Source organism: Bufo gargarizans, chromosome 6 (genome assembly GCF_014858855.1).
Source record: "Bufo gargarizans isolate SCDJY-AF-19 chromosome 6, ASM1485885v1, whole genome shotgun sequence".
Lineage (NCBI taxonomy): Eukaryota > Metazoa > Chordata > Amphibia > Anura > Bufonidae > Bufo > Bufo gargarizans.
In genome coordinates, this window is record NC_058085.1 from 310483684 (window position 1) to 310627862 (window position 144179).

Sequence of the window (144179 nt, forward strand, 5' to 3'; positions counted from 1 at the left end):
TCCACCTGCTTTCGCACCAACAAGGTAGCAAGCCTTAATCCAGGCCCAAACTCCCAGGTCCCAACACAGAGACTGACAGAGCTCCACTGTCAGAGAGGAGTAATCCACTCACAGCTGACACTGCTGGCTGTTTTTTTTTTATAGGCCAGTCAAGACTAGTGATGAGCGGGAGGTGCCATATTCGATTTCGCGATATTTCGCGAATATTCGAATGAATATTCGTGTTATATTCGTCGAAATCGAATATTCGTAATTATTCCAATTATCGCGAATAATATACGAATTTTTTTTTCGCGTATTGCGATTATTTATCTTGATAGTATAAGGCAACGTTCCTATGCTAATTGACTATGGCTAGGCTAATATGTGTATTTTACGAAATTTCGTGATTTGCTCTAACTTCGTCTCTTAGAATATTACGAATATTCTAAAAGACGAAGTTAGAGCAATATTACGAAATTTCGTAAAATACACATATAGATTGTAATTTAGCTAATATACTGCTATAATCCCTTTTTTTGCCTCTAATTTTTTTTTTGCCTCTTCTGAACTTAAGTTTTGTAAAATATGTACACTATTAAAAAATAATACTATAGCAGTATATTAGCTTAAATACAATCTATGTGTATTTTACGAAATTTCGTAATATTGCTCTAACTTCGTCTTTTAGAATATTCGTAATATTCTAAAAGACGAAGTTAGAGCAATATTAAGAACATTTGCAAAAGCCGAAATTGCGATGCGAGTAATATAATACGAAATAATCGCATGAAGATTTCAACTTAGCACTGCTATATTCCATATTCTAGCCTAATATGGAATATAGCTGTGCTAAGTTAGCACTGCTCTATTCCACACTAGGCTAGAATATGGAATATAGCAGTGCTAAGTTGAAATCTTCATGCGATTATTTCGTGTTATATTACTCGCATCGCAACTTGCGAAATTTGCAAATGTTCTTAATATTGCTCTAACTTCGTCTTTTAGAATATTACGAATATTCTAAAAGACGAAGTTAGAGCAATATTACGAAATTTCTAAAAGACGAAGTTAGAGCAATATTACGAAATTTCGTAAAATACACATAGATTGTATTTAAGCTAATATACTGCTATAGTAATATTTTTTAACAGTGTACATATTTTACAAAACTTAAGTTCAGAAGAGGCAAAAAAAATTAGAGGAAAAAAAAAGGGATTATAGCACTATATAAGCTAAATTACAATCTATATGTGTATTTTACGAAATTTCGTAATATTGCTCTAACTTCGTCTTTTAGAATATTCGTAATATTCTAAAAGACGAAGTTAGAGCAATATTAAGAACATTTGCAAATTTCGCAAGTTGCGATGCGAGTAATATAACACGAAATAATCGCATGAAGATTTCAACTTAGCACTGCTATATTCCATATTCTAGCCTAGTGTGGAATAGAGCAGTGCTAACTTAGCACAGCTATATTCCATATTAGGCTAGAATATGGAATATAGCAGTGCTAAGTTAAAATCTTCATGCGATTATTTCGTATTATATTACTCGCATCGCAACTTGCGAAATTTCGTAAAATACACATATAGATTAGATTGTAATTTAGCTAATATGGAATATAGCAGTAAGTTGAAAACGCCACTGACTGGAGCAGCCAGGAAGCCAGGAATCCAAAGGACAGGTAAGAACAACTTTAGAGAAGTGGGAAAGAAAAAAAATATTATAATAAAAAAAAAAATACGAATATTCGAATTCGCGAATATATAGAACGATATTCTAAATATTCGCGAAATCTCGAAATTGCGATATTCGAGAAAAAAATTCGTAATTCGAATATTCGCGCTCAACACTAGTCAAGACCCAGCCTACTCCCGGTAAGAGCCATCCCGGATCAGCTATACAGCCATACTAAAATAGCAGTGTCAATCAGCATTAGCTGCCACTGACACCTGAAAATACCGGCTCTTACTTCACCGAGGCCAGGAACCTCAGTGACACATACCTTCCGTCAACAACGGACCCTTGCGCCTTCTTATGGAGGCTATAGAAAAACATAGCTGCCAATGTTGAGGATAGCTATACTGAATGTGAATATTGATGTGGCTGGTAATTTAAATGCACACAATAGTCCTATGAAAAGGTTGAACAAGTCCATATCAAGTGCATGGAGTGTTGACATAGGAGCACTGCCATTGCTTTATGTCAAATGTTGATAGTTCAGCAAAGATAGTCAAATTTATTTTATAACATTTCATGCAGTGTGAATGGCTACTTCTGGTCATTTTCTAAAAGGGTTGTTCCAGCAATAAGGAGTGTCAGACTACTTCCTTGGGCCCCCCAGAGAAAAAATTTCTGAAGGCCGAACCCCCATATCCTCAATAAAGTATAATAGGTTTTGAGTCAAAGAAACAGACCCTAGTGGAAAGTGATTGGCACCAAAGGCAGCTCCAAATGTTATTTTCTCCTGGACTTTGGGGCTGATTATGGTATGAGAGCCTTGGCCCACCAGAGGATACTCCGGTACTCTGGTGGGCCAGTCCAATGCTGGTTATAAGGATTGACATTAGGGTACTCACCCCTACTGTAATGTCAGTATGTAGGATTGGACACAGACAGTGAGCCCTATAATATTACAGGCTATAGCTACTAGAAAGGGGTTTCCAGGGAGTTATTCTGATTGGAGTCTGAAATAATTTTTTCCCCCCTTAACCTCTTACAGGTACGCCCTGATGTCCTGGTACTTAACCTGCTCAGGACCGCCGTACGCAGGATTGCGTCTTTGCGGCGGTCCTGTTTCTCTGGGCGGACGCGCCGGTGCGTCCTCTCGCGAGACACGAGATTTCGGGGAAAGCCGGCCCGCGCATGCGCATCGCGGGCCAGCAAAATTTCAAAGACAAGTTCGTCATCAACCTGCCAGCCAATGATCGTGGCTGGCAGGTTGTTGATTTTCAAAAAAACGAATCAGCAGCCACATAACAAATCATATTTAGTAAATATGATGTGTTAAATGGCTGCTGTGCTCCTCTGCTCCTTCTTTTGGTCGGTTGGTTCCAGCAGAGGAGCAGAGGAGCACACATCACTGTGAGTACCCACCAACACCACACTTAGCCCCCAGATCACCTCCCAGCATCCCAATTAACCCCTTGATCACCCCTTCTTGCCCCTGTCAATCACTAGTGAAAAGGAAAAAAGTGATCAGTGTAAACTGTCACTTTTTTTTTTCCACTGGTATTGACTGATAGGTTTTAGTATAGTTTAGGTCCCTTGGTTAGGTAGTTTAGCGATCGGTTAGCGCCCAGCCCACCGCACCGCAGTCCCTTATTCGCTGATTAGCGTATCGCTAATCAGCATTTGTACTTTTATAGTATCTGTAAGTGATCAAAACTGATCACGGTCAGATCTATAATAGTATTAGTGTCACTTTAGTTCGCCCTCCACCCAAAACGCTGTGTTTGCCTGATCAGGCCTGATCAGTCGCCCACACGTGCGTTCACCCACGCCCGCCCCACCGCAGTGACCCAAAAATTTTTTTTTTGATCACTGCACAATCACTTTACACGCGCTGCGGCGATAAAAAAATCTGTTTTGATATTTTTTATCAACCGCAGCGGCCTCCGGTACTTCGCTAGCCTCCCATTTGTAAGGCAAAAAAGTGTCACACATTTGGTATCTCCGTACTCAGGAGAAGTTGGGGAATTTGTTTTGGGGTGTCATTTTACATATACCCATGCTGGGTGAGATAAATATCTTGGTCAAATGCCAACTTTGTATAAAAAAATTGGAAAAGTTGTCTTTTGCCAAGATATTTCTCTCACCCAGCATGGGTATATGTAAAATTACACCCCAAAACACATTACCCAACTTCTCCTGAGTACGGCGATACCAGATGTGTGACACTTTTTTGAAGCCTAGGTGGGCAAAGGGGCACACATTCCAAAGAGCACCTTTCGGATTTCGCAGGCCATTTTTTACACATTTTGATTGCAAAGTACTTCTCACACATATGGGCCCCTAAATTGCCAGGGCAGTATAACTACGCCACAAGTGACCCCATTTTGGAAAGAAGACACCCCAAGGTATTCCGTGAGGGGCATGGCGAGTTCCTAGAATTTTTTATTTTTTGTCGCAAGTTAGTGGAATGAGACTTTGTAATGGAAAAAAAATAAAATCATCATTTACCGCTAACTTGTGACAAAAAATAAAAAATTCTAGGAACTCGTCATGCCCCTCACGGAATACCTTGGGGTGTCTTCTTTCCAAAATGGGGTCACTTGTGGCGTAGTTATACTGCCCTGGCAATTTAGGGGCCCAAATGTGTGAGAAGTACTTTGCAATCAAAATGTGTAAAAAATGGCCTGCGAAATCCGAAAGGTGCACTTTGGAATATGTGCCCCTTTGGCCACCTTTGCTGCAAAAAAGTGTCACACATGTGGTATCGCCGTACTCAGGAGAAGTTGGGCAATGTGTTTTCGGGTGTCATTTTACATATACCCATGCTGCGTGAGATAAATATCTTGGTCAAATGCCAACTTTGTATAAAAAAATGGGAAAAGTTGTCTTTTGCCAAGATATTTCTCTCACCCAGCATGGGTATATGTAAAATGACACCCCAAAACACATTCCCCAACTTCTCCTGAGTACGGCGATACCAGATGTGTGACACTTTATTTCAGCCTAGGTGGGCAAAGGGGCACACATTCCAAAGAGCACCTTTCTGATTTTGCTTGCCATTTTTTACACATTTTGATTGCAAAGTACTTCTCACACATATGGGCCCCTAAATTGCCAGGGCAGTATAACCATGCCACAAGTGACCCCATTTTGGAAAGAAGACACCCCAAGGTATTCCGTGAGGGGCATGGCGAGTTCCTAGAATTTTTTATTTTTTGTCGCAAGTTAGTGGAATATGAGACTTTGTAAGGAAAAAATAAATAAAAAATAAATCATCATTTTCCGCTAACTTGTGACAAAAAATAAAAAGTTCTATGAACTCACTATGCCCATCAGTGAATACCTTAGGGTGTCTACTTTCCGAAATGGGGTCATTTGTGGGGGTTTTCTACTGTCTGGGCATTGTAGAACCTCAGGAAACATGACAGGTGCTCAGAAAGTCAGAGCTGCTTCAAAAAGCGGAAATTCACATTTTTGTACCATAGTTTGCAAACGCTATAACTTTTACCCAAACCATTTTTTTTTTTGCCCAAACATTTTTTTAATCAAAGACATGTAGAACAATAAATTTAGAGAAAAATTTATATATGGATGTCGTTTTTTTTTGCAAAATTTTACAACTGAAAGTGAAAAATTTCATTTTTTTGCAAAAAAAATCGTTACATTTCGATTAATAACAAAAAAAGTAAAAATGTCAGCAGCAATGAAATACCACCAAATGAAATCTCTATTAGTGAGAAGAAAAGGAGGTAAAATTCATTTGGGTGGTAAGTTGCATGACCGAGCGATAAACGGTGAAAGTAATGTAGTGCAGAAGTGTAAAAAGTGGCCTGGTCATTAAGGGGGTTTCAGCTAGCGGGGTTGAAGTGGTTAAAGACACCTGTACATCCTGTGTATTTCCGATCACTGCCGCGTCAATGCGCAAGGGGGTCCCGTGACAATTCAGACCTGCGGTTTGTGGCTTTTACAGGTGGTTGCGGCTGTCGGTCGGTGCTGCTATCGGGTCCCCGTGCGACTGTAAGGGGGACCCAATGGCATGGAAGGCAGTGTGATGCCTTCCTTAGGCATCGGCGCTGCATTCCGGTGACGAGCCTGTGAGATCCAGCCCCCTGGATCTAACAGGCAGAAGCTGTATAAGTAATACACACTGTATTACTCATACAGCCAATGCATTATAATACACAAGTATTGGAATGCATTGTAAACGGGATCAGACCCCAAAAGTTGAAGTCCCAAGGTGGGACAAAAAATTAAAGTGAAAAAAAGTTTAAAAAATAAAGTTCCCCCCCCAAAAATAAGTAAAAGTAAAAAATAAAAATAAACGTAATTTCTCCCAAATAAAGTAAAAAAAAATGGTGAAAAAAAAAAGTTTACATATTAGGTATCGCCACGTCGGGTTTGGACCGGCTCTATAAACATCAAATGACCTAACCCCTCAGATGAACACCATAAAAAATAAAAAAATGTGCTAAATAAACCATTTTTTTGTCACCTTACATCACAAAAAGTACAACAGCAAGCGATCAAAAAGGTGTATGCCCACCAAAATAGTACCAATCTAACCGACACCTCATCCCGCAAAAAATGAGCCCCTACCTAAGACAATCGCTCAAAAAATAAATAAACTATGGCTCAGAATATGGAGACACTAAAACATCATTTTTTTGTTTTAAAAAAGCTGTTATTGTGTAAAACTTAAGTAAATTAGAAAAAAGTATACATATTAGGTACAGTGGGATGCAAAAGTTTGGGCAACCTTGTTTATCGTCATGATTTTCCTGTATAAATCGTTGGTTGTTACGATAAAAATGTCAGTGAAATCTATCATATAGGAGACACACACAGTGATATTTGAGAAGTGAAATGAAGTTTTATTGGATTTACAGAAAGTGTGCTATAATTGTTTAAACAAAATTAAGCAGGTGCATAAATTTGGGCACCACAAAAAAGAAATGAAATCAATATTTAGTAGATCCTCCTTTGCAGAAATTACAGCCTCTAAACGCTTCCTATAGGTTCCAATGAGAGTCTGGATTCTGGTTGAAGGTATTTTGGACCATTCCTCTTTACAAAACATCTTTAGTTCATTCAGGTTTGATGGCTTCTGAGCATGGACATCTCTCTTTAAGTCACACCACAGATTTTCTATTATATTCAGGTCTGGGGACTGAGATGGCCATTCCAGAACGTTGTACTTGTTCCTCTGCATAAATGCCTTAGTGGATTTTGAGCAGTGTTTAGGGTCGTTGTCTTGTTGAAAGATCCAGCCCCAGCGCAGCTTGAGCTTTGTCACTGATTCCTGGACATTGTTCTCCACAATCTGCTGATACTGAGTGGAATCCATGCGTCCCTCAACTTTGACAAGATTCCCAGTCACTGCACTGGCCACACAGCCCCAAAGCATGATGGAACCACCACCATATTTTACTGTAGGTAACAGGTGTTTTTCTTGGAATGCTGTGTTCTTTTTCCTCTATGCATAATTCTCCTTGTTATGGCCAAATAACTAAATTTTAGTTTCATCAGTGCACAGCACCTTATTCCAAAATGAAGCTGGCTTGTCCAAATGTGCTTTAGCCCACCTCAAGCGGCACTTTTTGTGCTGTGGGCGGAGAAAAGGCTTCCTCTGCATCACTCTCGCATACAGCATCTCCTTGTGTAAAGTCCGCCGAATGGTTGAACGATGCACAGTGACTCCATCTGCAGCAAGATGATGTTGTAGGTCTTTGTTGCTGGTCTGTGGGTTGACTCTGACTGCTCTCACCATTCGTCGCTTCTGTCTATCCGAGATTTTTCTTGGTCTGCCACTTCGAGCCTTAACTTGAACTGAGCCTGTGGTCTTCCATTTCCTCAATATGTTCCTAACTGTGGAAACAGACAGCTGAAATCTCTGAGACAGCTTTCTGTATCCTTCCCCTAAACCATGATGGTGAACAATCTGTGTCTCAGGTCATTTGAGAGTTGTTTTGAGACCCCCATGTTGCTACTCTTCAGAGAAAATTAAAAGAGGAGGGAAACTTACAATTGACCCCCTTAAATACTCTTTCTCATAATTGGATTCACCTGTGTATGTAGGTCAGGGGTCACTGAGCTTACCAAGCCAATTTGAGTTCCAATAATTAGTTCTAAAGGTTTTGGAATCAATAAAATGACAACAGTGCCCAAATGTATGCACCTGCCTAATTGTGTTTAAACAATTATAGCACACTTTCTGTAAATCCAATAAACTTCATTTCACTTCTCAAATATCACTGTGTGTGTCTCCTATATGATAGATTTAACTGACATTTTTTATCGTAATAACCAACGATTTATACAGGAAAATCATGACGATTAACAAGGTTGCCCAAACTTTCGCATCCCACTGTATCTCCGCATCCATAATAACCTGCTCTATAAAAATATCACATGACCTAACCCCTCAGATGGACACCCTAAAAAAAAACGGTGTAAAAAAAGGCATTTTTTGTCACCTTAAATCACAAAAAGTGTAATAGCAAGCAATCAAAAAGTCATACGCACCCCAAAATAGTGCCAATCAAACCGTCATCTCATCCCGCAAAAATATGGCTCTCAGACTATGGAGATACTAAAACATGATTTTTTTTGTTTCAAAAATTAAATCATTGTGTAAAACTAACCAAAATAAAAAAATGGTATACATATTAGGTATCGCCGCATCTGTGACAACCTGCTCTATAAAAATACCACATGATCATATGTACCCTAAACTAGTACCAACAAAACTGCCACCCTATCCAGTAGTTTCTAAAATGGGGTCACTTTTTTGGAGTTTCTACTATAGGGGTGCATCAGGGGGGCTTCAAATGGGACATGTTTTAAAAAAAAAAACAGTCCAGCAAAATCTGTCTTCCAAAAACCGTATGGCATTCCTTTCCTTCTGTGCAGTTTACGACCATATATGGGGTGTTTCTGTAAACTACAGAATCAGGGACATAAATATTGAGTTTTGTTTGGCTGTTAACCCTTGCTTTGTAACTGGAAAAAAAGTATCTCTATTTTCCATTATTTCTTGTGGAACACCTAAAGGGTTAACAAAGTTTGTAAAATCAGTTTTAAATACCTTGAGGGGTGTAGTTTCTAGAATGGGGTCATTTGTGGGTGGTTTCTATTATGTAAGCCTCACAAAGTGACTTCAGACCTGAACTGGTCCTTAAAAAGTGTTTTTATTTCAAATTTCAAGATTTGCTTCTAAACTTCTAAGCCTTGTAACTTCCCTAAAAAATATAATAATAATTATAAAATAATTCCAAAAAATTTCCAAACATGAAGTAGACATATGGGGAATGTGAAGTAATAACTATTTTTGGAGGTATTACTATGTATTATAGAAGTAGAGAAATTGAAACTTAAAAATGTGCTAATTGTTCCAAATTTTTTGTACTTGGTATTTTTTTTATAAATAAAAATGAATTTTTTACTCCATTTTACCAGTGTCATGAAGTACAATATGTGACGAAAAACCTATCTCAGAATGGCCTAGATAAGTCAAAGCGTTTTAAAGTTATCACCACATAAAGTGACACTGGTCAGATTTGCAAAAAATGGCCTGGTCCTTAAGGTGAAAATGAGCCCGGTCCCTAAGGGGTTAAGTGGGGAAAATTGGCTTCAACCTCACAGTTTTTTTTGGCCTTCCTCTGGATCAACTTGCAGGATAACAGGCCGAACTGGATGGACAAATGTCTTTTTTTGGCCTTATATACTATGTTCCTATGTTACTAACTGGAACCCCACCCTCTTTCCCTGCCTGTGCAAACTTTAAGTAGCAAGTCTACAACTGGTCAACTTTCCTTACTCAGCTAGGGTGCAAGATAAACACTAAGGGACAAAACCAGACACAAAGATAGAGTCGTGCATAAATGGGTCAGAACCAGGAGAACTAAGTACCAAATTGAGAGACACAGAGTAGTCAAAAAGCCAAACTGAGATCATAACCAGAAGAAAAGCTCAGTACCAATACGTTAGACAGAGAGTGATCCAATTAACAAGCCATGGTTAAAACACAAGTAATCAAAAAATACACAAACAGGGACCAGGAACACAGCTAGTGAGTCAGAGACTGTCACCAGCATTGGTATAAGGCCAGGAAGGGGTTTAAATAGATCACTGAGTCCCAGGATCAGAACTGGATAGGTCATGACTCGGCGCTCCATTAGTCAGAACACTAGCACAAAGGAATAGATCAGCTGAGCACTCAACCCACTGCTAATCTCCTCCAGCACACGCACACTGTGGGGAGAAAGAGCATTGCATCTTGTTGCTTAGGACGCCGTTGCATCACCAGGGGCGTGGCTTAGCAGCATATCTCTCCTGGCGAAGACGCAACAAAGCTGGAGATCACGCCGCTGAAACCCAGACAGGTAAGTTTGTGACACCTACCTTGTATGCCATCTTTGTTTTTCGTTAATCACTGATGCCAAGGGAGAATACCTGTATGGAGCAGAATACATTGGCAATTTATGACTGACTGCTTATCTTCTGCACAGGACTCATGCAACAAGTTTACTGATCTGTACCACCACTAAGCATTAACATGGCTCCTATCGACTTCTGTTAGGCCCTACCGTATGATTTCACACAGAGTTTTTTTTTGGTTGTTGGATTAAGATACCATATAATGGAGGTAATCTCCTGTGGAACCATCTCTTCTAAAGAAGAATATCTCTATAATAATTTGCCGTACAGAGGACAAAACGGCGACAAATGGTGTGACTATGGCTTTGTAGTACAGAGCCGCAGAGACCCTCTGTGCATTTTTACATGCTCTGTGAACAAAAATCTGGTATACAGTCAAGTCCATAAATATTGGGACATCAACACAATTCTAACATTTTTGGCTCTATACACCACCACAATGGATTTGAAATGAAACAAAGATGTGCTTTAACTCCAGACTGTCAGCGTTAATTTGAGGGTATTTACATCCAAATCAGGTGAACGGTGTAGGAATTGCAACAGTTTGCATATATGCCTCCCACTTGTTGAGGGACCAAATGTAACGAGACAGAATAATAATCATAAATCAAACTTTCACTTTTTAATACTTGGTTGCAAATCCTTTGCAGTCAATTACAGCCTGAAGTCTGGAACGCATAGACATCACCATACACTTGGTTTCATCCCTGGTGATGCTCTGCCAGGCCTCTACTGCAACTGTCTTCAGTTCCTGCTTGTTCTTGGGGCATTTTCCCTTCAGTTTTGTCTTCAGCAAGTGCAATGCATGCTCAATCGGATTCATTGCCCGAAACACTTCAGAATTCATCCTGCTGCTTTTGTCAGCATTCACATCATCAATAAATACAAGAGAACCAGTTCCATTGGCAGCCATACATGCCCACACCATGACACTACCACCACCATGCTTCACTGATAAGGTGGTATGCTTAGGATCTTGAGCAGTTCCTTTCCTTCTCCTTACTCTTCTCTTCCCATTACTCTGGTACAAGTTGATCTTGGTCTCATCTGTCCATAGGATGTTGTTTCAGAACTGTAAAGGCTTTTTTAGATGTTGTTTAGCAAACTCTAATCTGGCCTTCCTGTATTTGAGGCTCACCAATGGTTTACATCTTGTCGTTAACCCTCTGTATTTACTCTGGTGAAGTCTTCTCTTGATTTTTAACTTTGACACACATACACCTACCTCCTAGAGAGTGTTCTTGTTCTGGCCAACTGTTGTGAAGGGTATTTTCTTCACCAGGGAAATAATTCTTCGGTCATCCACCACAGTTGTTTTCCGTGGTCTTCCAGGTCTTTTGGTGTTGCTTAGCTCACCGGTGGGTTTCTTCTTTTTAAGAATGTTCCAAACAGTTGTTTTGGCCACGGCTAATGTTTTTGCTATCTCTCTGATGGGTTTGTTTTGTTTTTCAGCATAATGATGGCTTGCTTCACTGATAGTGACAGCTCTTTGGATCTCATCTTGAGAGTTGACAGCAACAGATTTCAAATGCAAATAGCACACTTGAAATGAACTCTGGACCTTTTATGTGCTCATTGTAATTGGGATAATAAGGGAATAACACACACCTGGCCATGGAACAGCCGAGAAGCCAATTGTCCCATTACTTTTGGTTCCTTAACAAGTGGGAGGCACATATTCAAACTGTTGTAATTCCTACACCGTTCACCTGATTTGGATGTAAATACCCTCAAATTAAAGCTGACAGTCTGCAGTAAAAGCAAATCTTGTTTGTTTAATTTCAAATCCATTGTGGTGGTGTATAGAGCCAAAATGTTAGAATTGTGTTGATGTCCCAATATTTATGGACCTGACTGTATGTATGTGGTCTTTGGGATGAGATAAGATAACCTGCCATGTGCATTGCTTAGCATTCTTCGACATCAGTACCAGTAGGAGCCACATTGGTTATATTTGTGCAACACACAAGCACAAAAAGTTCCTATTAAATTTACCAGAAACTCCAAGATGCAGCATTGTCTTATTGTTCTGTGATGTTCAGCAGCAGATTCAAAATAAAAGAAGCTCCACTTGAACTCTCATTATTTCTGGATGAAAAGAAACAAAGGAAATGAATAGAATTTGTAAAGAATTAAAGGAACTAATTTTCTTATTGCAGTCTGGAAACACGCCTTCTTAGCACACAATTGTATATTTAAATTGATTTTTAGCTTAGCTCTTAACTGTGTTTTCAACCCTATTTCTCCAGTTCATAATCTATTGACAACCCCCCACCCGAAGAAAAAACAACAACATACTTGTAGTGAACTTTCATAAGCTTTTGTAGTAAATGATTTATAAAAAAAAAGCTCACATTTAGACATACGTACGTCAACACAAGACTTTCAGTGGTCTGTCACTTATGTGGTAATGTTAAAGAGTAACTAAACTTTTAATGTCAAAAATGCCCTAATAATAGTTTTTCTAAAGTATTTTATTTATGTATTTTGCATTTTTTACTACAGATATTCCCCCCTAAAGTGCAGATTTTCCTGTGTGCTTTAAATTCACTATTCTCCACACCACTGATTTCTCAGCTGTCTATGGAGTACGGACTCTACACTTTATGAATAGGACTGCAAAGAGCGGAATACATGCAGGAGAACACATTGCAGACTCCCGAGGTTTACTAAATGCTGGCATAGCACATGGGTGCCCTGTAACCATGTGCTATGCCAGGATTAGCTGAGCGGAGCTGCTCCTGCCTGTGCCTGCTTCGCTAAGCTAATAGTCCGGCATTTAAGCTTTTAGCTTAGCAAAGCAGGCACAGGCAGGAACCGCTCCACTCAGCGGCCTGGAGAAAAGTAAAGTAGGGTTGAGAAAACCCAAACTTTAGGGTGTTTTGTACCCGGACCCGAACCTGAACATTTTCGTAAAAGTTTGGGTTCGAGTTCGGTGTTCGGCGATTTAATGGCGCCTTTTGAAAGGCTTTAGGGCAGCCAATCAACAAGCGTTTGACTAGTGTGCCCTTAGAAGCTATCACAGCCATGCCTACTAATGGCATGGCTGTGATTGGCCACATGCAGCATGTGACCCAGCCTCTATATAAGCTGGAGTCAGTAGCGCCACACGTCACTCTGCTCTTTCTAGTTGTAGGGATAGGATGCTGCTGCTGTGAGGGAGAGATTAGGAAAGACTCTGATATCTGCACTAGGTGTGAAGTCAGTGATCTACAGCGTTTTTTTGTTTTGAGGGTGCAATGCAACATTTGTGTACCCTGCCCTGAGTCCAGTGATACTGAAAAAAAAGTTGCAATCCGTCAGTTAGTTAGGTGGGCGTCGGCGGCCATTTTGTGCAACAGCAGTGCACCAGCACTGCATATGTGCCAGGGACAATCATTTAATCCTGTTCTTGTAGTTCAGTGGCTGACACATACCATTTTTAAAGTGCACCTGCACTGCATATGTGCCAGGGGAAGGGAAAATAATACCGTCTGTGAGTTCAGGGACCCAGGGGGTGACATATCCCCATTTTTTTCTGTAAAGTACCCCAGTGCTGTATTTCTGAGAGTGAAATATAATCAGTTAAATCCATCTGTTCCATTGTGGGGGGACATATTTACATTTTTTGTTATAAAGTACCTGTGAGGCCTGCACTGCATATGTGACAGGCAGGCATATAAATTCAGCAAATCTATCTGTTCCATTGTAGGGGTGACATATCCACAATTTTTTATGTTAAAAACCCCTGAGCTTCATTTGTGACAGTGAAATATAATCACAGTTAAATCCATCTGTTTCATTTAGGGTTAAATAAAGGGGGGCAATAAAGTACCTTTTTGCCCTGTGATACATTTCTGACAGTCCAATAAAACTGCCAAATACTACAGTTACATTTTTGTTGCTATAAATGTACATTTGCTACGCTGCGTTCCTGTCAGTCAAATAAAACCGGTAAATACAGCTGTTAATGGCTTCAAATTCCCATTTTTGGGTGTAAAGTACCTCTGAGGCCTGCACATGTGATAGGCAGGCACATAAATTCAGCAAATCTATCTGTTTGCGTGTGGGGTGACATTTCCATGGTTATCAGGCCAGTCATTCACAAGTGGCTCGAATGTTTGGTTCCTGCACCAACATAGGCCAGGTACACAATTGTACAGCCAGGGGACATGTGCAATACACCATTTTTGCACCGCTGACACAGAAAGATAATTTATCTGTATGTTCAATCTATGGCTGACTTTCCTACAGCAATTTTTTGGTGGGCGCAATGCAACATGTAAAATAAATATAAATAATTTAATACTTAATTCCTCTTTTATTTTCGTGGGCGACAAAATAGTTTTTTTTGTGTAGTACACCCGCACCCGCATATGTGCCAGGAACAATAATATAGTTAATCCATCTCTGAGTTCAGGGGTTGCCATATTTGCATATTTGGCTGTGATATACCCCTGCTCTACATAGCGAACAGGGAAATAAATTTCACTAATTCGTGTGCTACATTCCTGGGTGACAATAAACAATTTTTGGCTGTGTTATACCCCTGCTCTACATTGCGGACAATGAAATACATTTCACAAATTTGTCTGTTACATTGCTGAGTGACATTAAATATTTTTGGGCTGTGATATACCCCTGCTCTACATAGTGGACAAGTAAATACATTTCACTAATTCGTCTGTTACATTGTTGGGTGACATTCACCAATTTTTGGCTGTGATATACCCCTGCTCTACATTGTGGACAGGGAAATACTTTTCACTAATTCGTCTGTTACATTGTTGGGTGGCATTCACAAATTTTTGGCTGTGATATACCCCTGCTCTACATAGCGGACAGGGAAATTTTCACTAATTCGTCTGTTACATTGTTGGGTGACATTTACAATTTTTGGGCTGTGATATACCCCTTTTCTACATAGCGAACAGGGAAATAAATTTCACTAATCCATCTGTTACATTGCTGGGTGGCATATTCTCATATTTTGCGCTAGAAAGTACATTTGCGGCCTACGCTGCATTTATGACAGTGAAATAAAACCAGTAAATACTGCTGTTACATTGCTGTTTGACAAATTCACATTTTTTTTGACAGTGAAGTATTTGTTTTAAATTCAACTGTTGTGTGACCTCAAGAAATTTTTTCTCTTTATGATACCGGCACAGCCTTACTGTCAGTGAACTGAATTGTTGACTATTGGTGGTTACATTGTCGCCTGAAATAAACCATCTGTTAGTTTGGTGGGTGAACGCAAAAAATGAGAAGAGCGTCAAATAAGGGAAGTGGCCCTGGTCATGATGCTGGTGTTGGTGGAGCTCCTGTTGCAGGTAGAGGACATGGTTGATCTGTGCAAGCTACACGCCCATGTAAAACACCTTCCTCAGGTACGAGTAGGCGACAGAACCTTCAGCATTATTTGGTAGGCCTAAATGCGGCTCTATGAATGGTGAGGCCAGAACAAGTACAGGCGATAGTAGATTTGGTGTCTAACAGTGCCTCCAGTTCCTTCACATTTTCTCCCACCCAGTCCCCTGCTGAAAGCTCAGAGTTGGCACCTACAGCCCATGGCCATCTGTCTTTCAACTCACCCCCTTGCAAATCAGGCAAGCAGTCTGAGCCCCAAGTCATGCTGCAGTCTCTTATGCTTTTTGATGACTCTGCTGGCAGGATTTCCCATGGCCATCCACATAACCCTGCCCCAGAAATGGAAGAGATTGAGTGCACTGATCCCCAACCACTTATGTTTCAGGATGAGGACATAGGAAGGCCACCGCAGCACGTCTCTGATGATGACGAAACACAAGTGGCAACTGCTGCGGCTCTCTGCAGTCCGACAAGGAGGGCAGGGGTAAAGAGTGGGTGGAAGATGATGTAGAGGATGATGAGGTACTAGACCCCACATGGAATCAAAGTCATGCGAGTGACGTGTGCAGTTTGGAGGAAGAGGCGGTGGTCGCACAGAGGCACAAGCACAGCAAAAGAGGGAGCAGGGTGCAAAAGCGTCTGTTACATTCTTGGGTGACATTTTACCATTTTTGCCGTGAATAAACCACTGCTCTGCATAGGTGACAGGGACCTAAATTTTCGAAAAATCGTCTGTTACATTCTTTGGTGATATTTTACCATTTTTGTTGTATACAATCCCCTCCTCTGAATAGGTGACAGGGACCTAAATTTCTAAAATTTGTCTGTTACATTGATGGTTGACATTAACTAGAGTTGAGCGGACACCTGAATGTTCGGGTTCGGCCGAACTTCACCAAAAAGTTTGAGTTCGGGACCCGAACTTGACCCGAACTCCACCCCGAACCCAAACCACATTGAAGTCAATAGGGACCTTAACTTTTGAGCACTAAAATGGCTGTAAAAATGTCATGGAAAGGGCTACAGGGCTGCAAATGGCATCAAAATGTGGTTAAGAGCATGGCAAGTGCTCTGCAAACAAATGTGAATAGGAAAATGACTTTGAATAACATAAAATATGTAAAAATAAAAAATAATAATCTTGATCTAGGAGGACGAGGTCCATATGGAGTAGGAGGTTGAGGAGGCTGTGGATGTGGTGGTGTAGGTGGCGGTGGAGGAGGTAGCCAACACTGGTTTAAATTTTTTTTATTTTTATTTTTTAATTATGGTACACCCCAAATCATTGGGAAATATAACCTGTGACCCGCTCCAGTCGTGCTAGACACATGTTCAGACAATACACTGGCTGCAGGGCAGGCCAGCACCTCCAAGCTCAGGCCATGTGCCCAATTTGGAGACCCAGAAGTTGCAGGGGACAGAACCATCAGTCAGTTCGTGTAGGCTTGTGCAAACATACTGCCCCACCATGTCGCACGTCCCCGTGATGTTCACGATCCATTTGGATATCTTCTCTATCAACTTTCAATGTTCTTTTCTGAGCCTAACATGTTGATCACGGTTATCGGCGAATCAGGGTTCCACGCCAGATAGGGAGCGTGAGAAAGAGAGACCACATCCAAGGGAGATAAATGGATGAAATTTAATTTTGATCGATCGGAAATATGGGAAAAGTTATTAAAGCAGAAGGATCAAAGGAAAGGTCCAATTTAAGACGAATTTTAGAAATGTAAGTCTTATGCAGAGTAGGGGTTTTTCATCGCCAGAAATGGGTTATTGTCACCCACCAATGGAACCGATTATTTAAAAAAATTTCAGTCCCTGTCACCTATGCAGATCAGGGGTTTATTCATGTTAAAAATTGTAATATGTCAACCCAAGAATGTAACAGAAAAATTTGTGATTTTTTTTTAACCTGTCTACTAGGTATAGCAGTGGTATATCACACCCAAAAATTAGTGAATTTCACCCAAAAATTTAACAGACAAATTAGTGAATTTTTTTAACCTGTCTACTAGGCATAGCAGTGGTATATCACACCCAAAAATTAGTGAATTTCACCCAAAAATTTAACAGACAAATTAGTGCATTTTTTTAACCTGTCTACTAGGCATAGCAGTGGTATATCACACCCCAAAATTGCTGAATTTCACCCTAAAATGTAACAGACAAATTAGTGAAATGACACAAATAAAAAAAAACTTGATTTATGAGGTGGAGGTCCATATGGAGTAGGAGTTTGAGGAGGCGGTGGACGTATCGGTGTAGGTGGAAGCAGCGGTGGAGGAGGACGAGGAAGCCAATACTGGTTTTTGGTTTTAATTATTATTATTTTTTAAATTAGGGTACACTCCAAAAGAGTGTGAAATATCCAAAATACAAGAATGAGCAATTGTGCTGTAGTATAACAATGGATGGTTAAGGCCGGTATACATGTCTATTCTGAACAAGGTACGGACAAGTCCTGTAGGATCCATGCCTGGTTCCTTTTAATAAACGTGAGCTTGTCTACATCTGTGATAACGCCCCCTGCCGAGCTAAACACACGTTCAGATAATACACTGGCTGCAGGGCAGGCCAGCACCTCCAAGGCGTAAAGGGCAAGCTCAGGCCATGTGCCAAATTTGGAGACCCAGAAGTTTTAGGGAGCAGACCCATCATTCAGTACGTGTAGGCATGTGCACACATACTGCTCCACCATGTTGGTGAAATGCTACCTCCTGCTAAGACGTTCCATGTTAGCTGGTAGTGCTGGTTGTTGTGGCATGCTGACAAAGCTTTACCACATTTCAGCCATGCTAACCCTGCAGGCGGTGCCCCAGCTGTGTTGGCAACCTCTTCCTCCTCTGCCTTCGCCTTGTGGTTGCACTGTGCCCCCGCTGTCAGGTGGGAATGCCACCAGCAGTGCATCTACCAGCGTGCACTTGTACTCGCGCATCTTACGATCACGCTCCAGTGATGGAATTAAGGACTGTACGTTGTCCTTGTAATGGGGATCCAGCAGCGTGGCCACCCAGTAATCAGCACGTTAGAATGTGGGCAACTCAGCGGTCATTGCAGAGACACTGAAGCATGTAATCGATTATGTGTGCCAGGCTGCCCAGAGGCAACGAAAAGCTGTCCTCTGCGGGAGGTGTGTTGTCTATGTCCTCTGTATCCCCCCCAGCCATGCACCAGTGAGGGCCATGAGCTGGTCTGGGTGCTACCCTGCTGTGAACAAGGTTCCTTCTCCTCCATCTCCTCATCCTCCACCTCGTCATCCTCCAGAACTGTGCCCTGGCTGGACAATTGTGTACCTGGCGTTTGTGGGTGCAGGAACCCACCCTTGAAGCCACATGTGAATGACTGTCTGGAAACCCTACGAAATGATCCCTCTTCCTCCTCCTGTGCCACATCCTCTTCCATCATCGCCAGCAGCGTTTTTTCAAGGAGGCATAGAAGTGGGATAGTAACGCTGAGAATGGCGTTATCGGCACTGTACTCGAAAAAGCACATCAAAGATCACAGGTCTCGCATGGTTGCCCAGTCATTGGTGGTGAAGTGGTGCTGTTCCGCAGAGCGACTCACCCATGCGTGCTGCAGCTGAAACTCCACTATCACCTGCTGCTTGCGCAGTCTGGCCAGCATGTGCAACGTGGAGTTCCACCTTGTGGGCACGTCGCATATGAGGCGGTGAGCTGGAAGGCCGAAGTTCACTCTGCAGCGCTGACAAGCGACCAGCAGCAGGGTGAGAACGCCGAAAGCGCGGACAGATGGCCCGCACTTTATGCAGCAGCTCTGACATATCAGGGTCATTTTTAAGGAATCTCTGCACCACCAAATTCAGCACATGCGCCAGGCAAGGGATGTACATCAAACCGTCTAGTCCCAGAGCTGCTACGAGATTTCGCCCATTATCACGCACCACCAGGCCGGGCTTGAGACTCACTGGCACCAACCACTCACCGGTCTGTTGTTCAAGGCCCGTCTACAGCTCCTGCGCGGTGTGGGGTTTGTCTCCCAAACAAATAAGTTTTAAAACTGCCTGCTGTCGTTTACCCCTGGCTGTGCTGAAGTTGGTGGTGAAGGTGTTACGCTGACTAGATGAGGAGCCGGTAGAGGATGAGGAAGAGGAGTAGGAAGAGGAAGCAACAGGAGGCAAACTGAACCACCTGCAATCCTCGGTGGTGGAAGGACATGCGGCAAACTGCTATCTCCCTCAGGCCCAGCCGCCACTGCATTTACCCAGTGTGCTGTTATGGAGATATAACGTCCCTGACTGTGCTTACTGGTCCACGTATCCGTAGTGAGGTGCACCTTGCCACAGATGGCATTGCGCAGTGCACACCTGATTTTTTCCCCCACTTGGTTGTGCAGGGAAGGGATGGTTCACCTGGAAAAGTAGTGGCAGCTGGGCACGACGTACTGTGGGACAGCCACCACCATAAGGCCTTTAAAACTCTCTGTCTCCACCAGACGGAATGACAGCATTTCAAAGGCTAGTCATTTTGAAATGTTGGCATTCAGGGCCAGGGATCGCGGGTGGGTAGGGGTGTACTTCCTCTTCCGCTCCAGTGTTTGGTAGATGGAGAGCTGAACGCTTCCGTGGGACATTGTTGAGATGCTTGGTGACCCAGATGGTGGTGTTGCTGGCAGATCCTCTGTTTGCAGGGTGGCAGGTGGCACTGCCACTCCAGAGGTGGATGAAGAGGCCAAGACTGCAGCAGAGGAAGCAGGAGGAGCCAGAGACCTTTCTTGGTTTTTGAGGTGTCTACTCCACTGCAGCTCATGCTTTGAGACTCCTCCTGAGGACGCATAACGGCGAAACGTACGTCGGGGAGACCATACACCTATCATGACCCTTACTGGTACGAAATTGATTTGTCTTTGGTTTGTTGTTTGGGAACATTCATTACTTTATTGTGTTATTCTGACTGCCTATTAAGAATGGGGACAGCATCTAACTTTATACTGGGTCACTGCATTATGAGAGTTTCTCACTGTGCCCCATGTAAGAATTATTTATAGAGCCCCCAGTTCCCATTATGGCATTCACCACTGACAATTTTTCTCCTTGTATGAGGTATACTCCATATAGAATAGGTGTAGTATTCATTGGATACATCCACTATACAGGGAGTGCAGAATTATTAGGCAAGTTGTATTTTTGAGGATTAATTTTATTATTGAACAACAACCATGTTCTCAATGAACCCAAAAAACTAATTAATATCAAAGCTGAATATTTTGGGAAGTAGTTTTTAGTTTGTTTTTAGTTTTAGCTATTTTAGGGGGATATCTGTGTGTGCAGGTGACTATTACTGTGCATAATTATTAGGCAACTTAACAAAAAACAAATATATACCCATTTCAATTATTTATTTTTACCAGTGAAACCAATATAACATCTCAACATTCACAACTATACATTTCTGACATTCAAAAACAAAACAAAAACAAATCAGTGACCAATATAGCCACCTTTCTTTGCAAGGACACTCAAAAGCCTGCCATCCATGGATTCTGTCAGTGTTTTGATCTGTTCACCATCAACATTGCGTGCAGCAGCAACCACAGCCTCCCAGACACTGTTCAGAGAGGTGTACTGTTTTCCCTCCTTGTAAATCTCACATTTGATGATGGACCACAGCTTCTCAATGGGGTTCAGATCAGGTGAACAAGGAGGCCATGTCATTAGATTTTCTTCTTTTATACCCTTTCTTGCCAGCCACGCTGTGGAGTACTTGGACGCGTGTGATGGAGCATTGTCCTGCATGAAAATCATGTTTATCTTGAAGGATGCAGACTTCTTCCTGTACCACTGCTTGAAAAAGGTGTCTTCCAGAAACTGGCAGTAGGGCTGGGAGTTGAGCTTGACTCCATCCTCAACCCGAAAAGGCCCCACAAGCTCATCTTTGATGATACCAGCCCAAACCAGTACTCCACCTCCACCTTGCTGGAGTCTGAGTCGGACTGGAGCTCTCTGCCGTTTACCAATCCAGCCACGGGCCCATCCATCTGGCCCATCAAGACTCACTCTCATTTCATCAGTCCATAAAACCTTAGAAAAATCAGTCTTGAGATATTTCTTGGCCCAGTCTTGACGTTTCAGCTTGTGTGTCTTGTTCAGTGGTGGTCGTCTTTCAGCCTTTCTTACCTTGGCCATGTCTCTGAGTATTGCACACCTTGTGCTTTTGGGCACTCCAGTGATGTTGCAGCTCTGAAATATGGCCAAACTGGTGGCAAGTGGCATCTTGGCAGCTGCACGCTTGACTTTTCTCAGTTCATGGGCAGTTATTTTGCGCCTTGGTTTTTCCACACGCTTCTTGCGACCCTGTTGACTATTTTGAATGAAACGCTTGATTGTTCGATGATCACGCTTCAGAAGCTTTGCAATTTTAAGAGTACTGCATCCCTCTGCAAGATATCTCACTATTTTTGACTTTTCTGAGCCTGTCAAGTCCTTCTTTTGACCCATTTTGCCAAAGGAAAGGAAGTTGTCTAATAATTATGCACACCTGATATAGGGTGTTGCTGTCATTAGACCACACCCCTTCTCATTACAGAGATGCACATCACCTAATATGCTTAATTGGTAGTAGGCTTTCGAGCCTATACAGCTTGGAGTAAGACAACATGCATAAAGAGGATGATTTGGTCAAAATACTCATTTGCCTAATAATTCTGCACTCCCTGTAGATGTAGACTAGGCCATAATAAAAAAAATTTACCCAAAATTGGTGTTTTGCTAATAGCAGAATAGAACCACAGTATCTAAAGGGTGTGTCTCACATGTACAGATGCAGACTAGGCTGCAATTAAAGATTCATGCCCAAAATTGCTGTTTTATTAATAGCAGAATAGAACCACAGTATGTAAAGGGTGTATCTCACAATGAGATATGCAGCAAAGGCTGCAAAATTACGTTTTTTGCCCATGTTTTTTTAATAACAGAATATGACAGCAGTATATAACGCTTGAATTTCACACTGACTAATGCGGCAGAGTCCCAAAATGAAGGTTATTGCCAAAAATTGGTGTTTCTTCAAAGCCAGAAAATTATTGAAGAATTTCAAACTTGTTTTTAACAATCACAGATGCAGCAAATTGGGTGTTTTTTTTAATAACAGAATATGACAGCTGTATATAACGCTTGAATTTCACATGTGCAGATACAGCAAGGGCTGTAAAATAGTGTATTTTGCCCAAAAAGGGTGTTTTTTAAAACCCAGAAAATTATAGCTGTATTTCTAGCTTAAATTGCACACTGACTAATGTGGCAGAGGCCCAAAATCAAGGTTATTGCCAAAAATTGGTTTTTTTTCTAAGCCACAAAATTATTGAAGTATTTCAAACTTGTTTTTAACAATAACAGATGCAGCAAGGGCTGCAATATTAAGTATTTTGCCCAAAAAGGGTGTTTATTTTACTAACAGAATATGACAGCTGTGTATAACGCTTGAATTTCACACGTGCAGATGCAGCAAGGGCTGTAAAATTGTGTATTTTGCCAAAAAAGGGTGTTTTTTAAAACCCAGAAAATTATAGCTACCGTATTTTTCGCCCTATAAGACACACTTTTCCCCCCAAAAAAGTGGGAGAAAAATAGCAGTGCATCTTATGGGGCGAATGCTGCATTTTGCCGAACTGTCAATGATACGCCGCGCCGCGATGCCGCGCCGCGGGTGTATCAGCTGAGAGGGAGGAGGGGCTGGGGGCCGGCATCTGCTTTTAGAATGACGGCGGGGCCCGTGCAGTGACTGTATTCTACTACACGGGCCCTGCTCACTGTATATACCGTAATCTTATCTATAATTATGGGCATTGTTAATATATACAAATTCAGGGTTATCAGCGCCTGTATTACTTACAACAAGCGCTCGGTAGCAGAGAGGAGGGAGGAGGCAGGCCGGGAGGATGGGCGCTGGCAGCATGAGTCACTACATCACGCGCCTGCGCTGCCCACTCTATGAATAAAGCAGGCGGCTGGGCGCATGACGTAGTGACTCTTGCTGCCAGCGCCCGTCCTCCCGGCCTGCCTCCTCCCTCCTCTCTGCTACCGAGCGCTTGTTGTAAGTAATACAGGCGCTGATAACCCTGAATTTGTATATATTAACAATGCCCACAATTATAGATAAAATTACGGTATATACAGTGAGCGGGGCCCATGTAGTAGAATACAGTCACTGCACGAGCCACGCTGTCATTTTAAAACCAGATGCGACCCCCACCCCTGTATTGGGGGTCATTCACACTACAGGGACACTGTTATGGAGGGGATCTGTGGATGACACATATATGTGTCATCCACAGATCCCTCCATAACAGTGTCATCCACAGATCCCTCCATAACAGTGTCATCCACAGATCCCCCATAACAGTGTCATCCACAGATCCCCATAACAGTGCCATCCAGTATTGGGGGTCATTCACACTACAGGGACACTGTTATGGAGGGGATCTGTGGATGACACATATATGTGTCATCCACAGATCCCTCCATAACAGTGTCATCCACAGATCCCCCATAATAGTGTCATCCACAGACCACCATTAGTTCAAAACCCACCAAAAGCACACCATTTTGTTCAAAATATTTTTTTTCTTATTTTCCTCCTCAAAAACCTAGGTGCATCTTAAGGGCAGGTGCGTCTTATAGGGTGAAAAATACGGTATATTTCTAGTTTAAATTGCACACTGACTAATGCTGCAATGGCACCAGATGTAGGATATTGCCAAAAAAGGGTGTTTTTTTAAAACCAGATTATTATTGCAGTATTTCAAGCTTGGATTTGAATGTCACAAAAGCACAGATGCAGTGCTGGTGCACTGAGCTTGCAGAAAAATGCCGCCACCGCCCACCTAACTAACAGACAGATAAAAGTTATTTTGCTGACAAGGAACTAAATTTAGTAAAAACGTCTCTTACTGATCGGAAGATGCGCGACTACAAGCGCATGCTAGTCGACAAGCTGCTGATGGAATTCCTACCTGACAGCGGTGGCTCAGTGGAAGCACAAGGCGAAGGCTGAGGAGGAGGAAGAGGTCGCCAATGCAGCTGGGGCACCGACAGCACCTCAGAAGGCAGGGTTAGCATGGCCGAAATGTGGAAAAGTTTTGTCAGCACGCCACAACAACCAGCACCGCCAGCTGATATGGAACGTCTTAGCAGGAGGCAGCATTTCAACAACATGGTGGAGTAGTATGTGTGCACACGCCTACACTTACTGAATGACGGGTCTGCCCCCTTCCACTTCTGGGTCTCCAAATTGGGCACATGGCCTGAGCTTGCCCTTTACGCCTTGGAGGTGTTGGCCTGCCCTGCAGCCAATGTATTGTCTGAACGTTTGTTTAGCATGGCAGCAGTGGGTTATCACAGACAAGCGCAGCCGCCTGCCCACAGCCAATCTGGACAAGCTCACGTTCATTAAAATGAACTAGGCATGGATCCCACAGGACTTGTCCGTACCTTGTGCAGAATAGACATGTATACCGGCCTCACCCAGCCATGGTTATACTCCAGTGCACTTTCTCTTTGTTTTATTTTTACATTTCCCATTGTTTTGGTGTCTACCCAAATTTAAACAAAATAATAATAATAATAATAAAATAAAAAGCAAAACCAAAATCCAGTGTTGGCTACCTCCTCCTCCTCCACTGCCGCTTCCACCTGCACCACCACATCCACCGCCTTCTCAACCTCCTACTCCATATGAACCTCCTCCTCCTAGATCAAGATTAATATTTTTTATTTTTACGTATTTTATGTTATTTTAAGTCATTTCCCTATTCACATTTGTTTGCAGAGCACTTGCCATGCTCTTAACCACATTTTGCTGCCTTTTGCAGCCCTCTAGCCCTTTCCATGACTTTTTTAGAGCCATTTTAGTGCTCCAAAGTTCGGGTCCCCATTGACTTCAATGGAGTTCGGGGTCAAGTTTGAGGTAAGTTTGGGTCCTGAACTCAAATTTTATTTGCGAAGTCCGCTCAACTCTACATATGGGGCATTTAAAAAAAAACTTTAAAGTTTAGTTACTCTTTAAGTAGTTTTGCAAAATGTAATCTTTAACCCTTGCAGTATGCTGCCAGGAAAGAGTCACAACTTGCCAGAGAAGAGTCATGTGCTGCTGCTCCTCCTGCCCATCATCCACCAATTGAGAAAACTGTCTATCAGCGCTAGGTGGGGGCATTACAGCTGCAAGAATTAAACAGTAAATTATCCAAAACTACTACATTTGCACAAAAATGACATCAGCGTGACTGTGACTACTTTATGCTGTCCTCAGTGAGGTTCTGGACAGCCCAGACAGACCACCAGTACAGAGGGTTGTTTGATCTGCCGACAAGCACAAGCAGCTCCCACGGTTTTGTTGTCTATCATCCAGACACAGATAGCACCTTCATCAAACTCTACGGTCTGTGCCCGAACCATTATGTGTCCTGCCATTGCCAGCCATAACAATCGCCATCGTTTGCAGTAGTAATCGAGAAACTTGGAATGCTACAGACTGGAACTATATCGTCTTTAGTGCCGAATCCGGATTCTGTTTTAAAGGGCTTCTGTCACCCCACTAAAGTAATACGAGGAACAGTAAATACTCAGTGATGTGTGCAGGGCATCCTGAGGCCACATGTGTCATCTCTCATGGCAGGGCTTCAAACTGGCATTTTTCAGCAGGATAACACAGCAAGGGTTTCCCTGGAATGTGTCCACCAAATTGCACCACCTCCTTGGCTGCCTATTTGCAAATGCTAATCGAGCATTTATAGCACCAGAAGGGGTGACATCTTTGGCAACCTACGAGTGTTGCAGATCTACAGACCCATATTTATGGACAAATGTACGGCACAATACCATACAGAACCTGTATACCTCCATGCCCAGCCATATTTAATCTTGTATCCAGGCTAGAGGATCCTAGAGCCTTCTTCCTATTGGACGGTTTTCCCCTATAAACCTATCCCTTCACTTTAATGTTAATAGAAGTATCATTACATTCAAACGTACAAAGTTTCATTTTAACAACGCCCCCATAGTGTGTTATTTTTTATTTAATTTTTTTGTCAATGGGTGCATGTATCATCAAGTTCACTAAATCATTACTCCAGTACTCTCTCTCCCTCCTGTTCTTTATACTCCCCAATCGAATCCCACAAAACTACCCTGTATTGATGACATCACTGTGTGTGCATTACTCTTTATCCATTATTTTCCTATTTGAAGCACATAAAAGTGGGGTTTCAACAAGTTTTTTTCTTGACCATTTTGCGGATAAGAATAGGCATAAGAATAGGATAAGAATAGTTACAATGGGTCCACACAAAAAATGGATGCAACACAGATGTCATCCATATTTTTTGCAGATTGCAAAATACATATGGCCGTGTGAATGCACCCTAAGGCTACATGCACAAAAATGAAAAAAATCATTTGTGCATCCATTTTCTGCTCGTTTGTCTGTTTTTAATCAACGTTTTAAATTAGCTTTTCATGGTCGTTAATAATAACCATTAAAAATTGATGAATTTCATTGGCTATTTTTAAAACAAAATCCCAAACCCTGAAGTATACATAGTGTCCCCAATAATGGCTCCAGCAGCAATTAGTGTTGAGCAAATTGAAGTATCCGAAGTGGAATTCGGTCCTAAGTTTAGGTAAAATTAGATTCACAAAGAATGCGAATTTCCTTGCACTTTGTAGTAATGAATAGTTTTTTTCCCTTAAATGGCAGCTTTATTTGTTACAAAGTGAAAGTAAGAAGCCCAGGAATGCCAGATTACCCGCATTGCGGGCAGCCAGTCAATCTGCAGATAGCCAGCCCCTGTGATTTTACAGCCTTTTAGGCTCCATTCACATGTTCGCAAATGGGTCCGCATCCGTTCCGCAATTTTGCGGAATGGGTGCGGACCCATTCCTTCTCTATGTGCTCTCCGCATCCGCATTTCTGAAGCGCGCCGCCGATCTTCTGGTTCGCGGCTCCGGAAAAAAATATAACATGTCCTATTCTTGTCCGCAATTGCAGACAAGAATAGGCATTTCTATTGGAGTTTTGGCCGGGTGTATTGCGGATCCGGATGTGTGAATGGAACCTTAATAGCCTCATCCCGCACAATCTACGCTATTTCACTGTGAGCTGAGCACATTGACAAGCTCTAGGGACAGTGTTGCTAAAAGCTTTTAATTGTGGAATATTGGATAGGGAGAGTGCAGGGACAGTGTAGGGAGATCATAGGAAGAGCATAGGGAGACTGCAGGGACAGCGCAGGTACTGTAACCTGAAGCAGAAGGGATCCATAGGAGACAGTGCAGTTTACATCAATCCCTGTGTAGGGCACAGAGCTATATGATTGAACAGTGTCCTCCTTGTTTAATAGGTAAGCAATTTTATTATGCTTTCATTCTCAAATTAGGGAAAAATAAGCTGTCTAATTTTACTGTTATTGGGGTGTCCACCTTGTTTAATAGATAAGCAATTCTATAAGGCCTTGATTCTGAAATTGGGGTGAATAAACTTTGTAATTTTACTGTTATTGGAATGTCCCCTTGCCTGTCACAGTAAGAGTTTCACTATCAAAAAGGACTAACTATGCATGTTACTGCAATGCACAGTTATGTACACCAAGATACACTCTCCCTGCAGGCCGGGATATAGCTTATTTGATGTGCTTCATGACAAATTAATTCAGAACAAAGCAAATTTCTTTAAAAAAATTTGGCAAAGCGACTGAATCTAATATTTTAAAACTTTGCTTATCTTTAGTAATAGTGTCCCCTATAGTGGCCCAAAGCAGTAATAATGTCCCCTATAGTGACTCAAATGAAACGGTAATTAAAAACGGTCCATCTGGCTGTGAAAACAGCCAAAAATAGGACATGTTCTACATTTCGATGGATGCTATTAACTGGCCGTTAAAAAAAACCACGGCATGTGAATAGCCCCACAGACTGGGGCTAAAAATTGCCATTTTTTATGTTTGTGTGAATATAGCCTTATTATGTATATACCCATCACTACATATGTCCAAAAACTGTACGTCTATGTGCGTTTACTTTCTTCTTTCAAAGCCTCATTATGTCATGAAGATTTTTTTTAATTCCTTTCAGTAGTTAATTATCATACTTAATCATTTTTACACACCTTTCATCATTAATCAGTCATCTGTCATATCTTTATATTCATTATTTATCAGTTGTCACTTTTTACCATCTGTCATAATTTATACTCATCTCTAACCACTGACTGGTCATTATGCATCACCTGTTCTGCCACCCACCGAAAGAGCTTTCAAACGTATTATTAAATAATATGCTCTAGGGGGAAGGGAGCCATTACTTATGGTACTTTATTCATATCTCCAGTTTATGGCATTTTTGGAATGACTCCCCAAAAAAACACCAAAAATTATACTCGAAAGGTTTGCTTCTTTAGGGTAAGTGCACATGGACTTTTTTGGAGGATGTTTTTAAGCAGATTTTTCTGCAGGTTTTTTTAGCCAAAACCAAAAGTGAATTTGAGAAGTGGAAAGGAAGGACTTATACTTTTCCTTCCTGCTGGATCCACTTCTGGCTTTTGCTAAAAACCTGTAGGAAACTTTGCCTCAAATTATTCCCTAAAACTGTGTATACCTACCTTTACCTGCATTTAAAAACACAAATAAAAAGTGCGTGTGAACATTGTACTTATTTTGAAATTAAAGAAAGATTTTTTTCAATTGGTCTTTATTTACTATATGGAATTGTGTACAGAGCTGGCATGCTCTACAAGCTGCCTGTGGATTTTTTGTCATTTTCATCATCTGAGGAGCAGAGGACTCCTTATCTCTGCTCTCTCACATTATAAACACTCATTAAAGCTCTGATACTTCTGGTTCTGTATACCACACTTTTAGCAGTCATTGTTACAAACAGGATCAAAATGCCAGTTCACACTTCAGTTATTTGGTCAGTTATTTCCTTTAGTTATTCTGAGCCAAAACCAGTAGTTAAAGAGGACCTTTCACCAGGATCCATGTATTTAAATAGTTATATTACCTTACATTGTGGCCCCCAGTGATGTCTTTCCGCTTTTTTTTTTTTCAAGGGCCCCCCTCCCCTTTCATCCGCTGTGGTCCCCGTTTGTTTTGGCGCCTCATATGCTAATGAGGCCATTCGGTTGAACTAGGCGGGGACTTGAATTTGTCCTGGGCGCGATTATCTCCTCCCTGGCTGCGAGAGCATCTAATCAGAGCGCCCTGCTCTTAGCCAGGGAGAAGGAGCTCAAGTTCTCGTGAGATTCACCAGAACTTCAGCTTTTACACATCCCGAGTCGTGCGCCATCTTGGAGTCCTCGGCGGAGAGCATCGCAGCTGTGGCGGCAGCAGCATTCTGTGGGTAAGTATGAAAAACAACCCTAGAAAATGAGCAACTTGTTCAACCTTTACTAATACTCCTCTTAGGCAAACAAGCATGATGTTAGTTTTACAAATTTACCTCCCACCACTCCCTAAGGGACTTCAAGATGGCGCACGGCTCGGGATGTGTAAAAGCTCAAGCTCTTGCGAATCTCGCGAGAACTTGAGCTCCTTTTCCCTGGCTAAGAGCGGGGCTCTCTGATTGGATGCGCTCGCAGCCTGGTGGAAGATAACCGTGCCCAGGACAAATTCAAGTCCCCGCCTAGTTGAAACAAATCGCCATATTAGCATATGAGGCGCCAAAACAAACGGGGACCACAGCAGAAAAAGCGGAAAGACATCACTGGGGGCCGCATTGTAAGGTAATATAACTATTTCAATGCATGTATCCTGGTAAAATGTCCTCTTTAAGCTTACACAGAGATGAGGTGTAATGATTTGATTTTCACCTATTCTGTGTTTTTGACCAATACTTAATTTTGGCTCACAATAACTGATCAAAATATCTGACCAAATAACTGAAGTGTAAATTCAGACTAACACTTCTATTATAAAGCTCACTGTTGATATCATAGGATCACCGGTGCATTATTGAGACAGCTTTACTCCCCCTCCCTGCACAATGACATTGGCACAGGTCACAAAACATGCACTTAGCACTCTTTAACAGGACTAAATACAGTAGATCATTTTCTGGCTGAGATGTTTTATGTCCATGTGGCTGCTCTAAAGCCTATCTCTAAACTGCAGTTCATAGCTCAGATTAGGAGCTCAGGCAAGATGGCTGCACCGGTTAATCATGTACAGATAACAGAATACAATCTAAGGCCAAAATATATTGGTATCTGGTTTTAATTATAAAAATAATAATATTAATGCTGAAATGCTGATGCATTCAACTTAAAATAGGTTTTCTAGGCTTGAAAAGAATAAAAAAAAAGTAATCTCTGCAGCTCCAGAGTTGCTGGTCTGTAGTCCTCCCCACCAATCTGTGTTTGTATTGTGTGTTGGCTATATTGTTGAAATTGCCTCTGTGGCCAGTGATTTGCAGGTTTGGCCCAGGTAAACACAGACCTATGGGGTGCAATGGACAGGTGGGTCACTTTACTAGCATGGCAAGAACGTTAAAATAAAACACTTGAGCAACAATTAAAGCGGATGCGCTATGGCGGGTGCCTGCTGCTGTGGATGTTGATTAAGTGACCTAGACTGGCTGGACTCCTCTGCCCAGCAGCGGACCCAGCTTTCAGAATCTCATGGCTGGTTCTCCATTGCACGCTCTGCTGGGTAGGTCTCTCCAGGCTACCTGTAGGGTCAGCGCGCACACACCCTAATCTTCACCAGCCAATGGCTGGCAAACCTAAGGTACTTAAGGTTCCTTCCTCTATAGGAAGGTTCCTAAGTGAAAGGTTGGTCTAGCTTACTAGTACATGCATAAGGTGTACTGTTCCATATGTTTGCCTGTCTACTGACCTCTGTCTGATCCCTGTCATCCTTTGCTGCCTTACCTGACTTATAGCTGAGTACTATATTGATCCTTTTTTGCCTGTCCTGACCTTGGACCTTTTTCACTGATTCACGTGAACTCTGCTTGCCCTGACCCCGACCTTTTACTAACTAAGAGTTTTTCCTGATCCCTGTATCGGGGTTAAAGAGTGAATACAGGGGACTAGCAGGATAATGCCCATGAGTTTATGCCAAAGTCAAACATTTTGGTTGACACAGTGGTTCCACACCCACTAATCATTGCAAGTTGTCCAGACAATATTTTTAAAAAATATCAGAAAGCTAAAAAAAAAAAAAATTCTAAAAGCTATACTTTAACAATCCTCTTCTAGCCCCATTTTGACAGTCTAAACACTAAAATTAACTGCTTTTTGTTTACAGCATTCTGAAACTTTTTTGGGGGGAATTTAATTTTCCCTATATATTTTTTTTTAAAAGATACTCTGCATGGAGATTATATTTTTATAAAGCCAGATAAACCACTTTAATGCCGTGTACTTCATTTTGAAGATAATTCACTCTGATGATTGATTTTGCATAAACTGTATCTCTGTACCAGTGCCCTCAAACCAAACATTATTTTTAATTTTTTTTCTGGGAAACATTTTACTGTGAAAGTTATGAGGATTTTTTAATATGTGGTTTTATCAGCAGCCAGCCAGCCTAGTGATGTCACAGCCCTATAAATAGCGTCAGCCATCTTAGATTCTGCCATTTACCAGCGTACTTAGTCCCGGGAGAGACGTCAGTAGGCGCTAGGGACAGTGTTAGAAAAAACTTCATTGTGCTAAAAAATTATTTACCCTGTACAAGTGCAGGGCAAGATTATTCAAGGTGTAGGGAAAGGATAGGGAGGAATCATTCCACAGCATTTATATTGAACAGGGTTCAGAAGGGAAGGTTACAGTCTGGGTAATAGGAACATTCCTATTACACCTTGCTGCACTGACTGTAGATACAAATTGCCATTATACAGCTCTATAATTCCAGCAAACCGTTCTTATTAGGGTGCAAGTGCTGTTTAAAACAGGCATTAACAGGGTTTATTACATGAAAATATTTCTATGTCTTATTTGCCCTTGTGCGGTGCAGTTATATGTTCTAAAGCATTTTTTGGCTTGTATTAGTGGGAAACGAGGCTTATTGGCAGTTGTGTGGTGAAGTGCTAAAATGACAGCCCTTTTTGTGGCAAAAGTAAAATATATTTGCCGTTCAGCTGTGCAGTTATATGTTCTAAAGCCCTTTTTGTTGTGTATTAGTTGAAAAATAAAAAATATATTTGCCGGTCAGCGGTGCAGTTATATGTTTTAAAGCCTTTTGTGGCGTGTATTAGTGGAAAAAGAAATAATATATTTGCTGTTCAGTGGTGCAGTTATAAGCCTTTTGTGGCGTGTATTAGTGCAAAAAAGAAAAAATATATTTGCTGGTCAGTGGTGCAGTTATATGTTCAAAAGCCTTTTGTGGTGTGTATTAGTGGAAAAAGAAAAAATATATTTGACAGTCAGCGGTGCGCTTATATGTTGAAAAGCCTTTTGTTTAGTGCAAAAGTGGGAAAAAATTAGTGCCTAATTGCTGTTTAGCAGTACAGTTATATATTCTAAAGCCCCGTTTGCCATTTATTAGTAGCAAAATAAAAATATATTCGCCGTTCAGCGTTGCACTTATATGTTGAAAAGCCTTTTTTTTTTGCGGCATGTATTAGTGGAAAAAGAAAATATATATTTGTCGTTCAGCAGTGTTGTTATATGTTCTAAAGCCTTTTGCGACGTGTACTAGTGGAAAAAGAAAAAATATATTTGCCGTTTAGAGATGCAGTTATCTGTTCTAAAGCCTTTTGCGGCGTGTATTAGTGGAAAAAGAAAATATATATTTGTCGTTCAGCAGAGCAGTTATGTGTTCCAAAGCCTTTTGTGGCGTGTATTAGTGACTGACCAAAAATATAAACACACACATATAGTATAAATTTATTCTTTATTGTTTAAAAAATATATACAGTATAAATACATAATTTTAGACAAAATACATATAATGGCAGTAAATGCAGGACAATACTGTGGCAAGAGAGTACCCCCCTTAAACTCCCACTGGCGACTCTACAGCGTATAAAGGATCTGTGCACAACGTATGCATCATCATTGTAGTCACCAATATTAAATAAATGCGAATTGCATATGGTATATTATGCCATTAAAGACAATACTCGTCGCACTGTTGTAAAATAAATACTGAGGTTGTTAACCAGTGCTAGGAGTCTCTATAAAACCACACGTCAGCATGACAAGTAAGTAATGACACATAAACTGTGGTACATAATGACACAACATACACCAGTACAAACCAGGAGTAAGAGAGGGACACCAACCCAGATGCGCATTTTGCCTCGCTTCCTATATGCCGGGGCCGGGAGAGTGCAGGAGCTGTCGGGTCTTCTACAGACCTCGATCAGACCTGAACTGAGGCTGTACAGCGTTGTATAGTGCTGTACAGCCTCTCTGGGGGGTGTATTTCCCTTGTAACTGGGGCTACTATGTCAGTCCCAGTTACAGGAGAAATCAATAGTGGGAAAAAAGTTAAGTGAAGTTAAATGTCCCACAGAGGTCTTATGGGGGACACAAAGTGTTAAATAATAAAAAAAGGTTTCACATCTAAAAAAAAAATAATAATGAATTAATTTAAAAAAAAGTTAAAAATAGAAAAAAATAGACATATTTGGTATTTCCGCGTTCGTGACGGTCGGCTTTATAAATATATCACATGATACCCCCCCCCCAGTCCGACAAACACTATAAAAAACTTTTGTTGTCATCTTACATCAAAAAAAGTGCAACACCAAGTGATCAAAAAGGCGTATGTCCGACAAAACATGGTACCAATAAAATCGTCACCTCATCCCGCAAAAAATGAGCCCCTACTAGAGTTGAGCGAACACCTGGATGTTCGGGTTCGAGAAGTTCGGCTGAACTTCCCGGAAATGTTCGGGTTCGGGATTCGAACTCGACCCGAACTTCGCCCCGAACCCCATTGAAGTCAATGGGGACCCGAACTTTACGGCACTAAAAAGGCTGTAAAATTGCCCAGGAAAGGGCTAGAGGGCTGCAAAAGGCAGAAAAATGTAGGTAAATCCCCTGCAAACAAATGTGGATAGGGAAATGAATTAAATTTAAAATAAAATAAATTTAAATGAACCAATATCAATTGGAGAGAGGTCTCATGGCAGAGAATCAGGCTTCATGTCACCCACCACTGGAACAGGCCACTGTCAGATATTTAGGCCCCGGCACCCAGACAGAGGAGAGAGGTCCCATAGCAGAGAATCAGGCTTCATGTCATAGCAGAGAATCAGGCTTCATGTCAGCAGAGAATCAGGCTTCATGTCATAGCAAAGAATCAGGCTTCACGTCACCCACCACTGGAACAGGCCATTGTCAGATATTTAGGCCCCGGCACCCAGACAGAGGAGAGAGGTCCCATAGCAGAGAATCAGGCTTCATGTCATAGCAGAGAATCATGCTTCACGTCACCCACCGCTGGAACAGGCCATTGTCAGATATTTAGGCCCCGGCACCCAGACAGAGGAGAGAGGTCCCATAGCAGAGAATCAGGCTTCATGTCATAGCAGAGAATCAGGCTTCACGTTACCCACCACTGAAACAGGCCATTGTCAGATATTTTGGCCACGGCACCCAGACAGAGGAGAGAGGTCCCATAGCAGAGAATCAGGCTTCATGTCATAGCAGAGAATCAGGCTTCATGTCATAGCAGAGAATTAGGCTTCATGTCATAGCAGAGAATCAGGCTTCATGTCATAGCAGAGAATCAGGCTTCATGTCAGCAGAGAATCAGGCTTCACGTCACCCACCACTGGAACAGGCCATTGTCAGATATTTAGGCCCCGGCACCCAGACAGAGGAGAGAGGTCCCGTAACAGAGAATCTGTCTTCATGTCAGCAGAGAATCAGGCTTCACGTCACCCACCACTGAAACAGGCCATTGTCAGATATTTTGGCCACGGCACCCAGACAGAGGAGAGAGTCCCATAGCAGAGAATCAGGCTTCATGTCATAGCAGAGAATCAGGCTTCATGTCATAGCAGAGAATCAGGCTTCACGTCACCCACCACTGGAACAGGCCATTGTCAGATATTTTGGCCACGGCACCCAGACAGAGGAGAGAGGTCCTATGGCAGAGAATCAGGCTTCATGTCATAGCAGAGAATCAGGCTTCACGTCACCCACCACTGAAACAGGCCATTGTCAGATATTTTGGCCACGGCACCCAGACAGAGGAGAGAGGTCCCATAGCAGAGAATCAGGCTTCATGTCATAGCAGAGAATCAGGCTTCATGTCATAGCAGAGAATTAGGCTTCATGTCATAGCAGAGAATCAGGCTTCATGTCATAGCAGAGAATCAGGCTTCATGTCAGCAGAGAATCAGGCTTCACGTCACCCACCACTGGAACAGGCCATTGTCAGATATTTAGGCCCCGGCACCCAGACAGAGGAGAGAGGTCCCGTAACAGAGAATCTGTCTTCATGTCAGCAGAGAATCAGGCTTCACGTCACCCACCACTGAAACAGGCCATTGTCAGATATTTTGGCCACGGCACCCAGACAGAGGAGAGAGTCCCATAGCAGAGAATCAGGCTTCATGTCATAGCAGAGAATCAGGCTTCATGTCATAGCAGAGAATCAGGCTTCACGTCACCCACCACTGGAACAGGCCATTGTCAGATATTTTGGCCACGGCACCCAGACAGAGGAGAGAGGTCCTATGGCAGAGAATCAGGCTTCATGTCATAGCAGAGAATCAGGCTTCACGTCACCCACCACTGAAACAGGCCATTGTCAGATATTTTGGCCACGGCACCCAGACAGAGGAGAGAGGTCCCATAGCAGAGAATCAGGCTTCATGTCATAGCAGAGAATCAAGCTTCATGTCATAGCAGAGAATCAGGCTTCAAGTCATAGCAGAGAATCAGGTTTTATGTCATAGCAGAGAATCAGGCTTCACGTCACCTACCACTCGAACAGGCCATTGTCAGATATTTAGGCCCCGGCACCCAGACAGAGGAGAGAGGTCCCATAGCAGAGAATCAGGCATCATGTCATAGCAGAGAATCAGGCTTCATGTCATAGCAGAGAATCAGGCTTCACGTCACCCACCACTGGAACAGGCCATTGTCAGATATTTAGGCCCTGGCACCCAGACAGAGGAGAGAGGTCCCATAGCAGAGAATCAGGCTTCATGTCATAGCAGAGAATCAGGGTTCACGTCACCCACCACTGAAACAGGCCATTGTCAGATATTTAGGCCCCGGCACCCAGACAGAGGAGAGAGGTCCCGTAGCAGAGAATCAGGCTTCATGTCATAGCAGAGAATCAGGCTTCATGTCACCCAACACTGGAACAGGCCACTGTCAGATATTTTTAGGCCCCGGCACCCAGACAGAGGAGAGAGGTCCCATAGCAGAGATTCAGGCTTCGTGTCATAGCAGAGAATCATGCTTCATGTCACCCAACACTGGAACAGGCTACTGTCATATATTTTTAGGCCCCGACACCCAGACAGAGGAGAGAGGTCCCATAGCAGAGATTCAGGCTTCATGTCATAGCAGAGAATCATTCTTCATGTCACCCAACACTGGAACAGGCCACTGTCAGATATTTTTAGGCCCTGGCACCCAGACAGAGGAGAGAGGTCCCATAGCAGAGATTCAGGCTTCATGTCATAGCAGAGAATCATGCTTCATGTCACCCAACACTGGAACAGGCCAATGTCAGATATTTTTAGGCCCCGGCACCCAGACAGAGGAGAGAGGTCCCATAGCAGAGATTCAGGCTTCATGTCATAGCAGAGAATCATGCTTCATGTCACCCAACACCGGAACAGGCCACTGTCAGATATTTTTAGGCCCCGGCACCCAGACAGAGGAGAGAGGTCCCATAGCAGAGATTCAGGCTTCATGTCATAGCAGAGAATCATTCTTCATGTCACCCAACACTGGAACAGGCCACTGTCAGATATTTTTAGGCCCTGGCACTCAGACAAAGGAGAGGTTCATTCAACTTTGGGTTGCCCTGCAATATAATGGTAAAATGAAAATAAAAAGAGGATTGAATGAGGAAGTGCCCTGGAGTACAATAATATATGGTTAAGGGGAGCTAGTTATACATGTCTAATCTGCACAAGGGATGGACAGGTCCTGTGGGATCCATGCCTGGTTCATTTTTATGAACGTCAGCTTGTCCACATTGGCTGTAGACAGGCGGCTGCGTTTGTCTGTAATGACGCCCCCTGCCGTGCTGAATACACGTTCAGACAAAACGCTGGCCGCCGGGCAGGCCAGCACCTCCAAGGCATAAAAGGCTAGCTCTGTCCACGTGAACAATTTGGAGACCAAGAAGTTGAATGGGGCCGAACCATCAGTCAGTACGTGGAGGGGTGTGCACATGTACTGTTCCACCATGTTAGTGAAATGTTGCCTCCTGCTAACACGTTCCGTATCAGGTGGTGATGCAGTTAGCTGTGGCGTGTTGACAAAACTTTTCCACATCTCTGCCATGCTAACCCTGCCCTCAGAGGAGCTGGCCGTGACACAGCTGCGTTGGCAACCTCTTGCTCCTCCTCTGCCTTCGCCTTGGGCTTCCACTTGTTCCCCTGTGACATTTGGGAATGCTCTCAGTAGCACGTCTACCAATGTGCGCTTGTACTCGCGCATCTTCCTATCACGCTCCAGTGCAGGAAGTAAGATGGCACATTGTCTTTGTACCGTGGATCCAGCAGGGTGGCAACCCAGTAGTCCGCACACGTTAAAATGTGGGCAACTCTGCTGTCGTTGCGCAGGCACTGCAGCATGTAGTCGCTCATGTGTGCCAGGCTGCCCAGAGGTAAGGACAAGCTGTCCTCTGTGGGAGGCGTATCGTCATCGTCCTGCGTTTCCCCCCAGCCACGCACCAGTGATGGGCCCGAGCTGCGTTGGGTGCCACCCCGCTGTGAACATGCTTCATCCTCATCCTCCTCCACCTCATCCTCATCCTCCTCGTCCTCCAGTAGTGGGCCCTGGCTGGCCACATTTGTACCTGGCCTCTGCTGTTGCAAAAAAACTCCCTCTGAGTCACTTCGAAGAGACTGGCCTGAAAGTGCTAAAAATGACCCCTCTTCCTCCTCCTCCTCCTCCTCCTCCTGGGCCACCTCCTCTTCCATCATCGCCCTAAGTGTTTTCTCAAGGAGACATAGAAGTGGTATTGTAACGCTGATAACGGCATCATCACCACTGGCCATGTTAGTGGAGTACTCGAAACAGCGCTACAGGGCACACAGGTCTTGCATGGAGGCCCAGTCATTGGTGGTGAAGTGGTGCTGTTCCGCAGTGCGACTGACCCGTGCGTGCTGCAGCTGAATCTCCACTATGGCCTGCTGCTGCTCGCACGTCTGTCCAGCATGTGCAAGGTGGAGTTCCACCTGGTGGGCATGTCGCATATGAGGCGGTGAGCTGGAAGGCCGGAGTTACGCTGTAGCGTAGTCAGGCGAGCAGCGGCAGGATGTGAACGCCGGAAGCGCGAACAGACGGCCCGCACTTTATGCAGCAGCTCTGACATGTCGGGGTAGTTGTGAATGAACTTCTGCACCACCAAATTCAGCACATGCGCCAGGCAAGGGATGTGCGTCAAACCGGCTAGTCCCAGAGCTGCAATGAGATTTCGCCCATTATCGCACACCACCAGGCCGGGCTTGAGGCTCACCGACAGCAACCACTTGTCGGTCTGTTGTTCTATACCCCGCCACAACTCCTGTGCGGTGTGGGGCCTGTCCCCCAAACATATGAGTTTCAGAATGGCCTGCTGACGTTTACCCCGGGCTGTGCTGAAGTTGGTGGTGAAGGTGTGTGGCTGACTGGATGAGCAGGTGGAAGAAGAGGAGGAGGAAGCCGAGTAGGAGGAGGAGGCAACAGGAGGAAAAGAATGTTGCCCTGCGATCCTTGGCGGCGGAAGGACGTGCGCCAAACAGCTCTCCGCCTGGGGCCAGCCACCACTACATTTACCCAGTGTGCAGTTAGGGAGATATAGCGTCCCTGGCCGTGCTTACTTTTCCACGTATCTGTGGTTAGGTGGACCTTGCCACAGATGGCATTGCGCAGTGCACACTTGATTTTATCGGATACTTTTAAATCAGATGTTTCTTTATTAACAATTTTTGGTCATATTTTATCACATTAACATGACATCTCCTGTAGATCGCAGACATATACAATATCTGTCATATATAATATATACTATATACATTATACTACACATATCCACAAAAGACATGGTATGAATCTACAAAGAGACTCAGGTATCAAAGACATCTCCAGCGTGATTACAAATATCCTCCATAAACAAAAAGACCCATAACCCACCCCCCTCCCACTCCCTATAAGGCAGGACGCATATATAGTCACCCTTCTTTATCAACACTCCCGGGGTGTCGGCACCACAATACTCCTCAGTAATCCATCTTCCATCATCAAGTTCCAACTCCCGATTTCCATAAAACATCACAATCCAGCATCCATCTTCCCATACAGCCATACTCCAATGCCAGGTAAACCACTCATCAACAAGCATCTGTATATGCACCACACACCTGCTACCATCCAATATCCTATGTATCCTCCATCCTCGCTGCATTCACCTCATCATAGAAAAACTCCTTGTAAGCGCCAACCAGGAGCTGCAGCACCCAGAATTATCGATCCAGCTGCCCCAGATTGCTTCAAATTTGGACAGACATTTCCTTTTTTGATATACTCCTCTTTCTATGCGAATCACTATATTTAATCTAGCAATATATTCTGATATATCAGGAGGTATGGACTGGATCCACTTTGCTGCCAATGTTTTCCTAGCTTGATATAGCATTCTTCCTATACCAGTAATTACAGCAGATTGTAAATTATTTTCCGGTATCAAGCCTAATACGCACAGTTTGGGATCTAACTTAAGATTAGCACTGTATACCTTGTTCACCAGGTGTAGTACTGCTTTCCAATAAGATGTCAGTGATGAGCATGTCCACAGCATGTGCAATAGGTCAGCCTCAGCACTTCCACACTTCGGACAGGCCGGGCTATCTCTGTAGCCTATTTTATGCAAAAATACTGGGGTCTTGTACACCCTGTGTATTAAATACAGATGGGATAGAAGTTCCACCACTTCTATCCACTGCTCATCCGTGAGTTCACCTAGATCTCTTTCCCACTGACGCCTACTTGTTAACGGATATCCCTTAAGGAAGTCCTCTAATAGGGCCTGATACACCATGGAGATTGCTCCCTTCACTGATCCAGCCGCAATCACTACATTTAATGTCTGGTTTGATATAAATGTTACCGGGGCTATCTTAGATTGAGCTTCTAAAGTATGCCTAAGTTGTAAATATTGATAGAACTGTGAGGAGGGCAGCCCAAATTCAGAGCACAATTGTTGGTATTGTTTTAAGATTCCATTAGAATAGATATGGCTCAGATTCCACACCCCTTTATTATTCCACTGGGAGAATCCAGTCAGGTTAGTCAATTCCTGAAGTGCGGGGTTATGCCATAGAGGCGAGATGTTCATTAACCCTGTTATCCCTAAAATACTCTTTACCTTATTCCATACTTTCTTCATAAGTAGCAAGGTCGGGATATTTCCCAATTCTTTGTTTATTTCTCCTTCAATAGCTGTCAGCGGGGGAGACCTATTTGCAGCCCACCTTACCAACCGACCACTCTTCCCTCCCATGTCATCTATTACCCCCCACCCTTTAAAATGTTGGAGTTGGGCCGATAAGAAGTAGAGCATAGGGTTAGGTAAAGCCAGACCACCGGCTTCTTTATTCCTTTGCAGGATTTCGTATTTTATTCTTCCTCTATTATTTTTCCAAATAAAAAACCGGAACAACTGTTGTATTTTATGGAAGTAGTGCACTGGGATCCATATGGGGGAATTATGTAAAATATAAAGCAGCTCAGGCATGAATATCATTTTAAGCAAATTGCCTCTTCCGATCATAGAAAGAGGCAATTTATGCCAGACAGCAACCTTGCTCCTAAATTTCCCTAACAAGGGTAGTAAATTATTGGGAAGATAATCTGCAGGGTTCATTGATACAGTTACTCCAAGATATTTAAAAGATTGCACCACCTTGAGTTCAGAGAAAGTAGCGCGAGTGGTATGCATTTGAGAATATACCGGGAGAATTACTGATTTATCCCAGTTTATGCGAAGTCCAGACTGGTCACCAAATTGCGATATTATAGAGATTATAGAATCTATGGAGTCCACTAGATTACCTACATAGATTAGCATATCATCTGCGTATAAAGATACGCGTTCCTCACTAGAACCCCTCCCTAGCCCTCTCATCAGTGGAATAGATCGTAAAAGACATGCCAATGGTTCAATTGCTATTGCAAATAGCAAGGGAGACAACGGACAGCCTTGTCTCGTCCCCCTTTCCAATGCAACTGTGGGTGATAGTTGACCATTTACTCTGATTCTAGCTCTGGGCTCGCAGTATAGAAGCTTAACCCATTTTAGAAAACCTGTTCCAAAGCCCATCCTAGTCATGACCGCCCACAAATACTCCCACTCGATGCTGTCAAAAGCTTTGGCAGCATCAAGTGAGATCACCGCAGCTCCACTATCCTGACCTTCCCTCCATTCCAACTGCAGGTTTAGGAATAAGCGCCTAAGATTCAACGCCGTGGATTTTCCAGGCATGAACCCAGACTGATCATCATGAATAATAGATTGAATGACCCTACACAATCGATTAGCCAAGACTTTGGCCAGAATTTTCACATCTACAGTTAGGAGTGAGATGGGCCTATATGAGTCCACGAGTGAAGGGTCTTTTCCCGGCTTAGGTAACACTACAACTATAGCTTCTCTCATGGAACAAGGCAATTTACCTTCGCGGTATGCATCTTTAAAGACCATTAATAGATGTGGAAGTAATATCTCCCCATGCTTTTTATAGAATTCCCCAGGAAGACCATCCCCACCAGGTGCTTTTTCATTGGGCATGGACTTCAGTGCCATCTCCAGTTCTTCCAGAGTTATGTCTTCTTCAAGAAGTGAGCTATCCTCCATAGATAAGGCAGGGATATTTATCCTCTCAAGATAACTAGCTCTATCAGAAGTAGTGGTGACCAATCTGGACCTATACACCTCCCTAAAGTGAGCATAAAATGCTCCCAGGATATTCTCATCTCCTGTTATCAATTGTCCATCTATTCCTCTGAGCGAGGCTATGCAGGAGGGACCATTTTGTGCTTTAGTCACTGTAGCTAACAGGTGTCCCACACTTTCCCCTTCAGCAAAGTACCTCTGGGCCATGAATAGACGTTTATCGTCTGCTCTGGTTTGTATATGTTCCCTCAAAAGCTTCTGGGCTTCCTTCTACTGTGTTTCATTAAGCAACGTGGGTTGTGCTATATACCTTGTTTCTAGTTGTGTAACTCTATCTGATAGCTCCCTGTCTAGAAGACGACTCTTAGATTTCCTAACACTAATTTGCTTAATGTATAACCCTCTCACATACGCCTTCAGGGTATCCCACACCACAGCCCCTGATGTCGAGCCTATATTAATAGACAAAAAAACAGTAATAGCTTTAGATATATCAGTTCCTGTATCCACTATTGATAACCAAAATGGGTTTAATCGCCAGATGGGTCTAGGAGCACACATGTGCCTCCCCACCTCCAGGGTAATCAGTAATGGGGAATGATCAGATAAGCTATGGGGCAAATATAAGATCTCTTTAGTTAGGGCTACCAATGATAAGGACCCTATTGCTAAATCTATTCTGGACAAGGAGCTATGCGACACTGAGTAACATGAATATTGACGCCGATAAGGGTATTTGGTCCTCCATATGTTGCACAGATCTATCTCCCCTATCAATCTCGCCAGAGAGGTAGGAGCGGCAGTATATGTTCCCGACCCATTATGGAATTTATCCAAAAGACCATTAAGATAGGTATTGAAGTCACCTATAATTAATATAGGGACTAACGAAAATTTAGATGTAAAGGTAATAATCATCTTCATAATTTCAGCCGAATATGGAGGGGGAACATACACCGCCACTAAGATAATTCTAAACTGAAAGATACAACAGTCTATGCATATAAATCTTCCGTCATCATCAATATATGACTCCTGAGCATGAAACGGAATAGCTTTATGCACTAAAATGCTAACACCTCTGGCATGTGTGGAGTATGTAGAGTGGAATTCACACCCCACCCATGCTTTATGTGCTAAGTGTGTCTTGTCAGCAGTCAAGTGGGTCTCAGATAAGCATACAATAGCTGGCTGTATATCTTTCATAGCATGGAAAATAGCTGATCGTTTAGATGCCGAAGACATTCCTCTCACATTCCATGCAAAAATATTAACGGAAGACATCATGGTACCTCATAAGCAAATGCAGAGTTTGGTGCCGACAACCCCAGATGAACCTACCTCCAGTAGTAATACTGAAAATAGAGCCTGCCTTAACCCTCCCCCCTCCCAACTGTCCCCAAACTACCCTAATGTCAGTATGGGATCTGCATCTCCACTGCAGGGTGGCAGATCGCTGTCTACACATTGCAGCACTATGGGTCCCAGTACTGGCTTACCTTGTAGGAGACGCAGGTGCCCGCCAGCATACCGTCGCATCCGTCCTCTTTGCCAGGTGTCATCTGATGAGCTATAGCACGCGCGCGCGCACCTCTCCCTTTCTTATAGGAGTAGGCAGCTGGTTCCTGATTACCATCCCAACCCGGAGGCGGGACTATTTGTATTTAAGGTAGCTTCACTCATCATGAAGTGCCCAAGCATGGTTGTTGTACCTCTTGACTCCCGCTGAAGCACTCCACTGTGTCTGTTTATTGGATTTCCTGGATTCTGACATCCGCTTCATTTGACTACGCATCTGCCTGCTGTCTGTTTATTGGACCTCCTGGATTATAGACCTCTGCACTGCCTGATAACGCACCAGTCCATCTCTTCCTGTAAGTCTGCCTGGATCCAGACCCTGTGCTGCCAATGAGACTGCTTATATCTGCACTGCCTGATTATGCATCTGCCCATGTAAAGTCTGCCTGGATCCAGACCCTGCGCTGCCTCTGAGACTGCTTATATCTGCATGCTATATTGCTCTGAACTTTGTGTTGCCTGTATCTGTCAAGTGACTTTTTGAATACTGTGTGCCAGTAAAGACCATCTGTTACTTTATTCTGCCTTTGTTGGACTCTGTTCACACTACTGCAGGTAGCTGCATTCAAGGTAACAGGTGCAGACACCAGGGTCCTGTCTCTGAGAGTCAGCAGTCTGCGATATTGGACTAATTCCAGTCCTCTATCAGCTGACACAGAGGATCCACATCCTCTGGTCGTAACAGTACGCTTGGGCCATGGATCCCGCTGGCTGTAAACCAGGAATGTCTGAAGTACTACATGAACTTGAACAACAGCGTACCACCCAGAAACAGGTGATAAATTACTTGCAGCATGTAGCTGCTCGCCTGGACTCCCTTGCTACAGCACAGTCTGCACAGGCTCCTACTGCTCCTGCTGTCCCTGTTGCGGCTGCACCACTGCCAAGCGTTTCTGGACCACGTTTATCTGCTCCGCCCCGTTACAGCGGCAACCCGAAAGCCTGTCGTGGGTTTCTTAACCAGTGTACAATTCACTTTGAACTGCTTCCTCATCACTTTCAATCAGACCGCGCCAAAGTGGCGTTCATTATCTCTCATCTCGAGGGTGAGGCTCTGGCCTGGGCGAATCCAATATGGGAGAGATCTGGTCCTATCACCAATAATGTGGCACTATTCATGGGCTCTTTTAAGAAGGTGTTTGAGGAGCCAGGTCGAGCTTCTTCTGCGGCCTCCTCTCTGCTGCACGTCCGTCAAGGAAGCTGGTCGGTGGGCCAATATGCGATTCAGTTCCGCACCTTAGCGTCTGAAGTTTTGTGGAATGAGGAGGCTTTGGTGGCGGCCTTTTGGGAAGGGTTGTCTGGACGTATTAAGGATGAACTTGCAGGTCGTGATGTGCCTACCTCCCTTGAGGCTCTGATCTCTCTGGCTATTAAAATCGACATACGGTTTTCGGAGCGAGCTCGGGAGGCCCGTCAAGAGAAAAGACTTCCACAACAACTGTTTAAGTCTAATATGTCTCAACCTCCATTACGCACCTCCTTTTCGGATCCTGAACCCATGCAGGTGAATTCCACTCGGCTCTCGGATGAGGAACGTCGTCTTCGCATGTCTTCTGGACTCTGCCTCTACTGTGGTGGTTCGGGTCACCATGTCCGCAACTGTCCCCAGAAGTCGGGAAACTCCAATGCTTAGGGTCTTGGGGGCATCAAGGTCTCCATATCTGCTTCCTTGGATTCCGGGTCTGCGGGGAACTTCATACACCAAGCTATGGTGAGTCAATACCACATTCCTGTACGCCTGCTTCAAAATCCCCTGCTGGTGACTGCCGTCAGTGGACAAGTACTGACGGATCCAGTCCGGTTCATCACTGAGCCGTTGGAACTGCAGGTAGGGTGGTTACACGTTGAAAAGATTTCTCTATATGTGCTCCCTGAACTGTCCCATTCTCTTTTGCTGGGGTTGCCCTGGCTTAGGATGCACAATCCAGTAATCGAGTGGAGCTCTGGAGAGGTTCTTCAATGGGGACAGCTGTGCCAAGGCAAGTGCTTATGTTCCATTCAACGAAGGGTCTCTATATCCCTCCCTAAAAACCTGGAGGCCTTGCCAGTGGTCTATCATTCCTTTGCGGATGTGTTCGATAAAAAAGAGGCTGAGACACTACCTCCCCATCGCCCCTATGACTGCCCAATTGATTTACTATCTGGGACTTCTCCTCCTCGGGGTCGTGTTTATCCTCTGTCCCCTGCCGAATCGCAGGCAACAGCAGATTACATTAAGGAGAACCTTGAGAGGGGTTTCATCAGGAAGTCTTCCTCACCTGCAGGGGCAGGATTATTTTTTGTGAAAAAGAAAGATGGGTCTCTTCGCCCCTGTATAGACTACCGTGGTCTGAATAAGATCACCATCAAGAATAAATACCCTTTACCGTTAATTTCTGAATTATTTGATAGACTCCGTGGGGCTCGGATCTTCTCTAAGTTGGACTTGCGGGGGGCATATAATTTAATACGGATTCGTGAGGGTGACGAATGGAAGACAGCTTTTAATACCAGGGATGGCCACTATGAATACCTCGTGATGCCCTTCGGGCTCAGTAATGCCCCTGCTGTCTTCCAGGAGTTTGTCAATGACATTTTTCGAGATCTGCTCTATTCTTGTGTTGTTGTCTATTTGGATGATATTCTTATTTTTTCCAGAGACATCAGAACTCATCGCAGGCATGTGCAGATGGTCTTACAACGCTTACGAGAGAATCGTCTGTACGCTAAATTGGAAAAGTGTGTCTTTGAAAAGTCGTCCCTGCCCTTCCTGGGGTACATCATCTCGGATCATGGTCTCAAAATGGATCCTGGAAAGGTGGCAGCATTGCTCGACTGGCCCCGTCCCTCCGGCCTGAAGGCAATACAAAGGTTCCTGGGCTTTGCCAATTATTATCATCAATTCATCCGTAATTTTTCTACCCTAACAGCTCCTATTTCTGGCCTGACCAAGAAGGGTGCCAATCCCAAACTATGGTCCCCTGAAGCAGAGACAGCATTTTCCTCCCTCAAGCAAGCCTTTTCTTCAGCTCCAGTCCTTAGATGCCCAGAACCCAACAAACAGTTCTTCTTGGAGGTGGACGCATCCTCTGTGGGAGCCGGGGCCGTCCTGTCACAGAAGAATGCCTCAGGTCGTATTTCTCCTTGTGGTTTTTTTTCTAAGTTATTTTCCGCTGCCGAAAAAAACTATTCTATTGGGGACAGGGAACTCCTAGCAATTAAGTTGGCTCTAGAGGAATGGAGATATCTTCTGGAAGGTTCTAGCCTACCAGTCATAATTTACACCGATCATAAGAACCTCACCTATTTGCAGACAGCTCAACGACCTTATCCTCGTCAGGCCCGTTGGTCTCTCTTCTTTGCCCGATTTAATTTTCAATTGCATTTTCGGTCCGCTGACAAAAATATCAAAGCGGATGCTCTCTCCAGGTCCTTTGAAACCACAGATTCAGAAGACGAACCCCAGTTTATCATTGAACCAACTAAAGTAGTCCCAGTGGCTCCAGTTAACCTGTCCAAGGTTCCCCCAGGTAAGATCTTTGTTCCGGAATCTAAACGAAGGAAGGTTTTACAGTGGGGGCATGCATCCAAGATTGCCGGCCATCCAGGTCAACAGGGGACCTTGAATCTCATCTCCAGACATTACTGGTGGCCATCCATAACAGCGGATATTGTAGACTTTGTGGCTTCCTGTACCTTGTGTGCCCAGAATAAGTCTCCCAGACTGAAACCTGCAGGTTTATTATTGCCTCTTCCGGTTCCTGAGGTCCCCTGGCAGCATATTGGTATGGACTTCATAACCGATTTACCTGTCTCTGAGGGCTGTACAGTCATTTGGGTTGTCGTTGACCGTTTTTCTAAGATGTCGCACTTTATTCCGCTTCCAGGTCTGCCATCTGCTCCTCGTCTTGCTGAGCTATTTATTTTACATATCTTCCGCCTTCATGGATTTCCCCTCCATATCGTCTCGGATAGAGGAGTACAATTCACCTCCCGGTTCTGGAGATCTTTATGTAAGTCTCTGAATGTCTCTTTGGACTTCTCTTCTGCCTATCATCCACAGACTAACGGCCAGGTGGAACGCATGAACCAAATATTGGTCAGCTTCCTGCGACATTTCACCAATGCCCATCAGGATGACTGGGTGAAGCATCTTCCCTGGGCAGAATTTGCTCATAACAATAGAGTCAACCAAGCCACAGGTAAATCTCCATTTTTTGTGGTCTATGGACGACATCCAAGTGTTCCTCTTCCTGTGCGGCCTTCTTCTGGAGTTCCTGCGGCAGATTCCTGTGTGGAGCAGCTGTCTCGGGTCTGGTCTGACACTAAAGTATCGCTTCGGAGAACAGCGGACCAGATGAAAAGGTCTGCGGATAAGAGGCGCAGACCTCCTCCTCAGTTTGCCATTGGAGACAAGGTATGGCTTTCTTCTAAGAATATCCGTCTCAGACTTCCCTCTTACAAACTGGCTCCTCGATTCTTGGGACCTTTTTCTGTGATCAAGAAAATTAATCCTGTTGCCTACAAGCTCAAACTACCTGCTACCTTGCGGATTCCCAACTCATTTCATGTTTCATTACTTAAGCCAGCTGTCTTTAACAGGTTTTGCAAAGGCACTTCACAGAACCCTCCTCCTGTCACTATGGATGATGAGTTTGAAGTTAAGGACATTCTAGACAGGAGGATTATCAGAGGTAAGACCTTCTATTTGGTGGACTGGAAGGGCTACGGGCCTGAAGAAAGGTCATGGGAATCTGCAGAGAATATTCATGCCCCTCTGTTGCTGAAGAAATTTCTCTCCAGGTCAGCCGTGTGGAGGAGGGGGCGTAAGAGGGGGGGTACTGTCAGTATGGGATCTGCATCTCCACTGCAGGGTGGCAGATCGCTGTCTACACATTGCAGCACTATGGGTCCCAGTACTGGCTTACCTTGTAGGAGACGCAGGTGCCCGCCAGCATACCGTCGCATCCGTCCTCTTTGCCAGGTGTCATCTGATGAGCTATAGCACGCTCGCGCGCACCTCTCTCTTTCTTATAGGAGTAGGCAGCTGGTTCCTGATTACCATCCCCACCCGGAGGCGGGACTATTTGTATTTAAGGCAGCTTCACTCATCATGAAGTGCCCAAGCGTGGTTGTTGTACCTCTTGACTCCCGCTGAAGCACTCCACTGTGTCTGTTTATTGGATTTCCTGGATTCTGACATCCGCTTCATTTGACTACGCATCTGCCTGCTGTATGTTTATTGGACCTCCTGGATTATAGACCTCTGCACTGCCTGATAACGCACCAGTCCATCTCTTCCTGTAAGTCTGCCTGGATCCAGACCCTGTGCTGCCTATGAGACTGCTTATATCTGCACTGCCTGATTATGCATCTGCCCATGTAAAGTCTGCCTGGATCCAGACCCTGCGCTGCCTCTGAGACTGCTTATATCTGCATGCTATATTGCTCTGAACTTTGTGTTGCCTGTATCTGTCAAGTGACTTTTTGAATACTGTCTGCCAGTAAAGACCATCTGTTACATTATTCTGCCTTTGTTGGACTCTGTTCACACTACTGCAGGTAGCTGCATTCAAGGTAACAGGTGCAGACACCAGGGTCCTGTCTCTGAGAGTCAGCAGTCTGCAATATTGGACTAATTCCAGTCCTCTATCAGCTGACACAGAGGATCCACATCCTCTGGTCGTAACACCTAAACATTCTGATAGTCATGAACCCAATAAACAGGGGTACATCATAGACATTTAAAGTGAACGCAACCGTCATGGGTGAACAATAAAGGCACAGGTGAAAAAGCAAGCGCTTAGGTTATACATGCGCTACACCCTGGATGCGCCGATGTGTTGGCTCACCCAACCTCCCTCCCAACCATTAATTAACCCATACAGTGTGAAACCGAACCAGTGAAAAGACAGCATATAAAACCTCCCGTCTTAGAGAAATGTTAAATACTCCCACAATACCATATCTGGCATTACGGCGTGTCAATTAAGAGACACTAGAAAAACAAGAACAGTTCCATTATAAATGTCACCGTCACATCAGGTATTGTTGCCGCGCCGATCATTTTCATGAGTGTCCAGCCATTGACTTGCCTCAGACGGATCTTCAAACATGTGCGTGGATCCATTCGCCACCACCCGAAGCTTTGCCGGATATAACATGGAGTAAGGCCACTGCAGTGCTCTCAATCTTTTCTTTACTTCTAAAAATTTCACTCTCCTCTTCTGTATTTCGACAGAAAAGTCCGGGAACATTAGAATTCGGCTGTCGCCAATTTGAATATCAGGGTTATCCCTGGCTGCTTTGAGTATGGCGTCCCGGTCCCTGTAATGCAGGACCTTGATCAGAAGAGGTCTTGGAGGCGCCCCCGGAGGCGGCGGGCGAAATGGCACCCGATGTGCCCGTTCTATTGCAAAGAGTGGGGATAACTTTTCTTTCCCAATAGTGTCCACCAGCCACTTTTCCATAAATGCAACGAGGTCTGAGCCCTCAGTGCGCTCCGGTATTCCAATAAATCGCACATTATTCCGTCTTAGACGGTTTTCCAAGTTATGTATAACACGTTGTAAGTCCCTTTTAACAGCGGTAGCTGATCCTCCATGTCGCTGACGCGACCCTCCAACTCCCCCACTCTTTCTTTAAACTGTCGCATATCTTGCCTTATCAGCAAAACTTCCTCCTTAAGGCCTCCCATATTGGCATTCAGGGACGTGAGGGCTGTGCTGCATTGTGCCACCATCTTATACGCGTCTGCAATAGTGGGTTCGGAAATGGGCGCCGCTTCTGGCGGCAGCTCAGGACCCACCTCCAGTCTTGTTACCGATGCGTATGAGGCCTGTTCCAGGGGCTCCACTCCCCCAGCTTCATCGGACATCCGAGCATCAGGCTCCGAATCAGTCGCTGCGGCTGCTGGGGTACGAGCATACTTCCCCAGCTTCGCCGCCACATCAGAGAGCTTGGTATTTTGCACGGCGCCATTTTGTTTGGTCGGCGTGTCCATGCCGCCATCTTTGCTCTCCTTCTCCCTCTGCTTTGGGCGAGTCATACCGAGACCGGAGTGAACCCCAGCATTCAGGGAGGCTTCAGATCAAGATCCCCTCTGAGGACAGGTAGGAAGCGGGTGAGCGATTAAATGCAGGATACTGTCCAGGAGCTCAATGCTCTCTCTACATCGGCGGTTAGGCCACGCCCCCACATTTTATCGGATACTTGGTTGTGCAGGGAAGGCACGGCTCTCTTGGAGAAGTAGTGGCGGCTGGGAACAACATACTGTGGGACAGCAAGCGACATGAGCTGTTTGAAGCTGTCTGTGTCCACCAGCCTGAATGACAGCATTTCATAGGCCAGTAGTTTAGAAATGCTGGCATTCAGGGCCAGGGATCGAGGGTGGCTAGGTGGGAATTTACACTTTCTCTCAAATGTTTGTGAGATGGAGAGCTGAACGCTGCCGTGTGACATGGTTGAGATGCTTGGTGACAGAGGTGGTGGTGTTGGTGATACATCCTCTGTTTGCTGGGCGGCAGGTGCCAACGTTCCTCCAGAGGCGGAGGAAGAGGCCGAGGCGGCAGCAGCAGAAGAGGTAGCAGGAGGAGCCTGAGTGAGTTCCTTGTTTTTAAGGTGTTTACTCCACTGCAGTTCCTGCTTTGCATGCAGGTGCCTGGTCATGCAGGTTGTGCTAAGGTTCAGAACGTTAATGCCTCGCTTCAGGCTCTGATGGCACAGCATGCAAACCACTCGGGTCTTGTCGTCAGCACATTGTTTGAAGAACTGCCACGCCAGGGAACTCCTTGAAGCGGCCTTTGGGGTGCTCGGTCCCAGATGGCGGTGGCCAGTAGCAGACGGACTCTCTTGGCGGCAGGTGTTCTGCTTTTGCCCACTGCTCCCTCTTTTGCTACGCTGTTGGCTCGGTCTCACCACTGCCTCTTCCTCCGAACTGTGAAACTCAGTGGCACGACCTTCATTCCATGTGGGGTCTAGGACCTCATCGTCCCCTGCATCGTCTTCCACCGCTGGGGAAGGGCTAGGTGGATGCCCTTGGGAAACCCTGCCAGCGGAGTCTTCAAACAGCATAAGAGACTGCTGCATAAGTTGAGGCTCAGACAGTTTCCCTGATATGCATGGGGGTGATGTGACAGACTGATGGGCTTGGTTTTCAGGTGCCATCTGTGCGCTTTCTGCAGAAGATTGGGTGGGAGATAATGTGAACGTGCTGGATCCACTGTCGGCCACCCAATTGACTAATGCCTGTACCTGCTCAGGCCTTACCATCCTTAGAACGGCATTGGGCCCCACCAAATATCGCTGTAAATTATGGCGGCTACTGGGACCTGAGGTAGTTGGTACACTAGGACGTGTGGCTGTGGCAGAACGGCCACGTCCTCTCCCAGCACCAGAGTGTCCACTAACACCACCACGAACATGTCCGCATCCCTTGCTAGATGTTTTCCTCATTGTTATCGTTCACCACAATAAGAAAAAAAATATTTCGCCCAATGTATTGAATTCAAATTCAGGCCTTTTTCTACAGGCACCTAACACTATCTGGCTATCTATTTAAGTACCGTATTACACTAATACAGGCACAGCAGTAACCACAGATTTAGGGGAATATAAATTGTAGGCCTAGTATTTAGGCCCTGGATGAAAGGTATCCTTTTACGGACATGATTAGACTTGGAGATACACGGTAGCGTGAGAAGTTATTGAGGATGACCCTATCAGCACCTTCAATGTAATATACCCTTTTATGGATAGATTTAAACTTGGCCTGATACAGCAGAAACCACTGATTTAGGAAATTGCTAAGTTGGGAATTGTATTTCAACCCAGAACAAAAACTGTGCTTTGACGGACACTAAATAACTTTACCAGCCACAGCAGTAAACACAGATTTAGCTGAATATAAATTGTAGGCCTATTATTTAGACGCTGGATGACAGGTATACGTTTGCGGACAGAATTAGACTTGGAGATGCACGGTAGCGTGTTAAGTTATTGAGGATGACCCTATCAGCACCTTCAATCTAATATACCCTTTTATGGATAGATTTAAAGTTGGCCTGATACAGCAGAAACCACTGATTTAGGGAATTGCTAATTTGGGAATTGTATTTCAACCCAGAAATTTTTTTTATCCTTTGCCAGACAGCAGACAGTATTACAATTGGCTAGCCACAGCTGAAACACCAGATTTAGGGTACTGCTATTTTGGCAATTGTATTTCACCCCTCAATAAAATAGCAAGCACAGCCAAGCCCCTGATGTAGGATATAGCAAAAACAAACAAACACACTATTGATGGTTAAATGTACTTGGTGCAGCTTGTGCTGGCGCACCACAAGACACAAAATGGCTGCCGATCACCCCAGAAAAAAGTGACAGAAAAACGCTCTGGGCAGCCTAAAGACAGTGAGCAATTAAATAGCAGAGGTTGAATAATTCACAGCTGTAGATCGATCACTTCAGTAAGTGTTTTTGAAGAGTAAATCCCTGCCTAATCTGGCCCTAACAGCAGCAGCTGCATCCTATACCTACACTGATCAGAGCAGAGTAACATGTGGCGCTACGTGACTCCAACTTAAATAGAGGCTGGGTCACATGCTTCACTGGCCAATCACAGCCATGCCAATTGTAGGCATGGCTGTGATGGCCTCTTGGGGCAAGTAGTATGACGCTTGTTGATTGGCTGCTTTGCAGCCTTTCAAAAAGCGCCAAGGAAATGCCGAACACCGAACCCGAACCCGGACTTTTACGAAAATGTTTGGGTTTGGGTCCGTGTCATGAACACCCCAAAATTCGGTACGAACCCGAACTATACAATTCGGGTTCGCTTATCCCTACTCCTCAACTACTTGCTGTAGAGATAATCCCAGTAGGGAATTTAGAATATCTGTACTCCTGGCAGAACTAGCTATTTTGGTTTTCCAGTTTACATCAGGAAGATTAAAGTCTCCCATAATGATAACTTCCCCTTTCAATGTAATTTTAGCTATTTCCTCAACTAGTAGATCATCTAATTCTTTGACTTGGCTAGGTTGTCTATATATCACACCTACACGAGTTACCCTATGATTGTCAAGCTGCATGGTAACCCAAACTGACTCTAAATTGGTCTCGCTAACTTGTATTAAATTAGATTTTATGCTGTCTTTCGCATATTTCCGTTCTGCAAAAAAGTAGTTCATGTCCTATTATTGTCTGTAAATCACGGTCCGAGGCTCCATTCAAGTCAATGGGTCTGCAAAAAATACGGAACGCACACAGAACACATCCTTATGTCTTCCGTAGAAATGCTCATGTGTTTGGTGATTAATAAGTTACTGTTTCCGTTTCCGATCCGCAAAAAATGGATCACATACGGAAACCATACGGATATGTTTTGTGGAGTAACGGAACGGAAGAGGACTTAAATCAGAGAAAAAAAAAGCCTCAGATACGGAACAACGGATCCGTGAAAATCGACCGCAAAACAATAACGGCCGTGTGCATGAGCCATAACTAATGGAAATAACTGACCAAATAGCTAAAGTGTGTACTTGGCCTTAGTAAAAAACAAACAAAAAAAAACAACGGTGTCTCAACCACATTGCAATGTTTCATCTTCATCCAGAGCTTTATTTAGGCATGTGGGCAGCATCTCAAAAAGGTGTTTACGGCATGTGATACATGACACATTTTTAATTGTATAAATATGTGCTTAATAAAGATTTTATCATTTTTTTAATGCTCAGTTTCTTTTTAGGTGTCATATAGTCAATAGAGATGTAGTCCAGTTATAATTACCTATATACCCCCATAAATAGGGGAGGTATATATTTTTCCAGTTACTATTTTGGTTGCTTGATGATTATGCATTAGGCAGTGTGCTGCTTTGATTATGTATTATCTCAGCCATTACTTGAAGTCATTTTCCTTGGTTGGAAGTAAAGCCGTTTTTTTTTATGAGAATGAACGATGCAGATCTTTATTTGCATCTGCTGACATCCTGTTTCTGCATCCTGATTACCATCTCCAAGGCCAGATAGAGCGTAATAATCACGCTTAATCACTTTAGAAACCCACCGCTTTTTAAACAGATTACTTTGCTGCAGCATTTAATAAAGACATAGGCAATTTTTTGGCAGTTTGGCTTGGCTCCATTTAATTAACCTATAATGTAGGTGATCTATGGATTGTGGTCTTACTTAAATACTGGGTTGTGGATGCGAAGAATGTTATTGACATAATATATGGAAGAATTACGTACAGCAAATGCTTTTCTCCTAAATAGTACTGCAAATTTAGATTTACTTATGGGATTATTAGAAAAGTGCATTTGACCCAATGTGTGACTCACCATTTGACAGGCTCATCGAAAGTTTCGAAAACTGCCATTACAAAACTGGTAGAGGTAGAGAACATGAAACTTCTTGAGTTATTAACCCATTGTCATCGATGTGCCAAAAGTTTTTGCCCAACACATTAAAAGTTTTGTAACTTTTTCACACATCAGTCCTCCTGGTCTCCTGACTAAACAATGCTAAACACTATCCTAGGCCAGCCTGTTGGCCTTGATTGACAGCTTCACTCATAGGCTAGATCAGGGGTAGGCAACCTCCGGACTTCAGATGTTGTAAAACTACAACACCCAGCATGCATACTTGCTCTGCTCTTCTAAGAATTCACATAGAAAAAACTGAAGTATTTATTTTAAGATTAAACCTAGATAACCCCCCCCCAAATAAAAAAATATTCTATGTTATATACTTACAGCTTCTCTACAAAGCATAGCACAACTTTAGAAATCTACATCTACTCCGCCCATCTCGCAGATAATTGGGAAAGTTAATACTAATTGCAGATTCAAAAAGATGATAGCAAAAAGCAATAATTAATCAAATAAATACCAAAAAATCTGGGCACCATGGTGGGCTATAACATACGCCACCCTATTAGACACATAAGAGCAATTAAACATAAACCTAACTTTTATAGACAAGGTGGAATTAAACCCTATTTTCTGTTACTGTTTATAATTTATTTTTATTTTTTTATGGTCCATGTTATAAAGAGTCTTATCTCATGTTTTACAATGATTAACAGGAGACACTGTACTCTATTGTACTTAATTGTACTTTATTTTCCTTTAATATCTTGCAATTGATGTTAAACTATTAAAAACCTATTGAATGGGGTTGTCCCATCTAGACCTTTTTGACATATCAGATATAAGGAACCTCCTCCTATCTAGCTATTTATGGAAGTCCCATATAAGTAAATGGAGAAAGTTGCATATGTGTGGTGTCTTATACATTCACAATGGAGTCACCTACTTGAGAAAGGAGAAGTCCCCAGATTTGGGACCCCATCAATCAGACATTTATTGCATACCCTATCCTTGTGCCATAAAAGTCCAGATGGGACAACCCTTTTAAGCACCCTAACTGACAATATTATTAATTGAATGGATGAGGTATGTCAACTGTATAGGACCAATATGAGAAAATGTAAGTAGTCTTTACTCTTAAAGGAGGTTTCTGGGTTCAAGATATAATATTCCCATTATAAATGAAAACAAAAAAAAAAAAAATATTTAAAGTACACGTCTGATATTAAAGTTTTTTTTGGGCTATCAATAATAGAGTTGAGCAGACACCTAAATGTTCGGGTTCGAGAAGTTCGGCCGAACTTCCCGGAAATGTTCGGGTTCGGGATCCGAACCGGATCCGAACTTTGTCCCGAACCCGGACCCAATTGAAGTCAATGGGGACCCGAACTTTTCGGCACTAAAAAGGCTGTAAAACAGCCCAGGAAAGGGCTAGAGGGCTGCGAAAGGCAGCAACATGTAGGTAAATCCTCTGCAAATAAATGTGGATAGGGAAATGAATAAAAATAAAAATAAAATTTAATAAAAATTAACCAATATCAATTGGAGAGAGGTCCCATAGCAGAGAATCTGGCTTCACGTCACCCACCACTGGAACAGTCCATTCTCAGATATTTAGGCCCCGGCACCCAGGCAGAGGAGAGAGGTCCCGTAACAGAGAATCTGGCTTCATGTCAGCAGAGAATCAGTCTGCATGTCATAGCAGAGAATCAGGCTTCACGTCAGCCACCACTGCAACAGTCCATTGGCATATATTTAGGCCCAGCACCCAGGCAGAGGAGAGAGGTCCCGTAGCAGAGAATCTGTCTTCATGTCAGTAGAGAATCAGTCTGCATGTCATAGCAGAGAATCAGGCTTCACGTCAGCCACCAGTGCAACAGTCCATTGTCATATATTTAGGCCCAGCACCCAGGCAGAGGAGAGAGGTCCCGTAACAGAGGATCTGGCTTCATGTCAGCAGAGAATCAGTCTGCATGTCATAGCAGAGAATCAGGCTTCACGTCAGCCAACACTGGAACAGTCTATTCTCAGATATTTAGGCCCCAGCACCCAGGCAGAGGAGAGAGGTCCCGTAACAGAGAATCTGGCTTTATGTCAGCAGACAATCAGTCTGCATGTCATAGCAGAGAATCAGGCTTCACGTCAGCCACCAGTGCAACAGTCCATTGTCATATATTTAGGCCCAGCACCCAGGCAGAGGAGAGAGGTCCCGTAACAGAGGATCTGGCTTCATGTCAGCAGAGAATCAGTCTGCATGTCATAGCAGAGAATCAGGCTTCACGTCAGCCACCAGTGCAACAGTCCATTGTCATATATTTAGGCCCAGCACCCAGGCAGAGGAGAGAGGTCCCGTAACAGAGAATCTGTCTTCATGTCAGCAGAGAATCAGTCTGCATGTCATAGCAGAGAATCAGGCTTCACGTCAGCCACCAGTGCAACAGTCCATTGTCATATATTTAGGCCCAGCACCCAGGCAGAGGAGAGAGGTCCCGTAACAGAGGATCTGGCTTCATGTCAGCAGAGAATCAGTCTGCATGTCATAGCAGAGAATCAGGCTTCACGTCAGCCACCACTGGAACAGTCCATTCTCAGATATTTAGGCCCAGCACCCAGGCAGAGGAGAGAGGTCCCGTAACAGAGAATCTGGCTTCATGTCAGCAGAGAATCAGTCTGCATGTCATAGCAGAGAATCAGGCTTCACGTCAGCCACCAGTGCAACAGTCCATTGTCATATATTTAGGCCCCGGCACCCAGGCAGAGGAGAGAGGTCCCGTAACAGAGGATCTGGCTTCATGTCAGCAGAGAATCAGTCTGCATGTCATAGCAGAGAATCAGGCTTCACGTCACCCACCACTGGAACAGTCCATTCTCAGATATTTAGGCCCCGGCACCCAGGCAGAAGAGAGAGGTCCCGTAACAGAGAATCTGGCTTCATGTCAGCAGAGAATCAGTCTGCATGTCATAGCAGAGAATCAGGCTTCACGTCAGCCACCACTGCAACAGTCCATTGGCATATATTTAGGCCCAGCACCCAGGCAGAGGAGAGAGTTCCCGTAACAGAGGATCTGGCTTCATGTCAGCAGAGAATCAGTCTGCATGTCATAGCAGAGAATCAGGCTTCATGTCAGCCACCAGTGCAACAGTCCATTGTCATATATTTAGGTCCAGCACCCAGGCAGAGGAGAGAGTTCCTGTAACAGAGGATCTGGCTTCATGTCAGCAGAGAATCAGTCTGCATGTCATAGCAGAGAATCAGGCCTCACGTCAGCCACCACTGCAACAGTCCATTGTCAGATATTTAGGCCCAGCACCCAGGCAGAGGAGAGAGGTCCCGTAACAGAGAATCAGACTGGGGCGTGTCTGGTTCCTGCAGCCACAGAGTGAGGAGGTGTTTCCACTGAGCTCCTGGAACTTCCAGTGTGGGCCTCTCTGGGGAGTTTTCTAACATCTGCTTCCCAGGAGGAGCTCCAGGCTTGCGGGGAGTTTTCAGCACCTCTCCCCTGCCCAGGCCCTGCCTCTCCTTAGGGAGTTGGTGGAGGCCTGGAGCTATGTCTCCAGTTGGGACCCAGGATCCTGCTTCCCGGGGTAGGCCGGCGGGAGGTAGGGGAGGCGAGTTACCGGCCTCTGCACCATCATCCGTCTCAGCGGTCAGAAGATCGAGCAGGGGTCATGCTGTGGTGTCCCCTGCAGCCCCTGGGAGCGGAGCTGTGAAGACCACTAGCAAGTCCGGGAGGGTGGATGGTAACCCTGCAGGTGAGCGGAGTGTTCCTTGGGGTGGGCCAGGGAGGATGGAGACTGACTGGAGCATCAAAAGGCCCCAGGAATCGGTCTCCATGTACAGCTCCCGTATTGCGGCCTACCTCAGGGAATATGAAGACGCTGGCAAAGCCTTAAAAAAGCTCAAAAGCGACATTAAGCTAGAAAGAGTAAAGGCGTACAAGGCTTCAAAAAATAAAAGACCTGAGATATCAGAAAGGATAAAGGTCCTAAAAGAAAAGATAAAAGAAATGGAAGCAAGGAGGGCAATTATACTGGAAAGTAGTGGTCCCTTCCAAGAAAAACTAAAAAACGAGGAAAGATTTTTCATCATGGCCCAGGGAAGTCTGCAAATGGCTGACCCCCCAGACGATGAGGAAGAACCAGAGGCAGAGAAAAAGGCAGAGAGAAAGACAGAGAAAGAGGAGCAGGCCATGGACACTGGGATCACAGCTGAACAGGTGTGCCTGCCTCTCACAAGCTCAGAAGATGAATTTGAAAGTGGAAGTAGTGGAGTCGGGGGAGGGCTCATGGCTGAGATTAAACGCTTGGAGTCACCCCGGCTCCATGAAGGCAGTTTTTTGTTTGGAGAAGAACTTCCAGATGAGGATGAAGATATTGAAAAGAAAAAAAAGAAGGGAAAAAAGAAGAAAGAGAAAAGCAGAGTGGAGGTGAGATATGTGTATGTTTCTCACCCCCAGCAATCCGGGCAGGCTGAAAAGGCTGCTTGGATTGCAACCCCCACCATCCTCCCAGCCCCGGTCTCTGCTGTGGGACCGGGCGACGGGAGTGGGGAGAAAAAACACGAGGTGTCCAAGATGGCGGAGGACGCCGTCCTCACTTGCAGTAGTGGGGGCGGCCCCAGAGAAGGAGGGACTGAAAAGTCCAACACGCAGGCATTGAGGGCGGCGAGTTCGGAGGGTGGGGGGGGCTTTCCGATGACGCGGCTGACCCCGCCCGTCCCCGCCGCGGTCCTAAACACACTGAATGGGTGTGTGGTGGACCTGCGGCGGAGTGACGTGGTGGGGGCGACTGCCGTGGCCGGCGCTCCTCCCCTCTCTCCCATAAAGAAGGCTCCAGGTTTCCCTGTTTTCTCCTCCGGTCCCGCTGCTCCGGTAGTGCCCGTTGCTCCGCCCTCCTGCGCCGCAGTGTTGGTGGCGGAGAGCGGTGCTGCGGGGGTGGTGGGCGGGCCGGGGGACGTGTATGTCGGTGTGTCCCTGGATGAGATTAAGAGAGCTCCTAAAGGACAATTTAGGAGTGAAGGGCATCGGCTTGCTGAGCACAGTGGTGCCACGGCACGGCGATTTTCAAGAAGAACAACTGTTAGGAGGAGGGGATGTGTCTCCCCCTCCTCCATGGCTGCCTATGTGGCCACTGGTGTCATTCCCTCTGCTTCTGCCTCTGCCCCCAGCGCTGAATCAAGCGCAGGGGAGGTGGGGGTAGTGACCACCAGTGCCCAGGTTCTGTGTGGGGCAGGTGGTAGCAGAGGGAAGGATAAGAGGGGTAAAAAGGTTAAAAGTGACGATATAAATAAAAGCAATGTAAATGATGTAAATAAAGTGTCAGCTGGCCCAGCAGTGTGTATGGGGTCCGATGTGATTGAGCTAGTCCCTGTAAAGGTGACTACTGAAAAAGTGGTCACCCAAAAGGGTCATGGAGGGGGTGTTAGTTTAGGGGTCGCTCCGGGTCCCGATGGGGGGGTGAATGCGGGGGGTTGCCCTGCTGCTGGAAAAGTGGCGGGGTCCCCCCGTGTGGCCCCCTCAGAGGGATCCGGTGCGACAGTTGAGGCAAGTAGAGGGGGGGGAGCCGGTTCTGCTGCCCCTCCTGCGTCCGTGGCGCCTGGCAGAAGTTATGCCAGTGTGGCTGCGGCCGTAGGGGGGGAGGGGCTGGCCTCTTTGGCTTCCTCACTCTCAGGGCCTGGTAATGGTGACTTGCAGCGGCGACTGTTGGAGGCCCTCAAAAAGGGGGAGAGCTCCTTTTCCGTAGAGGGAGAGAAGGTGGATTGTTCATTCTGGTTCAACAGACATGGCGTTCGGACCTTCCGAGAACAGAACGGGGGCGAGACCACCTGGTCTTCACCCACAACCGGCCCTGGAGCCAGACGGAATGTGGTCTGTCTCAAGTGGAGTGGCGATGAAGCTTGCCCTACTAGAAAGAGGGTAGTGGAGCTCCTGCTTGGGATGGGTTTCAAGGCTACTGACATCTTTGCCTTGATCCATCCTTTTGGCTCCAAGGAGTTTGACATCAGCTTTGTCCGGCCGGAGGGGCTTGAGCTCTTCTGGTCCGGATATGAGCTGGTGAAGAACATGCCGGACTGGCGTGGTTTCGTTGCAAAAGCGATAACCCGCCAGAGTGAGGTCAAGAGAGTGACCGTTCTGACCCGTAACGAGTCGCTCTCTTGTATTGACATCATGACCTGGCTGGGAAGGTACGGAGAGGTCCAGGGAATACCAGCTAAAAACCTGGACGAGTTTGGCATTTGGTCGGGTGCCTGGACGTTTAATATCAAGCTTAGGCGTCTGGGCAGTACAGTTTCCCACATTCCATCATCTGCCTTTATCGGCCGAGACAGGATCTTGGTTTTCTACAGGGGGCAGCCTAAGCTCTGTCACAAGTGCGGCAGCCCCACACACTTCAGCGCCAGCTGCCAAGTGCAGAAGTGCGCGTTGTGTGGGGGGACTGGTCATCTTGCTGCATCTTGTGAGGAGATTAGATGCAACCTGTGTGGGGAGCTCGGGCACCCCTTCAGTCGCTGTCCTCTCTCTGAGGCCAATGCGGCCCGAGCTCATGCAGGAGCGGGCCGGGAGGTCCATTCGGCTGAGGCGGGTACTGGCAAAGGCAGTGGAGTTAAGGGGTCAGTGAGGAACCGGAACAACCCGTCCCGGCAGAGGCGGAGAGAGAGGCGTCAGGCGGAGAGGGAGGGGGAGGAACCTCGTCCTGGGGTGATGCCCGCTCCTTCCCAAACGACTGCCCCTCCTGAATCCGAGACCCTAGGGGGCAGCGAGCTGGAGGAGGAGATTGAGAGACTGGACCGGGCCGAAGAGACTCTGTCCTCGCACTACGAAAGTTCTGCAGAGGGTAGTGGGGCAGAGTCCCAAAGTAGACGGAAACGGCGTACTAAAAGAAGATCTAGCCCGACCAAAGTTGCCAGGGAAGGTGTAACCGGCTCCCCTCTGGAGCTCTCCAACCGGTACCTCATCTTGGATGAGACCTCTGCCTCCTCTGCTGAGGAGGGGGTTGAAGGTGAGGGGCCGGGGGCGAAGGAGGGAGGGCCTTCAGGGGGCCCCGCGCCCCCCTCTGGTGGGGATGCAAGGTCCTCAGGAGGGGTGGCAAAACCGGGCCCTGAGACTGAGAAAGCCAGGAGTGGTGCGCAGAGGGAGGTGGTGGTGGCAGAGATGGATACCACTATCTCCCTCAAGAGAGGTCGTGCTGCTCTAGAAGGCAGCCCCGGGAGGGGGGAGAAGGATGGGAAGAAGGCCGTCTAATTTAACTACTCTTTATGGCGGTACCCGCTCTGCTGACTCTGGCGACCATTAATGTCGCCAGCATTAAGTCGGATGCGGCTCGTTTCACAGCCTTCGATTTTCTCAGCCGTGTTGAAGCTGACATTTTGTTTTTGCAAGAGACCAGGCTGCCAGATTTGGCAGCGATTTATAAAGCCAAGAGGGAGTGGAGACCAGGGCCCTCCTACTGGTCTCTTGCGGCTGAGCCGTATAGCGGAGTGGCGGTCCTTTTTACCGCACCGGTAGAATGCCGACGAGTAATTGAATTAGAAATGGGGAGGTGTTTGATCTTGGATGTCCTCATGAAGGGACAGGAACTGCGCCTGATTAATATCTACGGGCCCCAGTCCAGGTGGGACAGGAAATGTCTCTTTATGAGGATTAAGCCTTTCCTTTTTACAAGCCGGCAGGTGGTTTTTGGTGGGGACTTTAATACTGTCACAAGGCCCCAAGACAGGGGAGGCACCAGAAACCAGCTGACTTATGATAGTATTTTTCTGAATAGAGTAGCTAGTGAGGCTCGTCTGGAGGATGTCCACATTAGGCATACCCCAGGCCACGGGGGTTTCACTTTCTATAGAGGTAGTCAGGTAAGGTCTAGAATAGATAGGTTTTATTTGAAGGAGGAGGCTACCTTTTCGCCCTTAAGGGTTGTGGAGGTGGAATTCTCCGATCACTGTTTGATTATGTTTTCTCTGAATATTTCAGAATCCCCCCAAATGGGAAGAGGTTATTGGAAGCTGAATTCGGGTGTCTTGGTGGAAGCGGAGGTGAGACAATCCTTTGAGGACTTCCTTCAGAGTCAGGTACCTTTACTGGATCTCTGTGATACTAAGTCAGAGTGGTGGGAGATATTCAAAGATCGGGCTGCAAGGTTCTTCCGCCGGCTCTCGAGCCTCAGGTCCCTGGACAGGTACCGCCTGTATCAGGGTCTGAGGAGGAAACTCGAGCATCTGGTCTCGACTGGTGGTAGCCGCGAGGATATCTCCAGGGTGAAATCTTTGCTCAAGAGGTGCCAGTATGATAGGCACACATCTTTAGTTTTTGAGAGGGACTTTGGGAGGTACCGCTCGCCCGACCCCTACAGAAATTGTAAGATGTCAGTGAAGAGTAAGTTAATAACAGGACTGGTCGATAGTACGGGATCTCTGAGCAGGTCCAGATCAGGGATCCTGGAAGTCGTTAGATCCTTTTACTCGTGCCTCTTGGGGAGGAGGGATCTGGATCGGGACAAGATGTCGGCTTTCCTGGCTGGGGTCACCCCTGAGTCAGGAGCTCACCTCTCTTTTGACGGTTTGGTAGAAGAGATCAGGAAGGAGGAAGTTATCCTGGCGGTGGAAGGGTTAGCTCTGAAGAAGTCGCCAGGCCCGGATGGCTTAACATCTGAGTTTTATAAGACCTTTAAGGACTCTTTATGTCCCCTCTTGACTGAGGTATTCAATGAGTGTTTATCCTCGGGCACTCTGCCTCGGTCAATGAGGAGGTCAGCTCTGATCCTTCTATCAAAGGGTAAAGATCCGAGCCGTATTGAGAACTGGCGTCCCATAGCACTTCTTAATACGGACAGAAAGATTCTGGCCAAGATACTTTTTAATAGGCTGGTAAAATTTGCACCCCAACTCCTTTCGGTGGCCCAGCATTGCTCGGTTCCAGGCCGCAGCACTTTTAGTGCTGTACTCGGTGTCCGAGAGGCAGTGGAGCAGAGTAGAGCAGGCTACTGGAGGGGGTACATGCTGTCCTTAGATCAAGCAAAGGCGTTTGATCGGGTGAACCATGAGTACCTCTGGTCGGTCCTTCTGAAGTATGGCCTGCCGGGGGGGTTTGTCGATTGGTTAAAGATCTTGTATGCAGGGGCAGAGAGTTTCCCGCTTGTGAACGGTTGGTCTGGCTGCTCTTTTGAGGTTGGGTCTGGCGTCCGCCAGGGTTGTCCTTTGAGCCCGCTTTTATACGTGTTCGCGATTGATCCCTTTCTTAAGCGGATCGATCGTGGACCGTTGGCGGGAGTCGGGATGGATCGGACGGCGCCGGAAGCCACTCTGAGGGTAGTAGCGTACGCTGACGATGTCACCATTTTCGTATCCTCGAGAGGGGAGGCGGAGTACGTGATGTCTGAAGTGGATCGCTACTCGGAGGCATCCGGGTCCATGATCAATCGGGATAAGTGTGAGATTCTCTGGCTGGGAGGGGGTGATCCAGTTTTTGATCTCCCGGACACCCTCCCAGGGCCCAAGTCGTCAGCCAAAGTCCTAGGCATCCATTTTGGCCATGGGGACTATCCCACTCAAAATTGGGACGACAGGCTTAGGATCGCCGCTCAGAAGGTCGACCAGTGGAAGGGTTGGTCTTTGACCCTCAGGGAAAGGGTAAACCTGATCAAGGCCTACTTACTCCCTTTGCTTATCTATTTGGGTAGCGTGTGTATCTTGCCAGAGCCTCTCTGGACTCGGGTTTATAGTCTGTTCTTCCAGCTCTTATGGGGGAATAGACTGAACCTGATCAAGAGAGAAGTGACTTACCGCACGAGGAGACTAGGGGGGTTATCTATGGTCAACCCCGTGGTGTTTCTTGTAAACACCTTTGTTAAAGCGAATCTGGCGAACCTCTGGATGGAGAGGGCTTCTCCGTGGGTAGTCTCCTGCCGGGGGTGGTTTCGGCCTTTCTTCCAGGAATGGGAGACAGGAGGGCAAGTGAAGGACTTGCGTACGCCTCACGGATATCTTCCGACTTACGTCACCCCGATTCTGAAGGTGATCCGCCGGTGGGGTTTGGAGGTGAGGGAGATCAGGACTCTGTCAAGGAGGTCCCTTGACGAGAGGGTCTTGTTGTCCCACTTCCAGAAGCCCCTGGCCCTCAGGGATTGCCCAAGCCGGGATCTAGACAAGGGGTTACAGTTGCTAAATTCTGCAAGGATCCCCTTGAAGTTTTGGGACTTGGCTTGGCGCTGCTTTCACGGGAGGCTGTATGTGAGGGACAACTTGAAATACAGGAACTCTGATGAAAGGGGTTGTCCCCGGGAGGAGTGTGGCTCCATACTGGAAAGTATGGATCACTTCCTGATTCAGTGTCCCTTTAATACAGAGGTTTACCAACGGGTGGGAGCTTCCATTGGCTGGCCTAGGCTAGCCAGCCTCTCCTATGCGGAGTGGGCTTATGGAGTGCTCAGAGACATTGGTAGAAGGGACCTGTGCACATGTTTTTTAGTCAGTATAGTGGTTAGGTTCTACACGTGGAATGCACGGTGCTTAGTTTCAACGCAGCAGAAAGTCCTCCCAGTGGACGTGGTATGTAGGAACATTCTGGGTGACCTGGTGAAGGTGCGTTCTTTGGAGTATGAGAGACTGGGTACCAGTAGGGCCTCTCTCCTCTGGAGAGGCTTTGCTTTTAGCGTACCCTAGCCTAGTCATACGTTTCCTGGTGGTGGGCTGATGCTTTCACCGTAGATTTTTGTTTTGTGGGATGTTGAGCTTTGAAGAAAGGCTTACAGAGACCGAGCTTGGGCCTTCGGGTAGTTCTGTATATTAAAATATTTTGCAGTGTGTGTTAAATAGTTATGTTGTTTATTAGGATAGAATGAGTTGGGGCTAGTTAGGTTGGGTGGGTGAGGGAAGGGGTCTTTTATTTGTGCTTTTAAGTGTTTTATGTGTGTATTGAAGTGGGAGGCCTGCATCTAGCCCTGGACTATGCGGACATGGGTGGACATGGGGCGAGGGGCTAGATGTGGGTGGTGGAGGTAGGGCTGGCCTCGGACTATGCGGACACGAGAGAGACGTGAGGCGGAGGTCAGCCTTGGGTGAAGGGTGATGGAGTAGGTAGTGGGGGTTAGGGCTAGATTAGCGAGGTGAGGTTTGTTTTGCTTTATGTGTTATATTAATAAAAAAAAAAAAAATGTCAAAAAAAAATTTTTAAATTAAAAAAATAAAAATAAAATTGGTGACGGGAAAGAAAAAAAAAAAAATTTGGTTTGTTTTGTACTATTATTATTATTGTTATTATTGTTTTATTTGTCTTATTTGCGTTTCTGTTTTATTGACGAGTAGTCAAGTTTTTCTTTTTGGGTTTTACAGCTGAACCGGCTAAGTAAGTTTCATTTCTTTTTTTGGCATTTGTATATAGTTTGTATATAGTTTTTATAGGGTGTTGGTATGAATGTGAGTATGAGTGAGGCTGGGCCAGCTGAGAAGCTGTTCTGTTTTGTCTTGTTTTTTCTTGTCTGTTAAGTTTTGTATTTTTCTAATAAAAAAGAGTTCCCGTAACAGAGAATCTGTCTTCATGTCAGCAGAGAATCAGTCTGCATGTCATAGCAGAGAATCAGGCTTCACGTCACCTAACATTGGAACAGTCCATTGGCATATATTTAGGCCCAGGCACCCAGGCAGAGGAGAGAGGTCCCGTAACAGAGGATCTGGCTTCATGTCAGCAGAGAATCAGTCTGCATGTCATAGCAGAGAATCAGGCTTCACGTCAGCCACCAGTGCAACAGTCCATTGTCATATATTTAGGCCCAGCACCCAGGCAGAGGAGAGAGGTCCCGTAACAGAGGATCTGGCTTCATGTCAGCAGAGAATCAGTCTGCATGTCATAGCAGAGAATCAGGCTTCACGTCAGCCACCACTGCAACAGTCCGTTGTCAGATATTTAGGCCCAGCACCCAGGCAGAGGAGAGAGGTCCCGTAACAGAGGATCTGGCTTCATGTCAGCAGAGAATCAGTCTGCATGTCATAGCAGAGAATCAGGCTTCACGTCACCCAACATTGGAACAGTCCATTGGCATATATTTAGGCCACGGCACCCAGACAGAGGAGAGGTTCATTCAAATTTGGGTAGCCTCGCAATATAATGGTAAAATGAAAATAAAAATAGGATTGAATGAGGAAGTGCCCTGGAGTACAATAATATATGGTTAAGGGGAGGTAGTTAATGTCTAATCTGGACAAGGGACGGACAGGTCCTGTGGGATCCATGCCTGGTTCATTTTTATGAACGTCAGCTTGTCCACATTGGCTGTAGACAGGCGGCTGCGTTTGTCTGTAATGACGCCCCCTGCCGTGCTGAATACACGTTCAGACAAAACGCTGGCCTGCCGGGCAGGCCAGCACCTCCAAGGCATAAAAGGCTAGCTCTGGCCACGTGGACAATTTAGAGACCCAGAAGTTGAATGGGGCCGAACCATCAGTCAGTACGTGGAGGGGTGTGCACACGTACTGTTCCACCATGTTAGTGAAATGTTGCCTCCTGCTAACACGTTGCGTATCAGGTGGTGGTGCAGTTAGCTGTGGCGTGTTGACAAAACTTTTCCACATCTCTGCCATGCTAACCCTGCCCTCAGAGGAGCTGGCCGTGACACAGCTGCCTTGGCGACCTCTTGCTCCTCCTCTGCCTTGGCCTTGGGCTTCCACTTGTTCCCCTGTGACATTTGGGAATGCTCTCAGTAGCGCGTCTACCAACGTGCGCTTGTACTCGCGCATCTTCCTATCACGCTCCAGTGCAGGAAGTAAGGTGGGCACATTGTCTTTGTACCGTGGATCCAGCAGGGTGGCAACCCAGTAGTCCGCACACGTTAAAATGTGGGCAACTCTGCTGTCGTTGCGCAGGCACTGCAGCATGTAGTCGCTCATGTGTGCCAGGCTGCCCAGGGGTAAGGACAAGCTGTCCTCTGTGGGAGGCGTATCGTCATCGTCCTGCCTTTCCCCCCAGCCACGCACCAGTGATGGGCCCGAGCTGCGTTGGGTGCCACCCCGCTGTGACCATGCTTCATCCTCATCCTCCTCCACCTCCTCCTCATCCTCGTCCTCCTCGTCCTCCAGTAGTGGGCCCTGGCTGGCCACATTTGTACCTGGCCTCTGCTGTTGCAAAAAACCTCCCTCTGAGTCACTTCGAAGAGACTGGCCTGAAAGTGCTAAAAATGACCCCTCTTCCTCCTCCTCCTCCTCCTCCTGGGCCACCTCCTCTTCCATCATCGCCCTAAGTGTTTTCTCAAGGAGACATAGAAGTGGTATTGTAACGCTGATAACGGCGTCATCGCCACTGGCCATGTTGGTGGAGTACTCGAAACAGCGCAACAGGGCACACAGGTCTCGCATGGAGGCCCAGTCATTGGTGGTGAAGTGGTGCTGTTCCGCAGTGCGACTGACCCGTGCGTGCTGCAGCTGAAACTCCACTATGGCCTGCTGCTGCTCGCACAGTCTGTCCAGCATGTGCAAGGTGGAGTTCCACCTGGTGGGCACGTCGCATATGAGGCGGTGAGCGGGAAGGCCGAAGCTACGCTGTAGCGCAGACAGGCGAGCAGCAGCAGGATGTGAACGCCGGAAGCGCAAACAGACGGCCCGCACTTTATGCAGCAGCTCTGACATGTCGGGGTAGTTGTGAATGAACTTCTGCACCACCAAATTCAGCGCATGCGCCAGGCAAGGGATGTGCGTCAAACCGGCTAGTCCCAGAGCTGCAACGAGATTTCGCCCATTATCGCACACCACCAGGCCGGGCTTGAGGCTCACCGGCAGCAACCACTTGTCGGTCTGTTGTTCTATACCACGACACAACTCCTGTGCTGTGTGGGGCCTGTCCCCCAAACATATTAGTTTCAGAATGGCCTGCTGATGTTTACCCCGGGCTGTGCTGAAGTTGGTGGTGAAGGTGTGTGGCTGACTGGATGAGCAGGTGGAAGAAGAGGAGGAGGAAGCCGAGAAGGAGGAGGTGGCAACAGGAGGCAAAGAATGTTGCCCTGCGATCCTTGGCGGCGGAAGGACGTGCGCCAAACAGCTCTACGCCTGGGGCCCAGCTGCCACTACATTTACCCAGTGTGCAGTTAGGGAGATATAGCGTCCCTGGCCGTGCTTACTGGTCCACGTATCTGTGGTTAGGTGGACCTTGCTACAGATGGCGTTGCGCAGTGCACACTTGGTTTTATCGGATACTTGGTTGTGCAGGGAAGGCACGGCTCTCTTGGAGAAGTAGTGGCAGCTGGGAACAACATACTGTGGGACAGCAAGTGACATGAGCTGTTTGAAGCTGTCTGTGTCCACCAGCCTAAATGACAGCATTTCATAGGCCAGTAGTTTAGAAATGCTGGCATTCAGGGCCAGGGATCGAGGGTGGCTAGGTGGGAATTTACGCTTTCTCTCAAATGTTTGTGAGATGGAGAGCTGAACGCTGTCGTGTGACATGGTTGAGATGCTTGGTGACGGAGGTGGTGGTGGTGTTGGTGGTACATCCCCTGTTTGCTGGGCGGCAGGTGCCAACGTTCCTCCAGAGGCGGAGGAAGAGGCCGAGGCGGCAGCAGCAGAAGTGGTAGCAGGGGGAGCCTGAGTGACTTCCTTGTTTTTAAGGTATTTACTCCACTGCAGTTCATGCTTTGCATGCAGGTGCCTGGTCATGCAGGTTGTGCTAAGGTTCAGAACGTTAATGCCTCGCTTCAGGCTCTGATGGCACAGCGTGCAAACCACTCGGGTCTTGTCGTCAGCACATTGTTTGAAGAAGTGCCATGCCAGGGAACTCCTTGAAGCTGCCTTTGGGGTGCTCGGTCCCAGATGGCGGCGGTCAGTAGCAGGCGGAGTCTCTTGGCGGCGGGTGTTCTGCTTTTGCCCACTGCTCCCTCTTTTGCTACGCTGTTGGCTCGATCTCACCACTGCCTCTTCCTCCGAACTGTGAAAGTCAGTGGCACGACCTTCATTCCATGTGGGGTCTAGGACCTCATCGTCCCCTGCATCGTCTTCCACCCAGTCTTCCTCCCTGACCTCCTGTTCAGTCTGCACAGGTGCAGAAAGACGCAGCAGTTGGCACCTGTGTTTCGTCATCATCAGAGACTTGCTGAGGTGGTATTCCCATGTCCTCATCATCAGGAAACATAAGTGGTTGTGCGTCAGTGCATTCTATGTCTTCCACCGCTGGGGAAGGGCTAGGTGGATGCCCTTGGGAAACCCTGCTAGCAGAGTCTTCAAACAGCATAAGAGACTGCTGCATAACTTGAGGCTCAGACAGTTTCCCTGATATGCATGGGGGTGATGTGACAGACTGATGGGGTTGGTTTTCAGGCGCCATCTGTGCGCTTTCTGCAGAAGACTGGGTGGGAGATAATGTGAACGTGCTGGATCCACTGTCGGCCACCCAATTGACTAATGCCTGTACCTGCTCAGGCCTTACCATCCTTAGAACGGCATTGGGCCCCACCATATATCGCTGTAAATTCTGGAGGCTACTGGAACCTGAGGTAGTTGGTATACTAGGACGTGTGGATGTGGCAGAACGGCCACGTCCTCTCCCAGCACCAGAGGGTCCACTAACACCACCACGACCATGTCCACGTCCGCATCCCTTACTAGATGTTTTCCTCATTGTTATCGTTCACCACAACAACAAAAATATTATTTGGCCCAATGTATTGAATTCAAATTCAGCTGAATATAAATTTGAGGCCTAGTATTTAGGCGCTGGGTGACAGGTATAGGTTTACTGACAGAATTAGACTTGGAAATGCACAGTAGCGGGTGTGTGAAGTTATTCAGAATGACCCTATGTGCACCTTGAATATGATATACCCTTTTAGGGATAGATTTCAAATAGCTCTGATACAGCAGAAACCACTAAATTATGAAATTGCTAAATTTGGAATTGTATTTCAACTCTGAACAAAAACTGTGCTTGAACGGACACTAAATAACTTGCCCAGCCACAACAGTACAGCAGTAACGACAGATTTAGCAGGATATAAATTTGAGGCCTAGTATTTAGGCGCTGGGTGACAGGTATAGGTTTACTGACAGAATTAGACTTGGAAATGCACAGTAGCGTGTGTGTGAAGTTATTCTGAATGACCCTATGTGCACCTTGAATATGATATACCCTTTTAGGGATAGATTTCAAATAGCTCTGATACAGCAGAAACCACTAAATTATGAAATTGCTAAATTGGGAATTGTATTTCAACCCAGAACAAAAACTGTGCTTTGACGGACACTAAATAACTTGCCCAGCCACACCAGTAATGACAGATTTAGCTGGATATAAACTTGAGGCCTAGTATTTAGGCGCTGGGTGACAGGTATACGTTTACTGACAGAATTAGACTGGGATATGGCCAAAAAATAACCACACTATTGATGGTTAAATGCACTTGGTGTGACAGCTTGACCAACCACACTGCTGAGGGTTAAATGCACTTGGTGACAGGCGCAGCTTGCCCCTGATGTAGTATATGGCCAAAAAATAAACAGACTATTGCTGGTTAAATGCACTTGGTGTGACAGCTTCACCCTGATGTAGGCTTTAGCCAAAAAACAAGCACACCATTGAGGGTTAAATGCACTTGGTCGCAGCTTGTGCTGGCGCACCACAAGACACAAAATGGCCGCCGATCACCCCAGAAAAAAGTGACTGACAAACGGTCTGGGCAGCCTAAAAACAGTGAGCAATTGAGTATCAGCAGCTCAATGATCCACAGCTGCAGATCGATTAATTAATGATGTCCTTTGGAGGAGTTAATCTGCCTAATCTCGCCCTACTGTCGCAGCCGCAACCTCTCCCTATGCTGATCAGAGCAGAGTGACGGGCGGCGCTATGTGACTCCAGCTTAAATAGAGGCTGGGTCACATGGTGCTCTGGCCAATCACAGCCATGCCAATAGTAGGCATGTGATGGCCTCTTGGGGCAAGTAGTATGACGCTTGTTGATTGGCTGCTTTGCTTTGCAGCCTTTCAAAAAGCGCCAAGAAAGCGGCGAACACCGAACCCGAACCCGGACTTTTACGAAAATGTCCGGGTTCGAGTCCGTGTCACGGACACCCCAAAATTCGGTACGAACCCGAACTATACAGTTCGGGTTCGCTCATCCCTAATCAATAACAGATAAGTGTGTGTAAACTCTCTGCATCCCCAATGACCAACTGATTGAATAGATTGCAATGTGAGAGTAGCACTGCTGATCCTTCCAAAACTCCACTGGGAATGCACATGCCAGTCAGCAGCCGCAGATCCGCAATGCCTGTTCCATATTAATAGCACAAAAACAAGGTTGAGGGCAGCTTATCCTCCATGGTTTTCTTGTTTCAAAAAGGGTCCATCAAAAAGTACAAGTGCAAAAATTGTGCGACATTTCCACTAATATATATTTTTTCTCAAGCATAATGCAGAGTGAATACCATACATATAAATAGTGCTAGACTCTTCCACTTACCAACCAATCAATATTATATACATGATTAATATAAAGGTCAGTGGTCTGTTCACCAATCCCAAATGTAATCATTTAATAACACCAAGGTGGCGGTGGGTGGATGGGTCTCCAGTTTATCGCACATGTATTTGGTGTCTCCATTGACTATCTGTGCATGCTGCAGTTCTATGACACACCCCTAATCCTATTGGTTAACTCCCGCTCTCTTCACTAATACCACATGACATCCTCTGTATCACGTGACCACATCATCACTCTTTCCTGGCCTCGCTGTTCTCGCCCCATCCAGTGCGCTTTCTATGGTACCATGACAGCAATCCAGCTGGGGCAGCATTTCCTATATATATATATATATATATATATATATATATATATATACACATACAGTATATATATATATATATATATATATATATGTATATATAGTATGGCATACAACTGGGGGCATACTGGGCCCCTACAATTATATATATATATATATATATATATTGTGGGGATTCGCTCTGGTAGGCAGTGCTAGCGGACGTAGTATAGAGGCAACAACAAGATTGTAAAGCAAAACTTCAGTGTTTATTAACACTAAGGCAAAGCAAAATGACACTTTGCAGTCTTGGTGTTAGTTCACACAATGGAAAGTCCACAGAACAAGAAATCACCTTGTTGGCAGTTTTATCTCTAGCGGTCCACAGCAGGCTAAGGACCAGGCTCATTTTCACCTTAAGGACCAGGCCATTTTTTGTAATACATAGTAATACCCCCAAAAATTGTGATGACTTAACATTCCCCATATGTCTACTTCATGTTTGAATTATTTTGGGAATGATATTTTATTTTTTGGGGATGTTACAAGGCTTAGAAGTTTAGAAGCAAATCTTGAAATGTTTCAGAAATTTACAAAAACCCAATTTTTAGGGACCACTACAGGTCTGAAGTCACTTTGCGAGGCTTACATAATAGAAACCGCCCAAAAATGACCCCATTCTATAAACTACACCCCTCAAGGTATTCAAAACAGATTTTACATACGTTGTTAACCCTTTAGGTGTTGCACAAGAGTTATTGGCAAATGGGGATGAAATTTGAGAATTTCATTTTTTTGCCTAATTTTCAATTTTAACCCATTTTTTCCACTAACAAAGCAAGGGTTAACAGCCAAACAAGACTGTATCTTTATTGCCCTGACTCTGCCGTTTACAGAAACACCCCATATGTGGCCGTAAACTACTGTACGGCCACACAGCGGGGCGTAGAGTGAAAGGTGCGCCGTATGGTTTTTGGAAGCCAGATTTTGCTGGACAGTTTTTTTTACACCATGTCCCATTTGAAGCCCCCTGATGCACCCCTAGAGTAGAAACTCCATAAAAGTAACCCCATCTAAGAAACTACACCCCTCAAGGTATTCAAAACTGATTTTACAAACTTTGTTAACCCTTTAGGTGTTGCACAAGATTTAATGGAAAATAGAGATACAATTTCAAAATTTCACTTTTTTGGCAGATTTTCCATTTTAATATTTTTTTTCCAGTTACAAAGCAAGGGTTAACAGCCAAACAAAACTCATTATTTATGGCCCTGATTCTGTAGTTTACAGAAACACCCCATATGTGGTCATAAACTGCTGTACGGGCACACGGCAGGGCGCAGAAGGAAAGGAATGCCATACAGTTTTTGGAAGGCAGATTTTGCTGGACTGGTTTTTTGACACCATGTCCCATTTGAAGCCCCCCTGATGCACCCCTAGAGTAGAAACTCCATAAAAGTGACCCCATCTAATAAACTACACCCCTCAAGGTATTCAAAACTGATTTTACAAACTTTGTTAACCCTTTAGGTGTTGCACAAGATTTAATGGAAAATAGAGATACAATTTCAAAATTTCACTTTTTTGGCAGATTTTCCATTTTAATATTTTTTTCCAGTTACAAAGCAAGGGTTAACAGCCAAACAAAACTCATTATTTATGGCCCTGATTCTGTAGTTTACAGAAACACCCCATATGTGGTCGTAAACTGCTGTACGGGCACACGGCAGGGCGCAGAAGGAAAGGAATGCCATACAGTTTTTGGAAGGCAGATTTTGCTGGACTGGTTTTTTGACACCATGTCCCATTTGAAGCCCCCCTGATGCACCCCTAGAGTAGAAACTCCATAAAAGTGACCCCATCTAAGAAACTACACCCCTCAAGATATTCAAAACTGATTTTACAAACTTTGTTAACTCTTTAGGTGTTGCACAAGATTTAATGGAAAATAGAGATACAATTTCAAAATTTCACATTTTTGGCAGATTTTCCATTTTAATATTTTTTTTCCAGTTACAAAGCAAGGGTTAACAGCCAAACAAAACTCATTATTTATGGCCCTGATTCTGTAGTTTACAGAAACACCCCATATGTGGTCGTAAACTGCTGTACGGGCACACGGCAGGGCGCAGAAGGAAAGGAATGCCATACAGTTTTTGGAAGGCAGATTTTGCTGGACTGGTTTTTTGACACCATGTCCCATTTGAAGCCCTCCTGATGCACCCCTAGAGTAGAAACTCCAAAAAAGTGACCCCATTTTATAAAGTACGGAATAGGGTGGCAGTATTGTTGGTACTAGTTCAGGGTACATATGATTTTTGGTTGCTCTATATTACACTTTTTGTGCGGCAAGGTAACAAGAAATAGCTTTTTTACAATATGTAAGTTTTATACAATAACTTCATTTTTAAAACCAAAAAATAGTTTAGTGCCTCCATAGTCTAAGAGCCATAGTTTTTTCATTTTTTTTTTTTTTTTTTTTTACGGTGGTCACCTGAGGGGTTAGGTCATGTGATATTTATATAGAGCCGGTCGATACGGACGCGTCAATACCTAATATGTATTCTTTATTTTTATTTATGTATGTTTTACACAATGATTTTATTTTTGAAACAAAAAAAAAATAATGTTTCAGTGTTTCCATAGTCTAAGAGCCATCGTTTTTTCAGTTTTTGGGCGATTATCTTGAGTAGGGTCTCATTTTTTGCGGGATGAGATGACGGTTTGATTGGTACTATTTTGGCGTACATGCGACTTTTTTGATCACTTTTATTACCTTTTTTGGGAAGTAATGTGGGCAAAATTTCAATTTTCTCATAGTTTTTATTTCTTTATTTTTATGGCGTTCACTGTGCGGGGAAAGTAACATGACCGTTTTATAGATCAGGTCGTTACGGACGCGGCGATACCTAATATGTGTAGTGTATTTGATTTTTTTAATTTTTATTCAGTGATAAATGTTTTTTTTTTTTATCTTAACTTTTTTCACTTATTTTTTTAATTTTTCGACCCAGACCAACTTGGTTCTTGGAGATCCAGTGGGTCTGATGTCTGTAAAATATAGTACAGAACCTATATAGGTTACTGAACTGTATTTTACTTACACTGAACAGATCTATGCTTTCAGCATAGATCTGTTCAGCACCATGGACAGTAGGACGCCTGAGCAGGCGTCCTGTTGCCATGGGAACCTTCCCCGTCTGCCACAACTTCGCAGACGGGGAAGGGTGAGGACGGGGCTTCGGGGGGCTGTCTGGGGGCTCTCTCCCTCTCCCATCGGGGGGCTGCAAAGGCACAGCAGCCCCCCGATCGGAGAGGGAGGGAGCTCCCTCTTACTGTTAACCTTTTCCATACAGCGGTCCGTACGGACCGCGGTATGGAAAGGGTTAAACGGCTGACATCGCATCAACGATGTCAGCCGTTTATACCAGGGTGCCAGCAATGTGCTGGCACCCTGGTATACCCACTGTACACCAACGATTATGCAATGGGAGGCGGGCGGGGGATCGCGATCCCGCCTGCCGCACCGCCCGCCTCCCGCAACGCCCCCACCTCCTGTGACACCCCCCCTGCACCACCCTCCGCCATCAAATCGTGCAGGGGTGCAGCGGGGGGTGCACAATATTGATTTTAGGCACTCTGAAGTTTCTGATCCCCGCGGTCAGGGACCCCGGGGATCAGAAACTGCAAAAAGCGCAGCTAACCGCAGGTCTGAATTGACCTGTGGTTTGCTGCAATCGCCGACACGGGGGGTCACATGACCCCCCCTGGCGTTTTAACAGGATGCCGGCTGAATGATTTCAGCCGCCATCCTGTTCAAATTAACCCCTGAGGCGCCGGAATGCCGATTTTAAAGTTAGGACGTACCGGTACGTCCTTGGTCCTTAAGGACTCGGGAAATAGGGCGTACCGGTACGTCCTATGTCCTTAAGGGGTTAAGGGGCCTGTTTCCCAGAGTGCAGCTCTCAGCACGGCACAAAGCCTCAGATCCCAGAGACTCAGCTGCTGAGCCCAGCTGCCTATTAAAGGACAGCAAGGTGCTGCCAAAACCCGGACCGGCACTTAAACTCTGTTCCGGTATTTGACCTCACCTGGCTGGAAACCAGCCTAGCCGCTCATGTTGGGAGGAAAATACCTGCCTTCCCAGACAAAACCCCTCGCTGTGTCACTATAAGCAACACAAAAATTGGTGTCCCTGCCTCTGTACACTGGTCCAGTGAGTATGGTTCCCCACACCATTTCAACAATCAAGAGAAGACTTTACCTGAGTGAATACAGAGGGTTCACCACAAGATGTAAACCATTGGTAAGCCTCAAAAACAGGAAGGACAGATTACAGTTTGTCAAAATACATCTAACAAAGCCTTCACAGTTCTGGAACAACATCCTATGGACAAATGAGAGCAAGATCATCTTGTACCAGAGTGATGGGAAGAGAAGAGTATGGAGAAGGAAAGGAACTGATCATGATCCTAAGCATACCACCTCAGCAGTGAAGCATGATGGTGGTAGTGTCATGGCGTGGGCATGTATGGCTGCCAATGGAACTGGTTCTCTTGTATTTATAGATGATGTGACTGCTGACAAAAGTAGCAGGATGAATTTTGAAGTGTTTTGGGCAATATTGTCTGCTCATATTCAGCCAAATGCTTCAGAACTCATTGGACGGCGCTTCACAGTGCAGATGAACAATGATCCAAAGCATACTGAAAAAGCAACCAAAGAGTTTTTTAAAGGAAAGGAGTGGAATGTTATGCAATGGCCAAGTCAATCACCGGACCTGAATCCGATTGAGCATGCATTTCACTTGCTGAAGACAAAACTGAAGGGCAAATGCCCCAAGAACAAGCAGGAACTGAAGACAGTTGCAGTAGAGGCCTGGCAGAGCATCACCAGGGATGAAACTCAGCTTCTGGTAATGTCTATGTGTTCCAGACTTCAGGCTGTAATTGACTGCAAAGGATTAGCAACCAAGTATTAAAAAGTGAAAGTTTGATTTATGTTTAGTATTATGTCCCATTACTTTTGGTACCTTAACAATTGGGAGGCACATATGCAAACTGTTGTAATTCCTACACCGTTCACCTGATTTGGATGTAAATACCCTCATATTTGACAGTCTGCAGTTAAAGCACATCTTGTCTGTTTCTTTTCAAATCCATTGTGGTGGTGTATAGAGCCAAAAATGTTAGAATTGTGTTGATGTCCCAATATTTATGGACCTGACTGTATATATCTATATATATCTATATATATATATATATATATATATATATATATAGATAGATAGATAGATATATACATACACCAATTCTGGCAGTTTCGTCTACACATCCTATTCAGTACCACTTACATTAAATTCAATGTTCATGCCAAATAGCTGTAATGAATTCAATACAAATATCCAATTTAATTCCTTTTTCCAAAGCATGTTCTCTCCATCTCTACCTCTTCTTAATATTAGGTTTAGAGTTGATTACTGTAAACCTGATCTGGTTAATGAATTTCTAGCCTCTATAAAGTGCTTGGCTACAGGTTTATCCAACATGTTTTTCCATCTAGTGCTCTTATTTTTTATTATTCTAATAATGGTGCCATGTTTGGTCTTCACTAGGGATGAGCGAACTCGAACTGTATAGTTCGGGTTCGTACCGAACTTTGGGGTGTCCGTGACACGGACCCGAACCCGGACATTTTCGTAAAAGTCCGGGTTCGGTGTTCGTCGCTTTCTTGGCGCTTTTTGACGCTTTCTTGGCGCTTTTTGAAAGGCTGCAAAGCAGCCAATCAACAAGCGTCATACTACTTGCCCCAAGAGGCCGTCACAGCCATGCCTACTATTGGCATGGCTGTGATTGGCCAGAGCACCATGTGACCCAGCCTCTATTTAAGCTGGAGTCACATAGCGCCGTCCGTCACTCTGCTCTGATTAGCGTAGGGAGAGGTTGCGGCTGCGACAGTAGGGCGAGATTAGGCAGATTAACTCCTCCAAAGGACTTGATTATTGATCGATCTGCAGCTGTGCATCATTGAGCTGCTGATACTCAATTGCTCACTGTTTTTAGGCTGCCCAGACCGTTTGTCAGTCACTTTTTTCTGGGGTGATCGGCGGCCATTTAGTGTCTTGTGGTGCGCCAGCACAAGCTGCGACCAAGTGCATTTAACCCTCAATGGTGTGGTTGTTTTTTGGCTAAAGCCTACATCAGGGTGAAGCTGTCACACCAAGTGCATTTAACCAGCAATAGTCTGTTTATTTTTTGGCCATATACTACATCAGGGGCAAGCTGCGCCTGTCACCAAGTGCATTTAACCCTCAATGGTGTGGTTGTTTTTTGGCTAAAGCCTACATCAGGGTGAAGCTGTCACACCAAGTGCATTTAACCAGCAATAGTCTGTTTATTTTTTGGCCATATACTACATCAGGGGAAAGCTGCGCCTGTCACCAAGTGCATTTAACCCTCAATGGTGTGGTTGTTTTTTGGCTAAAGCCTACATCAGGGTGAAGCTGTCACACCAAGTGCATTTAACCAGCAATAGTCTGTTTATTTTTTGGCCATATACTACATCAGGGGCAAGCTGCGCCTGTCACCAAGTGCATTTAACCCTCAATGGTGTGGTTGTTTTTTGGCTAAAGCCTACATCAGGGTGAAGCTATCACACCAAGTGCATTTAACCAGCAATAGTCTGTTATTTTTTGGCCATATACTACATCAGGGGCAAGCTGCGCCCGTCACAAAGTGCATTTAACCCTCAGTAGTGTGGTTGGTCAAGCTGTCACACCAAGTGCATTTAACCAGCAATAGTCTGTTCATTTTTTGGCCATATACTACATCAGGGGCAAGCTGCGCCTGTCACCAAGTGCATTTAACCCTCAGTAGTGTGGTTGGTCAAGCTGTCACACCAAGTGCATTTAACCAGCAATAGCGTGGTTATTTTTTGGACATATCCCAGTCTAATTCTGTCAGTAAATCCATACCGGTCACCCAGCGCCTAAATACTAGGCCTCAAATTTATATCCCGCTAAATCTGTCGTTACCGCTGTACTGTTCTGGCTGGGCAAGTTATTTAGTGTCCGTCAAAGCACATTTTTTGTTCTGGGTTGAAATACAATTCCCAATTTAGCAATTTCATAATTTAGTGGTTTCTGCTATATCAGAGCTATTTGAAATCTATCCCTAAAGGGGTATATAATATTCAAGGTGCACATAGGGTCATTCAGAATAACTTCACACACACGCTACTGTGCATTTCCAAGTCTAATTCTGTCAGTAAATCCATACCGGTCACCCAGCGCCTAAATACTAGGCCTCAAATTTGTATCCCGCTAAATCTGTCGTTACCGCTGTACTGTTCTGGCTGGGCAAGTTATTTAGTGTCCGTCATAGCACATTTTTTGTTCTGAGTTGAAATACAATTCCCAATTTAGCAATTTCATAATTTAGTGGTTTCTGCTGTATCAGAGCTATTTGAAATCTATCCCTAAAAGAGTATATAATATTCAAGGTGCACATAGGGTCATTCAGAATAACTTCACACACACGCTACTGTGCATTTCCAAGTCTAATTCTGTCAGTAAATCCATACCGGTCACCCAGCGCCTAAATACTAGGCCTCAAATTTATATCCCGCTAAATCTGTCGTTACCGCTGTACTGTTCTGGCTGGGCAAGTTATTTAGTGTCCGTCAAAGCACATTTTTTGTTCTGGGTTGAAATACAATTCCCAATTTAGCAATTTCATAATTTAATGGTTTCTGCTGTATCAGAGCTATTTGAAATCTATCCCTAAAAGGGTATATAATATTCAAGGTGCACATAGGGTCATTCAGAATAACTTCACACACACGCTATTGTGCATTTCCAAGTCTAATTCTGTCAGTAAATCCATACCGGTCACTCAGCGCCTAAATACTAGGCCTCAAATTTATATCCCGCTAAATCTGTCGTTACCGCTGTACTGTTGTGGCTGGGCAAGTTATTTAGTGTCCGTCAAAGCACATTTTTTGTTCTGGGTTGAAATACAATTCCCCATTTAGCAATTTCATAATTTAGTGGTTTCTGCTGTATCAGAGCTATTTGAAATCTATCCCTAAAAGGGTATATAATATTCAAGGTGCACATAGGGTCATTCAGAATAACTTCACACACACGCTACTGTGCATTTCCAAGTCTAATTCTGTCAGTAAATCTATACCGGTCACCCAGCGCCTAAATACTAGGCCTCAAATTTATATATAGCTGAATTTGAATACAATACATTGGGCCAAATAATATTTTTGTTGTTGTGGTGAACGATAACAATGAGGAAAACATCTAGTAAGGGATGCGGACGTGGACATGGTCGTGGTGGTGTTAGTGGACCCTCTGGTGCTGGGAGAGGACGTGGCCGTTCTGCCACATCCACACGTCCTAGTGTACCAACTACCTCAGGTCCCAGTAGCCGCCAGAATTTACAGCGATATATGGTGGGGCCCAATGCCGTTCTAAGGATGGTAAGGCCTGAGCAGGTACAGGCATTAGTCAATTGGGTGGCCGACAGTGGATCCAGCACGTTCACATTATCTCCCACCCAGTCTTCTGCAGAAAGCGCACAGATGGCGCCTGAAAACCAACCCCATCAGTCTGTCACAACACCCCCATGCATACCAGGGAAACTGTCTCAGCCTCAAGTTATGCAGCAGTCTCTTATGCTGTTTGAAGACTCCGCTGGCAGGGTTTCCCAAGGGCATCCATCTAGCCCTTCCCCAGCGGTGAAAGACATAGAATGCACTGACGCACAACCACTTATGTTTCCTGATGATGAGGACATGGGAATACCACCTCAGCATGTCTCTGATGATGACGAAACACAGGTGCCAACTGCTGCGTCTTTCTGTAGTGTGCAGACTGAACAGGAGGTCAGGGATCAAGACTGGGTGGAAGACGATGCAGGGGACGATGAGGTCCTAGACCCCACATAGAATGAAGGTCGTGCCACTGACTTTCACAGTTCGGAGGAAGAGGCAGTGGTGAGACCGAGCCAACAGCGTAGCAAAAGAGGAAGCAGTGGGCAAAAGCAGAACACCCGCCGCCAAGAGACTCCGCCTGCTACTGACCGCCGCCATCTGGGACCGAGGCAGCTTCAAGGAGTTCCCTGGCATGGCACTTCTTCAAACAATGTGCTGACGACAAGACCCGAGTGGTTTGCACGCTGTGCCATCAGAGCCTGAAGCGAGGCATTAACGTTCTGAACCTGAGCACAACCTGCATGACCAGGCACCTGCATGCAAAGCATGGACTGCAGTGGAGTAAACACCTTAAAACCAAGGAAGTCACTCAGGCTCCCCCTGCTACCTCTTCTGCTGCTGCCGCCTCGGCCCCTTCTGCTGCTGCCGCCTCGGCCTCTTCCTCCGCCTCTGGAGGAACGTTGGCACCTGCCGCCCAGCAAACAGGGGATGTACCACCAACACCACCACCACCTCTGTCACCAAGCATCTCAACCATGTCACACGGCAGCGTTCAGCTCTCCATCTCACAAACATTTGAGAGAAAGCGTAAATTCCCACCTAGCCACCCTCGATCCCTGGCTCTGAATGCCAGCATTTCTAAACTACTGGCCTATGAAATGCTGTCATTTAGGCTGGTGGACACAGACAGCTTCAAACAGCTCATGTCGCTTGCTGTCCCACAGTATGTTGTTCCCAACCGGCACTACTTCTCCAAGAGAGCCAGGCCTTCCCTGCACAACCAAGTATCCGATAAAATCAAGTGTGCACTGCGCAACGCCATCTGTGGAAAGGTCCACCTAACCACAGATACGTGGACCAGTAAGCACGGCCAGGGACGCTATATCTCCCTAACTGCACACTGAGTAAATGTAGTGGCAGCTGGGCCCTAGGCGGAGAGCTGTTTGGCGCACGTCCTTCCGCCGCCAAGGATCGCAGGGCAACATTCTTTGCTTCCTGTTGCCACCTCCTCCTACTCGGCTTCCTCCTCCTCTTCTTCCACCTGCTCATCCAGTCAGCCACACACCTTCACCACCAACTTCAGCACAGCCCGGGGTAAACGTCAGCAGGCCATTCTGAAACTCATATGTTTGGGGGACAGGCCCCACACCGCACAGGAGTTGTGGCAGGGTATAGAACAACAGACCGACGAGTGGTTGCTGCTGGTGAGCCTCAAGCCCGGCCTGGTGGTGTGTGATAATGGGCGAAATCTCGTTGCAGCTCTGGGACTAGCCGGTTTGACGCACATCCCTTGCTTGGCGCATGTGCTGAATTTGGTGGTGCAGAAGTTCATTCACAACTACCCCGACATGTCAGAGCTGCTGCATAAAGTGCGGGCCGTCTGTTCGCGCTTCCGGCGTTCACATCCTGCTGCTGCTCGCCTGTCTGCGCTACAGCGTAACTTCGGCCTTCCCGCTCACCGCCTCATATGCGACGTGCCCACCAGGTGGAACTCCACCTTGCACATGCTGGACAGACTGTGCGAGCAGCAGCAGGCCATAGTGGAGTTTTAGCTGCAGCACGCACGGGTCAGTCGCACTACAGAACAGCACCACTTCACCACCAATGACTGGGCCTCCATGCGAGACCTGTGTGCCCTGTTGCGCTGTTTCGAGTACTCCACCAACATGGCCAGTGGCGATGACGCCGTTATCAGCGTTACAATACCACTTCTATGTCTCCTTGAGAAAACACTTAAGGCGATGATGGAAGAGGAGGTGGCCCAGGAGGAGGAGGAGGAGGAAGAGGGGTCATTTTTAGCACTTTCAGGCCAGTCTCTTCGAAGTGACTCAGAGGGAGGTTTTTGGCAACAGCAGAGGCCAGGTACAAATGTGGCCAGCCAGGGCCCACTACTGGAGGATGAGGAGGACGAGGATGAGGAGGAGGTGGAGGAGGATGAGGATGATGCATGGTCACAGCGGGGTGGCAACCAACGCAGCTCGGGTCCATCACTGGTGCGTGGCTGGGGGGAAAGGCAGGACGATGACGATACGCCTCCCACAGAGGACAGCTTGTCCTTACCCCTGGGCAGCCTGGCACACATGAGCGACTACATGCTGCAGTGCCTGCGCAACGACAGCAGAGTTGCCCACATTTTAACGTGTGCGGACTACTGGGTTGCCACCCTGCTGGATCCACGCTACAAAGCAGGGGCGGACTGGGCCGGGGGGCAGGGGGGCAATTGCCCCCCGGGCCTCCCTGGCTTGCTGTCCCGGCCGGCCGGCCGGGCCGGAATACACAGCCGCTTTATGCCAGGGACGCTTTATGCCAGGGACGAGACGGGGAGCAGGGGAGCAGTGCGCCGGAGCGGCGCAGGCGGCGCGATGACGTCATCGGCGCGATGACGTCATCGCGCCACCTGCGCCGGTCCTGTGGCCGTAAAGTGATTGCATCTCTGTGCTGGCTGGAGGCGGGAGTCCAGAGAAGCAGGGAGGTAAGTATGTCTGACTGACTTTTTTTTTTTTTTTCTTTATTTCTGTCCCTATCTGGCTACTACTGGGCTGGCACTTTATGAGGGGGGTGGGGGGCAGGGGGCACAATCTGGCTAGTGGTGGCTACTCCTGGCACATTACTGCCAGTAGTAGCCAGATTAGGGGGGGCCCCCCTATAATGTGCCAGGAGTAGCCACCACTAGCCAGATTGTGCCCCCTGCCCCCCACCCCCCTCATAAAGTGCCAGCCCAGTAGTCTACTGGGCTGGCACTTTATGAGGGGGGTGGGGGGCACGGGGGCACAATCTGGCTAGTGGTGGCTACTCCTGGCACATTATAGGGCCCCCCCCCTAATCTGGCTACTACTGGGCTGGCACTTTATGAGGGGGGTGGGGGGCAGGCGGCACAATCTGGCTAGTGGTGGCTACTCCTGGCACATTATAGGGGGGCCCCCCCCTAATCTGGCTACTACTGGCCTGGCACTTTATGAGGGGGGTGGGGGGCAGGGGGGCACAATCTGGCTACTCCTGGCACATTATAGAGGGGCCCCTATCTGGCTACTCCTGGCACATTAGTGGGGGGGCCCTATCTGGCTACTGGCACATTATGGGGGACCTATGGCTACTGGCAGATTACAGGGGGGGCTATGGCTACTAGCAGATTATAGGGGGGGCTATGGCTACTGGCAGATTATAGGGGGGCTATGGCTACTGGCAGATTATAGGGGGGGCTATGGCTACTGGCAGATTATAGGGGGGCTATGGCTACTGGCAGATTATAGGGGGGCTATGGCTACTGGCAGATTATAGGGGGGCTATGGCTACTGGCAGATTATAGGGGGGGCTATGGCTACTGGCAGATTATAGGGGGGGCTATGGCTACTGGCAGATTATAGGGGGGGCTATGGCTACTGGCACATTATGGGGGGGCATATGGCTACAGGCACATTATAGGGGGGCCCTATGTGGCTACTGGCACATTATAGGGGGGCCCTATCTGGCTACTGGCACATTATAGGGGGCACTATGGGGACATTAGCTCAACTGGGGATATTACAATGGGGTATTTTGTGCACTGTCTATTATAAGGAGAATTATTTCTACTGGGGGGGGGTGGGGCATTATGGTGGGCTTTATTACTCCCCCATGGTATGACCCCCTAGTAGCAGCCCCAGCCTCTCCCTGCTCTGTGACCCCTCTGCCCCTTCTCCAAATCCTTATTATGAAATCTTTCTCATTAGGATAAAACACAACATCAGCTCCGCCGAGCCCCCGGCCAAAGCGTAGAAGTGGCGTCCGAGATCCCCAAGGGTCAAGTAACTGTAAGTTTTCAAATGAAATATGTTTATGTAATACACATATAGCCTACACTGTGCCACACAATATACAGTTTCTCCTGCAAAAGTCTTTAAGTGTCATGGGGGGGACACAGAGCAGCGCCCAGCGGGGAGGAGAGAATACACGGATGCAACACTGTATCAGCCAGAAAATGACACTTTCGGCATTATACCAAAAATGCAATTTTCGGCTGATGTGTTTCGGCGGCCGATATATCGGAGCATGCCTAGTTTATTTTGTTTTACTGTGTTCTAATTTACATGGCTGACGGAAGTGGGGGGGGGGGGGGGGGCTCAGTGGGCCTCTGGGTGTTACTTGCCCCCTGGGCCAAAAGTTGCCAGTCAGCCCCTGCTACAAAGACAATGTGCCCACCTTACTTCCTGCACTGGAGCCTGATATAAGGATGCGCGAGTACAAGCGCACGTTGGTAGACGCGCTACTGAGAGAATTCCCAAATGTCACAGGGGAACAAGTGGAAGCCCAAGGCCAAGGCAGAGGAGGAGCAAGAGGTCGCCAAGGCAGCTGTGTCACGGCCAGCTCCTCTGAGGGCAGGGTTAGCATTGCAGAGATGTGGAAAAGTTTTGTCAACACGCCACAGCTAACTGCACCACCACCTGATACGCAACGTGTTAGCAGGAGGCAACATTTCACTAACATGGTGGAACAGTACGTGTGCACACCCCTCCACGTACTGACTGATGGTTCGGCCCCATTCAACTACTGGGTCTCTAAATTGTCCATGTGGCCAGAGCTAGCCTTTTATGCCTTGGAGGTGCTGGCCTGCCCGGCGGCCAGCGTTTTGTCTGAACGTGTATTCAGCACGGCAGGGGGTGTCATTACAGACAAACGCAGCCGCCTGTCTACAGCCAATGTGGACAAGCTGACGTTCATAAAAATGAACCAGGCATGGATCCCACAGGACTGTCCGTCCCTTGTCCAGATTAGACATTAACTACCTCCCCTTAACCATATATTATTGTACTCCAGGGCACTTCCTCATTCAATCCTATTTTTATTTTCATTTTACCATTATATTGCGAGGCTACCCAAATTTGAATGAACCTCTCCTCTGTCTGGGTGCCGGGGCCTAAATATATGCCAATGGACTGTTCCAATGTTGGGTGACGTGAAGCCTGATTCTCTGCTATGACATGCAGACTAATTCTCTGCTGACATGAAGCCAGATTCTCTGTTACGGGACCTCTCTCCTCTGCCTGGGTACTGGGCCTAAATATATGCCAATGGACTGTTGCACTGGTGGCTGACGTGAAGCCTGATTGTCTGTTACGGGACCTCTCTCCTCTGCCTGGGTGCTGGGCCTAAATATCTGACAATGGACTGTTGCATTGGTGGCTGACGTGAAGCCTGATTCTCTGCTATGATATGAAGACTGATTCTCTGCTGACATGAAGCCAGATTGTCTGTTACGGGACCTCTCTCCTCTGCCTGGGTGCTGGGCCTAAATTTATGAAAATGGACTCTTACAGTGGTGGGTGACGTGAAGCCTGATTCTCTGCTATGATATGAAGACTGATTCTCTGCTGACATGAAGCCAGATTCTCTGTTACGGGACCTCTCTCCTCTGCCTGGGTGCTGGGCCTAAATATCTGACAATGGACTGTTGCATTGGTGGCTGACGTGAAGCCTGATTCTCGGCTATGATATTAAGACTGATTCTCTGCTGACATGAAGCCAGATTGTCTGTTACGGGACCTCTCTCCTCTGCCTGGGTGCTGGGCCTAAATATATGACAATGGACTGTTGCATTGGTGGCTGACGTGAAGCCTGATTCTCGGCTATGATATTAAGACTGATTCTCTGCTGACATGAAGCCAGATTGTCTGTTACGGGACCTCTCTCCTCTGCCTGGGTGCTGGACCTAAATTTATGAAAATGGACTCTTACAGTGGTGGGTGACGTGAAGCCTGATTCTCTGCTATGATATGAAGACTGATTCTCTGCTGACATGAAGCCAGATTGTCTGTTACGGGACCTCTCTCCTCTGCCTGGGTGCTGGGCCTAAATTTATGAAAATGGACTTTTACAGTGGTGGGTGACGTGAAGCCTGATTCTCTGCTATGATATGAAGACTGATTCTCTGCTATCATGAAGCCAGATTGTCTGTTACGGGACTTCTCTCCTCTGCCTGGGTGCTTGGCCTAAATTTATGAAAATGGACTGTTACAGTGGTGGCTGACGTGAAGCCTGATTCTCTGCTATGACATGCAGACTGATTCTCTGCTGACATGAAGCCAGATTCTCTGTTACGGGACCTCTCTCCTCTGCCTGGGTGCTGGGCCTAAATATATGCCAATGGACTGTTGCACTGGTGGCTGACATGAAGCCTGATTGTCTGTTATGGGACCTCTCTCCTCTGCCTGGGTGCTGGGCCTAAATATCTGACAATGGACTGTTGCAGTGGTGGCTGACGTGAAGCCTGATTCTCTGCTATGATATGAAGACTGATTCTCTGCTGACATGAAGCCAGATCCTCTGTCACGGGACCTCTCTCCTCTGCCTGGGTGCTTGGCCTAAATTTTTGACAATGGACTGTTGCAGTGGTGGCTGACGTGAAGCCTGATTCTCTGCTATGACATGCAGACTGATTCTCTGCTGACATGAAGACAGATTCTCTGTTACGGGACCTCTCTCCTCTGCCTGGGTGCCGGGGCCTAAATATCTGAGAATGGACTGTTCCAGTGGTGGGTGACGTGAAGCCAGATTCTCTGCTATGGGACCTCTCTCCAATTGATTTTGGTTAATTTTTATTTATTTAATTTTTATTTTAATTAATTTCCCTATCCACATTTGTTTGCAGGGGATTTACCTACATGTTGCTGCCTTTTGCAGCCCTCTAGCCCTTTCCTGGGCTGTTATACAGCCTTTTTAGTACCGAAAAGTTCGGGTCCCCATTGACTTCAATGGGGTTCGGGACGAAGTTCGGATCGGGTTCGGATCCCGAACCCGAACATTTCCGGGATGTTCGGCCGAACTTCTCGAACCCGAACATCCAGGTGTTCGCTCAACTCTAGTCTTCACCTGTAGCCGGAACCCAGGTGGATTTGTTGGTCCCAGAGCCATCTTCCTATGACCTTCCGGTATGGAGCTAGGAGATATAATGGGTTTTGTGGATATTGGACTACCAGGACCTGGAAGGGCGAGTGGACTCCTCCTAGAGAGAGGGAGGGGAGTGTCTGACTACAGGTAAAAAGACCCATGCAGGCCAGAGGCCAGCATCTTTCTCTAAAGGCGGTCACATCGAGTAATGTGTTTGGAGGGACAGTGGACAAACTGCTGACATCACTGCTCCCATGTGACTACAGCCAAGCATTACAGCTACCCAGAACTCATCATAACCCAAAAAACGACTCTGTTGTATCATACCACCTGTATTTGCAAATCCGAGCACTGTATATATTCTCTATGTATATCGTGTATTGTCTAGTGCGCCCTTAGGACAATTAAATATGTGTAGGCAACGCAGTTGCCGTATTTGTGGGAGGGGAGGCTCCCGCACATCCTATTTAAAGCACCGCTGCGCCCTCCCCCTGTCAGCTACCTCCGATTCTCGTCCATAGCAGAGGTGTGCGCAGGCTCTGCTTCACTTCCTGGTCGCGAGCAGGGTCAGCGTCCTCTGCGCTCCAGCGTTCGGCCGGTGTGGTTCCCACATCATCCATCAGCGGCGGGTGTCCGGTTCAGGTAGGGTAACTCAGGCGGTCCTGCTTCTGCTAGCGGTGCCCCACTTCCGGACAGCAGTTATCCTTTGTCATATGCAGATCGGCACGTTCGGTTCCTGTGCAGCGGCATTTCCACATTGCTAACAGCGGTCTCAGCTGTGTTAATACTATTTATCACTGATATTGATTAGCCTCACATATAAGGGACTTACATATACAGTCATGTGAAAAAATTAGGACACCCTTTGAAAGCATGTGGTTTTTTGTAACATTTTTAATAAAAGGTTATTTCATCTCCGTTTCAACAATACAGAGAGATTAAAGTAATCCAACTAAACAAAGAAAACTGAAGAAAAGTCTTTTCAAGATCTTCTGTAAATGTCATTCTACAAAAATGCCTATTCTAACTGAGGAAAAAGATAGGACCCCCTCACATGTATTCCCTCTTAAATTGGCTCAGATCTCACACAGGTATATCACACCAGGTGCACATAATTAGTAGATCGTTACTCTGCATGTTGAATGAGGCTTGCCCTATTTAAACCTCAGACATTTAGTTTGGAATGCTCCTGACTGTTGAAGTGAGAGTGAGCACCATGGTGAGAGCAAAAGAGCTGTCAGAGGACTTCAGAAAAAAGATTGTAGCAGCCTATGAGTCTGGGAAGGGATTTAAAAAGATCTCAAAAGATTTTGAAATCAGCCATTCCACTGTCCGGAAGATAGTCTACAAGTGGAGGGCTTTCAAAACAACTGCCAACATGCCCAGGACTGGTCGCCCCAGCAAGTTCACCCCAAGAGCAGACCGCAAGATGCTAAAAGAGGTCTCCAAAAACCCTAAAGTGTCATCTCGAGAACTACAGCAGGCTCTGGCTACTGTTGATGTAGAAGTACATGCCTCTACAATCAGAAAGAGACTGTACAAGTTTAACTTGCATGGGAGGTGTGCAAGGAGGAAACCTTTGCTTTCCAAGAGAAACATCGAGGCCAGACTGACATTTGCCAGAGATAAAGTTGACAAAGACCAGGACTTCTGGAATAATGTTCTTTGGACAGATGAGTCCAAAATTGAATTATTTGGACACAACAGCAGAGGACATGTTTGGCGTAAACCAAACACAGCATTCCAAGAAAAGAACCTCATGCCAACTGTGAAGCATGGAGGTGGAAGTGTCATGGTTTGGGGCTGCTTTGCTGCAGCAGGACCTGGTCAGCTCACCATCATAGAATCCACGATGAATTCTACTGTGTATCAGAAGGTGCTTGAAGAACATGTGAGACCATCAGTTAGAAAATTAAAGCTGAAGCGGAACTGGACCATGCAACATGACAATGACCCAAAACATACTAGTAAATCAACCAAAGATTGGCTGAAAAAGAAGAAATGGAGAGTCCTGGAATGGCCAAGTCAAAGTCCAGATTTGAATCCCATTGAGATGCTGTGGGGTGACTTGAAAAGGGCTGTACGTGCAAGAAACCCCTCAAACATCTCACAGCTGAAAAAGTTCTGCATTGAGGAGTGGGGTAAAATTTCCTCAGACCGATGTCGAAGACTGGTAGATGGCTACAAGAACCGTCTCACTGCAGTTATTTCAGCCAAAGGAGGTAACACTCGCTATTAGGGGCAAGGATGTCCTATCTTTTTCCTCAGTTAGAATAGGCATTTTTGTAGAATGACATTTACAGAAGATCTTGAAAAGACTTTTCTTCAGTTTTCTTTGTTTAGTTGGATTACTTTAATCTCTCTGTATTGTTGAAACGGAGATGAAATAACCTTTTATTAAAAATGTTACAAAAAACCACATGCTTTCAAAGGGTGTCCTAATTTTTTCACATGACTGTAGGGTACACACATCAGTGCCCATAGGTTGTTAACAACCACACGCTGTGTCCACAGCAGCCGCATATCAGTGGCCTCACATTGGGACTTAGTAGCCACATGGTTGTCATTACAGTCCTGCACGCACAGCAGTGAGCATATTATTAGGGGTTCAAATCAGTACCCATATTGCAGCAACCATGTAGTCAGCCCACATACAAAGGGCTACCGCATAAGGCAGCAGCACTCACGTTAGTGCGTCTTTCAAACGTCAGCACTCGTCTTAAGATACGAACGAGTCCGTACCCAGGAAAAAAAATAAAAATGGGGGGAGGGTCCTGTCATGATTTTTTTTTTTTTTCTTTTTCTTCTTCCTGCGCTCTCAAGGTCTAGACATTTATGTTCTAGTGGTATTGTAAAGATATAAATGTTATTATTGTCCTGTATAGGTGTCTGCCAGTGCACTGGGGTTTCAGCCATTTATTTTGATTTTCTCACAAGTCCTTGCGCTGGTATATATATATACGAGTGTTACGGTTGTGCCAGGCTCACGATTCATTAAGTTGACCAAGGCTCTATTTTGGTGTTTCAGTTGCAGTGACTAGAGGTAACCATCCTTCAGGATCTGTTAAAAAAAAAAATATATATATAAATATATACATGTACAGCCATAGTCAGTTATCACTCGGAAAAAAAATAAAAAAAATAAAGGGGAATCCTGCCATGCATGCTGACTTGTTTTAGTCCCATTACAGGTTCATGCACGCATAACTCTGTCACATCTTTATACATGACGAATCCCCATCACGACATCAGGCACTTCGTCAGGGCTGTCACGTCCTCAGACTCAATGTAAAGCACTGTCACGCCTTCAGGCACATTTGGTCTAGTCTGTCACGTCCTCAGACTGGGCGTAAGTCCTGTCACGACTTCAGGCACACCCGTCAAGTCTGTCACGTCCTCAGACTCGTCGTAAATCCTGTCACGACTTCAGGCACACTCGACAAGTCTGTCACGTTTTCAGACTCTATGTAAGTCCTGTCACAACTTCAGGCATACTCGATAAGTCTGTCACGTCTACAGATACGACATAAGTCCTGTCACGACTTCAGGCGCAAGCGTCAAGCCTGACACATCCGCTGCTTACTCTAGGTCATGGCCAAGTCAGTCACGACCATCTGCAGTACGGGTACATGCCTTCAGTCTTAAATAAACATGGCCACTTAGCAGTCAGTCCACGGGCAGGCATGATCACCTCTTCATGGTAAAGCGCTAGCTATTATGGCTGTACATTTCATTTATTGTTGTACACCGGGTGGCACATGGTGAATAAGGGCTACACAGGGTGGTTGTCCTTCTTAGTAGCATATCATCTCCTTGGGCACGGTTCTGGAGTTCCATCCACGCTTAGTATCACCTGTGGGCACAGGAATAGTCACTCGTTCAAAGATAAATAAATAAATAATAAAATAAAATTGTGTCTTTTAGATGGAGCTGCCACAAGTTCAGGATCCACTAGGATCAGCATCATCCCAAGCGAGCAGGGACCTTCAGTCGGATAGAGATGCCGCCCCATCATTAAGGTCTTGGACCGTATCTAAAATCATGACGGAGCTATTACACAGAGGGATCCCATTCCCAGTATCCGCCAGTGGTCCAGCCAAGAATTATTTTCTACAAACACCATACAAACTTCCGTCACACAGTTACATGCCGCGATCAATAATATTGCTTCTTCCATGTCTAGTTTTCAATCTAGACTAGAGGCTATAGAAAACAGGGCCACCACCTCCGGGGCTACTGGGCAAAGACCACTGACTCCGTCAGTCCTCGAAACAACCGTTGCAACTTTTCCCCCAAACTTCCCCAATATTGCGCCATCACACTTCATACCAGCCAATATTAGGCAGGATATTCTAGACGGTAAGGACGTGAAAGCCTGTTTGATCATTGCTACACACGAGGTACCTGATAATAAGACCATCGCCTGCGGCGAGGTATCAGTCATTCTTAAATCACGGGATATCAGGTTAAACCGCAAACTCAGTATCACAGAATTTGTTCTGGCATTTAGCCTGTACCGGGACATAGTTTGTTCCATGTCCCCCAATCGTCGTGAGGAATTGGATTTGTATATTTATAAAGTACTGGACCTAGGCCATAAAGACTAGAGGCTATAGAAAACAGGGCCACCACCTCCGGGGCTACTGGGCAAAGACCACTGACTCCGTCAGTCCTCGAAACAACCGTTGCAACTTTTCCCCCAAACTTCCCCAATATTGCGCCATCACACTTCATACCAGCCAATATTAGGCAGGATATTCTAGACGGTAAGGACGTGAAAGCCTGTTTGATCATTGCTACACACGAGGTACCTGATAATAAGACCATCGCCTGCGGCGAGGTATCAGTCATTCTTAAATCACGGGATATCAGGTTAAACCGCAAACTCAGTATCACAGAATTTGTTCTGGCATTTAGCCTGTACCGGGACATAGTTTGTTCCATGTCCCCCAATCATCGTGAGGAATTGGATTTGTATATTTATAAAGTACTGGACCTAGGCCATAAATACGGACGAACAGCATTCTATGATTACCATAGATTTTTCTCCGCTAAGGCTGCGGCATTACTTACACAACTCCAGCACACGGTTGACTGGTCAGTTACCGATACTGAGCTATTCTGTCGCCATTTTGTGAGGTTGAAAGCCCCCGCGTGTTCCACACGTGGTTCCCACTCCCATAGCGCAGAATGGTGTTCCTCTAGTAACCCTCCAGCAGGCTGTTCCCAGACAAAGTATGCATCTGACAGTGTATTGCCAAAGTCTGCGATAGGGGTAGACAAATTAGGCAGACCCATCAAATACCTAGGCAAGTCACAGATTTGCAATAACTTTAATTACGCAGGGTGTTTTTATAGCCAATGTCAGTTATTGCATCTGTGCACTAATTGCTTCAGAGCTCACCCCAAGACAGCATGCCCACAGAAAGGCCTTAATACGGCATGACTAGGCAGAGTACACGTGGATGCGCTAGCTACCTTCTTGGCAGACCATCCTGACAAACAATGGGTGGATTTCCTCCTCCGTGGTTTTACCGAAGGATTCCATACAGGTAAGATATTTTTACCACAATACGAGTGCAGGAATTTAATGTCAGCTGTCAGGTACCCCGAGGCAGTGAGTAGTCTCATTCAGTTGGAGTTAGAGAAAGGCTATCTGATAGGACCATTGCGTCAGCCCCCATTCAAGTGCTGGAGAGTCAATCCTATAGGTTCAAATAATAAACGCCTCATTTATGACCTGTCAGCGCCACATTCTTCAGACATTCCTAGCCTCAATGCTCTTATTCCCTCCGAGGAATTTGGCATGAAATACGCATCTATAGATGAGGCAATCCCAGTCATACTATCTTTGGGTAAGCAGTCATGGCTGTCAAAGGCAGACATCACTGATGCCTTTAAACTTTTGCCTATTCACCCCCAACTAACTATGGCAGTGGCATGGCATTAAATGGCATGGTCTGTACTATTTTGCCAATAGTCTCACATTCGGTTCAAAATCAAGCCCATGGCTGTTCGATCAGTTTTCCAAAAGTCTGCACTGGATTCTTGAAAACACCTTCAGTGCCCATCACGTCATACATTATCTAAACGACTTTCTGCTGATCAAACCTCCATCTCGGCCTCCTAGGGATTTAGGGGTTTTAACTGAAGTCTTTGGGAAGCTCGGAGTCCCAGTAGCTGACCACAAACTCGACAGCCCGCACACTAGATTGACTTTCTTAGGCATCCAGCTTGACACAGATACATTACAGGCTAGTTTGCCTCAGGACAAATTACAGAGAGTCAGAGATACGGTCCATAAGTTAGCCCAAGCCAGCATTTGTTCCAGAGCAGATCTTTAGAGTTTACTGGGTATGCTCAATTACGCCATGAGGATTATCCCGCAGGGCAGACCTTTCATCTCCAGACTTCTTGGCCTGCTTCCGTTAACTACAGATCAAGATAGCCAGGTGAGGTTATATCAACAAGCTTTGGCCGATCTGACCATGTGGGACCTGTTCCTTTCCAATTGGAACGGTATTTCGTTTTTCACTCCTGCAGTATCCAGCAAGTCTCCGGTCCTCCATACTGATGCTTCATAAGCAATAGGGTTCGCGGCCATTTACGGCAGTCACTGGCTGGGCAGCTCTTGGCCGTCCGAGGTCACGACCATTCCTGGGTTTTCCCGATCTTCCTCTTTATTTGAAATCTACCCTATTGTTACGGCAGCACAGGCATGGGGAGCTTACTGAAGCAAGCACACAGTGTTAATCTTAACTGACAATGCAGGTCTGGCAGCCCTGCTAAATAAGGGTAGATCAGCTTCCAGAGAGATCATGTCCTTTATGAAGTGTTTTATCTGGTTGGCTTTGGAACACCAATTCCATTTAGAATTTGTACACATTCCCGGCAAGGTGAATTTAGCAGCAGACACACTGTCCAAGTTTCAGTTTTTCTTTCAGATTTCACCGGAAGCGGAACTCAACACCAACTCCAACACCATAGAACAACCTGTTAGTCATGGGTGGGTTGAGGGGGCACCTGGATACAGCCAGGGTTCTCATTCAGAAGTCTTTATCCAAGAAAACGGCAAGGATTTACCAGACGGCATGGTCCCATTTCACTAGGTTTCAGCAGTCTTGTCCGCAACAGGGTTTGGATCACATCACATACCTACTTGCGTTCATAGCTTTTTGCCACTCAGATCTCAAACTGTCCCATGGAACAATCAAGTTATATTTAGCCGGTATACAACACTATTGGTATATTTCCTATCCTGACAGGTCATCTTTATTCTTAGCGCACCCTATAAAAGCGATCCTTAAAGGTATACATAATACATCAGCTGTGAGTAAGATTTCCAGGAAAACCTTCTCAGGTGAAATGTTTAAATCCATTTCCATAATCTTAAGCGCAAAACCTTTCGGTTTGAAGACTAGCGCCTTGATCAAAACAGCCCTGTATTTATGTTTCTATGGATTCCTACGTCCCGGAGAATTCATGTGCCCTATCACTAGCAGTACCTTCATACAAAAACAACAATTAAAATGCCAAGGTTCCCACTACGTCCTTACACTTGACCACACTAAGACCACTAGACCAGGCGAGACTACAAAGGTAAAATATTTCCCTACGAGTAACAAATGGTGTCCAGTGGCAGTCTTGAACGAATGGTCGATATTGATCGAACGTGCTCCACCCAACTCCCCTCTTTTAGCAAACAACTCTGGCCCGCTGAGCACTCATATATACGTGTCTTATTGCCTAAACTAAATGTCGATCCATTAAGCATTACCGGCCATTCATTCAGAATAGGAGCCGCTTCAGCCGCCTCTAAGAACAACGTACCGGTTCACATTATAAAGAAACTGGGTCGTTGGAAATCGCTGTGTTACACTCGTTACATACCCAATCCTGCACGAGATATGTCATTGGCTTTTCAGAATTTGCTGTCATAATGTGTTTTCAATACAGTTCGTTGTTTTCTCACTACCGTGTCTTGTATTTTTGGCCCCTTTAGGCTACCCTTTACAGCAGTTCCGCCACTACTCTACTGCTATGCGTTAGGTTACTGTCACTCTGATACTCGATCCGAGCACAAGTATTTGTGGGAGGGGAGGCTCCCGCACATCCTATTTAAAGCACCGCTGTGCACTCCCCCCTGTCAGCTACCTCAGATTCTTGTCCATAGCAGCGGTGTGCCCCTCCCACCCAACACTCATATCATCCTTACTTATAGGGTGGCCCCCTTTAGGCTACCCTTTACAGCAGTTCCGCCACTACTCTACTGCTATGCGTTAGGTTACTGTCACTCTAATAGTTGATCCGAGCACAAATAATTTTATCTTGGGCTATTCTTGTATCTCGGTCCAAGAATTCCCACATCCATTGGCATAGTTATACGCTACTGCGGGTTGGTTTCTCACACTATATAATCCCGATAGCGGACCGGGCTTATATCAAACGAGGAAATGGTGGCAGTCTACCGGTTTGAGATAGCACTGTTTCACTGGGGCAGGGAAAAGGCCCTCTCAACCTGTTAGGGTTGTGAGTGAGTGTGGAGTTACGCCGGAGGCTGCTGTCATGGTTTCTTTTGTGACAGGGGTCAGAAGATCTAAGATACTGACTGCACATGATCTGATGTGATCTGACAGCCTCTTTGGTTTCACTTGTTTCTGTGTTGTTGCTGGTTATGACCACACCTCTTGTCTCAGGTGTAGCTTAAGTGGTCATTCCAATTCCTCTATTTAGTCTGGTCTCACCCATCATGCTATGCGGTTGATAGCTTCTTTCTGGTTTTGGAAGTGCTGGTGTTTGGTTCTCCATTGAGTTCCTGCTTGTCTGCATACTTCGAAGTTAAGTGTCTTTTCCTATTTTCTACTTTTGTTGTACCCCCCCCCCCTATCATTTAGTATTAAGACTGAGGAAGTCTCCTGTTCCTTCAGCTGGGAAGGAACAGGTCATCTTTTGTCCTGACACTATCTCCAGGGCACTTTAGGGTCAGATAGGGCTCTAGGTCCTGGCATATGATTATTCCTACCATCGAGGTCTGTTCATACTGATAGTAGTCAGGGGTCGGTCTAGGGATTCTCTAGGTGGTGACCTTTCCCCTTTCCCTAGATTCCAGGCCTAGTAACTTTTCCTTTAGTGTGGAGTTTACTACCCCTTAGTGTGGAGTTTACTACCCACACCGCAACGTGACATTATCAAACGCCACAAACCGTAATTTTTGTTTGTGTCAGTGAGGCTAGGGATCCAATCCCTGCACTGTTTAGACAATTGCAGTGTCTGTCTACTGAGGCAGCTTACCTCCGCACACAGATCCAGGGATCACAGGCTGCTGGTGCCAGTAGTAGTTACCAGGCTTTTCCTGAACCTAAGGTTGCACTTCTGAACAGATTTTCGGGGGGAAGTGATAATTTAATTCAGTTTAGAGTTACGTCCGCTCTCATCTGGGGATGAGAGTCAAAGAGTGGGTATTACCATATTGTTGCTTAAAGGGGATGCTCAGTCTTGGACTTTTTCTTTACCAACCGGATTACAGTCCCTCTGGTCGGTAGGTGAATTTTTCATCGCTCTAGGCCTTATCTATGATGACTTGGATTTGATCTCCCTGGCCGAGACCAAGTTACGGGGTTTATAGCAGGCAGAGCGTTCTGCAGAGATCTATTGCTCTGAATTTAGGAGATGGGCTACGAATACTGAGTGAAATGATCCAGTTCTCTGTTGCCAATTCTGTCAGGGATTATCCGAGAGGCCAAAGGACGCATTGGCCTTTCACGAAAATCCTTAGTCATTGGAAGCGGCTATGATCTAAGGTCCATCACTCTCAGGACGAACTATCATATAACGTGGCGGCTTCCTCTGACACCTTGGGTGGATACACTTCTGAGTTCATTCCTTGTGATGAACCTATGCAGTTAGGGGGAGCTACCCCTGGGTCTGCTTGCAAGGGTTTTAGTTATAAGCAAGGAGTATGTTTTTTTCTGTGGAAAAAAGAGTACATTTTGTTAATGTTTGTCCTTACGTTCAGCGTCAAGGTGAAAACAAAATTACAATTTTTTTTTTTTTATTCCCATCTTACTGTAGGTAGTGTGGGTGGGGAGTCAGAAAGCTTACTTTTGTCATTTACTGGTAATACCCAATTTCTCCTGTCTGCCGAGGTGGCACTAGAGTCCAAAACTGCGGGAATTGAGGTGTTTATTGACAGTGGGTCTGGGGTTAACCTAGTTGATGGTCAGTTCATCCATTTGCATGGGTTGACAACAAGTGCATTAGAGAAAAATATGTCTGTGTTTGCAATAGACTCTGCACCACTTACTCAGAAATGTTTGTCACAGATGGTGCTAGACATCTGTTTAAAAGTGGGTGATTTTCATCAGGAATCCATTTCGTGTTTTGTGCTGGAGGGTCTGCCTGCTCCGTTGGTTCTGGATTTACCATGGTTGTGCAAACATAATCCTACCATTGACTGGCAAGCAAGACAGATTCTCGATTGGAGTGATTATTGCATGGACAACTGTCTTATATATCTCTTTCTGTCTTGACCACTAATGCTGTTCCCTCTTTCATTTCAGATTTTTCTGATGTATTTTCTGAGAGTAGTTACCAGGGTTTACCCCCACACTGGGAATATGATTGCCCTAGCAATCTTATTCCAGGAGCAAAGTTGCCCAAATCTAGGTTATATAACCTTTCTGAACACGAAAGAGCAGCCATGCGGGAGTATATTGCCGAGAGTTTGACTAAGAAACATATTAGACCTTCCAAGTCCCCAGTGGCAGCAGGGTTTGTCTTTGTAAAGAAGAAAGACGGAACTCTTAGGCCATGTCTGGACTTCCTTGAGCTCAATCGGATTACGGTCCCTGATCCGTACCCTCTTCCTTTGATTCCTGACTTGTTTAACCAGATTGTTGGTGCCAAGGTATTTTCCAAGTTGGACCTAAGGGGTGCATATAATCTGGTCAGGATCAAGGAAGGGGATGAATGGAAAACGGCATTTAATACCCTAGGCCATTTTAAGAGTCTGGTCATGCCATTTGGATTAACTAATGCTCCTGCGGTTTTTCAGCATTTTGTTAATATCTTTAATCATCTGGTGGGGAGAATTGTTGTTGTGCATCTGGATGACATACTAATTTATTCTCCAGATATGGAGACTCATCAGTATCATGTGAGACAGGTGTTACAGATCCCAAGAGAGAATAAATGGATGCTAAGATGGAAAAGTGTGTATTTGCAGTTCAGGAAGTGCAGTTCCTGGATTACCTACTCTCATCTTCAGGTTTTCGTATGGATCCAGAGAAGGTCCGTGCTGTGTTGGACTGGGATCGACCCGAAAATCTGAAAGCGCTTATGCGGTTGTTGGGGTTTAAAGACTACTACCGTAAATTCATTTTGAACTAATGTGATTAAACCTTTAACGGACATGACTAGGAAAGGTTCTGTCTCAGTCTGGTCTGATGCAACATTACCAGCTTTTTCTGCGGTGAAGAAATGTTTTGCTTCTGCTCCTATACTGGTGCAACCAGATGTGTCACAGCTATTCATTGTGGAAGTTGACGCATCCGAGGTAGGGGTAGGAGCAGTCTCGTTGCAAGGTCCTTCACCTAGTAAATGGTGCCGATGTGCATTCTTTTCTAAGAAACTCTTGGCTGCAGAAAGGAATTATGACATGGGTAATAGAGAGTTGCTGGCGATTAAGATTTTGAGGAGTGACGTTATTGGTTGGAAGGAGAAATTCATCCTATTACTGTGCTTACTGATCACAAAAATCTGGCTTACCTGGGGTCGGCTAAATGACTGAACCCAAGCCAGGCCAGATGGTCATAGTTTTTTTTACCACCTATCGCCCTGGGGTTAAGAACATCAAGGCTGATGCTTTGTCATGTAGCTTTCCTGGGAGGAGGGGGGGGGGGTGATTTGGAAGATCCTGGTCCGATATTGTCTGAAGGGGTAGTTATATCCGCCCTATATCCCGACCTTGAGATGCACCGGCGTCCTCCGGGGAAATTGTTTGTTCCTTCTGAATTACGTCACAAGGTGTTCAAGGAACATCACTGTACGCTTCTCACAGGATACCCTGGGGGCAGATCTACTGTCGATCTCATCTCTCGTAGATTCTGGTGGCCGGGGTTGTGTAAGTGTGTTGAGGACTATGTGTCTGCTTGTAGTACTTGGTACTTGTGCACGTGCTAAGGTGACACATACTCGGCCTTCCAGATCTTTACTTCCATTGCCCATCCTGTCCCGACCTTGGACTTATTTATCCGTGTATTTCATCACAGATTTACCGAATTCTACAGGAAAAACTGTGATTTTGGTTGTTGATCGCTTTAGCAAGATGGCGCACTTTATAGCTTTGCCAGGTCTACCTAATGCTAAAACTCTTGCACAAGTGTTTGTCGATAACATTGTGAAATTACATGGTATTCCTTCTGATGTGGTGTCTGATAGGGGGGACTCAGTTTGTTTCCAAATTCTGGAAGGCGTTCTGTACTCATTTGGGGGTACAATTGTCCTTCTCTTCGACCTTACACCCTCAGTCGAATGGACAGACTGAATGCACTAATCTGAATCTGGAGACTTATCTGAGATGTTTTGTCTCGGAGAACCAGGAGGAGTGGTCTTCATTTTTGTCTTTTGCCGAGTTTGCCATAAATAACTGTAGACAGGAGTCCACTAATAAGTCACCGTTTTTTGGAGCATATGGGTTCCACCCGCAATTTGGCGCCTTTTCTGGTACGGAGACTTCTGGTCGGAATAAAGGAAGGTCACAAGGGGACGCCTCAAAATCCTCAGATGAGTCCTCATTGGGTGGCTCCTCTTCCAGTTTTTTTATCGAGGGGAGGGGGGAATTAAAATCAAGTGGTAAACATTTCAAAAAAGACTCTTTCATATAGCGAATTGCGAGTACTCTCCAGAGGCCTTTCATTTGTTCCTACAGTAAATTTTGGCCCCTTTTCCTGGGTGAAGGACATCAATTTATTTGTGTGTAGATTAAAATGGTACAAATTCTATAGGAACAATGATAGAGAGGAGTGCGCCAAGTTGGTCATCCCTTAAGATTGTCTGGAGGGTACTCAGGATTTTGGAGTCAAGAATGAGGGAGGATCAAAAAATAAGAGGACAGGGTCCGTTTACTGACCTTAGCTTGAAGAGTAAAAGAATGCCACCACAACAAGATACGTCTGCCATTGATATCTTTTGCAGACTGGTCACACATCAGATTAAAAAGATATCTATGGATAAGAATCAGCTGTGTAATTTAACAAGGGATGCGCTATCTGCCCTTGAAAAAAAAGAGTACAATTATAAAATCATCTGATAAAGGTGGAAATATTGTACTTCTTGATCATTGAGACATATCTTAAAATGTGCTCTTCATAACTTGATGATCGGTCGTGTTATAAAGTGCTACAATCTGATCCTATGGAGAAATATTGTCAGGAGGTAGCATCTATTCTAGAGGAGGCTTTTGAATGCAAGTTAATATCTATGGACAAAATTAAATTCCTGACCCTGAATAATCCACAAATTCCTACGTTCTACTCATTACCTAAAATACACAAGGGAGACCAATAGTCTCAGGGTTGGATTCCCTTTCTCAAAATATCAGCATTTATGCTGATAGGGTTTTACATACATTCGTTACATCTCTACCATCATACATAAGAGATACTACGGACCCTATGCTAAAAATACAGGATATTGCTGTAGAGGAACATATTCTACTAGCTTCCATTGATGCCCTTTACAGCAGTATACCTCATGAATGGGGAATGAAAGCGATACAACATTTCCTGGACACAAGGTGGGTTGAATTTATCCACATAATACATTCATAATGAATTTACTCAGTTTTATTTTGATTTACAACTATTTTCTCTTCAAGTCAAAATTCTACCACCAGCTCAGGGGCACCGCTATTGGTAGCCCATGTGCGCCCACTTATGCGAATTTGCTCCTGAGCTGGTGGGAGCAAATCCTCTTTTGGGGAGAGATATTGATGACAGCCTGGTATTGTGGGATGGAACAGGGGATTCCTTCAAGACTTATGTTAAAAAACATACTGAAACATATCATAAGGCTACTAGGAGAAATTGCTCTGATGTGCCTACGTCTTTCCAACAATCTAGAGATCTTAAAAGAGGTTCCTGGAAAGGAGGTATCCTGAGGAAACTCTAAAAGAAGCCTTTAAACACTCACTAGGCACAGACAGGAAGGAATTACTGAAACCCCAAAAAAGGAAGAGCTCTGATAATCTAATGAGAATAATAGGAACATTCGATAATGCCCAGGATAAGGTGTTAAATATACTCAGGACACACTGGAATATACTACGTACAGATCATGATTAAACAGAGATTCTATTAAACAGAGATTCTTACTCCTTATCCCTCAGTGGCTTTCAGAAGAGGCAGATCTCTCAGAGACCGCTTAGTACATAGTATGTAAGTCACACAAAGACCCATAGGGACATGGTTGGATATAAAACCAGTAGGCACTTATAGATGTGGTGGGTGTGTAGCCTGCTCCATTATTAATGTGTCAAAAACAAAATACAAAATGTGGAACTATGAGAATTGTAAAACATCAGGGGTGGTCTATTTGATCACATGTAGTTGCCCACTTAACTATGTTGGTAAGACAAAACGTGAACTGAGAAAAAGAATTGGTGATCATTTGGGGGATATCAAACACAAGAGGGATACCCCTATAGCGAATCATGTCTTGCAGGTCCATAAAGGCAATCCACATGCTTTTAGATTTCAGGCAATTGAAGTGATTAACCCTTCCCCTCGTATGGGTGACTGGATTAGAAAAATATTGCAGAGAGAAGCAAGATGGATCTGCTTTCTAAAAACTATCCATCCAGAAGGGCTGAATGAACAACTTTCTTTTAGTTGTTTCTTATAAGAAAATACCCCTTTAAGAGATATATAATTTATTCCTCCCCTTTCACTAGCCATATACGTTTTATGGCCCATTTGTGGATTTATCTATTACACTTAACCCCCTTTTTTTTTCATTTTTGGGCATATCCATATAGTGGACCCCCTTACATAATTCTTGTTGCTCAAGAGGAGTAAATATATTATTTCCCTTTCCTTCTCTGCACCCCCCTTTTTCCTTAGTTTCCCCAGTGACAAAATATTCTAATAGTACTAAATGGAAAATTGAAATTCAATAAATATCTCTCCCCCATTATAATTGATAACACAATGGGCATCATTGTAGGTGACATAACTCTTGTTATAGTGGAATTGCATCATATAAATAACATTTTTATTTCAAGACATGGAGGCTCCTATTGCATAAATCTCTCTTTACTGACAACCACAACAGCAAAGTATTGTTAAATTTGTTAATCATTTGATTTTCCCCTCTGTGCCTGTTTTCTTATATCCTTGCCCCCTTCATATTGTTTCTTTACTATATTGCCTGTAGATTTATTATTATATACATCATTTATTCTTCCACCATTTCTCTGGTGTCTCTGTTCACCCTGCCCCCCTTCCTCTTACCGTCAACTTCTCCCACCGCTCCGCTGTTCGTTCCTTGCCCCTCCGTCCTTCTTGCTTTGGCTCTCCTCTTTTGGACTCTCTGCGTCTTGCATTATTTTGCGGCCGAGATCTTGGCTGCTCGCGTGTTTTCGCCAGCCATCTCTCCGACTAGGCTCCGGACTCCCCGCTTTCTTCTCTCCTCTGTTTCGCCCCCCCCCCCCCCGTCGTTCCAGGTCACGTCCCCTTCTGCTTTCGTTCCGAACCTCCCAATAGTGGACAGCGGCTCCACATGTGCTCCTTTCTGGGTCTAGGGAAACTCTTCCTGTTAACCCTTCCTGCGCCAGTCAGTGCTCCCTGCACCTATCTGCATTTCCCTGAGCAGTTAGATTCTGTATTTTTCTCTCACGGTTTCTAATTATTCTCTCCCAGTCTCATCCCCTACCATGTCTCGGCAACATGGTTCCCCCAGCTGTCACCTCCGATCCGGAAGCTCCCCCACCTCTGTGGTCTCTACTTTGTTTAACTATTTCCATCTACCTGCACACTGTCTACTTAGCAGCTGCAGTTCAGAGTATTACATCTTCATCCAGTTCATTTAAATGATGATCCAATGCAGGGGTATACCTAAAAGCTCATGGGCCCTGGTGCAAGAGTTCAGCTCGGGCCCCCTTTCCTCAGGGCTTTGTGGTCAGGAGCAGGGAAGCACATAGTCTTCATGCTGCCTGATGCTAAAATTAAACTGGACCACCCCCATGCCAAATTATTGGTCTAACTCCTTCCCTCCAGCCAGAGGTGTAACTTGACCAGCATGCACTTTCTATAATACTGATGTCTTCTTATGTGGCACAAGGGTCTTTGGGCCCCTCAGACTCCTGAGCCCGGTAGCGACTGTTACTCTGCACACCTTATAGCTATGCCTCTGATCCAAAATTGCGACTAGTAAGTAGATGGTGTGCAGGTAGATGGCCTCATGCAAATACTGAAAAGGCTGCAGCACTCACATGAGTGTCACAGCCCCTTCAAACACCTGATCAGTGAGACCCCCATATATCTGACATTGGTGTCCTACCATGAGAATAGGCCAATATCAATATCCTGAATCTGGAAAATGCCTTTAATATAAGACATATCATTGTGTACTTAAAACTAAGAAAACATTTTTTTTCACTTGGAATGGGAATGTTCTACAACGTTTTACATCAGTGACTTTGGTTTCAGTTCAAAGTAACGGTGTCGTTAAATTTTCTTACAAGATAAATTTGGGTTGCATACGAGATTTGTAATCTATCATTGCTGGCATATCAACTATCTACATTCCGGCAAAATAAGCTTTTTTCCCTGCAATTATAGCCGTTTATAAAATCACAAAATGTGTCTGAGATACATGGCAATAATTCATCATCTAGACACATTTGTTTTGGCAGGATGTCATTCTAATTAGAAATAAAAGGAAATATTGCATTATCATTTTGCCTGTCAAGAATCAAATTGCTGCTGTTTTTTACTACTAAGAGGCTGTGAGAAATATTTACTGGCAAAGGTCTTGCACAGCCGGAGTATGGGGTACTGTCCCCTCCAAGTGTCCATACTATGTGAAGTTTCCATTGCCTCAGCATTACTACCACACTCTGCAGCCTTGGAAAACATTGAATTCCTCAGTTGGGAGCTTGGTATGTTTGGATATTTCTTTCTCATGGAAAACAAAGCAAAAAAAATGGATTATAGGGCAATTATGTTGCAATAATAAGAAAAAGAAGTTTAACTAGTAGTCAGTCTATGGCTAAGGGCTCTTTCACACTTGCGTTCTTTTCCGGCATAGAGTTCCGTCGTGGGGGCTCTATGTCGGAAAAATCCTAATCAGGATTATCCCAATGCATCCTGAATGGAGAGAAATCCGTTCAGGATGCAGCAGGATGTCTTCAGTTCAGGACCGGAATGTTTTTTGGCCGGAGAAAATACCGCAGCATGCTGCGCTTTTTGCTCCGGCCAAAAATCCTGAACACTTGCCGCAAGGCCGGATCCGGAATGAATGCCCATTGAAAGGCATTAATCCGGATCCGGCCTTAAGCTAAACATCATTTCGGCGCATTGCCGGATCCGACGTTTAGCTTTTTCTGAATGGTTACCATGGCTGCCAGGACGCTAAAGTCCTGTTTGCCATGGTAGAGTGTAGTGGGGAGCGGGGGAGCAGTATACTTACCGTCCGTGCGGCTCCCGGGGCGCTTCAGAGTGAAGTCAGAGCGCCCCACGCGCATGATCGCATGGATCACGTCATCCATGCGCATGGGGCGCTCTGACGTCATTCTGGAGCGCCCCGGGAGCCACACGGACGGTAAATATACTGCTCCCCTGCTCCCCACTACTACTATGGCAACCAAGACTTTAATAGCGTCCTGGCTGCCATAGTAACACTGAACGCATTTTGAAGACGGATCCGTCTTCAAATGCTTTCAGTTCACTTGCGTTTTTCCGGCGTATAATTCCGGCAAATGGAGTACACGACGGATCCGGACAACGCAACTGTGAAAGAGCCCTTAGTTGTATAATCCTTTTGAAAGATTTTCCACCTAATATTAAAATTAGTGTGGTACTGCTCATATTAATTGACAGTAGTGAAAATTGAATTCTAGGAAAAATACAAGAAAGTGGATGTGGATCTACTACGAAACTTAAACAGTTTTAGCTTGGGACTACTCCTAAGGGTGTTAACAAATTGGCCCCAGTGCCGGACCAGCCCACCAGAGTACCAGAGGATCCTTCAGTGGGCTCAGGCTCTTATACCAAAGAGGGCCCCAAAGGTCCAGGAGAAAAATTCCTATTTGGAGCTGCCTTTGGAACCACTTTCTACTAGGGTATGCTCTAGGCCCTGAAAATTATTTCCTCTGGTGGGCCTAAGGAACCTTAATCCAACGTGAGTGGCTCCCCTAGTCTTCACCCTTTACCCCAGTAGAGGTATTTTTATTAACTCTGCTTGTGAGAACCCCTAGGCTGTTACCTCTTGGAGTAATCCCTGCTCAAGTGACTGCTGGTCATGGGATTTAAGAGACACCAGAGCAGAACACAGGGAAAACCATAGTCAGGGACAGGCCATGGTAAGGACAGTTAAAGTTTGTATGATACTACAAACATTCAGAGGTCAGAATAGGCAGCTCAAGGTCAGAACGGAAATCAGACAGAGGTCAGAAAGCAAAGTCATTAAGCAAAGGGTCATATCTGTGAAACAGGCAGAAGTTGGTACATGGGTACACCTTTACTGGAACCTAATGAACTAGAACATATTGCTCAGGCACTGTCCTATAGAGAAAAGTGCCTCAGGTACCCCATGGCACTTGGGGAACAGGGGCAGAGAGAATAAATGCTGGCAAGAAGCAGACCGCGGTCTGTGGGACTGACTAGAGGAGAGACATGCTGGCGGGTTCAACCCAGGAACAGGGGAACGAAGCAGAAGAAGCAGCGGGCATGGACCACTTCCATTAAAAAGTTGGCGCTTATGCAGCAAAGGATTAAATAGGTATTTTTTTTTAATATTCTGGACAACACTGGCCACATAAAAGGTATAATCTTAGCTCTTCCACTTTACTCTATTATCCTGAATTACTTTACCACAATTGTTTTTAAGTTACAACAACTATGTGATTATAATTTTTTTATACTTTATTGTGTATTATAGCTGCACTTCTCAGTTTTTTGTAGTTGTACTCATCAATATTATCAATATTTTATTCGGGAGTTTAATAGTCACATGGTTGTATTAGCAATTAGCATGTTGAAAATTTAGGCGGAAAATCTGCATAAAAATTCCACAGGTTTTCTGTGCTATTTATGTGTGGTTTTCTGTATGAGGGTTTTTTGGTGCTTGGATTGATATGTGGTTTAAAGGCCTGATTTCAATAGGACTGTGCACGTGGAATCCACACCAAGAATAAACATGTTGCTATTTTTTACCTATTACTTTGTACTTGAACTTTGGTAATGGCTAATGAAATGGCTTATAGAGTATGCAAATGATTTCACCAAGTTGATGAAGATGCAATCAGATGCTGCAAATCTCTCTAGTTTCAAGCAAGAGAGTATGATTTTAAATGACAGTTGACAGTGTGACATATGGTGAAATTCACTAGTGCCACGTAATAAAACTGCCATTTCAAAACAAATTACCTTGAGAAATTCTATAATGATCATTTAGCAGAGGGTTACAAATAAATTACTATGTGATGAGTACTTTCAAATCATACAATTTGCCTAGAAGTTTTAAATGACTACATTTCATATATAAAAGTTACTGTTGTGAATTGGGTTGGATTCACACACTTCTGGGATCCGCAATAAAAAGTAACAATAAAATGTGCATATTAGTAGAATTTTCACACTATTTTACCAGCACTGTTCATTTCTTTTTAAGGCCAAGATCAGTCATGAATAAAGAGAAGTATGAATGTTTTCATAATTTTTTTTTTTAGCCTTTAAAGGGTCACTGAGTTTTCAAAAACGTTTGATGTGTTATAGAGACATATGAAAGGTTTTACTTGATAGGGATACCCAGACCGGGCACTACCATTCCTACACCCTGCTACTTTCTCTAATGACTAACCAGTAGTGTTGCGCGAGCACCAAAGTGCTCATGTGTTCTACCGAGAACAATGGAAGTCAATGGGAGAGCCCCGGGCACCCCCTGCTCGGAAGAGAAGAGAGTGTCTGGTTCACAAAAAAAGGTTAGAAATTGATGGAAACCCCATCAAAATGGTTTGGAAACAACATTAGCGTATAGCTGGATTCATCTTGGGCTCCTATTATCTATGACATAAAATAAACAACCACACAAAGGCTATATGCCAAAAGCCAGGTATATGTAAGCCATCAATCTATCCATGAGACAGATGGCAGGCTTAGTCATCATACCTTACAATGGCAGCCTTGTGCACTATGAGACATTTCAAACCAGCTCTCATCTGACTGAGAGGCAATAAGCCTCAAAGTTAATTCACATCTGTTGGATGGCTTGGGTGGACCTGCGCATCTAGATCAATATCATTAGGGAGACAAAGTTTTCTGATTGTCCTAACATAATATTCAATAACCTTCAATAAGCTAGTTTTGGGGAAAATTTTTAAATTAGCTTTTCTGGCAAAAAGGACAAGGGAAATAATTATTTTTTATGCCTGCTGATGTTTGACATGCTAATTTGCATATGTTTTTCCCAGGAACTAAGAGGTGCAGTGCCTAGCCTTCAATAGTTATTATGTATGGGGGGTTCTCCTTAGGCTGCTTTCACACTAGCGTTCGGGTGTCCGCTCGTGAGCTCCGTTTGAAGGGGCTCACGAGCGGACCCGAACGCAGCCGTCCAGCCCTGATGCAGTCTGAATGGAGCGGATCCGCTCAGACTGCATCAGTCTGGCGGCGTTCAGCCTCCGCTCCGCTCGCCTCCGCACGGACAGGCGGACAGCTGAACGCTGCTTGCAGCGTTCGGGTGTCCGCCTGGCCGTGCGGAGGCGTGCGGATCCGTCCAGACTTACAATGTAAGTCAATGGGGACGGATCCGTTTGAAGATGCCACAATATGGCTCAATCTTCAAGCGGATCCGTCCCCCATTGACTTTACATTGAAAGTCTGGACGGATCCGTCCGAGGCTATTTTCACACTTAGCTTTTTTTTTGCCGTTTTAATGCAGACGGATCCGTTCTGAACGGAGCCTCCGTCTGCATTAATATGATCGGATCCGTTCAGAACGGATCCGATCGAACGCTAGTGTGAAAGTAGCCTTAGAAGTGCATTTTATCATTAGGGAGGCCAAAAAAATAACCATTAGGCTATCATATGCCAGGCAACACTACTCGTTTCTAGGAAGAATTCACATATTTTAATTTCGCTGGCATCAGATAAGTTTAGTGTTCTTTTATTTTTTTTTGGAAGGAAAACTAATTTGAATGTCTTTCACAGAAACCCAAATGTATGCAAATTAGCTTAGCAGACAAAACGGAAAAGAAAATATCCTGTCTAATTCCAGCATGATTAAGATATACCAATTTTCATTTATTTTCCCAAAAGACAAGAGCATTGTTGCCTGGCATACAATACTCATTGGGAATATTTTTTGGTCTCTCTAATCATGAATAGTGATGAGCGGCAGGGGCAATATTCGAATTTGTGATATTTAGTGAATTTGTGGGTGAATATTTGTCATAAATTTGCAATTTCAAGAATTTGAAATTATTTTATTGTGCATGCGCAATACGGGCGTGGCCTAGTTTTGCTAAAATTTTTAAACTGCCAGAAGTTTTCTGAGAAAATGGTTGGCAGCAACTTTCGCGAATGTGAGGAAGAACTCCTGATCACGGTAAGTAATTTTACATTACAGCACTGTTTATGATTACATTTTGCATGTATGGCAGAACAATAGCTTTATAGACTGTTTCAATATATTCGCAATTGTGAATAATGCACATATTTTTTGCACAATAAATACAACTTCACATTTTTTCAGGTCTGAATAGTTATTACTAGTGATGAGTGAGCATGCTGGGCCGAATACTTGTGCTTGAGCGCCATGCTCAAGTCTTCTCCCCGCACGTTTTGCGGCTGCTAAGCAGCCAATAAATGTGCAGGTAAGTACTGCCATCACTGTAAGGCTATTAGCCATCTTGGTTAATGGCATTACAGTGATTGGCTGGCCGGAATGTGTCATCCGGTGCTATATAGCACCCGATGACGCGGGTTAGGCTCCTTGCGAGTCAGGGAGAGCTGCGCTTAGGAAGACACAGATAGTGTAGGGAGTGTAGGGACAGATCGTATTTTAGTCAAGTGAATAATGATTCAAAGACCCAAAAGTCCTTTTAAGCAAAGTAGTACGCAATTTTTTTTTTACATACTTTGAAAAATAGTGATTCTTTTTCTATATAAAGGGTGTCTACAGTGACTGGTGACATCTGTGCAATACCTTCTGTGTGTCAGGGGCAGAGATAGGAAGAATATTAGTGAAATTTTTATTTTTTCCCATAATCTATTTACATTTTAGCTGTAAACAGTGTCAACCGGAATTTGTCAGATCTGCGCTGCAATACCTTGTGTTGTTATCAGGCCCGGATATAGGCAAAAAATTATAATACAGAAACAATTTTTTTCCCATAATCTATACACATTTTTGCTGTCAATGGTGCAATCCGCGAATTGTGTGATCTGCGCTTCAATACATTGTGTGGTTGTCAGGGCCAGATATAGGAACAAAATTATAATACAGAAAACACAATATTTTTCCCATAATCTATAAACATTTTTGCTGTCAACGGTGCAATTCGTGAATTGAGAACTGCTCTTCAATACATTGTGTGGTTGTCAGGGCCAGATATAGTGAAAAATATAAATATAAACTACATCAGAAAACAGTGTCTGTACCGCAGATTCCAATAATCTGGGACTAAAATACTTTCCATATTCTGTGTGTTTCTGTGACATATACTGTCCTGCATCAGAAAACTGTTTCTTTAGGACAAATTCCAAAAATCTTGGCCTAATCTAGTGTCCATATTCTGTGTGTTTCTATGACAAATACTTTACTGCATCAGAAAAATGTGTCTTTAGGCCCAGATTTTTGGAATTTGCCCTAACCGAATACGCTCTCTGATCATCTTCCTCACACCATGGAGAGGCTTGCCAAGCGGGTGATCCCGCACTCGGATATTCCGAGGAGCTCTATCCAGCGCCACTATTACATTTTTCCCTCGCACGCAGCACGCTTGAAGAGGGACCTGAGATATTGTGCCCTGATTCCCAACCTCTTGAGCCTTCACAGTCTCAAGAAGATGACGGTGGTGAATGGCAATCATTAGTTCATGAGGTGGATGATGATGAGATACAGTTACCAATCACTGAGGTTCTGGTTAAGTCAAGTCAGGAGGATGAGCAGAGTCAGGAAGTGGAAGAGGAGGTGGTCGACGATGAGGTCACTGACCCAACATGGGAAGGTGAATAGCCGAGCGAGGACAGCAGTACAGAAGGAGAGGGATCCGCAGCACCGCAACAGGCTGGAAGAGGCAGTGGGGTTGCAAAAGTGAGAAGTCTGCCCACACCAAACCAGCCTGCAACCGTTACACCGAGCACCCCCATGCAGAAGTCTACCTTGCCATGGGGTAGGTGTTCCGCAGTATGGCGCTTTATTGAGGAAAGTGCAGACGACAAAAGAGTGGTACTTTGCAATCTGAGCCATAAAAAAAATGAGCTGGGGCGTGAAATCTAGCAACCTCACCAACACCAGCATGATCGGCCACATAGCATCCACCCTAACAAGTGGGCCGAATGCCTGGGTCCACAATCTAGGTCTGCAGGTCACACAACTGCTTCATTTTCCGCTGTATTACGCACTGCTGGCCAATCTCCGGTCAAAGGCGCAGGCCCGGATGCCCCTCGCACTGCACCTGGACCTTTGTATGAACCATCAGCAACAACATCCACTTCCCTGTCCCAGCGCAGCATCCAAACGTCCATAACACAGTTATTTGAACGCAAGTGCAAATATCCACCCATCCATCCACAGGCCATAGCACTAAATGCACAACTTTCAAAATTACTAGCCCTTGAAATGTTGGCATTTAGGCTTGTGGACACTGAGGCCTTCCGCAGCCTGATGTCGTCAGCCGTCCCTCAGTATGCAGTCCCCAGCCGCCACTATTCTGCACGGTGTACAGTGCCAGTCTTACACCAGCATGTGTCCCAGAACATCACCTGTGCCATGACCAACGCAGTTACTGGGAAGGTCCACTTAACCACGGACACATGGACAAGTGCTAATGGCCAGGGATGCTACATTTCCCTGACCGCACACTGGGAGAATGTTGTGGAGGCCGGGAGTGAGTCGTACCCTGGGATGACACAGGTTCTACCCACGCCCAGGATTGCGGGCCCTACTTGGTGGCGGCTTTGGAGCTCGGCAACCTGACACACATCCCATGCCTAGCCTACGTCTTAAACTTAGTGGTTCAGCGGTCTACCAAAACCTACCCCAATTTGCCAGAGCTACTAGTGAAGGTTTGCCGCATGTGTGCCCATTTCCGCAAATCGTCCACAGCTTCAGCCGGTCTGTCAATGCTGCAGCAGCGTTTGTGGCTTCCATCTCACCGACTGTTGTGTAACGTGAGGACGCACTGGAACTCTACGTTCCACATGTTGGCCAGGTTTTGTGAGCAGCAGAGGGCAGTTGTGGAATACCAGCTGCAACCTGGTCATCACCTTTCGAGTCAACTGCCACTATTCACAAGCGAGAAGTGGGCATTGATGTCAGACCTCTGTGAGGCTTTAAAAAACTTTGATGAATTAACGCAGATGGTTACTGGCGATAACGCTATTATTACCATAACCATCCCACTGCTGTGTCTACTCAAACGATCACTGCTCACGATTAAGGACGACACTCTGAATGTGACAGATGAGGCACACATGTCTGACTTCATGTTAGGCTGCCTTTCCAGCGACCCTCGCGTTATATATGCATTTTAGATAACACGAATTACTGGGCGGTCACCCTTCTCGATCCCCGCTACAAAGAGAACTTCTCATCTCTTATTCCTGTGGTGGAGAGGACGAGAAAAATGGTGCAATACCAGAAGATCCTTGTTGGAAAATTGCTCCAAAATTTTCCATCTGACAACGCTGGCGGCAGAGTCCATACTTCTTTAGGCAACCGAGAAAGGGAGACAATGGGAACACACAGCTAACCTAACAAAGGCAGGGCAACACTCTCCAAGGCATGGGACACTTTCATGACACCCCGCCAGCAATCTCACCCTGAAGTGTGGCCTAGTGGTACAAGGAGGGAAAAGGTTTGGAAGATGGTGAAGGAATACATAGCAGCGTCCTAAATGATCCCTCAGTGCCTTACAACTACTGGGTGTCCAAGATGGACATGTGGCACGAACTTGCGCTCTACGCCTTGGAGGTGCTGGCCTGCCCTGATGCCAGCGTTTTGTCTGAGCATGTATTTAGTGCTGCTGGTGGCATTATAACAGATAAGCGTATCCACTTGTCCACTAGCAATGCTGAGAGGTTGACTCAGATAAAAATCAACAAGGCCTGGATTGCCCCTGACTTCTCAATTTCACCAGAGGAGATCTGAACTGATGATGAACACAAAAGCAATTTTAATCTATAATTTATAATGTACTCAATCTACTGTACTGTATTCCCATGCACCTTTTGAACCACAAAAAAGAGAGTATATGGTTAAAACTTGTTTTTTCCTCCTCCTCATCCAGATTGTCTATATTCCCTCTACTCTAATTTTTTTGATAGGTTCAGCTGAACTGCAGGCCCTCACACCTAATGTTTTAGAGGGTCAGCTCAGAACCAGGCCCTCGCCCCTAATGTTTTAGAGAGTCAGTTCAGCAGCAGACCCGCACCCCTAATGTTTTAGATGGTCTGATTAGCAGCAGGCCCTTGCCCCTAATGTTTTAGAGGATGAGCTCAGCAGCAGGCCCTCGCCCATAATGTTTTAGTAGGTCAGTTCAGCAGCAGGCCCTTGCCCCTAATGTTTTAGAGGGTCAGTTCAGCAGCAGGCCCTCGCCCCTAATGTTTTAGAGGGTCAGCTCAGCAGCAGGCCCTCGCCCATAATGTTTTAGAGGGCCAGTTCAGCAGCAGGCCATAGCATATAATGTTTTAGAGTGTCAGCTCAGCAGCAGGCCCTCGCATATAATGTTTTAGAGTGTCAGCTCAGCAGCAAGCCCTCGCCCCTGATGTTTTAGAGGGTCAGTTAAGCAGCAGGCCCTCGCCCCTGATGTTTTAGAGGGTCAGCTCAGCAGCAGGCCATTGCATATAATGTTTTACAGGGTCAGCTCACCAGCAGGCCCTCGCCCCTAATGTTTTAGAGGGTCAGCTCACCAGCAGGCTCTCGAATATAATGTTTTACAGGGTCATCTAACCAGCAGGCCCGGACCTATGTGATATACAGGTTGTATTGGAATGCCTCTTCATTGTAATTTCTGGCAGGATTTGCACTTTATATTCAAGTAAATATACAGGAAAGAATGTTTTTAATCAATTTTTACTATAAAATCGATTTTTTACTTTGGTTTTGTGCGTAAAACCTTAATTAGATTGTGGGCCTGGTGATCACTTTAAGCGCTTTTAAGCTGCATCAGCATGGTGATAAAAATGAGTGGCGAGATGACATGGTGTGGAGATGGCAGCATGAGGAGGACATATAGTGGCACAATGACTGAGTCTGGATAAAAGACTGAGGCCACAGATTGCTTAGAAGGATGTAGATGGAAACAATCTGTGGAGCTGTATCACGGTTACCTGCAGATTAATGCAGACCAGGGCCGTAGCTATAGGGGAAGCAGGGCCCTGACCCAGAAGGGGCCTATCCAGGAGGGGGAGGACTGAAGGTAAAATTAAATACAGTGACAGTATAGACAGTGTATAAAACTGATGGAACTGATTTTTACTAGCCACAGGAATGGGGGCGGCATGAAACTAAGGGATTGCTAAAAAATTACTGTGGGATGCAGTCCCAGTCAAAAATTTGGGGCCCAGTCAATTCTAGCTACACCACTGATGCAGCCCACAAAAGCAAGTTGGGTTTATCGATTACAAAAGCTTAATTATATTGTGGGCCTGGTGATCAGTCTAAGGCCTTTTAAGCAGCATCCGCAGCAGCAGCATGGTGATAAAAATGAGTGGCAAGGTGACATGGTGTGGAGATGGCAGCTCTGGATAAAAGAATAAGGCCACTGATTGCTGAGAAAGATGCAGATGGAAATAATTTGTGCTGTATCACAGTCACCTGCAGATTAATGCAGCCATCAAATTCAAGTTGGGTTTGTCTTGGGTTCCACTTCAGCTCACCAGCAGGCCCACACCTAAAATCTTTTACTGGGTCAGCTCACATGCAGGCCCGCCACTCATGCGGCCTTGCTTTGATAATGATTCCCCGTTATCGGTGATGACCATGATAGGCGCATAAAAGAACATCAAAAGTTGGTAGGGAAGATATCCAAATGGATCGTGGATGTGCAATCAGGCAGAAGTTATCTAGAGTCAACAAAGCGTCAGCAGGGCGTCTCCTGTATAACGTTTTATCATACAAAATACAGCAGTGACATTTTTTTTTACTCATTCAACAGGGAAGAGTCCTGTATTGTTATTTATCGTCACTACCTCCCAATTCGGGAGTGGGTAATTGCCGTGCACCTGCTGCCTTCCTTGGATTTTTCTGCTTTAATAACTTGACCCACCCTCCCCACCAAATCAGATTTCAGCCATTGACCTCCCTTGGATGTGGTAGCTCTTTTTCTCAAGCTCCCTCTCCGGCATCGAACCCTGATTCCCCATTACCCGTGATCACCATGGTAAGCGCATTAAAAAAACATCGGAAGTTGATAGGGCAGACATCCAAATGGATTGTTGCCGTCATGGGGACGTGCAATCGCCCAGAGGTTATCTAGAGTCACCAATGCGGCAGCAGGCCCTTGCCCCGAAGGTTTTAGATGGTCAGATCAGCAGGCCCTTGCTCCAAATGGTTTTGAGGATCACCAGCGGGCCATCAATCATACTTTTTCAAGGGTGTGTATGATGCCCTCCTTTATGTGTAACAAAGGGTGTTTTGGAGTGCTGGTTACTTGTAATTTTTGGCATTTTAGTGCATAGGCTTAATGAGTGTAGAAGTCCCACTACCTGAACAATTGTACCACAATGTAAATGAGGCCCTCCATTATGTGATATACAGGCTGTTTCAGAATGTCTCTTGCTTGTAATTTTATTGCAGAACTTGCATTTTATATACAATTGAATATACAGGAAAGAATGTTTCCTAACAATTCTTCCTGTAAAATAGATTTGTGGGGGGTTTTGTGCGTATTTTTGTCAGTCTGTAAAAGTGGCGTACAACTCGGACAACATGGTTCCAGGCAGCGACCTGGGAGTCCAAGATGCATCCAGACATCGTCCCCATGGTGTTCTCGATCCACTTCGGTGGTGTTTCTGTCACTTTATGACCTTTTCCAATGGACCAGGCACCCTCCCCTCTTCAGAGCAGGAGGTGCCTGGTTGTCTCCCTTGACTTCCATTATACTCGGGTGCTCGGCCGAGGTAGTGGCAAATAATAGGCCACTCATAGCCTTTAAGAAGTGTCATACAATAAAAGACCAAATTGTAAGGAGTAGGTTCAAGAATAAGGTAACCAGCAATTGGCTGTCATCAAGTAGACCCCAGGGCAACTTGAAGTGTGGGAATTGCTCCTTCTGCAATTACAATAACCAGAATAAATGTTTGTCTTTTTTTTTTTTTTTGGGGGGGGGGGCGGTTGCACCCTGTTACGTAATTCATTACTTGCAGAAGTAATTATGTGGTCTACTTGATCACTTGCTAATGTGGAGCCTTCTATATTGGCAAAACTATTCGCCCTCTATTTGCGAGGTTTAGAGAGCACCTAAATAAAGGTTGCACTAGGCTCATTGAGCATGTTTGCAATGAACATGGAGGCAACCCGCGGTGCCTCTCCTTTGCAGGGATAGAGTAGGTGCACTCCTGCAGAGAGAATCCATGTGGATCATAAGAGCTGATGCCGTAGGTCCTTTGGGACTCAATGATAGAAATGATCTAAGTGTGTTCATTTAACCTTCAGTTCTGCCACTGTAAAGATGTTATCGTATTCAGCTGGGCTCGATCGTATGGGAGGCTGCAGAGGAGTAGAAGCGTTGTGGTTGCCTTGACAACCAGACGCAGTGACGAATATAAGATGCGCCTGTGGGCGCTATTCAGTCACTGGCCTGACGATGCCGCTTACTTCAGCTGTGTTTCACTGCACCATACGCTCCAGCCCGAAGTGTTCATCTTTCAAATTATCAATTTCAATTTCAATCATCATTCTGTATACAAGTAAAAGTCCCCGTCCATCATAACATTAAATACATCCCCCACTTAATTTGCATTTGTTATGAGTTGTTTGTCTAAATTCTGAACATTGTGTGATTATAGGGGTTCCCATTCCCTCCGTCCACCGCAGGCCTTCCACGGACGAATTGGAGGTGGTGGTGGTGTCAGCCAAAGAGGGGGAGGCCAGACCCTCCCAGCAGCAGCAGCAGCAGTATGATGTGCCACCCCCACCCGATGTGGGCGAAGAGGTGGAAGAGGCTGGACCCTCCCAGCAGCCGTATTCCCCCCCCAGCTCCTGATGATAATAAATAGAAGGAGGAGGTTGTCACCAGCCCCCGCCAGGAGGGTAAATATGTGCACATAGCAATATAATTCTGCATCCATGTGTCTTAATCTGAATTTCAAGTAATTTTCATATATTTTTTTATCCTAACAGTACTGATTAATTAAAAAATTAGGCAGATGCAGCAGCAACATGATGCCAGCATGCAGGAGATGCAGAAGCAAATGTGGAAGCAGAGGCGGAATATGGAGGAGCTGCACCGCAAATGGATGCAAATGTTGGACCTTTATGACCAATTAAAAAAGTTGCCTTAGAATCATGTTTGTAAATAAAAAAAATTTTAGTTCTAACGGGTGCTTTCGTTTTTTTATAGTGTTTTGTTTTAGCGTAATTTTATTTCAATAAGATTGCAGCAAGGCCCCTTTAGTCCAGGGTCAAACTCATCAGGATCAGGACAGACAGCAGCAGCAGGAGGTAAATGGTAGTGGTGTAGTATAAGGCCTACACATAGCTTGTCCAAAATCATCAGGATCAGGACAGAAAGCAGCAGGTAAATGGTAATGATGTAGTATAAGGCCTACACATAGCTCGGCCAAAATGATCAGGACAGACAACAGCAGGCAAATGGTAATGGTTTAGTTTAACCACCTCAGCTTTCCTAGCTTAAACACCCTTAATGACCAGACCACTTTTTACAATTCTGCACTACATTACTTTCACGGTTTATTGCTCGGTCATACAACTTACCACCCAAATGAATTTTACCTCCTTTTCTTCTCACTAATAGAGCTTTCATTTGGTGGTATTTCATTGCTGCTGACATTTTAACTTTTTTTGATATTAATCAAAATTGACCAAAATTTTTGCAAAAAAAATGACATTTTTCACTTTCTAAATTTATTGTTCTACATGTCTTTGATTTAAAAAAATGCAATAAGTGTATATTTATTGGTTTGGCTAAAAGTTATAGTGTTTACAAACTATGTACAAACTATGGTGCAAAAAAATTAATTTACGCACTTTGACTTTTTGAGCACCTGTCATGCTTCCTGAGGTTCTACAATGCCCAGACAGTAGAAACACCCCACAAATGACCCCATTTCGTAAAGTAGACACCCTAAGGTATTCGCCTATGGGCATATTGAGTTCATGGAAGTTTTTATTTTTTGTCACAAGTTAGCGGAAAATTATATATATATTTTTTCTCTTACAAAGTCTCATATTCCACTAACTTGTGACAAAATTTTTTTTTTTACATGAACTCACCATACCCCTCACGGAATACCTTGGGGTGTCTTCTTTCCAAAATGGGGTCACATGTGGGGTATTTATACTGCCCTTGCATTTTTGGGGCCCTAAAGCGTGAGAAGTAGTTTGGAATCCAAATGCGTAAAAATGCCCTGTGAAATCCTAAAAGTACTCATTGGAATTTGGGCCCCTTTGCGCACCTAGGCTGCAAAAAAGTGTCACACATGTGGTATTGCCGTACTCAGAAGAAGTAGGGCAATGTGTTTTGGGGTGTATTTTTACATATACCCATGCTGGATGAGATAAATATCTCTGTAAAAGACAACTTTTCCCATTTTTTTTATACAAAGTTGTCATTTTACAGAGATATTTCTCTCACCCAGCATGGGTATATGTAAAAATACACCCCAAAACACATTGCCCTACTTCTCCTGAGTATGGCAATACCACATGTGTGACACTTTTTGCAGCCTAGGTGCGCAAAGGGGCCCAAATTCCAATGAGTACCTTTTAGGAGGGCATTTTTAGGCATTTGGGTTCCAGACTTCTTCTCACGCTTTAGGGCCCCTAAAATGCCAGGGCAGTATAAATACCCCACATGTGACCCCATTTTGGAAAGAAGACACCCCAAGGTATTCCGTGAGGGGCATGGCGAGTTCATAGAATTTTTTTTTGGGGCACAGGTTAGCGGAAAATGATTTTATTTATTTTTTTCTTACAAAGTCTCATATTCCACTAACTTGTGACAAAAAATAAAATTTTACATGAACTCACCATACCCCTCACGGAATACCTTGGGGTGTCTTCTTTCCAAAATGGGATCACATGTGGGGTATTTATACTGCCCTTGCATTTTAGGGGCCCTAAAGCGTGAGAAGTAGTTTAGAATCCAAATGCGTAAAAATGCCCTGTGAAATCCTAAAAGTACTCATTGGAATTTGGGCCCCTTTGCGCACCTAGGCTGCAAAAAAGTGTCGGGAGCTGGTTAAGGCCTACACATAGCTAGGCCAAAATGATCAGAACAGACAGCAGCAGGCAAATGGTAATGGTGTAGTATAAGGCCTACACATAGCTCAGCCAAAATGATCAGGATAGATAGAAGCAGGCCAATGGTAATGGTGTAGTATAAGGCCTACACATAGCTCCGCCAAAATAATCAGGACGGACAGCAGCAGGTAAATGGTAACGGGGTTGTATAAGACCTACAAATAGCTAGGCCAAAATCATCAGGACAGACAGCAGCAGGTAAATGGTATATATAAACACATGCCACGACACAGCTCCAGAAAATGTGCGTTTATTTACCCAAAAGCGACGTCTTGATCCAGACAATGGGACCTTTCTCAAGCAGTTACAAAAGTGAATGGTGCCAAGTACAAATACAAATATAAGGTGATTATTCAAGGAAAACTATTAATAAGTGAATTGCAATAATGTGTTTGATTAGTATTGTGTCTAAAAATTAAGAATACTGTTTTTTAAGGGGGTATCTGTGGATGACTGACACTGTTATGGGGGGGATCTGTGGCTTGCACTGTTACAGGGGGGGGGGGATCTGTGGCTGACACTGTTACAGGGGGGATCTGTGGATGGCACTGTTACAGGGGGGATCTGTGAATGGCACTGTTATGGGCTGGGGGGATCTGTGGGTGGCACTGTTATATATGTTCCATCCACAGACCCCCCAGCCCATAACAGTGCCATGCACAGACCCCCCCAGCCCATAACAGTGCCATTCACAGATCCCCCCCCCCGTAACAGTGCTATCCACAGATCGCAATCCGAACCCCCCCCACCCGCCCGCCGCCGCCGCCATACAAATATAAGATGTCATATAGAATTAATAGTTATTAAACATGCCCCCCAACTCCTATTACTACCTTACATCCTAATCGCTTCTGTAAAATTTAGGCCGGCCGGCCGGCGCGTCTCACTGACGTCACTTGCCTGCGCCGCCTACTTCATTCATAAAGTAGGCGGCGCAGGGTGACACGAGTTACGCTGCCGCCCGCCCGGCCTGCCTGAATTATACAGCAGTGATTAGGATGTAAGGTAGTAATAGCAGTTGGGGGGCATGTTTAATAACTATTACTTGAATATGAGATCTTAAATTAGTATACCGGAGCGGCGGGGCGGTGCTATACTACACTGACTGCACCGCCCGGCCGCTATTGCCGGCCCCCAGCTCCTCCTCCCAGTCCCTCCCCGAGTCCCCGCTCTGCTCATACATCGCAGCTTGCGATGTAAAACTGGCAGCATTCGCCCCATAAGATGCAGGGGCATTTCTCCCCCATTTTGGGGGAAGAAAAAGTGCGTCTTATGGGGCGAAAAATACGGTAATTCATCATAATTACATATTTCAAAAAATATGTCCAAAACCAATTGTGTCATTAAAATATCAGGTTTACCGATTAAAATCATAATGGAGGGGCCAAGAAATAACCAGCATGGGTTAGTTCTTGGCCCCTCCAGCAGAACAATAGAATAGCTTTATATCCAGATAGAGTGCTCCAATATGTTCACACTTGCGAATTTTCAGCAATTTCTGCTACATTATAGATCAATCTAACCTACACTGACTATCTCCCACTAATTATCTAATTTATATATATAAGTTAACTGTCTAATGTAATAACTAGTTTTGATCGAGCACCAAAGTGCTCGGATGCTCTGGCCGAACACAACGGGATACTCGGGTGCTCTACCGAGCACCCGAGTATAATGGACTTCAATGGGACAACCCGAGCATTAAACCAGGCACCCCCTACTCTGCAGAGAGGAGGGTGCCTGGTTTATAGAAAAAAGTCAGAAATTGATGAAAACACCACAGAAATGGTTTGGGAACAGCATGGGGAGAATGTCTGGATGCATCTTGGACTCCCAGGTCGCTGCTAGGAACCATGTTGTCCGAGTAGTACGCCACTTTTACAGACTGACAACAATACGCACAAAACCGAAAAATATATCAATTTTAGAGGACAAATTGTTAAGAAACATTCTTTCCTGTATATTTGCTTGTATATAAAGTGCAAGTGCTGCCAAAAATTACAAGGAAGACGTACTCCGATACAACCTGTATACAACATAATGGAGGGTCTCATTCACATTGTGGTACAATTGTTCAGGTAGTGGGACTCCTACACTCAGAAAGTCTATGCACTAAGTGAAAGGGCTACCAGAAATTACAAGGAACCAGCACTCCAAACCACTCTTTGTTACACATAAAGGAGGGCATCATTCACACGCTTGAAAAATTATGAATAATGGCCTGCTGGTGACCCTCAAAAACATTTGGAGCAAGGGCCTGCTGATCTGACCATCTAAAACCTTAGGGGCGAGGGCCTGCTGCCACATTGATGACTCTAGATAACCTCTGGGCGATTGCACATCCCTGTGACGGCGAAAATCCATTTTGATGTCTGTCCTATCAACTTTCGATGTTCTTTTCTGCGCCTACCATGGTGATCACGGGTAATGGGGAAACAGGGTTCGATGCCGGAGAGGGAGCCTGAGAAAGGGCTACCACATCCAAGGGAGGTCAATGGCTGAAATCTTATTGGCTGTTGCTGCCTTGCCTTTTTTTCCTAATTGCGAACAACAAAGAGAGGGTGGGACAAGTTATTAAAGCATAAGTGTCCAAGGTAGGCAGCAGGCGCGCGGCAATTACACACTCCCAACTCGGGGAGGTAGTGACGATAAATAACAATACAGCACTCTTAAGAGGCCCTGTTATTGGAATGAGTACACTTTCCGTTAACGAGGATCGATTGGAGGGCAAGTCTGGTGCCAGCAGCAAACTTGCTCCCGGCCTCCACAATGTTCACCCAGTGTGCCATCATGGTAAGGATTGTGTTGACCAGACTCTTGGCTACTGAGACTGGGACTTGTAGGTGAGGGCCTGCTGCCGCTTTGTTTACTCTGCCCTATCAACTTTGGAGCAATTTTTCAACAAGGACCTTCAGGTATAGCACCGTTTTGCTTGTCTTCTCCACCAGAGGAATGAGAGATGAGATGTTCTCTTTGTAGCGGGGGTCGAGATGGGTGAACAACCAGTAATCTGTGTTGTCTAAAATGCATATAACACATGGGTGGTGGGAAAGGCAGCCTAACATGAAGTCAGCCATGTGTGCCACAGCACCAACAGGCAATACTTGGCTGTCATCATCAAAAGGTGAGCTGACCCTCTAAAAGATTGTAGGAGAGGGTCTGCAGGTTAGCTGACCCTGTAAAACATTATATGCGAGGGCCTGCAGGTAAGCTGACCCTGTAAAACATTATATGCAAGGGCCTGCAGTTGAGCTGACCCCGTAAAACATTATATGCCAGGGCCTGCAGGTGAGCTGACCCTGTAAAACAATACTGTATATGCGAGGGCCTGCAGTTGAGCTGACCCTGTAAAACATTATATGCGAGGGCATATATGCGACAAATAACCATGTTGATATGATGGAAGAGGAGGATGAGAAAAGGAAGATTTAACCATATAACCTTTTTTTGTGGTGGAAGGGGTGCATGGGAATACAGAATATTGAGCACATTAAACAACAAATTTAAACTTCCTCATCCGCTTTCCTCTGGTGGAGTTGAAAAGTCTGGGGCAATCCAGACCTTGTTCATTTTCATAAGAGTCAACCTGTCAGATAAGCAGATACGCTTATCTGTTATAATGCCACAAGCAGCATTAAATACACGCTCAGACAAAACGCTGGCGGCAGGGCAGGCCAGCACCTTCAAGGCCTAGAGGCCCAGTTCGTCCATCTTGGACACCCAGTAGTTGTAAGGCACTGAGGGATCACTGAGGACACTGACATTGTCTGCTACGTACTCCTTCACCATCTTTCAAAACATTTCCCTCCTTGTGACACTAGGCCGTGCATCAGGGTGAGGGCACTGGCGGGATGTCATGAAAGTGTCCCAGGCCTTGGAAACTCTTGCCCTGCCTCTGTTGGAACTGCTGTGTGTTCCCCTTGTCTCCCCTTCTCGGTTGCCCAAGGAAGTACGGACTCGACAGAGTTGTCAGATGGAATTTTTTTTAGCTATTTTTCAAAAAGGACTTCTGGTATTGCACCGTTTTGCTCGTCCTCTCCACCTGAGGAATGAGAAATGAGAAGTTCTCTTTGTAGCGTGGATCGAGAAGGGTGAACACCCAGTAATCCATGTTGTCTAAATTGGCTATATAGTGCGGGTCGTGGGAAAGGCAGCCTAACATGAAGTCAGCCATGTGTGCCAGAGTACCAACAGGCAAGACTTCGCTGTTGTCATCATGAGGTTCACTCTCAATCTCCTCATCCTCTCCCTCCTGTCCCGAAAGGTGTACAGGAAACAAGACAATGCAAAATGAATATATGACTCACTGGATCCAAATTTAAGGAACAAAAAGGGAGACCCTTGCATCAGGCCTGGCTCTCTCCCTTACTGCTCAGCCTATGCGATAATCCCAATGGTGGATGATCGCATATCCTCGTACCTCGACTGTATAACACCTGAACACCCTACAATAGTGAAGGGACACGACCACCGGCTCCCTACACTAGACACGGAGGGAGTCAGGGTCACCTGGGATCCAGCAAACAGAAAATCACAAATGAATGTACAACACTTAACTTGTAGAAGACTGGGAAATAGGATCAGCATGCACACACACTCCAGGAAGCAGTATAAACCGCACACTAATGCATTATGGGGAGGAATTTAAAGGGATGCAATCAGTCCAACTACATGACAGCTGAGAGAGGCTAACGAGATGAGGAACTGAAAACGAAAAAAAGAAAACTCAAGGAGGAGGTTCTGAAAGGCTTCTGTCAGAGCTTCTCAGCTGTCTGGTTGTAACACCTCCTCTTCTGCCCACCCACGCGGAACAGATGGAATTAAACTTCCATGGGTACTACCCTCTGTAAAGGAGGCCAAAAATGCAGTGGGTCAGGATATGGATATAATAGTCTATAGTTTTCTTTGTGACGCCAATTGCAGAGTGCGCAGGGTACTAACACAGGGCCCTTTAAGGTGTTGTAACTCACATACCAGGTTAGGAATGCCAGAATGGTGTAATGTCTCTGTGTGGTAATTGCAATAGTGTCAACGGTGTCTCCTACCTGGGAACGGCTGAACTCCTGGATCTTGGCTCACTTGCAATAAAATGAGTGTGTTGCTAGTAGGATAATTGAGGGATTTGCAGCAGTAATTGAGATCCAGACTTGGAATAAAGTTTCAGCTTTCATCCAAGTGAGATACAGCATTAGTCTGAAGTCCCAGCAGGTATTGGCAATGTGTGGCAGGAATCTGACTTCTGCTCTATCATGTGCCTGGAGCTTTTTGCAGGAAAGGGACGTCTGCTTAGTAGCTCTGTAATGTGGCAGAAATGTATCTTCTGCACAATCTATCATCTGCTGTCTTGGGGACTGACTAGCTGAGGAGGAATTTGGCTTCTCCTGGGGTCTCTGGACGGTACTCACAGTTATCTTAACAGGGTATGCTTCTTCCTGGAATACTGGAGGTGGCTGCTTGTTTCTACCAGCTGAGGCTGCAAGGCTCAGGCCTGGGATGATGATCAATTGTCTTAGCCAAGACAAGATCCTGGCTTTGGATCCCTATATCTGGGAGCTCCTAACATGCACACCCTACCCCTAGCAGGGGTGGGTTACACACTAACACTAACTTCCTTCCCTCTCCATGAGGCAGGACATGGGAGAGCCCACTCTGCTCAAAGAGGGGGGAGCTAAACTGAAATAAACTATTCCAGTCTAGAAACGCTAAATTGTAGCTAAGCCCTTGCTGCACCCTGGGGTTAAATGTGAGCACTGAATTGTTGATTTTGCCCACCCGTAGTGTTGGTGGTGCGGCCAGGTCAGGGATGAGTGGCTCAGGTTCTGGCTGCGGCTGTTCCCTGAAATGTAATCTGCCATCCTGAGTTTCTTGAAGGCATCTCACTTTCCCCTTCAGAGCCTGGGTCCTCCTGCCAGGTCTCTATAATAAGGTATAAATACTGTGAGGGGGCACATAATCTGGCATAACTACTGTGAGAGGGCACATATGTGGGCATAACTGCTATGAGGGGGTACATGTGTTCCAATCCCCACCCATAAAGCTGCAGACTGGAGGCAAAATGGGGGCACAACTGCAGTGAGGGGGCATAAAAGTGGATATTTTTACTGAGGGGGCACCTACAATAATCTGGAATAACTAATGTGAGGGGTATAAATACTGTGAGGAGGCACATAATCTGCCATAACTACTTTGAGGGGGCACATATGTAGGCATAACTATCATGAGGGGGCACATATGTGGGCATAACTACCGTGAGGGGGCACATATGTGGGCATAACTACAATGAGTGGGCACATAATAAGGTACAACTACTGTGAGGGGGCACATAATCTGGCATAACTACTGTGAGGGGGCACATATGTGGGCATAACTGCTATGAGGGCGCACATATGAAGGCATAACTACTGTGAGGGGCACATAATCTGGGCATAACTACTGTGAGGGGCACATAATCTGGCATAACTACTGTGAGGGGGCACATATATGGGCATAACTAAATAGAGGGGGCACATATGTGGGCATAACTACAATGAGGGGGCACATAATAAGGCATAACTACTGTGAGGGGCACATAATCTGGGCATAACTACTGTGAGGGGCACATCATCTTGCATAACTACTGTGAGGGGGGCACATATCTCGTCATAAGTACTGTGAGGGGGCATATATTTGGCCATAACTGTGACGAACTGCGACCGCCGCGGCCACAATACGTCACGAAACCGTCACAGCGCCCCTAGTGGTCAATCCGCAAACAGGCCCCCCCAGCCACTTCCAGCACACCGACAGTCTAACTTGAGTCCGTACAGTCGATAGGCTGAAAGCGCAGGGAGTGGACCTCCGATTGACCGCAAGTAAGCGTGCGACGAACTGCAACCGGAACTACACACAGGGTAGTTTAACTGCCACCACCTTGCAATTTATGGGAGCAAGGACCCCACTATCTAGATAACACAACCGAGTAGCTTTCCCTTCGGAGAGGCTAGGGTAAGTTTTTGCAGTGTTTGAAAACAGGCATATGGCTAGAGAAATGACTTGGAGGTCATTTATTATATATCTATATACAATACAAATTATCACGATGCACAGTAATTATTAACACAATAATCAAGGAGAGTATAGTCCAATAAACAAAAAGAGAGAAAAGAAAGAAAATACTTAGTTTCCGCAGAAAAGATGTCCGTTGGGGAAATAGTCCGTTGCAGGGGTCAAGTCCAAGAAGCCTTTGTCCAGTGTAATATGCCTACAGCCCACAGGTTCTCTGGCTGAGGCCCTCTTTAGGTGTTGTTAAAAGTGGAGAACTCCTTTAGCAGATTCTAGATGTGTTATAAAGGGTCTCAGAATCAAGGCGGGGAATTGAGAGTCCGCCTGCTGGGGCCGGCTGTATTCCTGAGGTGAATGTCAGTTCTGAAATATGGCATGTGCCATATCGTGGGATATCTCCGCTGTACACAAGTAACAAGCACATATTCACATTCCCTACAAAATATGGAGTTCAGGGATACCAAATATTACTATTATAACTGGTTCTATAATGGGGTAACACCATAACTTTACCTGGGCACATCTTAGAGTTATGTTTGTCCTATGTAAACGTCCAGTGAATTCTGAGTGACACGATGATGTAATTTTTACGTCCGTAAGATGCATGGTCTCTCTTGAAAAGGTAAAAATCATATCTCAGATTCATGTTGCAGTCTGGGAAACCTTGGTGCCGGCTTGTCTGCAGCAAGCCAGCTTACAGACCCTGATAGCAGCGACACCAATCGGCTCCCCCCAGGTGCCGTCTTCACACCTAGCTGTGATATCTCTTCAGGAAGAGAAGTTCTTTTGTCAACCATAGGAAGCCAGCTGTAATTGCGTTATCTGCTAGGCATCTATTGACTGACTTGAACAAAAGGACTATGTTGTTCTCTGGGTACAACAGAAGAAGACGCTCTGAATAATCAAATTGTAGGTTCTGGGGCCTAGGGAAATAATATTGATAATATTGGGAGGACAGTTCAATATTCTCGCGGCTCATCCGTGACAATAACTACTGTGAGGGGGCACATATCTGGGCATTATTACTGTGAGGGGGGAACATATCTTGTATAACTACTGTGAGGGGACACAAAAGTGGGTATAAGTATTGTGACAGGAATAAAGGTGGGTATAGCTGCTGTGAGGGGCCACAAGGAGGACATAACTATTTTAAAGGGACCACAATGTGGTCATTAATACTGTGTGGTAGCACTTAGGGGAAATATCATAGATTACCCTGCTCTACATTCAGTCTTACAGGACCAGCACAGCACCCCCTGCTGGTTATTTCACAGGGGCAGTCACCCTCCCTTCCTTATGTGATTATTATTTTTTTCTCTATCACTACAGGGACCTTATTCCGGATCCAGTGGACATCACGCCAATGTCAGCGACACTATGGATGAGGTAGGACCAGATTTTATTAGTTAGGGCTGGGCAGCTATAGGGGGTGCCGAGGTAGCAGTCGCTACCGGGCCCAGGAGCCTGAGGGGCCCTAAAGACCCTTGTACCACATGAGAAGACACCTGTTTTATAGAAGGTGCATGCTGGTAAAGTTACACCTCTGGTTGGAGGGAAGGTGTTAGGTCAAGAATTTGGCATGGTGGGGGGTGCAGTTTACATTTTTGCAGTCAGGCAGCAGTAAGGCACAAAGCAATGTGGGCCACAAAGCAATGAGGGATAGGGGGCCCAAGCTAAACTCTTGCACCAGGGCCCATGAGCCTTTAGCTATGCCCCTGCTCCCACTAACTATCTGAATTATATATATTAGCTACCTTTCTTATGTACCTAACACCCTGCACTGGAACCTAACAGATACACTATTCACTAACTAACTTACACTATCTCCCACTAACTATCTGTATTATATAAAGCTATCTATCTAATGTAATGTATGATGACATAGCAAAGCACAGAAATGACACTCCTCTCTCTCACAACTGCAAAAAACTGCAGGAAATGGCTGCTGGAAAGGTTGTTATATAGTAAGGGGTAGGCAACTTTCCTATTGGTCGCTAGGGATGTTGCTAAGCTCAGACAAAGACATTGCAGCCTTCTCATTGGCCCACAAGCTAGAAGCAGGGAGGGATCTTGTACTGGTAAAAAAGAAAAATGTAATATTCGCGATTACAAATATATAGCACTATATTCTAAATATTCGTAATTTCTCGAAGTGCCGATATTCGCGATAAAAATATGCGCTTAGAATATTTGGGATCAACACTAATCATGAAGTGCACCGCAAACAGTATTCCCCAAAGCCAGTCAAATAAGCAAGGCAATTCTGAGTTTAAAATAAAAATGGAAAAAAAAAAGGTTTGCATTATGGCTGTACTTCTTTGTGCAATCATAACTGTGAAGGAATAGATCTTTTTCAACCTAATTATTCTTCTCTTCAGCTGCAAAGCTAGATTTCTCTCAGAAGTGGGGGTCACTGTGCTGCTATGACATCCTCTTCCTTACTTCCTGCTACATTTCTTGTCAGCTCCAGAGCTCACAGAACGGATAAGGAGGCTGAGGCCAGATGCTACTATGATCTATAGAAGCAGTTACTTTTTTCAGACTCGGGAGTGCAACTAGTTCTGACACTCTCCTACTTACCAGGGATGGATCTTGCCTGACAACAAGCAGTGGACTGCAAATTTGGTGGAAGTCAAAACCCTGCATGGAAAAAAAGCAAAGCATAAATGAGATTTGTCAACTTTACTTCACTTTTCTTATACTGTATTGCGCTGCAGTTTTTATGAAAATCCACATGGAAAAATCATGCATCATAAATGGCAACGTGGGCAGGTGGCCTTAGAATGATGTACATCCTATTAGGCCTTCCCTCTGTCTAAGCCAGGCATCCTCAAACTGCGGCCCTCCAGCTGTTGTAAAACGACAACTCCCACAATGCCCTGCTGTAGGCTGATACCTGTAAGCTGTTCGGGCATGCTGGGAGTTGTAGTTTTGCAACAGCTGGAGGGCCGCAGTTTGAGGATGCCTGGTCTAAACACTTAGATCCCTTTGTTGCTATTGACCGTAATATCAAAAAGTTTAGTGGATCAAATGGCCATGATAACAGTTATCTCTGATCCTGGCTGTCACAGCCTAGTGTCAGCTGTACGTAACAGCTGACTTCAGCTGCAAATGGCACTAGCTCAGCTCCTGAGTATGTGCAAACTACAAGACATAACTGCTCATCGAGATGTAGATAATTACTCAGAATCTTGCCATACAGTTATTTTGTATTGTGAGAAGAGGCTAAAATTAACACGGCCAAAGGTTTTTTGAACAAGTAAAACTTGGAGAGGAAATGAAAACACCACGAAAAAAATAGCAAAACACTGAGGTCGCTATACCAATCCTGTCTAAAATGTAGACAGTGTAAATTCATTCAGACTAAAGGTCTGCCAGATTTATTATACTGGCTCATGCTGAATGACAAATTTGGTGCATGGGTAGATATTTTTTCTTACAAAATTTTATGCTGGAATTTTGGCACAAAATGCTGCATCAAAAACTGCATCTCTTTTCCTGAGAACCATCCCTCCCTCTTTGTAGCTGGCCAGCTAAGACCTGTCCTAGGTTGCTAATATGGCTTATATATGTTTATACAGCTAGACCTGCCAATAACCTTAATACAGTTCCTCTGTTTGTGTGTTAAAGACAAAAGCAAAGTTATTTACAGTGACTTCATGTTTGGATGACATATACCTGTTATATATTGTGTTCACAGAAGCAGAAAAGATAGTATGCCTTTAAGATTCATTATATAATGTAAGGTAAGCTCAAAGACACAGCAGACACAACAGAAAGCATATAGTTAAGCTGTTGTTATTTAGATGGAGGTAAGACCAATCACAGCCAGCCTCACACACAGCAGGAGTCTTGGCCAATCACAGCCAGCCTCACACACAGCCTGTGTGGGAAATTTTCCTAGCAGGAGCTGCTGTAATCATTATTCACCAGAGAGAGGAGCTGAACAGACATTCACTCCATTAAGAGCTATGTTTTATAGAAGCAAGAGGCCAAAATAGGTATTTAAAACAGTTGTATAATGTTCCTACTCTTTAATATAGTGATTAGAACTGTATACTGAACCTTCTGTACTGATACCTGCTCTGACATTGTGGAGTAAACTGGATGATATAATTATAAAGCAAGCAGACAAAGGGGGTGTTATTGTTGTTTTGGATGCAGGTCTGTATGAAAAACAATGTTTATTAATGTTACAAGACATGTCAGCATATACAAAAATTAACATCAGACCCCACACAAATATTCAAAAAAGAATTGGAAAGACTGGTAGTGGAAGGGCTGCAATGTGGTGTTATTACCCTTAATGGGAACCTGTCACCAGTTTTATGGTGTCCTAACTAAGGGCAACATAAATAAGTGACTGATTCTCTTAGCACAATGCTGGGTCGCTTTCTTTAATTGACCCAGTCAATCTGCCAACATCTTGTATTGAAAAGCTTCAGCTGATAATGATGAGTCATGAATATTTATAAGTTCCTGACTTTCCCCGCCCACCTGCTGCTGAATGACAGTTTGTTTCCATAGGAATCAGCAGCAGGTGGGCAGGGGAGTGGCTATAGCTCTGAATTAAATATACGCTGGACTCAATGACATCACGCCGGACTCTAATCAGCTCATTAGCATGCGGCATGCGACAACTTTGTGTGTATATTATGAGGTAACCATCTGTCACACCAGTAAGTGAATACATCTAAGGTACTTTTAAGTAGTTAATGATTGTATATAATTAGTTAGATTATAATCAAATATCCACAGGAGCGGTAGCGGTATGACGTAGCGGAGTAGCTGCGTAGGCGTACCGCACGTCCGCATGGGTACCGCCCCCTTACTCACCCGCCTCGGCCCGGCGTCTCGGCGTCTTGGCCCTCTCACCTGCCTTGCATTCTCCAGCGCGGTCTATTGAAACCGGACCGAAGCAGGGAACTATCGAAGCTGTTAAGCTGTTAAGCTACCGGACGGCAGTCCTGTTGTGTCCTTGAAAAGAATGCGATATGGACTGAGGTGGTCCTTGGAACAGCGCCCGCCTGATGCCTGCTTGTAGCTGACCTAAAAAGATCATCGGAAGCCGTCCGCTGCGAGGTGGGATCGCTGACTACAGATGACCGGTGGCGGAGAGGCATATATCGTACGGCAGTGATATACCTGATATACCTGATGGCCGGCTGCTGAAGATTGGTGAGATCGCTTCTGTGTCAAGCTACCCATTGTCATCCCTTCCAACTAACCAACGTCTCATACTCTAACCCTGCGTGTATGGATGGCTGTCGCCCGCTCGGTCCAGCTTCGGACTATTTGTTGACTACTGGCTATCGTGTCAGCTAGGAGCATGACTCCGGCATATATTGTTGAAATGGCAATACGGGACGACCCCGTGACAATCCCCTGTGAAGTTGATGGTTGGTGAAGGAGGGCTGGAATCTCGACATTCTTTTGATACAGGGGTGTGAGCCAATTGTGCGGTCGGCCTTTATGTGGCTCTATGTCACTCTCTTATTCGATGTCGATTTAATCCCTCAACGGCTGTAGCCTATTCATATTCCCCTACGGTGAATGCACATCGATTACGTGGCCGTAGAAGAGTGAAACTACAGGGAATATACAGGGGATTACGGGGATTTATTGTCTGATATTCTCCTTTATAATAAGTTAATAGAGGTTCCCCTTATGCTGTCGCGCTGAGTTTGACTGGATTGATTGGACTGCCTCCGCGGCAATTTGTATGGGGGACTATCTCCCATTACTCTGGAATCTCAGGGAAGGACACTATTTGCTGACGTCAATCTGGGGTCCTAATTGTTACTAGGCCTAACCAGGGTATATGTGGTGAGCGGTGAAGGTGTCCGTGACCCTTTTTTTATTATTACCGACTCCGCTTGTACCACTGATTTGAACAGGTGCCTAGTCTCCGTTGACATTTGTTTTCACACGTTGCTGCTGGTCAAGCCTCTGATACTCATCGATTTCTATGCTATGTAAATAACCGCTGTCGCTTTTATATATGTATATGTCCCAAATAGGTTTATATAGCTATACCTCCCCCCAGAAGGGTTTGGACAAATCAATGCCAGGTATGCATATAATTTCACTCCGCTACTGGATAGACACAATTATAAAACCAGATGCTGAAACAGTGTTAGGATATTCGCGATAGGGGGCGACACTGCGAGAGCATTCGCCTCTGGAACAGTCTACCCTTTTTATTTCCCTTCTTATTTCTCCCCTACTTGCTTTATACGGTGTATCCTCGTTTGAAAGATTTGAAATATGCCTCCTAAATACAACAGGAGATCCGGGGGTACGGGATCCCCTAGGGCGGGTGATGGCAATAGTCCACAGGCGAGAATGGATAAATATCTGAAATCGCCTCCACCTAAACAGAGGGGGGGGGGGGGGGGGGGGAAATACCCGAGCTGGTGGAAATACAGACAGACCCACCAGTACAGACTGAACAATGTATGAGATTTGACATTATTGAGAACAAATTAGCGGACATATTATCGGTAGTGCAGATCACCAATCAATCAGTTTTAGATGTCTCCACCACCGCACAGACACTGCAGACTGAGCTTACTCTCATCAGAGAAGACATGAACAAAATTAGGGCCGGCATCTCACTTGTAGAAACTGGGTTATCCAAGGTTCAAATAGAACAGCGACAGATGTAAAAAAAAATAGAAGAATTGGATAAAGAAAACAAACGGATTAATGCAAGATTAACCGATATGGAGGATAGAGCACGCCGTAACAATCTCAGAATAGTGGGCCTCCCAGAGGGGGTAGAGGGGGGGAACGCCGTGGCGTTTATGCAAAAATGGCTGATTGAAACGCTAGGATCCGGCGGAGACACTCCTGCACTGTGTGTGGAGAGAGCGCATAGAATCCCTGCAAAAAAGACTCCGCCGGGTGGCCCCCCTCGAGCCCTCTTAATTAGGATACTATCCTCTAGTGACAGAGACTGGGTGCTTCGACGCAAGAGGGAACTAGCTGAGACTACCCTTGATGGCCACTTGATACAGATATACCCCGACTTTTCCAAGGATACCCAAAGTAAGCGTAGGGAGTATTTTGATATCAAGAAAAGATTACGGGATGGAAACATCAAATATTCTATGTTATATCCTGCCAAGCTAAGAGTGGTGTATAGAGACACTGTAATGTTTTTCCATTCACCTAGAGAAACCTTAGAATGGTTAGATTCTGTTAGGGATTAGACGTCGGGTTTCGGTTGATGTGGCAGGAGATTGACCCAATGTAGGGGGTGGGGGAACAGCGGGGGCGGCCCATGGACGGATGGGCGAAATGTAAGAGGTTGACAACGATGCTTTGCATCAGTGAACCAGTAAGGGGGATATTGTGGGGTGGGGGTCAAAGGGGGGTGGGTGGGTAGTGGGCGGGGGTGGACCCTGGCCTGGTTGCGGTTGCCTTTGGGGGGCGATGGACGCCTCCTCTACAATTCATAATATGACCAATAATAGAGTTATGATATGGAATGTGCGTGGACTGGCTGATAGAACGAAACGGGTAGTGGTTTTTGATCTGATTATTCGACATCTCCCCGCAATAGTAGCCCTACTAGAAACGCACGCTACACCTAATATCCCAGAATATCTAATAAAGAGATGGGCAGGGCATCAGTTCCACTCCGGCTTCTCGACATACTCCCGAGGGATCAGTGTGTATGTACATCAAAGCATTGACTTTATCCTGCTGGACCAGTCGATTGATAGAGATGGGAGATACATCTTCCTCTATGCTCAATGGAACGGCAGAAAGTGCGTTCTTGCTTTCCTGTATATCCCGCCACCGTTCACAATGACAGTCCTAAAGCAGCTGGCGCTTTTTATGCATAATATAGAGCGATCTCCGATATTAATATGTGGTGATTTTAACTGCGTGCTTGATCCGGCGCTGGATAGAATTTCAGTTGTCCAGAAAAGTGCGCAGGGAAAACACGCCCTACTTCGAGGGTTTTGTGAGGAGATAGGATTAACAGATGTTTGGCGATGGCTCTATGGCAACAAACAGGTGTTCTCTTGCTTTAGTAAAGCGAGTATATATATATATAGTGCTATGTCTAGGATTGATATGGCCTTGGCCAATGATCAGATGCTTGACTCCATCTTAAAAATGACATATGAGATCCATGGCATCTCCGACCATTCACCGATTTTACTGGTGATGAAGACCGGACAACAAGCTGGGATTAGTAGATCGTTCAGATTGAATGAACACTGGCTAACCATACTAAATGACTCTGTAGGGATAGACAAAGAACTTATACAATTTTGGCAAGAGAATATTGGCACAACACATGTCCACTTTGTTTGGGATGCCATGAAGGCATTTATGCGCGGGCTTTATTTTTTCCAGAATAAAAAAGAAAAAAAAATGAATTCTTTGAGGGGCAAAAAAAGTTGGAGGCAAACATTGCATATCTGGAGGGTTGTATCCGAGTACGGAATGATGCGAATATGCGCACCAAGTTAAAATCCACTAAAGATCACTATACCACCTTTATGAGGAAAAAAGCGCAGGATCAACTATTCTTTATGGGCTATAAAGACTTCTGCGAGGGAGGCACCCCGAGTAAGCTATTGGTCTCTATTATAGCGAATCAAAAGCCCCCCCAAAGAATTAGACAAATACTGACGGGTGATGGGCGCAGATTGGAAAGAGGAGTGGAGATGGAGGGAGAGTTTTTTAATTATTTTGACAATTTATATCGATCCGGCGTGGTGGATACAGTGACCAAAATAGACGACTTTCTAGAACAGGTTAAGATCCCGGTGCTGTCGGACTCGGACTCAGCCCCCTTGAGCGCCCCCATTTCTCTGGAGGAGCTACAGGCGGCTTTGCATGAGACCCGGGGTTCCTCGGTGCCCGGATCGGATGGACTCCCATTTGGCATATACAAGTGCCATGCGGAGGTGCTCCTGCCCGGACTGTTGCAGGTCCTAAATGAGTCTAGTAAATGTGGAAAGCTGCCCCCGTCTTTGACTGAGGCAACGGTCACACTGATCCTCAAGAAAGGGAAAAAGGGCAATAAAGTTGAGGATTATCGCCCTATATCGCTGCTTAACGCGGACTATAAAGTAATTGCAAAAGTTCTCTCCAACAGGTTAAAAAAAGTAATAACCCGCCTGGTCCATGTAGACCAGACAGGGTTTATCCCCGGGCGACAGATACAGACCAATATACGCCGGACCATCCTTAATATTCAGATTGGAGGGGGGGAGGACCGCTCCATCCTGTCATTGGACGCCGCTAAGGCGTTCGATCGGGTGGAGTGGTCCTTCCTCTGGCGTGTTATGCATAGGATGAATCTGGGCCAGGAATTTATTGGATGGGTCAAATTGCTATATAGTGAAGCAACAGCCAGAATTAAGGTTAACGGGGTGCTCACCCCTGCCGTTTCCCTAAAGCGGGGGACACGCCAGGGATGCCCCCTCTCTCCACTCCTCTTTTCAATTTTTATGGAACCCTTCGCCTGCAGGATACGGGCTGAACCCGGTATAGTGGGCTTTGGGGGGAGAGGGACGGATGATAAGATCTGTCTATACGCAGATGACGTTCTACTCTATCTGAACTGATGGATGGAGAAGCGTCCCTGATGTTATGCGGATAACAGAGGAATTCGGCAGAATTGCCGGGATACGAGATAAACTGGGCAAAGTCTGTACTCTTCCCCATGAACCGGATGCCTCCCCTGAACGACCTCAGGGTCAGAATTATTGCTCCAACAGACCATTTAGACTATCTTGGGATAAAAATTAGCAATACCATTAGGGATTATAATAAGCTAAACATTACCCCTTTAGTTGGGAAGATAAAAGAAAAAATAAGGGTTTGGCAGAAACTTCCGCTCTCGCAGATTAACAGGATTGCGCTGATTAAAATGGTTCTGCTGCCTTGGATATTGTACACGGTTAGCTCTTGTCCTGCTTGGATTGAGGATAGTGTTTTCAATTTGATTGATCGCTTGATAAATGACCTGATATGGGGCAGAAAAAGGGTCCGCATTAAATTACAATATTTGCGAATGGCGGCAAGTAATGGAGGCCTAGGCCTGCCCCATTTTCAAATCTACTATTTGTGTGCACAACTACAATGGTGTGTTAACACTGGGGACGGAGCACTACTATCCCATATTTTAGGGCAACGTCAACAGCAGGTAAATAATATTCTTAGTATACTGGAAACCGGGCTGCTTCAGCGCGCGGATTATTCCTGCCCCATTGGGGCTGCACTACAGAAGTCCTGGAATAAAATCAAGGTACTGATTCAGGCTCCTCAAATTCTGGACTTTTCCCCGTTATGGGATAACCCTGCGCTTACAGGATTCCTGACACTTCACGAAAATGAATATTGGACTCGAAGAGGTATCACATTAGTTTCACACATATACACGAAAGGGAAAATTAAATCAATAAGGGAACTGATTCAACAGACACCAATAACTGCATTAGAGCACTATAGATACTGCCAATTACAACACGCATTAGCATGCACGCTTAAAAAAACACCTTTGATAATAGCCACTCAGAGGTTTTTATTATTTTGCTATAACATAGTAGGGAATAAAGTTAAGATTTCACTAATATATAGGAGATTCATTGAGGAACTAAGCACTATCACTAAATTCAAAAGTGTAGATAAATGGAAGACGGATATTGGGGAATGTAACCCTTCACAATGGCGGGAAATATACCAAAACATCAAGAAGGCTTCCCTTTCACGACAACACCGATTGATACAATTTAAAATAATACATCGCCTATATGTTACCCCGAGTCTCTTATCCAAAATGTATAGCAACAAGGGTCAAGAATTTAGCTGTCTGAAATGCTCTCTCGTAGCCGCAGGGCTTGTACACATGTTGTGGGATTGCCCTGCCATTAAGACTTTTTGGGGCAGCATACTTCAGACAATGGCGGTAAACAGTAGGAATAGCCCCCCCTTAACTATCCAAGTAGCTGTGCTTGGACTTTTCCCCCCCGAGTATAAAAATAGAACTACCAAAAATGAACAGGCGTACTGGCTGAAGGGATTTCTATTGGCCAAGGTGATAATCCTGAGACAGTGGGTGAAAGATAGATCACCAACAATAAATGAATGGCAAAGTTTAATGACGAGAATAACATACTTTGAGGGCATGAAACGACGCGGGGTGAGCTATGCCACAGGAATGGGCGTATAGAGAGGGGAAATAGCGAGAAGAAACATCCTGATTGGAACTGATGACCATTTACCGGTTGTGGCTACGGCCTAATTATAACCTAATAAACTATTATGCATCCTTAAATAACAAACACTATCAGCACAGTCCACATTAAGCGGGTTTGATACTATAAAAGCTTGAAGAAATACCCAAGAAGGGGGCAAGAGCACCCCGCCGCCCCCCGCGGCGGCTGCACCAAGCCAAGTGGGATGGGTGGGGGGATGCTGAGGGGGGGGGGGATGCTGAGGGGGGGGGGGATGGGCTTTCGGGTTTTGATATTTATGCCAGAGAATTGATATTAAAGTTGGGTTACCCTGATTATAGATGTTTTTCTATATATGTATGCTCTTTGGTATGGAAGCGACACACTGTTTTAAATGTATTTGTCATATGTGTTCATTCCCTGTGACCAAATATCTGTTTTATATTGTTCATATTTAAGAAAAAAATAATAAAGATACTAAAACTGAAAAAAAAAAAAAAATATCCACATGACAGGTTCCCATTCAAACAATCTGAATATTTGATTACAGCATATCCAGTCCTTCCAATTTTTCAAGCCTTGCCCAAGGTCCATAAAAATTGTTTCCCTCCACCACTCAGACCTATAGTTTCAGGCATTAAGTCATTAAATGAAAGGCTTTCTGAGTGGGCTGACAGCCTACTCCAACCACTAATTGGATCCATGCCTGATATTATACGTGACACAAAGCATGTACTACAAGCAATGCATAACCTCCAGTGGGGAAAAGAGATTTTCTGGGTCACTGCTGATGTTACAGCATTATACACTTCCATACCTCATGATCAGGCTATATCTGCGTTACAGTGGTTTTTGTTAACATACATCGATTACACTCCAACTTTGCGGGATTACTTATGTACAGCCATACATTATTTGTTGACGCATAATTATTTCATGTTTTGCACCTCGCATTATTTACAAATATCTTGTGCGTCTATGGGGGCAAAGGTATCGCCATCATTTGCAAATATTTTCATGTGTTTGTGGGAACATCAATATTTGTTCTCTGACAACAATCCAATTATTAACCACCTGCAGTGGTACGGTCGCTATATCGATGACCTGTTGTTTATATGGGTCGCAGATGTGGCGACCGTACCGGATTTCATAAAATACATAAATAATAACGCTAATAATTTGTGCTTTACATATCACTGTGATCCTTTGGAAATTTCCTTTCTTGATTTGAATCTGACAGCCTCACCAGACACAGGGAGGATTATTACATCCACTTATAGAAAAATGATGGCAGGTACCACTATACTCCATGGTAAATCATGTCATCCTGCACATACAATTAAAGGTATACCTGTAGATGGATTAGTCAGAGCAAAGCGGAATTGCACATGTGAACAAGACTACCAAAAATAATCCACTGACATAGTTCAGAGACTAATGAGACGCAGTTATCCTGACTGGAGTGTGAACAGAGCCTTAAAACTGGTCAGTCAGAGAGACAGAACTGAATTACTCAGAGATGTGGACACACCCAAAGGGAAATCACAGGATAGAAACAGAGTGGTGTTTTCAACTCCATATAGTCCACAATATAACAAAATTTGCCGAATTATAAAAAAAAACACCTGTCAGTTCTTCAAATGGACCCAGGTTTTGCTGAAGTAGTCAGTGTGAGAATTCAGTGTGTAGCAATGCAAGCAAAGACATTGGGTAATACTTTATTCCCCAGTCTATTTAGAGAAAACAGCAATAGCAAAAATAAAACTTGGTTACAACATAAAGTTACAAATACCGGTAAATGTTGCTTCTTGCACAGATAACCAAACATACATGAATACAAAATACATCAACTGTAACACATATGGTGTAGTTTACCTAATTACCTGCAAAACTTGCCAACTCCAATATGTAGGGTGTACATCTGGCTCCTTAAAAATTAGGATTAGACAGCATTTGTCGGATGCAATCAAAGATGACAATAAAAACAGAAACACATTCCGCTATATCTCAGCAGTCTCCCATCATGTCTTACACTATCATGGAGGGGATGTGAGTCACATTATGGTACAGGGTATTGAAAAAGTAAGATTATATGAGAGGGGTGGAGATTTACAGAGAAAACTTTTTAATTGTGAGGCGTTTTGGATATTCAAGCTTAAATCATGTGTCCCCCATGGATTGAATAGAAAACAAGATCTAATCTTACATTATTAATCTATGTTTAAAGATTGTCATGTATATGTCACCGCCAGATCTCTCAGAAGTTCTGATAGACGTTCTTCAGTACCTCCTGCATGATGTTCTTTTGTTTTGGTTTCGCTTTGACATCTCTTCTCCCTCTCCCAGCTGTCATCTATTAGCAGTGATTGCCTCCCTTTATATCCCCTCCCATACTGCCTCACTTTGTGGTTTATACTACTTCCTGGATTGTACTCAGTGCTAGAAGTTTGCTAATGCTGGTTTCTTAGATAAGTCTATCCCTTTATTTGTGTTTTCCTGTTGGCTTGATTCTAGGTGACCCTGACTCCCTCCGTATTTAGTGCAGGAAGCCGGTGGTCGTGTCCCCTCACTATTATAGGGTTTTCAGGTGTCACTCAGTCTAGGTACGAGGACATGCAACTTTCTATCACAGAGATCTTTGCATGGGCTGAGCAGTTAAGGAGAGCTATAGGGCTTTAATAGGGCTCACCCTTTTGTTCCTTAGTTTGGGATCAAGTCAGTCGGATCTTTATTTGTTACTTCTTGTTTTCTGCAACACCATTCGCGACATTATAAACCGCCAAAACCGTCTTAAGCATGGATCCGCTTTCAGCCGTGAAGGACCACATGCGGGCTCTTTCACTGGAGGTCGCAGAGCTCCGTAAAACTGTGTCTCAGTTTCAAGTGACTGGTTCTGCTTGCGTTCATGGAGTTTGTTCTGAGCCTAAGATCTCGCTTCCGGATACCTTCACTGGGGGTAGTGAGAATTTTGTTTGTTTTAAAGAGGCTTGCAAACTCCATTTTCGCCTACTTCCCCATTCCTCTGGTGATGAGGAGCAGTTCACTGCTCAGGGATAGTGCTCAGTCTTGGGCCTTTTCACTGCCGGTGGGGGCACGGCTCCTCCGATCAGAGGATTAATTTTTTGTAGCTCTGGGTCAGATATATGATGATCCGGATCGTATTGCTCTGGCTGAATCTAAACTGCGTCTTTTATGCCAGGGTAAACAGTCCGCAGAGATATACTGTTCAGAATTTCGGAGATGGGCAGCTGATACTGGTTGGAATGATGCTGCACTCCAAAGTCAATTTTGCCATGGTCTTTCAGAGGGATTGAAAGATGCATTTGCCTTTCATGAGAGACCTAGCTCCTTGGAGTCTACCATTCCTTCTTGTCATACTCAGTCCAAGGACAGTGGGACGGTCTCATTCAGTGCGCAAGGGTCTCAGTCTCTCTCAATCCCCCTGAGCAGGAACCCATGCAGCTGGGTTTGCTTTCCTCTAACAACAGAGGATTCAGCTCTCAGAGGAGGGTTTGTTTCTGTTGTGGAGGTATTGTCATGGAACCATGAACCAGACGTACAACAAGTGATGAGTGGAAATAAGAAGGCTTTATTGAAAATAAAGCTGTAAGGCAAAAGTCCAAACGGATGGCTAAACCGAAGCAGGGTCTTGCGAAACCAGAGATCAGGAACCAGAAGGGTAGTCAGATGAAGCCAGGATCAGGAATCAGCAGGGTAGTCAGACGAAGCCAGGATCAGGAACCAGAAGCAGCAGCAGTCTTAGAAGCATGTGAGCACAGGAGGACCAAGCAAGGAACTGAAGCCACAGACCTCCTATATATATGAGCTAGGCATCCAGCTCCTCCCAGTGGGAAGGAGGAGCCGCAGGGTGGGAGGCTACAAGAAAACCCAGAAACCAAGATGGCCGCCAGCACATGTCAAACGAAGGAGAACAGCAAGGAGCTAAGACCATGACAGGTATAAATCATTTGGCAAATGTTTGTCCCTCTAGGAGATTCAGGGAGTTTTTTGAGAGTAATAAAGAAACAAAAAGAAAAAAGTCCGCTAAAAACGTTCCATCTGTTACAATTGCCAAGGTTGATGCGGAAATTGAAGGTTTTCTGTTTGCTTGTAGTTCTCGTTTTGTCCTACCTGCCAGGGTGGCACTAGAGAGCAAGAACAGTGTTTGTAAGATTTTTGTAGATAGTGGAGCAGCTGTCAATCTCATTGATAATCAATTTGCTAGAACACATGGTTTCCAGGTATGCACTTTGGCAAAGGACATACCTGTTTTTGCTATTGATTCCGCTCCACTTTCTCAAAAATCGTTAAAGGGCATAGTTCACAATATCCATTTGACTGTGGGTGATGCTCATGTTGAGGATGTATCATGTTTTGTCCTAAGCGGGTTACCTACTCCTCTAGTGTTGGGGCTACCCTGGCTCACTAAACATAACCCTACCATTGATTGGCAAGCGAGGCAAATGAATGGTTGGAGTGACTTTTGCAGAGAGAATTGCCTCTCAATGTCTCTTTCAGAGGTTTCTACTAAGACTGTACCATCTTTTGTCTCTGAATTTTCAGATGTGTTTTCTGAGACTGGTGTTCAGGAGCTGTCCCCTCATTGGGAGTACGATTGCCCTATTAATCTCATCCCAGGCGCCAAGCTGCCTAAATCTCGTTTATACAATCTTTCCCAACCTGAAAGGGTCGCTATGCGTGCTTATATCTCTGAGAGCCTGAGAAAGGGACACATACAACCCTCGAAGTCACCTGTTGCTGCAGTTTTGTTTGTTTTTTGTTAAGAAAAAAGATGGTTCTTTAAGACCATGTTTGGATTTCAGGGAGCTGAACAGTATCACAATTCATGACCCTTATCCGCTTCCTCTGATCCCGGACCTGTTTAACCAGATTGTTGGGGCTAAAGTTTTTTCCAAGTTGGATTTAAGAGGGGCATACAACCTAGTCAGGGTCAGAGAAGGGGACAAATGGAAGACGGCCTTTAATACCCCTGAGGGCCATTTTGAGAATTTGGTTATGCCTTTTGGTTTGATGAATGCTCCAGCCGTCTTCCAACATTTTGTGAACAGCATTTT